The sequence below is a fragment of the Corythoichthys intestinalis genome, chromosome 5, assembly GCF_030265065.1.
Source record: "Corythoichthys intestinalis isolate RoL2023-P3 chromosome 5, ASM3026506v1, whole genome shotgun sequence".
Taxonomy (NCBI): Eukaryota; Metazoa; Chordata; class Actinopteri; order Syngnathiformes; family Syngnathidae; genus Corythoichthys; species Corythoichthys intestinalis.
The window spans coordinates 51,359,977-51,504,155 of NC_080399.1; the positions used below are offsets into that span (position 1 = coordinate 51,359,977).

Genomic DNA, 144,179 nt, shown 5'->3' on the forward strand with positions numbered 1-144,179 from the left:
TCTTCTCTGTTTTTGCAACCGACCGCCACACACGACTTCACCATTTTGATTATTAATGTTAATGAGCAGAAAAACACGCCATAATAGGAGGAATTTACGAAGCGCTAATGCATTAACATGACGAGTATACGGACAACATGGCGCGGGGGCTTGGCTGTGACGTCAAGTGAGTAGGGTCTATAGACCCTACCCACGTGACGTCACAACTCCGCTCTCCTGAATGGTACCGCCCAATTGTCCGTCAAAACATAGTGTTAACCTGTTACGGCTACGTACATTCCTCCTATTTACGGCGTGTTTTTCTGCTCCTTAACATTAATAACCAAACTGGTGAAGGCGTGTGTGGCTGTTGGTTGCACTAACAGAGAAGATGGAAGGAGAGACTTGAAGTTTTACCGTATTCCGAGGGATCCAAAGAGGAGAGCGAAATGGACGGCTGCAATTCGACGTGAAAACTGGGCATCAAAAAATCACCACAGACTATGTAGTAGTCATTTTATATCCGGTAAGATGCATTTAAGATATACTTAGAGGGTTTTGGGCTGACAAATAACCACAATTAAGATCATTGCGAGGCTAATCGGTCGACAACATACACATATGTATGTAGTGAGAGTGCTATCGCTAAACCATATAAACATTGAAAGCCTTAACTCCATTGACAAACGACAAGAAATACATTAGACTTGACAGCGGATGTTAGCAATAACAAAAGATTTTGAATTGAAAATTTCGTAACTCACCTTTCCAAGCACAAGATAGATTCCTGCCGAATTTTCGTGGACGAGGACCTGTTTCACCCAACCAGCAACAAAGTATTTATAAGCCTCCAAGCTCTTGAAGTTTTTCAAATTTTCATGAGAATAGGCTGATTATGTGTGGACAAGATAATTGTAAATATCAGCGTAGCAGATGTCAGGCAGACAGGGCGAAGACAGTGGGTCGAAAAACATCGATTTGGGCATCAAATATGGATCTGGCGACTGTATAGAACGAAGCTTTTCCACATAACGCCTTTTATGCAACACATCCAGTGAGTTTACGGCATCAGAAAGCACCGGGTCTTCCATGAAATGCATTTTAAATTCCTCGATCAATTGAAACCAATGCTAATACAGAGACAAAATGACGGACAAGTGGGCGGAACCATACAGCGAGCACGTGGTTTTGTGACGTCGGTGGGTAGGGTCTATAGAGAGTTCACAGAGAGCAGCAGAGCTACAGCGGCTGGACACAGAAATTCGAGCTAACAAGACTCTTAACATTGCATACCGCTTCAAAATATTCAATTGTATTTAGTTTTCATTCATTTTAAATGAATATTCTGTTCGAACAAGCTTAACAGAGAATCCACACCGTGCCATCACACATCAAGCAGATGAATATGTAAATTTTTCCCGGCAGTGACAAAAACAGCTGACTGTGACCCCAGTAGGTATGCTACATTAAGGAACAATGAAATTAACAGTTCACCTGCTGTGGCCTGAACGGAGTCTTACACCTTCCTCCTGGTGCGCATGGACTTGAATTGCGTGCCCGCTTGTGCAGTCCCTGTTTTTTTCACCTCTTTTATCAACACCATCGTCGTTTTGGGGCTTTTTGAAGAAACTTCGGACACTCAGTTACCTTGACATTTTTCCGAGTAAGGCCAACGACGTCATGCATCAAGAGAGACAATAGCTAATTAATATGCTCAGTCGCCACCCTGTGGTCTGGGGTGTGAATTGCAACCTGTCAAAATGACAGATGGACTTCAGTTTTTTCCGTCACCGTTTTAATAAATCGGTCAACGACGGAAAATATTCGGTTAACGCGACCCCTGATATATATATGTATATATATATATATATATATATATATATATATATATATATATATATATACATATATATACATATATATATACATACGTTTTTAGGATTTATATGTTTGCATATTCTTACAGCACTGTAAAAAAAAAAAATCTGCATATTTCTTTTTAAAGTCAACTGCACAACAATGTCGTAACGCACAGACTGTAGTAACAGTCAGGTTACAATGATATTTGGTTAAGGATAGGGTTTATTCAGTTTTTTTTTTTTTTTTTTTAAGAAATAGTCGTATTTTTGGGTTTGGTTTTTGTTAGGATTTGTTTTTTGGGTTTAGATGACTTGGCAGAATCATGTGATTTCCAACAATCCCATTATGTAAGATATTGATTGCATGTAAACGTTGTAGCCAATGTGAAATGAATTCCGATTATTTCATAGAACATTTAATGTCATTTGATTTTCAATTTTTATAAACCAATGTTTACAAATGTTACAATAAAACTGGAAATATTTCTTCAACTACCATTCCCTCTGAATGTTACTTTCACATGGGTATTAAATATCCTTGCTCTGATAATGTTCAGTTAATTGACATGACTGACAGAAATGCTTCAAAATTAACTCATTTGTCCTGTTTATTTTTCTCCAATTCTTAATTTAAGTACAATAAAAAAATATATACAATATTTAACCCATTTCTCGTACTGTATGTTGTTGTTTAACATACAGATGATCTACATGTCCACTGCACTTTACCAAAGGTTTTGGAGTTAATGTAACAATAAATCGTATATGGCCGTCAATGGCATGGACGTGAATAGGTATCAATCTAGATGATCCTCTGCGTGTCCAGGAAACCGATGAAACTGTATGGCAGGGGTCCTCAAACTTTTTCCTGTGAGGGCCACATAACTTTTCCCTTCTCTGATGAGGGTCCAGGGTCAGTTTGTAACAGAAAAAGTGTGACGATTGCAGGAGTGCCTAAATGTAAAAATGTATTGAGGGCTTGCGGGGTCAGCCATGTAGGACGTGTGTAGCCGGCGCTCCGCGGGAATGCGATATCTCATTCTGTTATTCTGTTATATGAACTCGTAAAACTGTCAACCGACTAGATTTAAGACACACTGAGTTACGACGCATTTTGAGAACAGCCTTTTTTGGGGGGGAAATGGCGAGCCTTCGACAAAGAACAGATTCATCGAAAAGTGGCCGCGGTAAGCAGCAATTACCTACAACGTCTGATTCCCCTCCGCAGCCCGTGGCTAACGAAGACATGCTACGCAGCATCAAGGATATGATGGATGAGCTTCGAACCGAAATTGTCACCAAATTCGAGGCGATAATCTCCGAGACTGTTAAAACTGAAGTGGCCCGAGCTCTGAAGCCCATAGAGGCGAAAGTTGACGCCCAGCGAGAAACGATTTCGGACCTTGAAAGCGCGGCTAATGCACACGAAGCCCAGCTAGTTGGTTTACAGGCTAATGTGGCCAAGCTATCGGAAACGGTGGCGTCCCTTAGCACAAAATGTGAGGAACTGGAAGCCCGCTCACGGCGAAATAATATCAGACTTGTGGGCTTACCTGAAGGCGCCGAGGGTCCCGAACCAACCAAGTTTGTTGCTAAACTCTTGAGCGATATGTTGCGTCTCGAGAACGAACCTGAGCTGGATTGGGCCCACCGCACGCTGCGTGTTAAACCGAAGATTGGCGAACCTCCGCGACCCATGGTCATCAGAATCCACATGTTTCAGGAGAAGAATACAATCCTGCGTCGGGCTGGAGAAGCTGCGCCGTTGCTGCACAATGGAAAAAGGCTCCACATCTTTCAAGATTTCACTCCTACCGTGGCTAAACAGAGGGCAGCCTTTACAAGGGTGAAGCGGGAGCTTCACTCGTGTGCTAATGTGAGGTTCGGTCTCAGATACCCGGCTACGCTACACATCACGTTGCCTAGTGGTTCAACTCATCGGTTCGAAGATCCGGATAAAGCTTTGGAGTTCGTCAACAAAGTTCTCTTGAAGCCCCAGGATCAAGAGGGAACCTGACTTTTTCTGTGTTTTTTCATCTGCCTCCTTTTTTCTCCTGCCCAGATGTTGATCATCTTGGAAGAGCCCGGCTTTTCCCACCTGCTACATTTTTTTTCCTTTCCTTTCCTGTCTTTTTTTTATCTTCTCATCTGGATGGTGCTGCGGACGGACCTCAGACTCGAGATAAGTAAAGTCTATTTCTTCCGTGCCTACAAGGTATGTTGTCCCGGTATGAGAATACTAAAGGGGATCATCATTTTTTGCCCCGACCATGTTTGTATGTACAATATACCAAGTTTATATTACGGTCGGGAATGGGCACATACTTTTTTTTTTCATTGTTTTGCTTTCTCTGTGTGCATTTTGAACCCGTTGAACCCTGGTCATCGTTCATCATCTGTGCGACTATGAGTTACCTGGGGCATAGTTACTTGCACGGTCCTAATACAGTGAAGTTTTAGTTCCTCATTCCGAGTAGTGTGTGTTTAATATTAATATCTTAACGTTGTTAGACAGTTCATACTAGCATTCCCCAGGCCGTTAGAATGAACGGTAGTTAGTTAAGCTATGACTGCAATTAGCTTGTCATTAGGTAAGGTAGCATGCTCCCCTTTTGGGATGCTTCTGCTAAGAGAGTGTTTTTTCTTTCGTTTTCATCTCCTTTGTTGTTGTAGGTTTTTTTTATTTTTTTTTTTTATGTTTGATATGGGAGTGGAGACCCAGGGTGCGCTGGGTTTTCAACATGGGGAGGGAGGCACATATCTCTTTTTGTATGCATATGGTCAAGTTTATGAGTCACAGACCGTTTCAGATAAATTCTTTTCCAATATTTCCTTTCCTTTGCAATGGCCAATGCTAGACTAGGTGGAGATGTCAAGTTTGTGAGCTGGAATTGCAAAGGTCTAAACAATCCTATTAAACGGAGTAAGGTCCTGTATCATATTCATCAACTTAATGCTCATGTTGTCTATCTACAGGAGACTCATCTTCAAAATACAGATGCCTTCAGACTGAAGCGGAGCTGGGTTGGCCAGACATTTCTTTCCTCCTTTACCAGTAGAGCAAGAGGGGTGGCTATACTTTTGCACAAAAACATTCCATTTGCCCATACCAAAACCATTTCCGATTCTAATGGCAGGTTCATTATTGTCATTGGCCACATTTATGAGGTCAAGGTTATCCTTGCGAATATATACGCGCCAAATTGGGATGATATGGGTTTCTTTAAACAGATTTTTTCAATGTTACCGGACTTGGCACAATATAAATTAATTCTGGGTGGTGATTTTAATTGTTGGTTAGATCCCTCATTAGATCGCTCCTCTTTAAACTCAGTGCCACAGTCAAAATCAGCTAGAACAATTAGAGCCTTTATGGATGAGTTTGATGTTTCTGATCCTTGGCGCTTTTTTAATCCGGATAAAAAGGAATACTCTTTTTTCTCGCATGTACATCGAACTTTCACTCGAATTGATTTCTTCTTATTAGATAACTCTTTACTTACGGCTTGCTCTGGCTGTAAATATGACTCTATTATTCTATCCGACCACACCTTAGTTTCTATGAAGATATATTTTCGCAAATTTATAAACACTCGCCCACCGTGGCGCCTTAATACCCAACTCTTACTGGACAAAGACTTTGTTGAACATATGACAGAGCGATTGAATTTTTACTTTCAAGTTAACAGAACTCCAGGTATTTCGGCTGCGGTGCTATGGGAATCCATGAAGGCATTTATGAGGTGGGAAATTAGTTCATATGAAGTACATCAAAAGAGGACAATGAGATCAAAATTGGCCAAATTATCTCACAATATAGCTGTGCTGGATTCTCAATATGCCATCTCTAAATTATCAGAAACTTATAAGGAGCGGATGTCTCTCCAGGCAGAGTATGATTTCATCACTTCTCAACATACTACAAGGCTCTTACTCCTATCAAGGTCAAGATTCTGTGAGCAGGGAGATAAAGCCAATAAGCTCCTCGCTCACCAACTACGTCAAAGGTCATCCTCTCAGCTAATTTCACGTGTGCGTACCGACTCAGGTATTACGTCAGACCCATTAGAAATAAACAAAACATTTTTAGAGTTCTATAAACTATTGTATACATCGGACCACTCCTTTGGTCCTGAACAATTTGAGCCATTTTTTGGCAAAATAACGCTCCCTGTCTTGAATCAAACATTGAGAGAGGAGCTGGAACGTCCTATTACAGGACTTGAACTGGAAAAGGCAGTCAAATCCTTACAAAGCGGGAAGAGCCCAGGTTTGGATGGAATTCCGTCTGAGTTCTATAAAACATTTTGGAAGCCATTGGCTCCGCATCTGTTGGAGGTGTTTACAGAGGCTTTTGAACTTGGTCAGCTCCCCCAAACATTAAATCAGGCATGTATATCTCTGATTCTCAAGAAGGGTAAAGACCCATTACAGTGTAGCTCATATCGCCCTCTCAGTTTGCTGAACGTGGATTTTAAACTTCTGTCTAAGTTGCTGGCTCTTCGCTTAGAGCGAGTCCTACCATTGATTATTTCGCTAGACCAAACTGGTTTTATTCGTGATAGACACTCTTTTTCTAATCTTAGAAGGGTTTTTTAATGTTGTATACAACCGTTCATCAAAAGCTCGGTCGGAGGCCTTGGTGTCCCTGGATGCTGAAAAGGCTTTCGACCGAGTGGAATGGGATTATTTATTTTACTGTTTGGGAACATTTGGGTTTGGAACCAAATTTGTGTCTTGGGTCAGACTGCTGTACTCGTCCCCGCAAGCGTCAGTTAGAACTAATAATACTAATTCTGAATATTTCCACCTATCCCGATCCACCAGGCAGGGCTGCCCTTTGAGACCGCTGCTGTTTGCAATGGCTATGGAACCTCTTTCGGCTGCACTGAAGTGTTGCCCTGACCTAAGTGGTATAGTGCGACATGGAGTGGAGCTGAAAGTTGGACTTTATGCGGACGACCTTCTGTTATTTTTGTCTGATTTATCTCGCTCCATTCCTGCAGCACTCACCGTTTTAAATGATTTTAGTAAAATTTCAGGGTACAAACTGAATTTGGGGAAGAGTGAAATATTTCCTGTAAATCAGTTAGCCAAGGTTTATCCATTGGAGAACTTTCCATTTACAGTATCTAAATCAGGGTTTGTATACCTGGGGGTTTATGTGGCAGACACACTAAACAACCTACGTAAGATGAATTTTAACTCACTGCTTGTGCAGCTCAAACAAGACTTCGAAAGATGGTCTTTGCTTAATCTCTCCGTCCCGGCTCGGATAAATTCGGTTAAAATGAACATTCTCCCCCGCTTTCTTTATTTATTTCAATGCATTCCAATATTTCTCCCGCTTTCTTTTTTCAAATCGGTGGACAGCCTTATTACTGATTTTATATGGAACAAAAAGAAACCCAGACTGCGCTATCAGGCACTGCAGAGACCCAAAGAATTAGGTGGAATGGCTCTTCCAAACATTTTGTTCTATTATTGGGCAGCAAACATTAAGAACTTGTCATACTGGCTCCGTGGTGAGAGTACTGATACCACCCCATTGTGGCTTGTTGCTGAAGCCAACTCTATTAAACCGGTGACATTGAAATCCTTATTGTTTTCACCGCTTATGTCAGCTACATCCTCGTACTCAAAAAACTTTGTGGTATTATCTTGTATTAGGATTTGGAACCAATTTAAGAGATACTTTGGTTTACAGGCGCCTTCCGTTCGAGCTCCAATTTCGCTAAATCATGCCTTCCCCCCTTCTCTATTGGATAACACATTCACAATATGGTCTAGGCTGGGCATAGAAACATTTGAGGATTTATATCTGAACTCAACTTTTGCCTCCTTTCAACAGCTAGCTGAAAAGTTTTCATTGCCCAATTGTCATTTTTTCAGGTATCTCCAAATTCGCAGTTATGCTCGCTCTATTTGGCCAAGTTTCCCAACACTCCCTGCTGCCTCTACCTTAGATATCTTTTTAAAACCCTTATTATCGTCAAAGGGTGCAATAACTACAGTTTATTCTAATATTTATAAAATCAGCTGAGATAGCACTGTAAATGCCCTTAAGGCAGTCTGGGAATCGAATTTGGGAATGAGTATATCTGAAGAGGTCTGGAGAGAAATTTTATGTAGGACACACAAATCTTCAATCTGCGCCAGACACAGTTTCACTCAGTGTAGGATTCTACACAGAGCTCACTATACCAAAGCTAAGCTAGCCAAAATATTTCATACAGTCTCCTCCATGTGCGATCGCTGTAAGCAGGCCTCGGCCGATTATGCACACATGTTCTGGTTTTGTACGTCTTTAACTTCATATTGGTCTGATATTTTTACTGCTCTATCAAAGATTACAGAGATAGATATTGCTCCCAATACCTTGACTGCTCTGTTTGGTGTGGTTCCTGCTGCACATGGTCTCCCTCCTCAGAAGGGGGACCTCATAGCATTCGCAACCTTGCTGGCCAGAAGGCTAATTCTTTTGAGGTGGAAATCTTCAGTTCCACCTACGCAATCATATTGGATCAAGGAGATGTTTTTTTTTACAACGCCAACGTTGTTCAATTAGCTGTTTAACGCATTTCAGATACTCATGTACCTGAACATACATATGGCGTAATACACACACAAGGCTGAAAAAGCAGTTTCTGCTCTTGCACCCTCTTTAAAATAAACTGCTGTATTTTAAGCCAAAAGAACTGTTGTGTTTGATAGAACAATATGTCTACTAGTACTGGTCCCTCTCAAAAAATTAGCATATTGTGATAAAGTTCATTATTTTCTGTAATGTACTGATAAACATGATAGACTTTCATATATTTTAGATTAGTTCAAGCAAAGGCGGAGTTTGACTTTTGGGGCAGGGGGGGGACAACATGTTGATGACCCCGAAACGCAGTGTCAGCAATACAATTAACTTACAAGAATATTTATAATAATAAGTTGACAATGAGTGTTTTTTGTTTCCCATCATTCTTGAGGGGAATTCTAAATCAGACTGCTTAGGCAATACTTTTCGCCAAGATCATCAGCCAATGAATATGGTATGCCCGACGATGTCGTGCCAATGTAGTTACCCCAGTCAAAAATTGTATCCCCTGGGTGGAGCCATATGTAAGTAGATTGTGTCTTTGTTATTCAATCAAAAAAAGTTGCTTCAATTAAAAAAAAAAAAAAAAAAAGTGTTTGAATGCAAAAATAAATTTGAAACTCAAAAAAATGCATGTGAAAGCTATTTTTCTTTTATTTTTATTTTTTTTTGATTGAAGTAATGTTGATTTGTGTTTGTGCCACATTTTGGCCAGGACATTTTTGTCATAATTCAATCAAAAAATAAGTTGTGTCAACAGATATATTTTTTCTAAAAGAAAAGTCACTTCAGTCAAAAAAAGAAAAATTTCAATGATAGTAAAAGTTTTTGAATGCGAAAAAATACTTGAGATAGAAAAATTTGCGTTTGAACACTTAATTTTTCATCGAAAAAGTTTTGTTTGAAGCATTCCTTTTTGTGTTTGGGCCATATTATGGGTAGGACATTTGTGTTTAAATCATTTAATCCCCCCAAAAAGTTGCTTCAACCAAAAAAAAAAAAAAAAAAAAAAAAATTCAAAGAAAAAAAATCATTTGAAAAAAAAAAATTTTTTGTTGTTGAAATTTATATGCAAAGCAAATGACCGTCTAAGTTGCTAGTCACATGATCTGTTTGAAAAAAATTTTGACCCATTATAAAAATATATTTTTTGTTCATTTCATTCATTTTTGTTGCAGTTTTTTTGCTTTACAACTTTTATATATATAGGAAAGTCAATTACATGCAATGGCACTTTTCGGCCACCAGGGGAGGCCTGCCCCCCCAGCCCCCCACTTAAAATCTGCTTATGAGTTCAAGCCTTTTATTGTTTTAATATTGATTGTGGCAAAAAAGTCAAGACAAACCCAAAATCCCTATCTCAAAAAATTAGCATATACATCCGACCGATACGAAAAAGTGTTTAATTAAAAAAAAAAAAGTCAACCTTCTATTAATTATATCAGCTATGTACTCAATACTTGGTCGGGAATCCTTTTGCAGGAATGACTGCTTCAATGCGGCGTGGCATGGAGGCAATCAGCCTGTGGCACTGCTGAGCTGTTATGGAGGCTCAGGATGCTTCGATAGCGGCCTTAAGCTCATCTACAGAGTTGGGTCTGGTGTTAATTTGTCTGTTTAACCCTGGAAACCCACATTTACAGACATCGCGCAACCGCTTTTGTTTAACCTAGCCATAAAAAGAAGGTAAGTAATCGTATTTATTATTCGAAATGTCTGTCATTTTTAGCTTAGAATCATTCATTTCTAATATTTAGTTAAAAAAAAAAACTTTAAAAAACTATTCACTCGCATATTTTAAACTTTTCATCAAATTACGTCACAATGAGAAAAATTTGCATCTGTAAATAAGTCACGAATATCTACCTCATAACTATCGCTTAATTGTATTTTTTCCGTTACATTCCCATTTTCCCCAATATTTTAGCTGATAAATAATCGATCCAAACAAAGAAAAATTGAGAGAAAAAAAAAAAAAAAAAAAAAAAAGGTTAGGGTTTTGCTGTTTAAATTTTTATTATTTTTTTATTATTATTTTGAAATGCCCTCCTGTTCCAAATTTTTCTTCACCCAGAACATTGAGATTTTAAGCTTTCCAATTATCACAAATGCATATAGGACAATTTTAAAATTTGCCCAAATTGGGGCTCTCAGAGCGGAACTTTAAGTCACACGAGTGTTTTCCGCTATATATATTAATCTTATAATTAAATACATTTTTGAGTTGGCTAAACATAGGAATTTAGTATAATTTGAAATAATTGCACCAAAGTAACAAGGCTGCACAATGGACTAATAATCCACTGCATAATGAAAAAAAGAGAAAAAGGTGTACTGTATATTATTTTGTCTTGCTCTGATAACATAAGAAACGTCGTTGCGTTTGGTTTGAACAATTAACGCAAGCGACATCTAGCGACCATAGAGCGTCAATATTGGAAAACAATGAAACAATGCAAACCTGAAAAAAAAAAGAGAAAAGAATGAAACATTGCATGTAATGTGTAAGGAACGTTACACAATACATTGGAGAACACAAAAATATTTAGTCCTACAAAGGCAAACTTGTATACTTATCCATCCTGGAAGCACAGAAAACATTGACAAAATCTTACTTGATTGAAATACAAGCTTATTACTAACTTTTTTCACACACTAATGTAAGGAACGTACCATCAATACAGATATTTATAATAATAATACATTTTATTTCTAGAGCGCTTTTCAAGCCACACACAGACGCTTCACAAGAGAGATGGAATCACAGTACCAACAAAACAATCATTAAAATATTAAAAGCACAATAAATAGACGTAAAAATATAACAGAGCTTGGGATCATGGTGGGTTAGAAAGGGTGAACAGGTGTGTTTCGAGTGGATTTGAAAAGTGAAAGGATATATATACACTAAGCTCAGGGGGTAGGGAGTTCCAGAGCTGGGGGGCACAGTGACTAAAAGCTCTGGAACCAAAGGTCGAGAGATGGACAGAGGGGACAGAAAGGTGGAGAATAGTGGAAGAGCGAAGGGGACGGGGTGGATTGTTTAAACAGAGTAGATTGCAAAGGTAGGGAGGGGCCAAGCCATGGAGTGCTTTGAAGGTAATGATGAGGATCTTGTAAATGATTCTTTGTTTGACTGGAAGCCAGTGAAGTTGACCGAGGATGGAGGTGATGTTGTGTGTGGCGGGGGTACGAGTGATGAGGCGTGCTGTTGAGTTTTGGAGGAGCTGCAGTTTTTGGAGGGACTTGTTTGGGAGACCGAAGAGCAGTGAGTTACAGTAGTCTAGCCGGGAGGTTATTAGACTACAGACCAGGGTGGAAGCGGTATGGTGGGTGAGAGAAGGGAGGAGACAAGAAATATTGCGAAGGTGGAAGTAGGCTGATCTGGTGATGCCGTGTATACAGTGCCTTGCAAAAGTATTCGCCCCCCTTGAATCTTGCAACCTTTCACCACATTTCAGGCTTCAAACATAAAGATATGAAATTTAATTTTTTTGTCAAGAATCAACAACAAGTGGGACACAATCGTGAAGTGGAACAACATTTATTGGATAATTTAAACTTTTTTAACAAATAAAAAACTGAAAAGTGGGGCGTGCAATATTATTCGGCCCCTTTACTTTCAGTGCAGCAAACTCACTCCAGAAGTTCAGTGAGGATCTCTGAATGATCCAATGTTGTCCTAAATGACCGATGAGGATAAATAGAATCCACCTCTGTGTAATCAAGTCTCCATATAAATGCACCTGCTCTGTGATAGTCTCAGGGTTCTGTTTAAAGTGCAGAGAGCATTATGAAAACCAAGGAACACACCAGGCAGGTCCGAGATACTGTTGTGGAGAAGTTTAAAGCCGGATTTGGATACAAAAAGATTTCCCAAGCTTTAAACATCTCAAGGAGCACTGTGCAAGCCATCATATTGAAATGGAAGGAGCATCAGACCACTGCAAATCTACCAAGACCCGGCCGTCCTTCCAAACTTTCTTCTCAAACAAGGAGAAAACTGATCAGAGATGAAGCCAAGAGGCCCATGATCACTCTGGATGAACTGCAGAGATCTACAGCTGAGGTGGGAGAGTCTGTCCATAGGACAACAATCAGTCGTACACTGCACAAATCTGGCCTTTATGGAAGAGTGGCAAGAAGAAAGCCATTTCTCAAAGATATCCATAAAAAGTCTCGTTTAAAGTTTGCCACAAGCCACCTGGGAGACACACCAAACATGTGGAAGAAGGTGCTCTGGTCAGATGAAACCAAAATTGAACTTTTTGGCCACAATGCAAAACGATATGTTTGGTGTAAAAGCAACACAGCTCATCACCCTGAACACACCATCCCCACTGTCAAACATGGTGGTGGCAGCATCATGGTTTGGGCTTGCTTTTCTTCAGCAGGGACAGGGAAGATGGATGCAGCCAAATACAGGAACATTCGTGAAGAAAACCTGTTGTTATCTGCACAAGACCTGAGACTGGGACGGAGATTTATCTTCCAACAGGACAATGATCCAAAACATAAAGCCAAATCTACAATGGAATGGTTAAAAAATAACGTATCCAGGTGTTCGAATGGCCAAGTCAAAGTCCAGACCTGAATCCAATCGAGAATCTGTGGAAAGAGCCGAAGACTGCTGTTCACAAACACTCTCCATCCAACCTCACTGAGCTCGAGCTGCTTTGCAAGGAAGAATGGGCAAGAATGTCAGTCTCTCGATGTGCAAAACTGATAGAAACATACCCCAAGCGACTTGCAGCTGTAATTGGAGCAAAAGGTGGCGCTACAAAGTATTAACGCAAGGGGGCCGAATAATATTGCACGCCCCACTTTTCAGTTTTTTATTTGTTAAAAAAGTTTAAATTATCCAATAAATTTTGTTTCACTTCACGATTGTGTCCCACTTGTTGTTGATTCTTGACAAAAAATTAAAATTTTATATCTTTATGTTTGAAGCCTGAAATGTGGCGAAAGGTTGCAAGGTTCAAGGGGGCCGAATACTTTTGCAAGGCACTGTATGTGACCGGAAGGAGAGCGTGCTGTCGAGGATGACACCCAGACTTTGAACCTGTGTGGAAGGAGAGATCGGTACATTGTTAATGGTAATGGAGAACTTATTGACATTGGAGAGCTTGGCAGTGGTTCCAACTAGGGGGACTTTTGATTTTGAGCTGTTGAGTAGGAGGACATTAGAGGAGAAACAAGAGTTAATGTCATCTAAACAGAGGGTGAGGGAGGAAGGTGGAATGGAGGAGGTTGGTTTTGAGGAAATGTAGAGCTGGGTGTCATCTGCGTAACAGTGGAAATTAATGTGTTTGTGGAAGATGGAACCGAGGGGCAGAATGTAAATGATAAAGAGGAGCGGGCCCTGGTCAGAACCCTGGGGCATGCCAGCGGAGACAGTGAGGGATTTGGATTAATGGGGGATGAATTTGACAAATTGTGTGCGGTCGGACAGGTAGGAAGTGAACCAGGAAAGGGGTGTGTGGGTGATACCAAGGGAGGAGAGCCGGTCGAGAAGGATTGTGTGGGAAATGGTGTCGAAGGCGGCAATGAGATCGATAAGGACAAGGATTGATAATAGACCAGAGTCGGATGCTATGAGGAGGTCGTTTGTAATTTTAAGTAAGGCTGTTTCAGTGCAATGGAGGGGGCTGAAACCAGATTGAAACGCTTGTAAATGTCATTGGTAATTAGGTGGTTATGGAGTTGGGATGCGACAGTTTTTTCAAGAATTTTGGAAATGAAAGTTAAGTTGGAGATGGTGCGGAGGTTATTGAAATTGGTGGGATCAAGGGTGGGTTTCTGGATGGAAGCAGTTTTGAGAAATGGAGGAACTGTACCGGATATCAGTGAGAAGTGAATGATAGTAGTGATGAGGGGGACAATTGAGGGAAGACAGGTTTTGATGAGGGCAGTGGGAAGAGGATGAAGATGACATGTAGTGGGTTTGGATTTTGTGATGATGTCAAAGATAGCTGGGAGTGAGGGAAGGGTAAATCTGGAAAGGGGGCTGATGAGAGGAACATGAAAGGGAGTAGGGACAGTCCCAGAAACTGCAGCTCCTTGGTGAGTCAGGGATTGGTGAATGTCAGTAATTTTTGTGGAGAAGAATGTCAGGATTGCTTTACAAAGGTTAGCAGAGCGCATGAGACGAGGGAGTAGATCGGGTGGCTTAGTGATTTTGGTTAGGAGTGAGTACAGGTTTTTAAGAGTTGTGCTGATTAGCTGTAATGAGACCAGAATAGTAAGTTGATTTGGCTGCATTGATTTGGTCCTTGTATAAAGTGAGTTGATAACTACATTTATTTGTGTATTGATTGTCCAGTTTTCTTGTAAAGACGTTTGAGCTGATGGAAATTTAACAACAAATTAGACAGTAATGAATTTTAACTGCATCTACTTGTAAGTAACTGTTCTTATAGTTTCAATCACAAACTGTTGAATTGACTAAACATGATTACATCAATCATGGAGCCCGACTGTGGAATCCCTCTTCAGGGTCCTCTCCACCCTCGCTGTGCAGGGATCACATTCCAGCATCTTTCTGATCCAATCATCATCCAATGCTCCCTCTATGAACTCATCCACAGTGATGACAGCTACAGACATAACAAGGATGGGCAAAGATGATATGAAACAAACACATATAGGACCTATCACAACATATGATCTGGTTTGCATGTCATATGAAATTGTTCATTGGGCAAAATCATATTTCTAATCTGACTCCTAAAAAAGCTGGTTTATACCGTTAAAAAAAGTCCAGGGTGGCTAAGTATTTTTTAAGAAAAGTATTTCCTTAAATTGACAAAACATCAACTTGATCAGAAATGGCATGGACATCACCAAAAAGCTTTAAATAAATAAATAAAAAACATGGGACCCCAAACTTTAACAGTATTGTATATGTACAAACACACAACAGTATATATATTTTTTCATTAAAAAACAAATATATATACAAAATTGTCTGGGTGACTCGTTTTTAAGTGGATATGAAAAGTTCACTCTCCCGTTTATATGCCGTGTTTTTCTGATATTACAAAATGACTGAAAACATTTTTTTTAATATCACAAAAAAAAACACGGTATATGAACTGTTGTGTGGAAATGTTCAATTTCTCACCATTGTTGTCTTTGTCTAATCTAAAAAATATCTTGTCAGTACATTCCTCAGCTGTCAGGGGGTTTGGTTCAGTTAAACCTGCTGCTTCATTCATCTTAAAAACAGCCTGTGAACACGGGGATAACACACATCAGGTGTGATGTCAGAAATTACATGTCAAACATAAAAAGAAAATTCCCACAGACGAAAAGACACCTGCATAATGCCGAGCATCTCCTCCCTTATGATTGCACCATCCCCATCTTTGTCAAAGAGCTTAAAGGACCAGCGGAGCCTTTCCACTGCTGAACCTTCTACGAGCATGTTGATGGCCATGACATACTCTCTGAAATCTACTAACCCGTCCTGGAACAACAGGAAAGCCTTTTCTTCAACTCACTGAATAAGCATGTCGAACCTACTTTTCTTACCTCGTTTTTATCCAGCGCGCGGAATATTTGTTCTGCATATTCAGCTGATTCCTTGCCCACTGTTACATTACAGAAATGTCTTTGAAACTCGTGAAGCGTAATGAGTCCACTTGGGCATTTATTAATGAACATTCTGCCACAGGACCAGAGAAAAAAATACACATTTTTAATATATTATACAACACAAATTGTTTCTTTAAAAAAATCTAATTGGGTCTAACACAAATGTATTTTAAATGGACAGATTAGTAAGAGTAGAATGTACATGGCCGCAATATGGCTATTACATGTATTGGAAAACATAATTACACAACGGGGATGGTGCCGAGTTAATTAAAAATGGTTACGAAACACTTTTTCCACAGCATCATGGCAAGGCCGCTAGGCACCCAAGTGGTGCTTTTAATTGACATGCAGATAAACATACACGCTGACTAAAATTTTCATTATACTATCACATTTTTAAAAGCACAGACATTACCTGAACCACTCATAGAGCTCCGTAATATAATAATCTTCTCTCCAGTGAGACGTACTTGCAGCCTGGCCCATTCTGGGGAGCAGTCTGATTTGAGCCGTTACTTCTACACAACAAATCCCTGCTAATAACCCTGCCTCACTAGTGGGTTTGAAAATGACTGAAAGCTAATCACCTGAGTGGGTGGAGTAGCAGTAGCATGACAAGTCCATTTTAAAATCAGTGCAAGGGCATTCGACACTAAACAAACAACATTAGTCTTCTCCACTCTTGCATATAAGCTAGATTTATAGAGTGCAGAACTACTGGTTGTCATTTGAATGTATACCTTCGCTCCAATGAAGTATGAAGATCTGTATATGCGTAAAAACAAATTTAAAAAACATGTCATATTTCCCAAGTTAAGATGATAAGAACACTTGTCACCATATAGTGTAGTTTTAATCTTAAATGCGATTACATGTTCTAATAAACACCTGAAAAAATACACAGGGGTCACATTGGGAGTTTAGTAAACTAACATTTATTAACAAGACGGGCTGGGAATAGATGCCACACCTGTTAAACGCGGCAGCAGTACGCCACACAGACACAAATACAGTACAGGCTTCCACTCGAGCCAACATCAAGGAGTAAACTCGAGTGGCAGAACGTGGCTGAAAACAGTACCATGTTTTATAAATGTGTCAAAACAAACTCAAAAGGTCCTATGCCTGGGCAGTTATTTCTATAAATGCACACCAGGGACAGTCTGTCATGAAGCCCCACCCCCACCCCCCCAAAAAAGGAAAAAAAAAACCACCATGCAACTAGGGAGAACATTTATAAAACCAAAACATATGAGCAGACAAGATCTATGATTTCACAAAAAAGGTAAAATATGAACATTTTCTGCAAGGTTCATCACTCGGAAGAAAAGCTCGAATGCAGACAGACAACAATGGGAGGATTAAGAGCTACAACCAGTGCAATGATTGAATTAGTAGAGTGGACGTACAAAGGAGGTGATCTAATAGATGAGTTTATGACTGGAGGAAAAACTGCCCTGCTTTCCAAGTTCGGTCAGGTAGTTAATGCAGCAGCCACCATCACAGTGCCTGTTTTTATCCAAATCATGACATGCGACGTGGTTTCAAGTCAAATCCAGAGATGCATTTGAACATCATACTGTACAAGTAGCCCTCCTTTCAGTCAGCTGACGTGTCCACACATGAAAACATAACACAGACCAGCTTATTGCGTGTCAACATGGAAATGTCCAAAGGCACTTTGGACAAAAGCATGGGAGACCATGAGGATGTTTTATCAGTGGGCCCTTTGCACTTCAAGCATATGACAAGAGACACATTCGTCACAAGTCAAAGTTATTATAAAACATCTAATTGTCCCAGAAGGATACCAGTAGGACCAATGGCAGCATAGATACCTGGAATTACAATAAATATCTCAGCTGGTACTCAGTCTTTGGCCATGTTGGTTTCAGTGACAAAATGGTATACAGTTATGTGCGTATTTTAACAAATCTCATCCTTCGCAAACAAAATGGACTGAAACATGGAAGGCCTTCATCAACACATATGTACACAAAATGCCTATCAAGGTAACAGATGAGCGCACAATGCTTTCATTTCAGAATGATGAAAGGTATAATTTCAAAAAACAAAATGAGACAAAATACCTAAGTCTTGAGAAGTATCTACATCTCACATCTATCAAAGAGGGGTTGAATTTGTGAGTTTTACCTTTAATTTAATCAAGATGTTTCTTCCATAATCTTATGCTTTTTTAGGGAAGACGCCATTTTGTTCTAGCATGACTGTGCCCATGTGTTGAGGCAAAGCATGCTTGGGTGGGTTTCATGTGGAAGAATGAGTCCCTGCCTTTAAAACCTATTAAACCCTATGATGACAAAACAACATTGTGAATAAGTAGGGCGTTTTCCTAAGTCCAATATTCATAACTTTCGGATTCAACTCCCAAAAGGTATTAACTGTAATAGTGTTTTGTAATTTGAGCCAACTTGAACCCATAAAGCCATCTGGTCAAACAGCCACAATGTCCCACACAAGCCGTGCCCGTTTAGTGTGTTGTGTGCAATGTCAACTGTGGAATAAACAACATGAGGTAACTGACTGAAAGAGTCATTCAAATGTCAAGATCACAGGACAGTAACAAAAATGTGACTGTATAATAATTGGAGGGACAATAACTAGGAAAAGGGGAATACTTGAAACATTTATGGAATGCATTCTGACTGCAGAATATAAATAATTCATTAAATCGAAGGATTTATAACTGTCACTGCAATAACATGAAAAAATATAACTGGTTATTGTTAAACAGACAATTAAGAACACAGTTGCACATGTGAACACAACAGTTACATATTTCAAGTTGAAGTATGTAGGGAAATAGTGTAAAATGTTAAATACTGCTACAGTTGCTAAGAACTGTCTGGCTGTATTAGATTGGGTGGCTTCTTGCCCCCCAATCACTCCTGAGTATCAACTAGGAAGGGTAAAGTTTACAAACATGCTCCACTTAAAGGGAACCTCGGACTTCAAGACTTGTAGGCTCTAATAAGCCACAATTGTTCTTTTACTAAAATATACTATTCGAAACACATAAAATTTTGCCATTGATTTAAAAATCTTTAATATTTAGTAGCTGTTTTGACGTACTTGGGCACCATATTTTATGCGCGCAATGCACACTGAGGGGGATGACGCGGTTGGGCTGGACTGGGAAAACAGCTGTGCTCCATACGCACGAAGCTAGTGTGACGACTAGCAGGATTTTTTGACATTCTGCTGCTGGTCAGATTGTTTTATTGCAGAGCTGTGGGATGAGTTCCCGACGCCGTACCTGCATCCAATTCTTACTCATCAGCAGTGTCTTCAAATGGATCCTAGGCGGGATGCCTAGGATCGGTTAATATTGACTTTCTGCCATTTGACAGTTTGTGGTTGCATCCTTGCCTTGGTTTTTTTCGTTCGTCTGCGGTTTAAAAAAAAAAGAAGTTTTTTTAATCGATCCCGACCAACTGTTACCGACCCTTTTTTTGTCTCCCTTTTTGCGATCGCGTGTTGTTTGTTTGTTCAATAAACCCTTTTACGTAATCCCTCCGTTATTGTTGTCTGCTCGCGTCTGCATTCGCGGACTGTAACAGATTTGTTGGTTTTCATCTGAGGACTTATATAAACAATACACATACTACTGATATAGAAAAAAATAACATGGTCCTTGTTGTGCCAGTTAATGTTACTAAACAGTGTGACCTTGAACGCTACATGCGTGTAGCGACAGTGCGGAGTCGACTGCTGTTACCTTCACTAGAAAAACTTCCACATTAAGTCACCGGTGTTATGCAATTCCTTCTGCGCGGCAAGACATCCCACACATGTGCACATTGGTTAAAAGCAGCAAGTATTTCGTATTTGTGTTTGTATTGAGTCTTGTATTATCTTTTCGTTACCCAAAAATATTTTTTTGCATGTGATTCCCTCTCATACTTTCAAGCATGGTGTTTTCTTGTGGTACCCTTAAAGCAGATTTTTGATCTGTTGGCCACATTAGTCACGTAGCGTATTTAGACCACCCTTATTTGACATTACTACGTTTAAGTATTTTCTTTCGGCATTTTTAGTAAGTTCTGCCTGTATGCATCTAAACAAAACAAGTTGAAAGCACACGGTAGTACTTTGGGTGTCAAATTCACCTCTTGTAGCACGTTTCGCGGGTGTAGCACATTTTGGCAGAACACCGGTTTTGTCCTACTTTCGTGTCATCCCGTTTTTCCTGTTCATTTTGCTTTTGCTGCTCGTTTTGTGAAATATCGAAAGTGCTGTCCTGCTCATTAATGTTCCTTTCGGGTTTAAACTGAAAGGGCTGAACAGCTGACATGTTTATGTCGCTAGTCATACTCCAGAAGCCTGGCAGCGCCGCTCGTTGACGTCACCGCCCGCAGTGCATTGCGCCGTCAAAAGCAATGGCGACCTACTGGTTAAACTAATTTTACAAATTTTATAAAAACGAAAACATCAAGAGGGATTTTAATATTGAATTACTATAACTCATACTAACATTTATATTTTAAGAACTGCAAGTCTTTCTATCTGTGGTTCCCTTTAAATCAAATTTCAATGTAAAAAGAAAATGATGTCAATACAGTGCATTTTTGCATCACTCCCTTCCTGTTTTCAAGTGTAAGTGGAAAACATATGCAGGACTCCAAAAGCAGTTTTTTTTTTTTTTGGATACTGTTCTTTTAACAGTATAGATTTACTACTGAGGCTTTACAAATTATAAAAGTCCCCCTATCATGGTTTTTCACACTAATTAAATAACTGAATCTTGTCAAAGAGCATTCAGAATTCAATTAGCTCGACAAACAGATTCATAACTATTGAAATAAAAATAATTTTTGTAACAGTTTGCCTCTGCATCGTTGAAACCGATGATGTAGTCAAAGCCAAGGATTCTGGCAGAAGGCATAAGAATCAATGGAAAACAGCAGTCGTTACTCGTTGACCTGATCGAATACGATATTAAGAGTGGGTCAGAGGAGGAAGTAAGTCCTCAGAGGAGGAAGTAAGTCCTGAAGAACATGATTCCGTGAAGATTTTACCATGAAAAATTCAAACCGGGGGCAGAAATTCACCATGAGAGAGAGGGCGAGGGAGCGTCAGGAAGCAAGAGAGAGCGCTAGAATGGTAAATATCTTACAATTACACCTCTCAACTCAACATAACAGCATTGATAGCGATTGACAAACTATTAAAACCGTGACTTTCTTGTTCCAATGTCGCTGTTAGCAACTCTACATTGGCAACACGTCATTTGTCACTTGGTCTGAGGAGTTTTCAGTAAAATGTTTTGATCAAAACAACAGAATACTTACCGGCTGGCCCACTCTATGTGCTCAATCCATTCAGCTCACTGCTTGGTGGGACGGGAAAAATAGAGGCTTATATCGGCAATGTTAGGTGTTAGGTGTGTGAATTTCCCACACAGCACATATTAACCATTATTCCGTACACAACACGTATTATCAATTTTTACAATTAAAAACGATTTAATTTCTTGGAAAAACAACTAAAATGCTGGCCATCACAGCAATAAAACAAAACGGGTGAGGGCACTGCGTGCAAAAAAGCCTGCCTTTGATTACATCTCTTCCGGTTACTAATGCTGGCTTCCTGGCCAACAGCGAAATGGGATTACAACTGTATTTCGCGCCTTTTTGGTTAATTTTACAAAAAGGACTACGGGTTGTGGCTCAGTGAAGTAGAATCTTTCAAATTCAGTAAAGTATCCCTTCACATGATAGGGGGACTATAAAACAGGGACTGTGCGTCAAAGAACTACCTCCATGGCATGCAGATTGCAGTAAGGCTTTGGAGGCACTCCTCAAGAGAAAAGCCGGTGTTGCTTATCGTAGGCGACACATTTGACTGCTAAGAAGTGTTGTTCGTTCACACAGCTTATAGGATTTAAAAATAAATACCAACAAAAAAAAAAACAAAAAACAAAAAAAGAATCTTTTGTGTCCCCATTTCGCCTTTTAACCATGGATTTCATAAAGACCAGTGCATCTCCTCAAAGTCCTCGCCTTCACCCAAGTTTGAGTCTGTTTCCAAGAGTCTCATGATCACTGCCATTGCTGCTTCATCATTGCTGAGACCACCGATGCCTGGTTCAACCACACTATCCAGGTCTAACTGTGAGTTGTCCCCTGTGATGGTTTCAAAGAAAGCACAAGGTTATTACAGGGTCCCTACAGGTTTCAACAAACCAAATTTGAGACTTTTAAAGACTTTTTAAGACCATAATGAATACAATTTAAGACCCATTTTCTATCAGTTCCGGATAACAGTACTAAAGACTTGAAGGAAAATTGGAGGCCGGGAATTACTTGCAAGGTATATGAAATAATTCACAGCTCTTTCACATTGCAATATAAAATGCTTAACCTAACTGAAAACACCAGTAATTTCTCTGTTGTGAATAAAGACCTGTTACCTCTACAGCCAATGGCCAAAAATCGAAACATTTAAAAGCGAGACTGAAGTTTATACAGTGAAACTGAAGTTAATGATTCGCTAGGAAAAATTGAAAGACAGTTTGTAAATAGTTGGGCATATTTTCACTGGAAAAATCAGCTCCATTTGCCGCATTGTATATTTTGTGTAAAATAGTTGGCCTGGAGATTCGGAATTATTTACGAATAATTAAAAGACTATTGTGAGACTATTCGATAGATTGTTAAGATGAAGTGTCCTTATTACATCTAGCACAATGTAACAACATATTCCAAAAATAATATAACAACAATCACACATGGTGGTCTTAGTGTGATGGGTTAGGGCCAGGCCCAGACTGGCCAGAGGGAGAGAGTGGAGAAGTCCACCTGTGCTCAATAATTGGCACGAGCCTCTTGCCCGCCCCCCCCCTTTCTTTTCTTTTTAAATCCCGTACACTAGTTACAAGAAGCAGGACAGGCCAATCAGTGGCCACTCAGGCCAGAGGCATGCAAGGAGGGCAACTGAGTGGTTTATTTTTAGTGACACCGCTCCTAACAGTAAGAATCAGCCACACAAACAGAGTTTGTATAAATTGAATGATATTACGATATCCGACGTGTCTGGCACCTGCAGCGTCACGGTGTGTATCGCGGACAGAGAAGGGAGGAGACGATAGACGAGGTTAACCGATGGACTCGCAACAGTTCAATCAAGATTGAAATATATTTGTTCCCTATGCAAAGGTGGAGATGTTACAAGTTCTGGTGCATCAGACATTCAGTCCAGTATTAGCATCGCCTCAGAGCAACTGACAGTCATCTTCTAGACTAGTTGATGTCAACAGAGAAGGAAATATTGATGGAGCTTGACATGACATGCCTTTATTGATAAGGTAGCAGAATCTAGTGTGTGTGAGTGCGGGCAATGCAGGGGTGGCCTGGTTAAATGTCTGACCCCTGGCCTGAAAAAGTCTCCTAATCCAGCCCTGGTTAGGGCTATTTCGCTACTTAAGTGCATCGACAACTTGCTTTCATCAGTGGAATCATGAATTATGCTCTTTGTAGAAAAATTATGAAAGACGAACAGTTTGTGACCTCAAGTGGAAACTAGGGCAAGGGAAATAATTTGCAGCACTCGAGCATTCTTTGATAACCGTAACAATGCTTTACATGAAAACCCTAAAAAGGTCACTTTAAAAAACCCTACTTTGACATGTTTTCAAAAGTTAAGTTTTGTGTAAATGAGAATATATTAAGGTAAAACTGGCACTGACCCCCCAAAACAGGATAAGAACAAGATTATAAAATATACCCATCAGTGTCTCCCCTCTACGAAATAGAGCTCCCTGGGGTTCCTCCTCTGAGCTGGAATTCTCTGGCATCTCCATCTCTGTAGCACTCCCATTTGGCAGCTAAATATCAACGACATGGTGAAGGAAAAAAATGTACAATTCTGAAGGTTAAATCTAACTTGACAAGCAAGATGGTAACATCCTTCACTAAGTACCGTATTTTCCGAACTATAAATCATACTTTAAAAAAAAATATTTTGGATAAGCCAGCGACTTATACTAAGGATAAGAGTTTTATCATGTTAAATTATAGAACTCTACATATTTTGAAATGTTATACTGACAGGCCATGGAGTAAACAATACCCACGAGAGGGCGCTCTTGGCTAGTGATTAAGAAACCAAGAAACGTTTGTGCGCTTACAGTACACTAACAAAACCAGTATTATAGTGCGCTTACAGTACTTTATCTAACAAAACCAGTACAATAATAATTACAAAGGATTATTAATTTGGAACGTGTTGATTTAATTAATGAAGTTCTGAAAAGGTTTGCATTTAAAATCTTTGATTTTGCATGCCTCAAGTCTGGTAGGCCTCAGCAGTGATTTGTACTGTTTGTAAGTTACTATACTATACTTGTATTGTTTTTCTAGTGCTTTCCTCCCAGCGGCGGTTTCAGGAGTGGGGACAGAGGGGCACTGGCCCCACTTCTAATTTGAATGGCCCCTGTTCCCATTTTAGCACAAAGAATGGCAATCTGTGAATCCTTTTCTGAAGTAAGAGAGAATGGGATAATGTTGTTTCTAGAGGATTTTAAATAGTAATGCTGGTTTCAGGGTTTAAAATGGCTTTTCAAAAAAGTGATTAAAATTATTGTTCTACGTATTGTATCCTTACTTGCACGCAGTATGATGAAATACAAATTATTACAAACTTTACTGATAATCTTTGCCTGACAGTGGCAGTGCCCCTTCTTGGCCCTTGCTTTAGAAAAATCCTAGAAGCGCCACTGTAATTCCGACGTTTAACTCTAAAAGTCCCATATACAGTTGTGGTCAAAAGTTTACATACACTTGTGAAGAACATAATGTCAAGGCTCTCTTGAGTTTCCAGTTATTTCTACAACTCAGATTTTTCTCTGATAGAGTGATTGGAACAGATACTTCTTTGTCACAAAAAACATTCATGAAGTTTGGTTCTTTTATGACTTTATTATGGGTGAACAGAAAAAATGTTTAAATGTGCTGGGTCGAAAATATACATACAGCAGCGCTAATATTTGGTAACATGTCCCTTGGCCATTTTCACTTCAATTAGGCACTTTTGGTAGCCATCCACAAGCTTCTGGCAAGCTTCTGGTTGAATCTTTGACCACTCTTCTAGACAGAATTGGTGCAGTTCAGTTAAATTTGATGGCTTTCTGACATGGACTTTTTTCTTCAGCATTGTCCACAAGTTCTCAATGGGGTTTAAGTCAGGACTTTGGGAAGGCCATTCGAAAACCCTAATTCTAGCCTGATTTAACCATTCCATTACCAATTTTGATGTGTGTTTGGGGTCATTGTCCTGTTGGAACACCCAACTGCGCCCAAGACCCAATCTTCGGGCTGATGACGTTAGGTTATCTTGAAGAATTTGAAGGTAATCCTCCTTCTTCATTATCCCATTTACTCTCTGTAAAGCACCATTCCCATTGGAATCAAAACAGCCCCACAGCATAATACTACCACCACCGTGCTTGACAGTAGGCATGGTGTACTTGGGGATAAAGGCCTCACCTTTTCTCCTCCAAACATATTGCTGGGCATTGTGGCCAAACAGCTCGATTTTTGTTTCGTCTGACCACAGAACTTTCCTCCAGAAGGTCTTATCTTTGTCCATGTGATCAGCAGCAAACTTCAGTCGAGCCTTAAGGTGCCGCTTTTGGAGCAAGGGCTTCCTTCTTGCACGGCAGCCTCTCAGTCCATGGAGATGCAAAACACGCTTGACTGTGGACACTGACACCTGTTTTCCAGCAGCTTCTAATTCTTGGCAGATCTGCTTTTTGGTGATTCTCGGTTGAATCTTCACCCTCCTGACCAATTTTCTCTCAGCAGCAGGTGATAGCTTGCGTTTTCTTCCTGATCGTGGCAGTGACAAAACAGTGCCATGCACTTTATACTTACAAACAATTGTTTGCACTGTTGCTCTTGGGACCTGCAGCTGCTTTGAAATGGCTCCAAGTGACTTTCCTGACTTGTTCAAGTTAATGATTCGCTTTTTCAGATCCATGTATGTATATTTTTGACCCAGCAGATTTGATCACTTTTTCTGTTAACCCATAATAAAGTCATAAAAGAACCAAACTTCATGAATGTTTTTTGTGACAAAGAAGTATCTGTTCCAATCACTCTATCGGAGAAAAATCAGAGTTGTAGAAATAACTGGAAACTCAAGAGAGCCATGACATTATGTTCTTCACAAGTGTATGTAAACTTTTGACCACAACTGTAGTCCCTTTAGGACTTACTAGTCCTTCTTCAAAAAATAGCATATTGTGATAAAAGTTCATTATTTTCTGTAATGTACTGATAAACATTAGACTTTCATATATTTTAGATTCATTACACACAACTGAAGTAGTTCAAGCCTTTCATTGTTTTAATGTTGATGATTTTGGCCAACAAAAAAAATCAAGAAAAACCAAAAATCCCCATCTCAAAAAATTTGCATATTTTATTCGACCAATACAAAAAAGTGTTTTTTAATACAAAAAATGTCAACCTTCAATTAATGATGATTTTGGCCCCATCTCAAAAAATTTGCATATTTTATCCGACCAATACAAAAAAGTGTTTTTTAATACAAAAAATGTCAACATTCAATTAATTATATCATCTATGCACTCAATACTTGGTCGGGAATCTTTTTGGAGAAATGACTTGCTTCAATGTGGCGTGGCATGGAGGCAATCAGCCTGTGGCACTGCTGAGGTGTTATGGAGGCCCAGGATGCTTTGATAGCAACCTCAAGCTCATTCACAGTGTTGGGTCTGGTGTCTCTCAACTTCCTCTTCACAATATCCCACAGATTCATTATGGGGTTCAGGTCAGGACAGTTGGCAGGCCAATTGAGCACAGTAATGCCATGGTCAGTAAACCATTTACCATTGGTTTTGGCACTGTGAGCAGGTGCCAGGTCATGCAGAAAAATGAAATCTTCATCTCCATAAAGCTTTTCAGCAGATGGAAGCATGAAGTACTCGAAAATCTCCTGATAGCTAACTGCATTGACCCTGCCCTTGATAAAACACAGTAGAACAACACCAGCAGCTGACATGGCACCCCAGACCATCACTGACTGTGGGTACTTGACACTAGACTTCAGGCATTTTGGCATTTCCTTCTCCCCAGTCTTCCTCCAAACTCTGGCACCTTGATTTCAGACAGGGTGCGGTCCCGTCTTCTGATTGTGCAGTGTTTCCTGCAACACTTTTGCCTTTCCACACACTTCCCACTGAGGTGCCTTGATACAGCACTCTGGGGAACAGCCTATTCGCTCAGAAATTTCTGTGTCTTAGCCTCTTGCTTGAGGGTGTCAATGATGGCCGTCTGGACAGCAGTCAGGTCGGCAGTCTTGCCCATGATTGCAGTTTTGAGTAATGAACCAGGCTGGGAGTTTCTAAAAGCCTCAGGAATCTTTCGCAGGGGTTTTGAGTTAATTTGTTGATTCAGATGATTAGGTTAGTAGCTTCTTTAGAGTACTTTTTAGGGATAGGGAATTTAGGTTTTTCTTGACTTTTTTGCCAAAATCATCAATATTAAAACAATTATAGGCTTGAACTACTTCAGTTGTGTGTAATGAAAATAAAATATATGAAAATCTAATGTCTATCAGTACATTACAGAAAATAATGAACTTTATCACAATACGCTAATTTTTTGAAAGGGACTAGTAAACTTCCCGGCGACTTATTAGTTCAGAAAATAAGGTAATACATTTAATAAAATAGTTTTAGCAAAATCGTTTACCGCCAACACAGACCACCAAACACACGGCCCACACACTGACTTTAAAAGAAATGTATGATCACTTACAATGTTGTTGACTTGGTTGTGAGTTGTTGTGAGTGGAGATTTGTCCAGCGGCAGACTAAATGGGCTCACATTACCACTGGAGGGTGATGAGTTCATTCTAAAGCAGCACATATGGTCAACTCAATTTTTTTCAACAGATGTTTACAAGAACTCCAGTTAATAAATAAATAAATAAAGGGCCAAGAGTCAAGCACAAATTCGCTATTATGCTTTTTACCTGTTAAAGTCAAGCAGCTCATTGGCAATCTGGGTCCCGATGGTTCCAGCATATATCATTGTTCCCGGAGTTGTGGAGATGCCTGGTATTACTGGAAGAGATTTCTTTCCATTGTCTACAATAAATAAGCAATATTAAACCTTTACCGCTTTTCTTAACGTTTAAATATCTCTTGCCAATTAAGTTATTAAATTTAACTGACCTTCTAAAGTCTTAGAAGACTGTTCAGTCTTCCCTGACCGACTTGTTTTACTGTGATTATACATGTAATGAAAGAAGAAGCGCTGATTCATAATCTGTATTTACGCAATAGAACAGGTGTGAAGAAGCATCTACTTACGATATGACTGTATTTGTTGACACAATATATTCAACTTCTTTGGTCCAGGGGTTTACAAAACTAAACCACTGACTTTGCAGAGTGACAAAGGAGCCATACTTTGTTTTGAATTTGTAGCTGTTTGTTTCTATTTTCTCTTTACTCCGCAGCACTGAGAAGGAAAACAGTCACGATCAGAGAAAAAGAACTGTGTTACTATGGACTAACGATTAAGAAAATGTCTGAACCTTTTCGATGACGGTCGGCTAAATGCGGTAAGTCGTCTTGATGGAAGTACTCATAGCATGAAGTTCCAAGCAATTCTTGGGGAAGGTAACCAAGAATGGCTGTTGCTCTGTTGAGTGTAATTCTACATTAATATTCATTATACTTAAAAAATAAATAAAAAAACAACAACATAAAAAAACCTCCTGAATGTTTCTAAAAGCACTCCAATTTCACTTTACCTTTGATCAACAAAGGTGAACTTGCCATCCATGGTATAGCGTGTGATGAACTCTGTGGGCTTGACCCGGAAATCTCCATTAACATGGGGGGATGAGTGAGAGTGTATGCGCCCTACGGCCACCAGGCAGCTGAAGAGAGAACTATCCTGCTTATCTGCATCACCCTCGCCCCCTGCTTCCAGCTGGCTGGAGTTCCAGCTGCGCATGTAGCCTGTACAGTGGACTGTACAGTACTTCTGTGACTCTGTAAGCACACAGGTACACACTGTATAGAAGTAGTACATGTCTTTGAGAAGGGGCGGCGACAACAAGGGGTCGCATACAGGGTACTGTTCATACTGATGCCAAATCAGTCAATTTGGTGATGTCAGTGGTTCAGTCTTCAGTGGAAAAAAGTTATTTCACTACCTTTCTTTTTGGAAGTGCTGGCCTGAAATTCATTCTCCTCAACTTTGACTGAGTTTTTGTTGCACTTCATGCGGCAGAAGAAGGAACGCCGTGCACCTGAACACAGTCGTGCTGCGCCGACTGGGAGTTCAGCCTGGACCTGCAAACCAGCTGTAAGTACGACAAAGTTACATAGTCTTCTCTTACACGCGCGTTGATAAAGAAAACAATCGCTTAACTTTTCGCATCTATGAGCCGTTCCCGTGGGTACAGTTCAGAGGCTGAGAGCTGCTCCTTCACTTTGCCAATGTCTTTCGGGTGGACATAATCAAATAAGCTCTGTCCAATCAGTTCTACCTGCAGGACGAAATCAGAATTTAGCAACCTGACCATCACGTGGTGCCCAAGATCACCTAATCCATACAATTAAAGTAATTAGTACATTAAAACATAAGTGTACAGTGATTGTAAAATTTTACACCCAAGAGCACACTAGCAAATACAAGAATTATTAAGTTGAAATGGAAACAAAAGTGACAACAGTTTTATTTCTGCCGAGATAATGGCTTTGTAAACACAGACCAGACACTTTATTATGTCAACTTGCACAATATCATATCCAATACAACAGTTTGATTAATGTTTTCTATCTAAATCATTTAAAACAACCTATTTGTTAACACTGTCAATTATTTTTATGACAATATATTTCTATTATAGTTTCAGTTTACAGTGACGTTGAACTATACAGCATAACTGAAAATGCTGTATGCAATACAGTATTTGATATGGCTCTTGTGATGGATGTTGGTTGTGGATGGATGTGTGTTGTTGTGGTCCTATATGGTGGTCATAATGTCTTCTTCCTTGTCGGTGTGGTCTATTTTTTAGTTGTGGCTCATTTATTGTATCAGGAGATTCTCATGCTTCAGGCATAGTTAAAAAAAAAAAAAAGAAAAAACTGTATGGAGGGGAAAAAACAAAAGTGTTACCCGACTATAATTTAATATCTTCGTGATGGACTCAGAGACAAAAACAATTTTCCCACGATCACAGCCGACTACAAACAGGAACCCATCTGCAGCCTGCACGACAACAACAACAAAAAAAGAGAAACTAAAGAAAACAGTGGGGAGAACAAGTATTTGATACACTGCCAATGGGTTTTCCCATTGGCAGTGTATCAAATACTTGTTCTCACCACTGTATGTGCGTCAATGTAATGCCATTGTCAAGAAACTATGGGGATGGTTAGTATAACATCAGGATACCACTTCCGTGTCCATACCTCCTGTTGCTAAGGTGAAACACCATGGCTGTCGCTAAGAAACAGGTCATGGTTTTCACTGTAATGAGTTTTTTTTTCTTTTTTTTTGTACTGTACGCTACGCTCGACCTGATTGGAGCTGGCATATGCCTTCTGGTGGCATTGGCTTCTAATCAGATCTTGTAATCTCGCTCATTCTTAAAGATTACACACAGGCAAACATTAATGTTTTATAACCCTTTCATAAGGATAGTCTTTTGCCCAAATTTATCAAGTTAAATGATAGTTATGCATATTGACAATGCATTCTTTGCATCTACTAGAGTAGGATTTTGATCCATTAAGCCTGCAAACGCTTCCCCAAATTTCAATTGTCTGATAGTTATATCAATATTTGTTCATTTGTACCAGTTAAACAGCTGTTTTAGGTGTTGTCATTTATCAAATATGCAGAAACTAGAGAAACAAATGTACTTCAAATAAATTGAGTGGGAGCAACAAAAACCTGTGCAAAGACTTGTCATTGTTACATAGTCCATCTTCCCTTTACCCAGGCTGTCAAATAGATATTGAAGTACTTTTCCCAATTATATATTTATCTGGTGGTGTGTTAAACAAAATTTTTACAATATGATGTTGTGACAGACATACATCATAATGAGAGAAAATCACATTTATTCTTAAGCATTTCATGTTAGTAAAATTGATTAGTGACGGAATATATATATATATATATATACAGTATATATATATATATTAGGGGTGTCAAACGATTAAAATTTTTAATCGAGTTAATTACAGCTTAAAAATTAATTAATCGCAATTAATCTATAAAATATGCCATATTTTTCTGTAAATTATTGTTGGAATGGAAAGATAAGACAAGATGGATATATACATTCAACATACGGTACATAAGTACTGTATTTCTTTATTATAACAATAAATCAACAAGATGGCATTACCATTATTAACATTCTGTTAAAGCGATCCATGGATAGAAAGACTTGTAGTTCTTAAAAGACAAGTTATCGAAATTTTATATCAAAACCCCTCTTCATGTTTACGTTTTAGTAAAATTGGTAAAAATTTCAATCAAAAAACAAACTAGTAGCCCGCCATTGTTGATGTCAATAATTACTTACACAATGCTCATGGGTGCTGAAACCTATAAAATCAGTCGCACCCAAGCGCCAGCAGAGGGCGGCGAAACTCCGAGAAACACAACAAGTACACCTTTTACTGTGCTCTCATTTTAATTTGTTTGAGCGGGGCATTTGTGCGTTAATTGCGTCAAATATTTTAACGGGATTAATTGAAAAAATTAATTACAGCTCGTTAACGCGATAATTTTGACAGCCCTAATATATATATCTGTAAACAAATACATAAACACTTAGGGTGGTTTAAGCAGTGTCATGGTTACTTCCGCTCTTCTTCAGTCATCGACAAAAGCAGGGAGCATGTTCCCTTTGAGATTTGTCAGATGCCTCCTGTCAGGGAAAGCCCTTCCCTCACTATAGGCACTCTGTTGCAGCCCCACTGCTTTACCATCTGCCATCCACAGATTTTAGAGTTCTGATTTGAGGACGATCTACATGTACATGGACTTACATCTGGGAAAAGAATGAAACATAATTAAATACTAAATTGCAGAATAAATAACAGTATGTTCTAGGCGTGCATTACCTACCTCTCTTTGCTTCCTAAGGACATACTTGATTATTATTATTATTTTTTGTATCACTCATCAGAGTGTAATGATTTCCTACGCAGCACATATTGCAAGCCATCTTGTGTCTCAGATTCTCAGGAAAACCTAAAAGTAAAACTGTCTAACTTGAAAGCTGATTTCTCCCTCCCTCATTCCGGTTCCACAAGGCAGAAAAAATGAGCACCTTTATATTTTTTACATAAATATTGGAAATAGTCCTTATAATCTCAAATAATTACTTAATTCTTATGAATTTTTATTTATTTTTGGACTGTCAAATCTAAGTTTAAACTGGCAAAGAACACCTTTAAACTCTTCAATAACGACATATGTATATTGTGGATGACCATTTCCTGAATTTTTGATTTCATTTTCATGAATAATCAATCAATATCGGTGATGACCTGTCGTAAAGCTAAAAGGTAATGATGCCTAGGCTTGCCTAGCTGCTGATGCTACCTTACACTTGAATGTTTTTTTCATGATTAGAGAGCTAAATCACCGAATCAACTGAAGACATCTCTTCTACTTTTCAATCTTGGGAACTTGGTGGTAACATTGTTTTATTGACACCATTTATGTTATTCATTGCAACAAAGCAACAAAGCACTTCACCACTGTACTGTTATTTGGACACGGAGGGAACATTTTTGGCTACAGTGACGAATCCACTAGCCATCCCCATAATGAGGTCATGAAGACTTATCAGTAAACATGAATATGAAGTGCACTAAAGCCTCTGAATTACAATAGAAAACGCCAGGTTAGAGCATATCAAGTTAGACCCCGCACATTTTTACCTTCAAAATAAGGTGTTTGAGTTCCTCATCAGGCAGGAATGACGGTTTGTAGTTGGTGTCAGAAAAGGAGATTGCAGAACCTATAAAATGGGGACAGTTAAAAACCATTCCAACTCTGTAATATATGCCGAATGGGCCAGTTCACTCATTTTCCTAAATTTATTCGTAGAAGGTCCCTAACAACTAAGATTTACTATGATATGCATCTATGTATATCATAAGATTAAAAAAAAAAAAAAAACATTGTACATTTCTAAATGGCAAAGGACAAATGGGGGAAGAACAACAACAACAACAACAAAAAAAGGTTGTAAATGAGTTAATACAAAAAGGATCATCCCAGAATTAGGGTACATTTTATATTTCTACTTGTCCTGAGACCAAATTAGAAAAATAATAATGACATAAAAAATAACCTAGGTGTAAAGAATCTTACTCAGCTAAGCTCTACACCTGGAAAAAAAAACTAATTGTACAATTTGTAACCCTATTGCTAAATAATATTGTAAATACCAAATTATGACAATCAAGTATTTATTTGATTGTCACTTATTGATGATATGTAGCAGAGAAGTGAAGGCTTGTTTTTCCAAGACTTTTGAAGCCAAATTGTTCTAGAATTCTGGAATGACCCACATACTTGTAGTATTTCCTTGTTATATTGCTGTGCAGTGTTTTTTTTCTGTCCCATTTTTACTCGTCTGTTGAAAATAATCCTGTGTGTTGCTCTAATGTTTAAAATGTGTTGCTTTCAAAGCTTATCCTGTACACCAGTTAATATGGTCTCTCCATTACAGATTTTGATATGCGCATGCCTCATGGACGGAGAAAATATTCACAGTTGACAACTCTAAATAATACTACACAAATACTCAGAAATGTTGGAAAGAAAAACACACATCATATATGTATTAATATATTTAAAAAAATCAATTTAAATGTAATCAAAATAACCCACTGAAAAACAGACAACACTTTTGAATCTTGGCTAAACAGAATTCTTTTTAATAACTCATGAACAGGCCTGCAGACATTTTTGATGGAAACCTTTGTATTTTCTTACACAAGATATGAATCACTTTAATAAAAATTTCATACCTTTCAATAAGACCTCTGCACCTATCAACAGGTATTTTGGCCTAATCTTCATGAGGACTCTGTTCCATTTGTCTTTGGCGTCAAGGGTGCTTGTTTTCTTCATATACCATGTTTCAGGTCCTTCCACAGATAATCAATAGGATTTAGGGCTCACAGGGTTCATAGAAGGCCTCTTCAGAAAAACTCTGGGCAATTCTTGTGAGTTTTTAACCGTGTTATGGGTCATTATCCTGTTGCAAAACCCATGACCAAGCTTTCGCTCACTCAGCAGCGAAGTTCTTGATAGTCTTAAGCAGCTTTCGCACTGTAGGAACTATTCACAGTACCTAGAACCTTTTAGGAGGCGATGACGTCATTTTGCGTGTTTGCACATGTAGGATTTGAGTTTCCAGAACCATCCTAGCTCCTACCCTTAGGTAGGGACTTTCAGTTGGGCTGTAGGATCTCAATTACGTAGGTGTTTAGTGATTGGCTGAAATAAGCTGTTACGCCCCTTCCATACTCGCACGTCTCGAGGAGCTGCCATATTTACATTAAAAAAAAAAAAAAAAAAAAAACTACTCTGTACTAAATCTGTGTGCTCTCCCAGTCTGATCGTTACACACTGGATTAGCTTGCCAATGGAAACCATTCCCTTCAAACATAAAAGAATTGCTCTGTGTCCTTGACTGTGTCAATTTCGCTGTTTTCCGTTCAGCTTAGTTTGCATGGCTTTATTTTGCTAGAGGTGTGTGTGGCGTGTAAATAATGCGTCACTGGCCAAGACTACAACGTCACAGCAGTTTGTATCAGGCACAGTACCCATGAACACTGGGCCTGGCGAAGGATAGTTCCTATAACTACTGGAGAGGCCGATAGATATACCGTAGGAACTAAGTACTCCGATTCCTACAGTCCAAAAGCGGTTTTGGAATTCAATCAACCATGCCGTTCAGGGAACCCCTCTGCCAGGTATTTAAAAAAAAAACAAAGCCTCAGAGGAAAACAGAGGCTGCTGAATGTTTTATAGTTGGGACAATGTACAATTATTTGGATGTTTGATTTTTGCATCTATGTACTATGCCAAAATTTTGATTTTGGTCAAGGTCCATATTCCAGAAGCTTAATAGATAGTCAACATGCAATTTGGCAAATTTCAGTCATGCCTTTTTCCCGATATGTAATCAACGGTGATGGTTGTTTCTCATTATCATAAAGTCTCCTATGGCTCAAATGACGGCGGATGTTGCAATCTGACATCGATGGACCATGGCCTTGGAATTGACCTTTTTGGAAGATTTTCCTCAGCTCTTTTGTCACTCATATACAGTATTTATTCTCTTTAATTTGTCATCATTTTTTCTCCTGTGGCCATGTCCTGATTAGTTGGCTAAAGTCACGTGAATCTTAATTGTTTGAATATACCAAGCTGCTTGGAGAGGCCATATTCCTTTGACATGCCCGTCTAGAAATTTCTTTCTAATTTCTTTTGACAACTGCAAGACTGCTTAAAAGTTTGAAGACACCTCCGATGCTAAAAAAAAAACATGTCCTCAAGGTAAAATGTTTTAATCTTTTTTTTTTTAAATGCCACCAAGGCCTGATTCACAAGTTTGAAATGAAATTCAAAAGCAATGTTCGATTTTCATTGGTTCATTTTCATTATTATTTTTAAAATATTACTATTATATGTTAAATTATTTCTGTGATCACTGTCGGTTTTTCATTCACCAACAAAGTAATAGTAACAGTTTTAAGCACGCATAACATGTTTTATACTTCTCAATCTCTAATGTTATATGAGTGTTTAAGAGTGGAAGTATGGTTGCAATAAGCCTGATATAATAGAAATATAAATGCTCTTCAGTTGTAGAGAATCCGATTCATGCTGTGATTTGAAAGGTTCAACCAATCAACTTTAGCTATGGTTCTTAGTAAGATCTGGTACCTCTAAGGGATTTGAGGTGCTGCACAGCCATTCTGAGCACAGTCAGTTTGTCTAGCTTCCGAGACATTGGGTTACAAGTTGGAATCATGTCTGACAGCTTGTCAATCAGAGTGTTCATTTTGTCCCGTCTTCTCTTTTCAATTTGGCTGTGTGGTTCTCTGCAAAGACAAAGCAAATATGTTTTAACTCCCCATCCTCCCTTAAGTGAAACAGCAAAAATAGTTTCCTTGATATTGAGTAAATAGTGGTGTTTATTACCTGAAACATTTCATTTTGGCTTGCTGGTCCTCTCCATCTGAGCTATACGCAGGGGAAAAATGTTGCAATTTAAAACACTGCAGAAGAAAATTTGCACAAGAGTTTGTCAGAAGATGACGATGTTATCAAGAGGTCTGCAAGACCCATTAAAAATGCTTCATGAAGACTGACTGACAGAAGACCACCTATTCTAGTGGGACCAGAGTACAGGATGTTTCAACACAATTGCTGAGAGGTGCACAATAAATTGATAATCAACAACTATTTTGATCATCAATAAATTGGTTAGAGTTAGGGGTGTGCCATCTTAGGTACCCAACAATTTGATTCGATTACGATTCAGGGTGCAACGATTCGATGATTGAACGATGATTACGGGATTGACGATGATCACGTTTATCGATGCATCATACATCATTAATTAATAAAGTAGCCAAACATGTCCATTATTTATTCAAAATGCCCCAATGATTCAACAGGGACGATGGAAACATGCCCACACAACAAAAATCTGCCCGTAGGCTACTTTTTTATTTATTTTTTAAAACAAAAGTGTAAAAACATTGACCATTTCAAAGGCAGTACTTATTTCTCAACATGCCTATACAACACAGCTGACCTTAAACTGCTCTTTTTCACAAGAAAGTGCAAAAACAGCTGTTTCAAAGGCAGTATTTATTTCTATACAATAAAATTTACACAGGTGGCATGATTTTTTTTTTTTTTTTGAATATCATTTTTATAATATAGTGCGTTTTATTTAAGAATAGCAATTTATTGCATTTGATACAATAATAATTAATAAATAAAATAAATTAGGTGATTTATTAGGATGTATTGTCACTACATTAGTGATTGAATTGGTTTAACTAAAATGGCAATAATACAGTGACCCCCTGCCACCGCAAAGTTGAGGCGGAGCTTATTTACATTTGGTAAAAAAAATTTTTTTTTTGGTGTGTTCAATGTATATGTTCAGATTGAACAGCATTGGCAAGAGACATGCTCCCCCCCAAAGTATAATAAAAAAAAAAATCTAGATTAAAAATAAACCTTGTATATTTATTTTAATGTTTTTTTTAGCACTGCAAAGGTAATAATTATGATAAATGAGATATATATATATGAGGGCTGTCAAAATTATCGCATTAACGGGCGGTAATTAATTTTTAAAATTAATCACGTCAAAATATTTGACGCAATTAACACACATGCCCCGCTCAAACAGATTAAAATGACAGCACAGTGTCATGTCCACTTGTTACTTGTGTTTTTTGATGTTGTGTCACCCTCTGCTGGCGCTTGGGTGCGACTGATTTTATGGGTTTCAGCACCATGAGCATTGTGTAATTATTAACATCAACAATGGTGAGCTACTAGTTTATTTTTTGATTGAAAATTTTACAAATTTCATTAAAACGAAAACATAAGCGGGGTTTTAATATAAAATTTAAATGTACTAACATTTATCTTTTAAGAACTACAAGTCTTTCTATCCATGGATCGCTTTAACAGAATGTTAATGTTAATGCCATCTTGTTGATTTATTGTTATAATAAACAAATACAGTACTTATGTACAGTATGTTGAATGTATATATCCGTCTTATCTTTCCATTCCAACAATAATTTACAGAAAAATATGGCATATTTTATAGATGGTTTGAATTGCGATTAATTACCATTAATTAATTTTTAAGCTTTGATCAACTTGATTAAAAATTTTAATCGTTTGACAGCTCTAATATATATTTAAAATCAAGGATTTGTAGATGTATACATGCATATACAGTGATACCTCAGCTCACGAACATAATTGGTTCCCAGAAAGTGTGCGTGAGGCGAAAAGTTCGTCTTCCGAACATTTATTTCCCATAAGAAACCATTAAAATGAGAATAATCCGTTCCCAGGTCCCCATAAAACATAATTTTCTACTAAATAAGCCTTAAAACTACACAAAAATATACCTTATTTTATGTATAATAAGTGTGCTATTGTATTATAATTAAAGAAATAAACTGTACTGTATAATAAAGTTGTTTTATTTACCTTTGCGATGGTATGGGAGTGGGAGGAGGAGGGAGGGAGTTACTGTTTGGAAGGAGAGTGTTACCGGCAAAGTGCGCAGTTAGCGTAGACTCCACTGCTGTGCCCCCCACATGCTTTTGGTTGTTAATAAAAGTGCCCACAAAAAGCCATCCGACGCCTCTGGGTGTTTGTATGCACGCCGCCTCCTTTCTGGAGAGGAAATCGGGCGAACCGAAGACAACCGACGACAACGAGCCAACGTGACTCGCCGGTCCACTTCTCACGACGGTGGGAAGCTGAAAGCACCGCCAATTACCAGTCGAGGGCGAATTGGTAACACGAGTCACCTTCCATAAGGACTGTATGTAACTCTTTTTCGGTCCCATAATAGCAAAAGTACACTCAATATGGTCCAAAATGTCTATCAAACACAAACCACGTACGCACTCAACGAAAGGGAGGGGACGAACTGGGACGCCGTGAGCGTGCGTCAGCTTCTCGTGGCGCTGTCCGACCGCGTGGCTTGGTTCGTCCGCCGAAAACTAGTTCGCCAGCAGAGACTATATGCTCGCGAATTTAATGTTCTTGAGGCGAAAAGTTCGTGAGCTTAAGCGTTCGTGAGCCGAGGTATCACTGTATCTTAATATTTTTTAAAAAACTACCGTCTTTATTGAGCTTTTTTTTTTTAATTGAAAAAAATCCGATGGACTCGGGGTGCGAAGTATGAAGCGCGAAGTAGCAAGGGATCACTATCACATATCGGCAATAATTTATGAGACAATATATTGACTACAAAAATTTGTTATCGCGACAGGTCTAACAGAATTTATTATTTATCGCTTTTGTCACATTGAGAGTCTTTTCATTTGTTAACATTGGCTTAGTCTCAAAATTGTCGACAAGTAGGGATACAACGATACAGTTAAGTCACAATTCAGTACGATCTTCGATACGAGGGACACGATTTTCGATTCAATACATTTAATGCTCTGAAACAAAATATACAAGTGTTTTTTTTCGATGTTTTTTTTACTTTGCTAACAAGCAAAGATAACATTGCCATTATATAAACATGCATTTTAGTGCATAATATTTATGTGCTTACTTAATGATCTGAAGAAATTTTGTATAAAAGTGCTGAGAACAATGTTTACAGTTTGTAAAGTGAGGCGGGGCACACTGTTGATTGCTACAGCTCCTATTTGCTACATCCTATTTGTGGTCAGAGTCATCTGTAGACATACTGAATTGACAATATTTGCAACATTATCTATAGCAGGGGTGGGCAAACCGGTCCTCGAGGGCCGCAGTGGGTCCTGGTCTTTGTTCCAACTGATCCAGCACAGTGCTTTTAACCAATGAGGTTTCAATGGAAACAAGAAGCACCTGACTGCAATCAACTGATTGCACTAATAACACTCCAGATTGGTGAAAAGGTGTCCTCTTGATGGGTTGCAGCAAAAACCCGCACCTATAGCGGCCCTTTGTGGAATAGTTTGCCTGCCCACTCCTGATCAATAGTCACTGGTATGGATTGATTTGGCCTGCTTAACTTCCATTCAGTCATGCCGGTTTTTAATTCATCGATGTAGTATATGGACTCTGTGTCCCATGATCACTCTGGGCTCACATAGTCAATGGAATGGGACTTGGGGGGGGAGATCTAACGTGGCACATCTAGTTTGCTATTTGATGATATTTAGTGTGTGCGCGAGTGTTGCCGGAGCATTAAAAAAGTTGACAAACACCACAGATGTCACATCTGCTCATTACTGCACAACACCAGCATATGACAATTGACTTTCATAAACAGGACAAATTTGAAGTACAGTGCTCTTAATTTGCCACTAATTGTTCATTATGTAACCGTGAGGTAGCTGTCAGTGTCCAGCTGTCTGTTGTCAAAGCGAGGTTGTTCGTAGCAGCCAAGTCGGTCACAATGTTTTGGCGGACTTCGTTGTAAATATCCGGTAAGGCAGTCTTTGTGAAATATGTACGAGAGGGGATAGCATATCAGCCACCCCAAAATGCTGCCACACAGCGGATCTGTAGGACGCTGAAGCCGCCTCCTCAAACTTCTTTCCTCGCCAGCCATGATTGTCGTGTCTGTTACCTCTGCCACAAACAAATGCAGTGTGCTTCACTCTAAGCCTGTCGCAATATGCAATAATTCCATTTATCGCGCGATATATAAAAATGGAGGCGATAACTTTTCCGCTGCGATTTATCGCCTCGCGTGCACGTGTGTGTGCGCGTGCGGCAGACGTGCTGTTAATAGTTCGTTACCAACTGCGCAAAATGCATCTTCGTTCCAGGTCCGCCAAAAACTAGCGCCAGAGCCAATTGTTCCCATTATATCCTATTGTTCAACGTATACCGGCCGCGTCAGTGCTCCGGAGTGACTGTGGACCATCTATGGCGCGCCGGTGTTCGGCCATTCCTTACTACGCGGCGAAACGTTCTACACAATGCTCAGGGCGCTTGCGCATGCATTCACACGCATGCGCACATCTGTTAGAGGCGGCGATTACTCACTATTTTTGTTTTTATTTAGTTATTTAGAACCTTTTCACAGCCTCAAAGATACTTTTTGCATGTATTACCCTCTCATACTTTTAACCATTGTGTTTTTTTGTGTTAGCTTTGAAGCAGTTGACCACATTAGTCACGTAGCGTGTTTAAACCGTCCTTATTTGATATAACTACATTTAAGTATTTTCTGCAGGCATTTTTTAGTACCTTATTCCTGTATGCATCTAAACAAAACAAGTTTAGAGCGCACGGTAGTACTTTAGGTCTCAAATTCGACTAATGTAGGACGTTTCGCCGATGTAGAATATTTTGGCAGAACACCGGTGTTGTTGACGTGCGGGCGCTCCCGTCAGGAGTGACATTTCACGCGGGGCGGCTATTTTTCGGCACAACGCTGGATATTTACAATTAAGTCCGCCAAAACATTGTTACCGACTTGGCTGCTACGGATAACCTCATTTTGACAAAGAACAGCTGAATGAAATTACCGGTAAGAGCGCTGTGCTTCAAACTCGTCCTGTATATGAAAGCCCTCATATGCTGGTGTTGTGTAGTAATGAGCAGACGTGACTTTCGCGGCGCTTGCTAACTTTTTTAATGCGCGCACACACTAGATATTATGAAATGGCAAACTAGATGTGCTACTTCCCATGCCATTGGCTACGTGAGCCCAGAGTGATTATGGGACATGTAGTCCATATACTACATCGATGAATTCTAAACTGTCATTTGTCACATGAGATTAAGAAGGCCAAATCAATCCATACCAGTGCCTATAGATAATGTTGCAAGTATTGTTAATTCAGTACGTGACACAAATGGATTCGGACCATAAATAGGATGTCTTGCTCATGTAGTAAACCTAGCTACTAAGAGAGCTGTAGCAATCAACGGTGTGCCCTGCCTCACTTTACAAACAGTAAAGATTGTTCTCAGCACTTTTATGCAATTTTTTTTCATATCAGTAAGAAGTAAGCACATAAATATTATGCACTAAAATGCATGTTTATATGATGGCAATTTAATTTTTGCTCGTTAGCAAAAACAAAAAACAAAAAATACAATTGTTTTTTGTTTTTTTACAGAGCATTAAATGTATTGAATCGGATCGAAAATCATGTCCCTCGTATCAAAATTCGTACCGAACCATGACTTAACTGTATCATTGCATCCCTATGGAACACCATTGCAGAAGCTATGACGGGAAAAAATTTTCTAAATGCTGAAGTTGTTAAGTGCATTTTTTTTTTTTTTTAAACACATTTCATTTATTCTGTGTTTCTGTGCTGTATAAATATTGTTGTTTTTTACTTAAGAGGTATGGTCTATTGTTTTTAGTTGTGATTTCTTAAAAAGTAGATTTGAATTTAAGAGTAAATATCGCGTTTAAATGGGTGTACTTCATCTATTAATATATACTGTATTCGCACTGTGTTATTGTAAATTGGTTTAAAAAATTGGGGGGGGTGGGGCGCAATAATATCGCATATCGCAATAATTTATGAGAATAATTATCGCACACTAAAATTTGTTATCGCGACAGGCCTACTTCACTCCACCCTTAATGCAGTTTGGGAGAGGAGAGGAGGTGGGCTGCTCGCGGGGAAGAGCCGTCTCAAAGCTTTTCAAGGCACAGCCCTCAGTTTTCGATGCTTCGCGGGCATATTAGCAAGGGCACGCAAGAAAAAAATTCGGAAAATACATTTTGGGAGCTTTTTATTTGCATCAAATATTTTTGCGTATTGAATCGAACAGGGCATATCGAACGGTTCAATATAAAACTGAGTATTGTTGCATCCTTATCACAAGTGTATATTTTATGTGTATATACAGTTGTGCTCAAAATGATTTAACCCATACTACAGTATAGTGTTGTGTGGATTCTGACCTTTTTTTTTTAAATTTTTTTTTATCCAATTCATAATATTCACTTTCAAAACCAATAAATTAAATACACCCATGTTTAATACAGTATACTATATATAAAATACCCTTTTTAAAAAATTATTTTCTCACTGTCAAAATTACACATATGTGTTTAGTACAGTACCCGTTGGTATGATGCCATCTTTCAGATGTGAAAATATTTCTTTAGTTAGTCTAAAGAAATCATTGAAGGTAAGCCAATATAAATTAATCTTTTGGGTGCGGTATAATTTTTTTTCCAGTGTGGAACTCATAAAAATGGTAGTTCATTTCAATCATTTCTGTCAATTTTTCTTAATTTATTCCGATTATGAATAAGATTAAGGAAAACTAAACGTTTGAATTACTCCAACACGTAGCTCCAGTCTTTGTTGAATAATTTTGAACACATCTGGAAATATACATCCATGCATACATCTGCAAACACACAACCACATACGCCCCCACCCCCATAAATACAAAACCTACTCGTTTTGGTCCTCTTCCATATCTGCATTGGTGATGGGGGCCAATCGTGTTTCCCTAAGAAGAAGAAATAATTAAGAATTATTGGCAAGTATTTCAATTGAATATGTTTGGAAGTATTAAATCAAAAGCATACTCATACTGGTTGTCCACACTGCCCTTTCGCTTCCGGGGCAGCTCCATGCTCAAAGACATGCCAACCATATTGGATGATGTCATAAGGCTGGGCAGATGAATGCAGTTCATTTGATTTTCCTCTACCAGCACATCTTAAAACCAACAATAAACAACAACAACAAAATACAACAGAGGTGAAAAAGTGAAATGACTCTTAGATTGTAAAAAAATTTGGAATGTTAATCTCTTTTTCTGTTGTATCTCAGTACAATAAAAATTTGTTAGAATTGAATGAATAAATGTTTGCTTAATGCATGACAAGTAAATACATTATAATGATTATATAATGATTGATATATGATTCCACCCCTTTAGATCCAAAGAGAAAAAATGTCTGAACTCTGAACTAATCAGTGGTCATCCACTGTCCTGCAATAGATTCTGTCTGGATTCACTGCTTTTTTGACATATAACTACTGTTTGGATTTCAGAGGTTTTCACTACATTCCTCAATAATCTGTTGCCTCTTCTGCAAATGCTTCTTGCTGACTAAAATGGCAATGCATTATAGTTCAGAAACTATAGAGCATCTTCTAAATGAAGGTCATTTGTACTAAAAAATACCATTACTTTATAGAGCATACGACACGAGAAAAAAAGTCTTAAATGGCATTATTATGTGAATTAGAATCATATTTTGAGACGATTCGACTATATACAACAATTTAGCAAAGCACAGATGACGATAAATTAGTCTTTTAATCTGCCGGTTAGCCACGCCTACCATTATAGGGCTTTAGCGTCCCTAACAGGTGGATGACGTCAGCGGTAGACTGGGCTCATCGGTTTTACTATTCAGCCCATTGAGGGGGAATTATTCAGAACGAGGAAAACGTGACGAAGAGAGCCGCAACATGTCATTGTTTCAGTCTCTCTACTCCAATATTTTTACAGGATATTCTTTTTATCCAAGCATTTTTCCCCAATAGCTACATAAATGGCTTGAGAAGGACCAGTCAGCCCGTCGAGGGGGAACTATTCACAACGAGGAAAACGCGACGAAAAGCGGCAAAATGTCATTGTTTCTGTCTCTTTACTTCAATATTTTTACAGGATATTCTTTTTATCCAAGTATTTTCCCCAATTGCTAAATAAATGGCATGGTCATGACAAATAACAGTCTTGTGCTGAAGGGAATATGAAATAATAAAAATGCATTTATTCAGGACGACATGGCAAAATTACTCCATAATGGTCAAAACTGTCGACTTCACCTTTACTGTCGCACCTCCCGAACAATATTTTATGACACCTAAATCGGACACATGTCATTTCCCTTTCCCGGCTTCGGAGAATGTAAACAAACCAGAAAGCGTGACAGCTAGCCGACATGCTAACCTGAACAGAGTGCTGTTTCAAAGTCTTCGAAGCGGAAAATCACACATAACTAGCGTGGATTATTTGACATGACGACCCGGTTGTCGACTGTCTTTGGGGATCGGCAAACCGCCCGGCGGAGAGCAATTTACAGTTCGTTCCCCGGAGGAGGGTGGCTGGAGTTGTTGTGCAGCTAACGTGCTGCTAATGAGCATTAGGAGAGCTTTTTACATGCCTGTCAATGATCAAAAGTAAGTAGTCTTTCATTTAAAGGAAGTTTGTAGTGTTTACTTTGTAATCGCTGTACTCGTATTTGACATAATACAAAACAAGATGTTTACTCACTTCCTCGTTAGTCCAATAGTCCCACAGTAAATATCCACAGTGAATGGGAACCTTTTGAAACTCCAAAAAGGCGCATACGCCTCTCCCTCATACAGAATTTTTCTGCAGCCGTTTGGCTAGCGTGATGCGAAAAATAAACGTATTAATCCGCAAAATCAGCTGAATCCTTTGTCCTCATCCACAACAGTACACTGTAGCGTGAAGAGGACCTCTTTTACCGTACACGTCACAGCGCCCTCCTCCTCAATGCAAGACCGAAGCCGGAAGTCACTCATTTTCATGGCGTGGGATTAAAAAAACTAAATAAAAATAGCGATCGCTTCCACACACATCCAAGCGGCCCATATCATTCAGGGGCATAAAATACTGCGTGTATTATGAAATAAACATGCTTTTTCATGTCACATGCACTTTAAGAATCTGATTGATGAAAAGATGCACTTTTGATTGATTGCCATTTGTGGAATAGTTTGCCCACCCCTGGTTTAGATATTTATTCATTTAAATTAATATATCAGTGCATGTAGATATGCCGTAAATGTAACATTTTGGGGAATTGCAGTATAACATACAAAAACCTCACATAAGGACTTGTTTCAGGGTTAGTGGATTACACTGTCCTAGTTTTACTTAAATACATGCATCTGGCAAGCTTATGTTGCCACAGCTCAGAAGCAAGTCAGTCAGAAACGTGAGAGAATGGCACGACACAAACCAAATGCAGCAGATATCCATGACATCTATTTTTAGTTTTTTTCCACACAGTGACCCAAATAGCAATTAACAGATCATCTGCCAGATAACCAGGTTAAACAGATGACAGGGCATCCCTACATGAAAAATCTTAGCTATTATCTTTTTGCGCTCATTAATATGCTGACTTCATTAAATTCTTGAAAGAACATCTACTGTCGACATGTCCTGACAAGCTAGCTTTGTAAGGTAGAATGGTTATAAAAGGTTAGCTAGTTTAACATTTCAAAACAGCATCCATTATGTGTAAATATAGCCACAGTATTTTGACTTTAAGATCACTACACCACAATCAATTTAGCATTTGATTTTATTCACTATGATTATGTTTTTATCGAGTGAAATTGTAATATTGTAACCATTAAAAAAAAAAAAAAACATAGATTTTGGATATTTTCTACATTAATTAGCATGTTATGTGCTAAAAATAAATTCCTAGATTAAAATTCATATAACATAACATACCAGTGAGCTATGTTTATAACAGACATGGGTTAGTTTTGTTGTTTTTGTTGTCGTTTTTTGTTTTGGGGGGGGGGGGGGGGGGTTATCTCTTGTTTTGACAATTTATGTTTCCCTACTTACATTTAAAGTGGACAAACATAAAAAATCATTACACAATGCAATACAAAAAATAAAAATGATAAAATATGTACCGGTAAAATAAAAAAGCAGCACAAACATAGCTTGTCTCAAATTAAGACCAGTATTGAGAAACATTAATTCCTGCAGGTTTGAGGAACTGATTGGTTCCTTGTGTCTAACTGGAAACTATCTGTCCTCTTTCAGGCAAAATTCTTTCACAAGAGGCTGACGGACAACCACCTATTGTAGTGGGATCCAATGCAGCATGTACTGTAAACACTACATGAGACGAGATGGACAAAAAAATGTAAATAAGCCATGGTTCCTCCACATGACGTCTGACTCAGAACAGTCCAGCTGGACAACAAATGCAGCAGAAAGACATAATTATATTCAATTAATCATCCACTGATTAAAAAGAAATACACTACTTACAAGTTGTTGTAATATGGATCTGATTTAATTTTCCCCCATAACAAATAACATAATTTTCATGATAACATGAATAATGAAGTAATTTTCCCCCCCAGTTCATAAAATTAATTTTTGTAAACTGAATATTATTAATTTATGCTGCACATACTGTTTTGAGCAGAGATATTCTTTCCTTAGCCCTAGGTCTTCCAGCACAGTTTTCCTTGTTTCCACCATTGGTAACCAACTTTTTATGATAGCATAACAACTCACAACAGAAGAACAAAGACATACTTACGGTGCTCATAAGTCTAAAATATTAAAATTTGACTTTGGTTTTTGAGGCATATTCTTCCAAAACATTATGGATGAAGAAAGAAGAGTGCATGTACTGGCATAATAAGGCACGGTGTGACATAACACTGCGACCAATTTCAAAACCTAACGTTTGCAGAAGGAATAACCGTAATTTTCGCACTATAAGGCGCCACCTGACTATACGTTGCACCCAACAAATTTGACACAAAAACGGCATTTTTTCATAGATAATAAGCAATGGACTCTAAGCCGCAGCTGTCCTCACTGTATTATGGGATATTTACACTTAAAGCTATTAACCGGGAACACTGTATTTGACAGCGGCATCATACGATTGTCATAAGACCAAATGAACCACCATGAAGCTTAAAACCAATTGGCTGCAAAGCGTCGTTGCTTCAATAAGATTCAATTGGCCATCACTGCTCCCTTGCGGGAGACAGTCAAGCTCTGCTGCCACCTGCTGTCAACACTGTTGTCGTCCAACATGCCTCCTATTATGCATTGCAGCGCTACAGATGTAAATAACAATCTAAATTCATGTTCAGTGGTCATTATTTCTTCACTTACTGTTCCAGTTGTTTCATTAATTGACAGTTATGGTATTTGGTAACACTTTATTTGACAGTGGCGCCATAAGACTGTTATTAGACAATCATAATTATTACATGACACTGTCATGAGCATTAATGAATGCTTATAGCAGATGCCATTTAGAGTTATCCCGCAAATTATCTCACATTTTGAATGGATGTAACTAGTGCTGCAACGATTAATCGATTAACTCAAGTATTCGATTAAAAAAAAAAAAAAAAGATTCAAATTCAATTTTGCTGCTTTGAGTATTTGTTTAATTAAAGTGGTGTTGTGATTGTGATGGTAAATTTTGAAAGTATTTGTATTTAGTTTTATTTATTTGGGTGGATACACTGCCCTCTAGTCTGCCTCATTTCACATGGCTGAATCCAGCTGCTCCATGTTAAATGGAGAGAGAGAGTACTTACTGTATAGACCAACATAAGCCAATTTTTTGTTTGAGCTAATGTTTTTTTAGTGCATTCGTTATTTAGTTTATAGGTATATTTAGCCTTTTTTTGTAGGAATATGTGTCTGAACCATTTGTTAGGAGCATTGTAAAAACATAAAAAGGTAGTGTTTTATAGCATTTAAACTAGCAGACTTTTGCTATGTAAGTTAGCCAATTGTTCTTTTGTTGTACATAGATCCTTATTTATTTAATTTTCTTATACCGTTTGAGGCTCAGGTATTTGAATTGTTCATGTTGCTTATCCAATTACTCAATTATTCGAACTAACTAGTTCATCGATTAACCGACTACTAAAATAATCAATAGCTGCAGCCCTAGATGTAAAACATCCAAGATGGACATAAATGGAGTTAGTGACAGAATTTGTCGGATCTGTCATAAGCATTAAGTAATGCCCATGATAGCGTCATGTCGTAATTATGAAGGTCTTATGGCAAGCTTATGACGCCGCTGTCAAATAAAATGTTACCTATTGACGCAAATAAATCAACAAATAAGCCGCACTGGACTATAAAACGCAGGATTCAAAATTAAGGAAAAAAGTAGCATCTTATAGTCTGAAAATTACAGTAACTAACAAATTCGATTGCAATCAAGTATAAAACTACTCAGATAACACACTAAAACCAGGGTGCACTCTCATTTCGTTTTTTATGAATAAAACAGTTCCAAATATTGGAAAATTACTTTTTTAATAATGGAATGCAAGAACACATTAAAACAAAAATGCGTTATTTGGTATTTTGAGTAATGATCTACTGTTAATGTGAATGTATGCTATTGCACAAAACATAATGCTGATCAGGATATTTGCCCTTCTGTGGCGAACCGAATTCAATCCAACACCACACCGCTTTCCTTCCTACTGGACCGCAAAACGGGACTGCTGCAGGTGCCATTTTACATAATTGATGAATAAATGAATGACGGTTAATTCAATAAATGCGTAAATTTGTTGAGTTACTCATATAAGTCATATAAGCTCCAAAAGCGTGAACCAGCAAACATAACATAACATGGTATATTTGAGCATTGTTTTAGCAAGAAATACATCTAGATAATATATGGATCAGCTTCATACAGTTCAAAACATGGCTAGAATCTTTATATTGGTGTATTTCATTGGGGGAAAAAAATATGCCTTTCACAAAATTATAAGAGAGCCTTTAACACAAGATTTCAAAACATGTCCTTACCGAAGGCAAGCTCGTGTAAACACAAGAATGGCAGCGCTGGAGTAATGTTGACAACAGAATTGTTTTTAATACTGTACTATTGATATTTCAGGCTAAGGAACAATCGTCGTGTCATTTTTGCAGGGTTTCTTACATATTGTTTTCCACAAACAGGAAAGTTAACAGTGAATCTTTTATAAAAATCACATATAGGCATGCATTTTTTTTTTTTAAATACAAGTAGTTGTTTTGCTAACTCTGAACCGGTTGCCTCTCGGCACCATTAGTTGAATAAAAATTACGGAATAGTGGGCTCGAACATCTACAATACAGTTTAAACTAGCATTATTGGAATTAAAAACACAACGACACCGTGGTGTCAATCCTACCACGGACTACTAAAATGTTGAAAATAGCTGAAATGGGTACTTTTTTAACAGCTGAAAAACAGGCCTGGCTACATTGCTAAGCTAGCATTTGCTTGATTTTGTTTGTCTCTCAAGGCTACAAATAGAAAATGCTCGACTTCCATTTCAAATGCCATTTTGACAACTGACAGGCCGACACGGGGTGATTCCACGCTATACTCTGGAAATGCGAAATACAGAATAGCTTTGCACAAACAGTGTAAAGCACGACTTTGCTCTACTGATCTACTGACCTACTTTTAGGAAAAGCTCAAAGTTACGGTCAACCCTTGTGAAAGGAACAAGCGGAAGCGGCAACACTGACCTTGCGCCCCACATTAATGCCAAAGCGCCAGGATGAGTAGAAAGGGTAGAAATGTTCAAATAGGATCCAAATGTATGAGATAAGTCAATTACCTCCCATTTCGCCGTCCGTTCTGTCACCGTCGCCGGCGGCAGGATGCCTGGCCGACATGGCTGAAGCCGGTGCGCTGGGGCCGAGGACGCCAATGCATAGAGAAGGCAGTCGGAAAAACGTCGGGAATTGCCTTTTATCTTTACTAAGGCGACGAGTCCAATTGACAATATAAACTACATTATTTCACTGCTGTCGTGTTTTGTACAAGGAACGAAGGATTCTTCGTTTTCCGTGCAGTTTAGTGAGGATCGAGCGCGGAAGAGATGGCACAGATTTGTGTCTCCTCCTACCGGATCACTACCAGTTTCTCACCCCTCCTGTACATACAGAAATCCACCACATACATTCCTTCTTTTCGTTTTTCTTCAAATCGCGCGAGGATCTATCAATTACAACTGTAAAGATTAATTACCGTCAGACAACGCCTCATGCCGGGGGGGGGGGGGGGGGGGGTAACGAATTACATATACTCTGGTTTTTTATGTGACTTGTATTGTTTTTTTTAATCAGTAAATGAGTTACTTTTCACTTTTACTTCGATTAGATTTTTACACCAGTACTTTAACTTTAGCAAATTTTCATCAATGTAACACTACTTTTTCTTGGAAAGATTTTTGGAGTACATCTCCCTGCCCTTCTGAGTGCATTAATTATTTGGTGTCTGTGTTTCCTGTAGGCTACGAATTGCCAGTAGAGGGCATGCATGCTCAGCCTTCAGCCTGTAATGTCCTGTGGCCTGTACTACAAAGCCGATTTTCTGGCTTATCAGGGTAACTTCGAGGGTAACTTCATCACGTGCAGCCTAACTTCCCGGCTAATCGGGACTATGAAGGGTGGATATGTTGAAACCGAGGAATGTTGCCATGGCAACATACGCCACACGTGTAACCAGTGGCCTATACTACGAAGCCGGTTTTCTGGCTTAGCAGGGTAACTTCGAGAGTAACTTTATCACGTGCGACGTAAGTTCGCGGCTATGCGAGACTACGAAAGGTGGATATGTTGGAACCGAGAAGTGTTGCTATGGCAACACACGCCACATGCCAAACCTGGTCGTGTCAGAGTTAGATCTTGCTTAACATCAGGATTCCAATTAACCACGCTCTATTTAAGCAGCACTCCTCCGCGGACGTGTCCTCCTGACAATGACAGCGTACTTGGACGACCCATACGAAATTGGCGCGCGGATTGTGAGGGGCTCTCTCCGGAGGGCACGGGTATTTCGGGACCGCCAGAATCCGCTGGCGTACCCGGAAGATGTTCTCCATGAAAGATATAGATTTTCAGCTGAGGGAATTCTTTACCTGTGCCAACTGATCTAGGCAGCAGATGTCACTAATGTAACCCGCCGAGTCAGGCCCTCACAACCGCGCAGATTGTGTGTGCCTGTCCGTGCGCTCTTTCGCCAGGGACAATATATGTATTCCATCGATGATGCTGAATATCTGCGTAAGAACACTGTATGCCGTGCGATTCGGAGTGGGGTATGGAAACGCTTCAAATTGATGCATTTATAATAATCATAGAAATATGTAGACTATTTAAACATTGAGAAAACTTGCGTTTTTTTCTGCCAACTGGAGGAGATTAAATTAAATGTCAAATCCACTGATAGGACAGACGCACAAATATAAAAGATATAAATGTTTATTGAATATGCATCTTACAGTCTTGTTTAACTGTGAAAAATCGCTACAAAAGACGGGCTTTTATTTACGCAACAACGCATGGCATCCCCCCATTTCCTTCTTCTCCTGAGTCCTCACAAATATAACATAATATTTTTTTTGGGGGGGGGGGTTGTCGGGCTCGGGCCTGCAAATCAAGTTTATTGATTGGACTCGGATTTTTTAGGCCCAAACTAAAAAAAAAGAACATACGTATTCGTACAGTCAAGGGGACTAAACATACAATCATCCTGTTTTGTGTGGTGATGCGTGACAATTATTTCTTACTGTTAGTGTAACAAATCTTATTTTATTGTCCTGACAGCAGGCTTTATTTCTTTTCATAGACATAAGTAAACTGGCATATTGACGCATTCACAAATCACACGATCTGTAAATTCGCTGTCAACAGACCCGTTGCGGTCTACTCGCCGAAGCGGTGTTGGATTTCGCGGTGAGGGTGGATTTTAATTCCTCATAATTCTGCATGATCATCGCGCATTCGTCCTCCGTGAAGTAAGGTGCCCGTGCCATCGTCACAAGTAGTGTTTGACTCTGGTCACCGCCCCCTTTTATGTGAACGCGCAGTAACTCTGACTGGGTTGACACAGGTTCGACTAATCAACCTCATAATCAGCGTCGTAGTACCGATTGACCACAAACTAGACAACCAGGTTTTGTCAACTCCGGTTACCCGATGGTAAACTAGATTACTTCTGGGGAGGTTGAACTCGGTTCGTAGTATAGGCCACTGGTTGTCTCAGAGTTAGATCTTGCCTAACCCCGGGTTTCCGATTAACCACGCTCTATTTAAAGCAGTAATGTGAAGTAATTTCTTCGTTTTTTCTTCACATGCCAAATAGGGTCACAAGTAAAGTAATTAAACATTGTCCAACAAATAAAGCATGAAAAAATAATTTATATGTTGTATATTTGACAAAATAATTGCGTTTCCGAAGTTTGAGCCTGAAAGGGGACGAACCCGGAAGTGATACGTCACACCGGGAACGCGATGGCACCTCCATACATACGGCCGCCACACAAAGCCTTTCAAACAATGAATCCAAGTTTTTGAAGAGTTGGAGGAAGAAGAGGAGATTGGAATTTCATGTCATTAGCCAGACGCTAATGATGCAAACAATGTGCCTAGACTTCCTCACATGGAATGGATACAAGACTCATCGCGATTACAACATTGTAAGATATAGGCTGTTATTATTTTCATGATTTGAAGATGCAGATATTTGCACACAATTTTATGTTTTTGTCTATCTGATGACATTGTTAAAAAAAAATAATAATCAGACTTCATGTTCATTTTGGCAGATCCGGCAGCTCTCGTGCATATAAAATAATAATATAAAAACGTTGGGGGGAAAGAAGGAGATGAGTCATTGTTATGTCTTGACCGAGTGACCCACACGACACCTTTATTGGCTTTTACAACTTTACTCAACGTCTTGCCAAGTGACTTTGAACAACAACTTTTCTCTCTTTTAGTGAAGGAGTAAGGCACAAACAATAACACATCTAAATGACATGCGTACACTCTACTGGTGAACTCCCGTATTACAACTAAATAAAATCCACTATATCACAGTCGCCGATTGCTTTCTCCACTTTGTTGTGGCAACAATAAGAAAACAAAGTGGCGTCTAATGGCGTGAGGAAATGTAGTTTTTTCGCAGAAGCGAACAGATTACAAAGCACCACTTCAGTGTTGTCCCGAGACTACATTTCCCATGATTCACTGCGTGGCCGGGGGCGCTCGCTGATTCGCTGCCAGACATTAAAAGCAACATTTATCACCTGTCAGCGGCTCTCGCGAAGCGGCGAAGCACAAACTAGAAGGCTTCAAAGCGATCACCGTGAACGAAACGGCGAACCGTACAAATGCAATGCAATGCTTGAAGCATGAAGGTGGAAATACATAATACAAATACAGATAAATACAAAATAAATAAACTCACCGGCGGTGTGTGTCTCTTACTGCAACGTGACCGTGAATTACGCGACGCCGACCCGCGTATGTGCACATCCACACCCCTTTCCCGATTGACAGTGGATTAACCCTTTCGGGCAAGATCGTAGATGACGCACAATTTAAACATGCTTAACATAGCGAACGCAACAACAACTATGATCGGGGATAGCCTCGGCTAACGTCGCTAGCTTATACTGTTCATTCCACAACAGTTGGCAGCTCTGCTTTGACAAAGTCATCAGTCATCTATCCAAAAATCACACACATTACTTTTTGGCAAATCCTTGATCATAAGCAGACCGGTTAAGGAAGCAGGCATCTTCGAAGTGTTTGCAGCAGAGAACACTACTCGATGATGGCATGAAATTCATTCGCTTCGTGCGAACGAAAGATGTCCATTTATGTGCCCTGCTATCCTTTGGCCACTCATATAACTTTTTGTTTGAGTGAGAACAAAACATCGCCACACACCGCCATGGCATCTTACCGAGAAGCAATGCAACAAACAATACTGTTCTATGGCGGACTTCCCTCGCACTTCCCGGTGTGACGTAATTTCCGAAGATTTCCAAAGATTGCCGAAGAAAAGCATTTTCGTTGTCAAGGGCGTTGCTATGGGTTAAACAAAGAATCTGGAAGGGTTGCGTTAAAAAAAATAATGAAAATATGCTTATAATTGTTTAGCCATTGATATTCAAAAACATGGTTGGCCAACCTTAGTTCACATTTGGCCTTTAAATAGCACTCCTGCGCGGACGTGTCCTCTTGACAAGGACAGCGTACCTGGACGACCCGTATGACATTGGTGCGCGGATTGTCGGAGGACACGAGTATTTAGCGACCGCCAGAATCCGCTGGTGTACCCGGACGATGTTCTCCATGAAAAATAGATTTTAAGATGAGGGATTTCATTACCTGTGTCAGCTGATCATGGCGGATGTCTCTAATGTAACCCGCCGAAGTCAGGCCCTCACAATAGAGCAGAATGTGTGCCTGCCCTTGCGCTATTTCGCCAGCGGACAATATATGCAGACCATCGGTGATGCTGGATATTTGAGTAAGAACACTGTATGCCGTGTGATTCGGAAAGTGGTAGAAGTGGGGTATGGAAAGGCTGCAAATTGATTGTTGAAGATGCTATACAGAAACCTGTGTCGGCTTCGCTGAATGTAAACGAATGTGGTGCTTATTGCTCTCATACAAGAAATAAATTTAACGAACTTTTCCAGCATTAGTTCATTGTGTAAATGCATTTATAACAATCATAAAAATATGTAGACTATTTAAACATTGAAAAAACTTGCGTTTTTTTCTGCCAACTCGAAGAGATTAAAATGAATGTCAAATCCACTGATATTACAGACACACAAATATAAAACATAAATGTTTATTGATTATACATCTTACGGACTTGTTTAACTGTGAGAATTTGTTACAAAAGATGGGCTTTAATTTGTTATCATTACGCACAGGCATCGTCACAAATGTGATCACACAAAATGCAACCACGCATCGCTTCCCCCATGTCCTTCTTCTCCTGAGTCCTCACTAATATAACATAAAATTCCGGGGGTGGGGTCAGGCTCGGGCCTGCAAATCAAGGTAATTGATCGGGCCGGGTCGGGCTGGATTTTTTGGGCCCGATCTAACCTCTGAAGATGTTCAAAGAACATACATATTCATACAGTCAATGGCACAATCATCCTGCTTCATGTGGTGATGCACATACGATAAATTTCTTACAGTTAGCGTACCAAATCTTATTTTATTGTCCTGACAGCAGGGTTTATTTCTTTTCATGGACATAAGTAAACTGGCATATTGACGCGTTCATACGATCTGTAATTCGCTGCCAACAGACCAGTCGCGCTCTACTTGCTGAAGCGGTGTTTCGCGGTGAGGGTGGATCTAAATTGTTCATAACTCGTGCTTTCATTAAAAGTTGTGTTTGACTCTGGTATCCGCCCCCTTTTATGTGAACGCGCAGTAACTCTGATTGGGTTAACACAGGTTCAACAAATCAACCTCATAATCAGCGTTGTAGCACCGATTGACCCCAACCTAGGTAACCAGGTTTTGTCAACCCCGGTTTACTGCCGGTACCATGGGTTAATTCTGGGGAGGTTGAACTCTGTTCGTAGTACCTGACACTGTAAGCACACTCTTGCTTGTTATTAAAATATTGCATTTCAACCAAAAACTTGAAAAGTAAACACTTGAAAATATAACTATTACAATAATAGTGTACATCAGTGGTGTGGAAAATCAATTTAGCGTGGCTTGAGAACCCACTCTTCACCTAAATGGGCTAGAAACATTTAATTGCATGTATTATGAATAACAGTCAGTGTATTGTTTCCTTGCCAAGATGTGCAAGATTAATTAGATTGTCTAATTGTTTAATTCTCGCTAATTGACTGGAGACAGTGCAGTGTGTAAATGCTGGAAAGTTTAATTAATTAATTTTAAAATGATTAATTATTATAATAAATGTCATTTATTTAGTAATCATTTGTACCAGACAAATGGTTTGACGCGTCACACGAGATGACTGAACGTCACAGGAGGACGGCATCAAATGTACTGCAGTGGCGTCAGATCTGCAATAATTGAAGTAACACTTCCCACTACGACCACTAGATAGTAGACTAGTCCTAATTAAAAAAAATGCAATGGTGAGCAGCTGAAACGTTTGTGATTCCACTTTGGTTGTGCTCAAGTACATTTAACTTGTAATCGCTTTTGTAAGCAATTTAATTTCTAGATTTAGACAAACCGCTCTTAAATAAATGTATTAAACCAAATTAATTACAAGGATTTCATATTTTTATGCGGTGTTTCAATTACCTAATACCTGCCTGTACATTATTCGCAAGCACAAATGTGTTGTATAAATAACACTGGTAGCAATGAAGGTTGAAATGTCTCTTTATCTAGTCACTTCGTATGATTTAATATGTTTTTTTAACATAGTGATGTTGACATAAAAGATAGATACATGTAAATAACAGAAAAACATTATCCTGCCATACACGATCTCAGATGCGGTGAAAGTGATCATTAATATTTTCTTGTGGTGGGTGAATAACAACACTAACTTGTCATTTTGTTATAATTGTATTGACAATATAAAACCTCAGTCACTCCATACACGAATAGCCATTCATATTTGGTTAAACATTGCAGGAAAAAAAACATACCTATATGTCAAATACACCATGAATAAAGTCTTGGGAACTTCCGCTCAGTCAATTTACTGTTAATTAAAGCGTTTCTTCTTTTTCCCCTTTAAGTATGATAAACTTGGGGGAGTCAGCGAGAACAAAAACTGGTATTTGACATTTGGCAAAATGGCTTAAGGCATATGGCATTTTAAAAAAAATATATGGCATCTTTTTTTTTTTTTATATGGCTGTCAATGTCATTGCCCTATTTGGGTGCCATTTGAATGTCAATGCACTGCAATGGTAAGTGTATGGTCAGAAATCACAACCACACAAAAAAATGCCATATACAAAAAACAAACTTTTTATTTGCCATTTAAAATGAATTGGAAATTTGGACGTGAATGGCCGTCAAAGGCATGGACATGCACGGCCTGCAAAAAATGCCTTATACAAAAAAATAAAAAAATTAAAAAATTAAAAAAGCCACAATACAAAAAAAGCCCAAAAGCCATTTTGCCATATACCAAATACCACTTTTTGTTCTTGGCCCTGCTAAAACTTGGGGCGAACTGATTGTCCTTCACATGACAGAAAAAGAAAATGATTTGCATGACTCCAGCGGTTTTAAGGATTTAAAGGCAGAGCTGCATGGGTGAAAGCTGTTAATTTTCTACCCTAATTGCTCATGACCCGGCACATTACTGTACTACACTAAAGTTATAGGCAACAATTTACCCATAACTTGAATAAGGGTGAGACTACATGCAATAGAAAATTGATGAATGAATTAAAGGGTGTTTCCTGGTGGTCATGTAGTGAAACAATCGCTCTTAAAGCCATGTGTTGGCATTACAACTACAGACATTTAAGTAATGGGATCCTTCAAGATTCAACAATCATTATATCTAGTTTAATAAATATTCATCTAGGGAAATAGATGCAATCAACAGAAAAATGAATAAGTTAATATGGAAAATAATGTAATTTCCAATTCATAGCGCATTAAACCTTTGCCTTTCCTGAATTCAAGTTGTCAAGCTTATACATCTTTTATTGTTCACCTGCCTGGCTGAGATCAGATGAACCTGCCGAGATGACATTGGAGCGAAGATGATGGAGACGATAAAGAGAACCAGCGTGTAGAAAGCAAGGGGTTGGGCATCACCTGCCCCTCCTCTCTTGGAGTAGATGACATGGGGAGGTAGCGTGAAGGTGTGCATTCGGTTTCGCTGTATTTCAAAATGACCCCCAGCTGTAAACTAAAAATTGGATCTACTGCTATTATACGCTCTACTTTACACATGAGTTAACTTTGCAAATGGAACTTTTCCGAGATGTAATTGGCATTGAGGAATGCACCAACATATTTAAACCCTCTCTCCACCTCTCTGAAACCCAGTAGGTCATCAATTAAAGTACTTGGATAAATTCTATTTAATCCTTGGCACTGCTCAAAACTGGAGACAACTTCCTAGCCTGCAAGCTCAGCAAGAATGGAGAACATCTAGTGGATTTTCTGGGGGTCATAAGAAATCAAGGAGATTTTATTTATTTTTTTTAAATAAAGACGATAAAGACACCAAAATGTCTTTGGGCTCTTTGAGGGAGCCGAAGCAAATCCCTGGGACGGAAGAAGAAATGAAGAGTACAGTGGGGAGCTTTTTAGGGAAACTGCAACGGTAAGAGTTTTTTTTTAATTTTTTATATATAATTATTATATTGTAAAAGTTGTCTACGAGTGAATAGGAGTGAGCATTTAAAACAAAAATGAATACTGTGAGAGGGATTATTGAGTCAAACATGTTGTCAGATGATACTTAAACAACAGCATTTTTTTGACATGTAAAGCAACACCCGTAATTTAATCGAGTTAATTTTCAGGCACTAATACATACTCTATGTCAGATAAATAATTCACTGGCATGTGCATGTTGTTGCAGCTCTCACACAAGAAATAAACATAGTTTTCGTGTCACAATTATCAAGGATATTATATGTTACTATATTTTTAGTGTGTGCACTTTGACATATTCATTTGCGATCAATGGCCCACATTTTAATCCTGATGTAATATGTGCATGTCATAAATGATAATGATTTTGTCTTGCAATGTACAGTACCAGAGCTGCCGCACTGCATATGCAGATAAGGCTATGCACATTGGGCCCCCATGTGGTCAAAGGGTACCATAACATGTCAAAATCTGTGTGTATGGCTTTATGCGGTGACAATAACGGCACTTTCACATTAGAATAAGATGACCATGTTCCGACTTGCAAATGACTTGTTGAAAAGGTTCAGTATTCACACTGCGCCAACCGAACATTCCGAGTCGCATCACGCGAATGAAAGGCGCACTCATTGATCGGACAAAGCTAGAAAAGGAGGGAAGGGACCATGGAGCATCACAGCAGCTGCACGTAATGTATCATAAGCGCACCCTGGTCCACTTGCATTCATGAGCGAAGCAGGGTGAGCTTAAAGTGGACCGAGACCCACGATTTTTGAGCGGACCAGAGTTTTGTTTGTTTGGTTCGAACTAGAGTTGGAATACGCGTTCACATTTGCAAAACGAAGTGGACTATCAAAGAAAAACTGACCAAAAAGTGCTAGTGTGAAAGCGCCCTAACATGCTTGGTAGTCACACTTAGTGGGCGGTGCATCCTGGGCAGAGGAAGAAGCAATTTTTAAATAAAGAGTCTGCCTGTAAAAAGTCTGCTAAAATACCTGCGCACAGGCGGTAAAAGACTTTACCCGTCATGCAGGCGAGTGGTGTTTGAATAGCACTCAGGTACATAGCATTAAAGGAACCAGATGTAAAAAATGCAATCCACGACAAATGGCAAAGTTGCATGATTTCCCATTGACAACTGGTGTACTTTTGAGTTTTCCCATATTGCTTTCATGTATGGTAAACTGACATTAGGAGATGTATAAACAATATAAACAAAGTTGGCATGCTCATGCTACATGCTTAGCATGTTGGGCGAGGTGGGTAGGAACGCGTTACATTTATTCTGTTACATTTACTTGAGTAACTTTTTGGGAAAATTGTACTTCTAAATATAGTAGTTTTACTAATCCATAGTTTTTACTTTAACTGGAGTAGATTTGTGTAGAAGAAACGCTACTCTTATGCTGCTTTCCCATTGAAACTTGTGGGTCAACGCGTGTTTTTTCCAAGCCGATGCAACCCACTAGCAATTGGCATTTGGCACCTTTCCCATTGACAAAAAAAAGCCGTCTTTTTTTTTTCCACCCGTCTAACCCCCCACCCCTCCTCAGCCGTGCGTATGGTTACGTGACGTCACCACGCTAAGATACGCGTCGACACAAGTGCGACCGAATTCATTCAGTTCAAGGAAGTAAACAATGCAGAGCAACATGGAAGCCTCCTTTCCGTTTGTGTTCTGTTTTCATGCTTTTTACTGCCCTCAAAATGGTCGAAATTGTTATGACGCATCAAGTAAGAGCCTACGTCACCACGTAGATTAGGGTGTTGACTGTTGACCCGGGGTTTTGCTTTCACACTGCATGACGATCGGAGCCGAGGTGATTTTAACGCAGGTCGCTTGGCGGGTTGATTGACACGGGTCGAGGCGGGTCGCTGCACCTTTCCCACATTGTTAGTGGGTTGACATGGGTTTTTTGGCCAGTGGGAAAGGGGTGTTACTCTGCTACTTTGGGCTACACCAGTCGTTACATTTTTCCTCTTTATTCTACATATTATATTTTGCTTTTTTTTTTTTTTTGCCAGAGACAGCAACAGTGGTTCAGTCAGTTTCACCAATGAGATGTCGTAATAATAATAATTACGTGACTCCAATATACCAATAAAACTCAAGCTTGCTGTTCAATGATCACACAGGCCTGTTCAATCACGTGACATCTTTAAATCACCCTAAAAATTTAAGTGTTTGTCATAGAGCGCCGCCGTCAACATGACTCGAAAGCGTGGATTTTAATCTGTCTCCCAGTTTTTATTTGGAACCACCAATTGACCACAGAAAACCGGAAATGTGATGCTTTTAGTTTCATAATAGGAAATAGGTTCATATGTTACATCCAGTAGAGGGCACTCATGCTCTTTGGACGAATAATGCTTAATTTCTGAAGATTTTTTTTCTCTTGCCCGAAGTCAATTTTTTGTTGTTTTATTTCTTTGGCTTAATGTGGTTATATAATATGTTATAGTACAGTACAATCATAACAGTTCATATAGATAACTTTGTGCCGAGGAAAAAAAAAAAAACATTGTTAAAAAAAAATATATATACATATCTTAAGCAGTTGCTCACAATGTTCCTCATTATTTGAGTATTCTTTTCACCAAATACTTTTTTACTTTCACTTGAGTACATTTTTTGGATGTCTACATTTACTTTAGTAATATTATTTTTTAAGTAACACTACTCTTACTTGAGTAAAAAGATAGCGTCTATACCTGGGTACATGTGTTGTTAATTAATTGGAATTCATTAATGATTTAGGAATAAAATAGTCTTTGTGGATGTTGTCAGTGCATTACCAAATGAGATATTTCTTTGCCAGTGTGCTTATATCTTGAGAATAGTTGTTTTGAGAGTAGGCCTCACGCCATGGCGATAGAAACTAACTTGAAGCTCAGATCTCGGCTCTTTTATCTTTGTGTTAACCTACCTCACAAAAAGTAATTATTTATTCGTGCTCCAACTTAACCCCGTTGCAATTTGAACCCCTTATGTTTGAAGACTGTAGCATATACTCATTTACCGTAATTTTTGGACTATAAGATGCTACTTTTTCCCCCTCATTTTGAATCCTGCGGTGCGGCTCATTTGTTGATTTATTTGGTTGATAGATAACGTTTTATTTGACAGTGGCGTCATAACACTGCCATCAGACCGTCATAATTATGACATGACACTATCATGGGCATAAATGAAAGCTTACTCCATTTATGTCCAGCTCTTTTACATCCATTCAAAAGTGTGATAATATGCCAGATGACACAAAATGAAATCTATCATAAGCATTCGTTAATTCTCATGGCAGTGTCATGTCATAATCATAATGGTCTTATGACAGCCTTATGGCACACCTGTCAAATAAAGTTGTACTGAATACCATAATTATTTAATTAATGAAACAACTAGAACAGTAACAGAAAAATAATTAGCACAGAACATGAATTTTGATTGTTATTTACATCTGTAACGCGTCAATGCATGCTAGGATGCATTTTGGACGACAACAGTGTTGATAGCAGGTGGCAGCAAAGGTTGACCTTCTCCCCCAAGGGAACAGTGATAGCCAAAAGAAGCTTCCTGAAGCAATGAAGCTTTGCCACCAATTGGTTCAAAGCTTCATGGTGGTCCATTTAGTCTTATGACAGTCTTATGATGCCGCTGCCAAATAAAGTGTTATCGGTTAATATCTTTTGGTGTAAATATCCTATAATACAGTGAGGACAACTGCGACTTATAGTCCATTGCGGCTTATCTATGAACAAATGCCGTTTTTGTGTCAAATTCGGTGGGTGGCGGCTTATAGTCAGGTGCGCCTTATAGTCTAAAAATTACGGTAACTTTATGTATGTAATAGACATACTGTAGGTTGTAGACTACACATGCTGTATGTTCACACGTTAACATTATTATGTAATTTGTATGACTCTCTTTTGATTGAAATTTAACAAAGGACTCATTGCCTCCCACTGAGTATTCTTTCATCCCAGCTTGACTCTCCTTTGAGATGAGCTTATCTGGCAACCCAAAGGGAAAGGGCACGATGTGCTCTTCAATATTTTGATCCTTGTTGCAGTACCATTTGTACTATTTTTTGGCTGTTAGTCTTACATAAAGCTCCTTTAATATTGATAAATGCAGGTGAATGAGGAACGTCGCTTGCTGTTTATTTTCTTCAGTCAAAAGTAACTGATTCATTTCAATCATATTTGTAAAAGATTTTTTGCCCTGTTGTTCAGAAACAGAAACCTGTAAAAACGGGCCTTTATTGATATTTTTCTATACTGTAAAACATTAGAAAAGTCGATTTCTGTATTTTACAATTTCATTAAACAAATTTAATTACCCTGGGATGCACATGAAAATGATGTTTTGATTTTACTTTCTAATAGTAAATACCCTATAATTGACAGGCAACTTGGTGTGTCCTGCCTTGTTCTGCTCTTTGCTCTGCAGAAAATTAGATGGCAGCAATGTAGAAGAGGAAAACCACATTGAACTCACGGAGGATGGGCGTCCAGTGGCATCCACATCTCGTCCTGCTCCTCTGCTTGACTGCAGCTGTGGCGGTCTGCCCAAGCGCTACATAATCGCAATACTCAGTGGTCTAGGCTTCTGCATCTCCTTTGGTATCCGTTGTAACCTCGGTGTTGCAATTGTGGAGATGGTTAATAACAACACCGTATATGTTAATGGAACTGAAGTACTTCAGGTAGACAATACTTTTATACATTTATTGTTGGACTCCCAACCAAGGGCATAGCTTTGCATATGGACGGTGGGGAGATAACACTACCAACTTTTCAGGATGCTCAAATTGTCCCAACCAACTTTAAAGCAAACTTATTTGCAATACATAATGACTTCAGTTATGGGAAAACAATCTAAATTACCCATGTATGTTGTAAGAATAGAATTGACCATTATCAAACTATTATTAAGTGAATTATTTTCATTTTGTTCAGACTTACATTTATCCCTTTAAACTTGCTAAATGTGCCAGTCCATTTTTCCCCCCTCAAACGCACATTTGATTGGCTGATGACTTGACCCCTCACCCACTACACACGCACTAAAAGCCCCGACAGAAATACGACATGTCGACAACATACCGCCTCCTCCACCCCCTTCGAAGAGGGGATATTAGAAGTTTTTTTCCGGCCGGCAGCGTCCACTCTAAGTAATGTAAAAAGACGTCTATGTTGTTGAGGTGGGGAACACACCACTAACTTTTTTACTGAAAGTTGAAACTGCATCAGAGTTAGAATAACATTCAATCGTGTGAACGATTGCTAACCTGCAAAACTCGAATAGGAAGCTGCTTAGAGAGAAGTGTCCTCATGTATGTGTTTTCCAATTAAACTGTGAGAAATGTAGTGAGTTTAACCCCTTCACCCCAATTTTTATTTATTTTAATTTTTTATGTGGTCTTAAAGCAGCCCAAAGAAGCTTTCATTTTTTGTTGAGTTTGGCTGTGCTTGTTGACAAAAGCAGTAGTGTTTTACATGTAAGAAGGCACCTATTTTATTTATTTTTGTTATTCCCCGACTAATAAGTTTTTGCAGTTACATTTAATATCTTTATTTAGGCAATGTTGAGTGGTCTTAAGATAAATGTTTATTTATTTATTTTTTTGCACTCTTGGATAGTTAAGAGATTATGAACAAGTTTGTCTTTATTGTGTATGTTAATATAATTTATGTTCAAATATTGCAACTTAAATTTGCTAATAAAATCCAGACATTATTTCTGGAAGTTTTCAAAATCTTTCTTTAATAGTTTTTGAAAACAAAGGTTTGAATCGAATGGTGTATCACCTGAACCAATACCTATGAAATTTAGTATAAGTCAATCCAGATTTATTTTGCATTGATCATTTAGGCTTTTAATTAAAAGGGTTCATATTTGTGAGAGATGTAGCCCTGACCCCGTTCACCCAATTTCTTTGGTCTTATTAATGTAAAATTCCCAGCATAAAGTGTACAGTACATGCAGGTTATGCTGTTATATCATCCCTGCCAATGTTTAGACCAAACCTACGCCCTTGCCTCCAACTAATAGTTTATCAAGAAGTGCTTTTGTTATACAGCACATATATTGTACAGCCTTCTTTTTGTTCACATTTTCCTTTTAGAAAGCTGAGTTCAACTGGGACCCAGAGACAGTTGGACTTATCCATGGCTCCTTCTTCTGGGGCTACATCGTCACTCAAATTCCTGGTGGTTTCATCTCAAACAAGCTGTCCGCTAACAGGTCACATCCATTTATGACATAAGTGGCTTGGCTTTCTCAAACTACTTTTTTATGACCCTATGAATTGCTTGCTTTATTAATGCCGACCTTGTACATTGATTAATTGATCAACAATCAGTCATTAATGATACTGAATTTGCTGTAAATCATTGATTACCTGTTATTAATGACTTGAGCACTTTTCAAAAATAAACTGTAACACTAAAGTTGTCTACACTCAAAATTGTGCATTGGTACGAGTGTGTGCGTGAATGTGTGTTTTGTTGTGCCCAGCGATTGGCTGGCAACCAATTCAGGGTGTACCCTGTTTACTGCCCGTAGTTGTCGAGGATAGGCTCCAGCACGCCAGCAACCCTCGTGAAGATAAGCAGCATGGAAAATTAATATACCATATTTTTCGGACTATATGTCGCACCTGAGTATAAGTCGCACCAGTCATAAAATGCCCAACGAAAAGGAAAAAAAACATACTGTATATAAGTCGCACCGGAGCATAAGGCGCATTTTGGGGGGAAATTTACTTGATAAAATCCAACACATAGAACAGATATGTCATCTTGAAAGGCAATTTAAAATAAAAATACAATAGAGAACAACATGCTGAGTAAGTAAGTATGATGTTACATGATGCATAAACAACGAAATGCGAATACACTGTCCTCACCAGGACGCTACGGCTCGGTCCTGGCTATACAGCGAGCTAAACTCCCAAATGATGATGCTGGACGTCCGTATAGTTTGCTGAATCAATTTCGTCCTCGATACCAAACAGGTTCGCATCAACGTAAATAAATGATAATTAGGTGATCTTACAGCAATGACACAAACGGTTAGCATGCGTTCGCTAGCATTAGCACATCACTCAAACAACCACACAACTGGCTTTAAGTGTCCGATGGCGGGTGGAAAACACACAACAACAACAACAAAAATAATGATACATACAGGCGTTGCCTCTGTAGAGATATTTTACAAGCATAAATAATTAACGTAGGTTCGCAGCCGAGTTTCTCTCTCTCTCTCTCTCTCTCTCTCTCTCTCTCTCTTTCTCTCTCTCGCTCTCCCTCTTCTTCGCGTAAACAAGTGCGAGTGCGCCCCCACTTGGTCGTGAAAGTGCCACAGACTAAGACTATTAAGAGTCATTCAGATAACTATAGCATAAAGAACATGCTAACGAGTTTACCAAACCATCAGTGTCACCCCAAAACACCAAAATAACATGTGAAATGATATCATTGTTAATAATTTCACACATAAGTCGCTCCTGAGTATAAGTCGCACCCCCAGCCACACTATGAAAAAAACTGCGACTTATAGTCCGAAAAATACGGTAGTAGTCTTTAGATCAGGGACCAGTAAACTGTGGAACAATGTCCAACAGTTACAAAAAATAAAACACATACAACTATCTTTGTTTGTTCTTTTCTTCGTACTATAGATTTTTTCCTCCTTTTTGTGAGCCCTCTTCAATAAATTGGCATAATTTTGTTGTGATGTAATTGTATTTCAAACTAGCCTGCGTATAGGGGACGCCATTTGAGCTCTGTCACTCAACGTATATTTATTGATTTAGACTACCATCATCTGTGTGGCTATTGCTCCTGTTCCAAGTGTGTCTTTCAACGCTTGGAATACAAGGTCTACTGTTCTGGGACCTCTATTTCTTCTGCTCCTCCTTTCTGGAACCCCTTGAAAAGCACAGAAAATCAGAAAACTGGGAAAATGTAGTGTTATGGTTTTCAAATTGCAACAGTTGCCCTTGCAGCAAGACGATGCACCAATAAGAAACACCTCGAAGGTGTTGCATTTAAATGGTTAAAAGTGTTCAGTGCTCTGAACAGCACTGATGGAGCAGATAGTAGTCCTGTAATAAAAGCTTCACAGGAAAAGAGGACACGCCACTGACAGAGTTAATAATGAAAGATCCTGCCTCTGATTTCTTTCTGAAACACCAGCCACTGGAATATTACAAGTGTCACTTACACTCTGCTTTGGAAAAAGAAGAGAAGGGGGATTTAGTGTAGGAGAAGCAGGCAAAGAACTGAGAATCATGAGAAACTTGTGGAGCTAATGGCACTACCTCAGTGCATGACAAGTGTGACAGTGAGATACGGTGTATGCATCTTTGCATGGATAACAAAGATAAAAATGAAGCTGTGTATAAGGTTTGAGGTTTAACTCTATTGATGAGTTCAAGTATGTGACGGCATCATCTAAAAAGCAGTTAGCACGGCAAGCCTCAGGCTGTGTTTTAAGTATCAAAATTAGGGTGACACCAGTCACCAGTGTATTGCAAACTCTGTTAAAAATATATATACTTAAATAACAATCATGGATTATTTCTCTTCTCACCAAATAACCCACCTTCTTCTTTTGCAGGGTGTTCGGAGCTGCCATTTTCTTGACGTCAGTATTGAATATGTTTATCCCTTCTGCAGCAAGGGTGCACTATGGCTGCGTCATGTTTGTTCGCATCCTGCAGGGCTTAGTTGAGGTAAAGTTCTCAATTGTTGAGTTCTAAAGAAATTGCTACTAAACATATTTTCTTTCTTTTTGGCACATTCCTAAACTAGGGTGTCACTTACCCAGCGTGCCATGGGATGTGGTCGAAATGGGCCCCACCACTTGAACGCAGTCGACTTGCTACAACTTCCTTCTGCGGTGAGTCACAATTATAAAGGCAAACATTTTTACATCAGTTTTTACGGTATAAATATTACTTGTCCCCACAAGGATAGTAGTGGATCAATAACAGGTGTGTTAAACTCAAATCATCCGAGGGCCGCTGGAGACTAGATTGGAGTCTGGATTTGTCTGATGCACAACAAGTACCGGTATTATAAAAAGGTTTCAAATATAAAGAAAAAAACAACAACAAGTAATTCAGCCTTCTTTTTACGAATAAAAGTTGACAATTAGGACCGTTCTTTAGAACATGTAGATTGTTGACCTGCTTTTGTCTAATTGTTATTTTATTTTTAAATGTTATTGTTATTTATATTCCAAGGCATGTCTAGTTGATTAATGATGTTACATACAGCACTGCAATTTTCTCTGTGCGTATACAGTAATAGTACACATATGTGTCAAAATGCCAATGTACAAAACAAAAAATCTTTTCTTGAGATTGGCTACGTTGTTAGCTAAACTGTGTTCCCGGCAGGAATGACTGGGTGACTTGATACATTTTCCTCCCACCTGGTGTCACTTTGGAATTAAATTTTAATCAAGTGTCGGTGGCTAATTCACTTTGGCCAACTTCTTGGCAAACACCGCTGAAAGCCAAAGATATGCTAGCTTGTACCGCATGTTATTAATTTAAAAAAAATACACACAGGTGATTGTTGTTTTCTCTTTGTGATGCAGTGATCCCTCGTTTTCCGCAGTTAATGGACCAGAGCCCGCCGCGATAAGTGAAAAACCGCAAAATAGCGCATCCCGCCCCCTCCCCCAAAACATATTTTTTGTGTGTTCAATGTATTTTTTCAGATTTAGCATTGAAAAGAGATACATATAAGACATGTTTTTCACTTTTTTTTCCTCAAAGTATAATTAATAAAAACTTGTCCCACCGAATTATTTTTAAACTAAAAAAAAGTAGAAAAACTTGTCTTTATTAAAAGCTTCATTGAGTGAGTCCACTCAAATCCGCTCAAGCTGCCACAGCAACTGTTAAACAAGTTAAAGGATGATTGACGCATGCGGCGCTTTGAAGCTTCGGCGTCCAAACATCTGTGGCAAGATCAAACATCAAATATCTGTCAATCATTGTTAACTTTAATATGCAACTCCAGTGCACTGCCTGACCAAAAAAGAGCAGCAGTAGGGAGAGTGAGACTACGTGATCGGCTCGGGATGGCTTATTTGTATTTATTCCGTTTTTAATTGAAAAAATATCCGCAATTTACTGAGGGCGTGAAGTTTGAAGCGCGAAGTAGCGAGGGATCACTGTACTTCACAAATTTGGTTTTGCAGACTCATCCGAGTTTCAGTTTTCAATACTCAAATTAACTTGAATGAATTAGATTACGGTAATTTATTTATTTTGAGTTTGCCGTACTCAAAATAATTTGCATGAATTAGATTACAGTAACTTGTTCATTGTGAGCTTCGAGTACTGAGTGATACCGTAGTTAGCTTTAGTGCTGCTCATTTATCATATGCAGGTGAACTTCATTTTGTTTCCCTAAAACAATTCTCCAATATAAACAGCACATGCTAATTTAATCAATAACAAATTTTCATACAGTAATGACCCAACCCCTGTAATAGATGAAGGGAGAACACTTAATGGATTCATTCGGGCTGATTAAACTATTTTCAAATGCTCAACAATGCATTTAAGACATAAGAGACATTGGGTCTTAACACGCTGCTGAATGTTTTTGAAATGAACAATAAGTAGCATAACCTGATGTAGTATAACCAGAGCTCTCTTCAACACCTTAATTTACTTCAAATCGTTTTAGTACGTAAACATTGTGGCGAGGGACGTGGAGAAGAATGACAGAGACTAGCTTTTCATACACCGCACTACCCCAAGAAACAACACACTTTATTTAACAGAACACACAGGACATAGCAACAACAATCAATACACTCAGTCGTCGTTGCCACAACTACCCATCATCCATTGCGGCGGAACAGATAAATAACAGTCGCTACAATATTTTACTCTTTGACAAACTGTCACGTAGCCTTCTCTGGCTGACAGTGCGGTTCACCGTGGACGTGTGTGGGAATGGTTTGGTGTCAGAAAAGCGCAAAATAGACGAGGCTGATCTGCGCATGTCTAAAAGAACGCCCAAAGAACTCTGGGTACCCAAACATTTTTTTTTCTAATTTGACTTAACTGAGATACATCAAGTTAGGCATTTTTTCCAGCCCCAAATTACTGCTTACTTATTAAAAAAAAAAAGTATTTACAGCAGGTTGATAAAAATGGAGTTTGGTTCACTTATCATATCTAATTAAAGTTGGATTTACAGTGACATGCTATGTAAAATACCCAGATTTTGGTTGCCAGATTCGGGCCTTTTGTTTCGTTCGGGGCCCTACGCATTCGCATAAAGGGAGCCTGCCACGACTACATCATAGCCCTGTACAGTTCACCTAAAGCAATAGTCGCAACAAGCTGGATCACTTCACAAAGTTCTATTTTAAAAACAGGAACTGGACAAGGACGGCCACTCTCAGTCCTGCTATTTGCATTATTCGTTGGACCACTGACAAGAGCAATACAGCAAAACACTAGAATTAAAAGTACTCCCCTCAGCTTATATCCAAAATCACACTATGTTATCAAATTTACAAGATCAAAATACTTCCCATAATGAAGAACTTCATTATGGATCAACACCAAATACCCAGGCATCATTACATGTCATGTAATGTAAATAAATAACGTTGAAATAAAATTTGTTATATTCAAGGATCCTATGCAGGAGCTGTGATTGCCATGCCTTTGGCTGGTGTGATGGTTCAATACATTGGGTGGCCATCAGTCTTTTACATCTATGGTAAGAACTTCAACTTCAGCAATTATTTATGTGGTGTGCATGTAAAATTGTCTAAAATGAAAGAAAACAACAACATAGTCCTCCACTAAGACTTTAGAGTTTCAGATATTCTATCAACAATAAGCTGTGAGAGGAATTGCCCAAGAAAGAAACATTTCAGATTTGAAGACACAACTTTCATGTCATCATTTAGTCAGTTTGTAATTTAACCAAACTGTCTGGCAAATTGCAAAATATGGAATAAGTTATTAAAAACCATTTACCAGTATACAGTGCTGCTCAAAAGTTTGTGAACCCCCTCAACATTTTGGAATTTTCTATTATTTCAACCTGATTTCCTAATCAATCAATTCAGTAGTTTTTTTTTTTTTTGTTTTTTTAACAGTTGTGTTGTCGAGACTAAATTAAAAAGAGTTTTCATCAACTGATGTAGGTGCAAAATTGAACTGTTTGGTCACAACCAAAACCGCCATGTCTGGCAAAAAGTCAATACTGCATACCACCAAAAGAACCTTCTCCCAACAGTGAAGCATGGAGGTGGGAATGTCAAGATCTGGGCTTGCTTTTCATCCTCAGGACCTGGACAACTCCACATAGTCCAGGGAATCATGAATTCTGAGGAATATTGTCAAATCCTAGAACATAACCTGACGCCATCTGTTTTGAAGTTAAAGCTTGGCAGAAGGTGGATCATGCAACATGATAATGATCCAAAGCATTCCAGCAATACAACCAAGGAATGGCTGAAAAAGAAGAAGATTCGTGTTCTGGACTGGCCCAGTCAAAGTCCTGACCTAAATCCCATTGAAATGCTGTGGCGGGACCTGAAGCGAGCAGTTCATGCCAGACGCCCATCAAACCTCTCTCAACTGACTGCGTTCTGCAAGGAAGAATGGGCAAAAATCCCCCAAAGTAGATGTGAGAGGCTGATTAGTCACTACAGAAACCGTTTGGTTGAGGTAATCTCTGCAAAAGGAGGCGCAATATCCTATTAACTGAAGGGGTTCACATACTTTTGCACACATGATATCTGAGTTTTTCTTAAATCAACCACTTTTGTTAAATAAAGAATGACAATATAACTATTTCTTTTGTTTCAGTCCATTATTTGGAATGTCAGTATTGTGGATTTGGGTATAACTTAACATTTAATAAGGTTATTTTAGTTTTTTTTACAAAAAATCTGACCATCGCTGTGGGGTTCACAAACTTTCGAACAGCACTGTAGTATGAAAACTGTTTAAGGGTCACTAATTTTCAATAATGGATCACTACTTTTATTAAAGCAAAAAGAAAAAATTAGGAGCTTAATTATATCCAATGCATGGTGCCGGGACTGGCGGTGGGGCGGTGTAGGGTCGGTTGCCAACGGGCTTACACTCACAAGGGATTCACACGATTACTGGATTCTAGATCACAGAGCTGATTTGTGTAGACGCTACCCCTCCCCTTCACTTAGCTTATAGAGTTCTCCACCCCCCTTCCCTTCTTTCCCTGGTCAACAGGCCCCCTCATGATGTTAACCGGAAATACATCTCGCTAACAATAGCACCAACATCTTAATAGTTAGTGTAGGCGTTCAATGTATTTCTTGTTGTTGTTTGTGTTTCTTTTCTTTCTTTTCTTGTGTTTTTTTTCTTCTGTCCCCGCATAACCCATTCCTGTTCACTGCTTCAAAGCTGTTCACAGCTGAACAGGAGAGGTTTAAAAATAAATAAATAAAATAAATAAAATGTATCCAATGCACCTATTAGAAATATATCTGGTGAGATGCTTTTTAAAGATGGTATCACACCAATGACGGTTCAAATTCTAGGTTTGAAAAATACTGTTACTGTAATATTTCGTAATGCCTCTCTTAGAAAGACCCTTACCGGTAATTGTAGCACAACATGGCTGACTTTTGCCGCTGGTCCTCAAACTGACACCGAGAACTTTGATATACGTATGTCCCTTCATGAGCCTACTATACAGGATAAATGTATAACACACACACACACACACACATATATATGTATATATTCCCCCCCCCCCGAAAATAGGTATACAATATGCTCTAAATATTGTCACTGCCCTCAAATATGTAAAAAAAAAAAGAAAGAAACAAACAAAAAAACAAACACACGGAAATATGGAGACCTATCATTACCGAACAATAAAGATTCCTTACTGGCACTTGTGCTTTGAATGCTTTGCACAATAAATCGTATCTGAATTGCTTGGAGATTGATTAAAATGATAAGCACTGACATAAAATTCACATCCTGTAAATGTGTTTTAATAAAAATCCACTCTGTTTTGTGTGCGATATGATCTCATGATTTATTGTTGTAAAATAGCATTTTCCTGTCTGGGTGCTGTGAGTCATTGTTTCATCTGAATGATGAAGCTTCTCAGGTAGTGTGTCATGGTTTTGAAACAGTTTATTGATTTGAATGCCTCTCATCAATATTTTAAAAAATAAATTGCCATATTTGAGCATCTATTCACTTATTTGTTGTATTTCCAAAAAGGTTTTTTTGGAATCTTGTGGTACGCCCTGTGGCTTGTATTGGCCTACGGAAGTCCTGCAGTGCACCCAACCATCACGGATGAGGAAAGGACATACATTGAGTCCAGCATCGGTGAAACAATCCACCACCTGAGTGTAACTCAGGTTGGTCAAGATTTAACGGTCAAATGATCATTTCAGCCCTCAACGTTACATACTGAAGATTTGCTTCGCTTATTTGATAAGAAATTCAAGACACCGTGGCGTCGTTTCTTCACCTCCATGCCAGTCTACGCAATCATCGTGGCCAACTTCTGCCGCAGCTGGACTTTCTACCTTCTTCTTATCAGCCAGCCTGCATATTTTGAAGAGGTCTTTGGATTCCCCATAAGCAAGGTTGACCTTGTGCTTCCCTCACACTTGTTAAACAGAATGAATGTGCATTTTATATTACATGCTGTAAGAATGTATAATGCTCTTAAAGGTGGGTATCCTGTCTGCTGTGCCCCACATGGTGATGACTGTGGTTGTTCCAATCGGAGGACAGCTGGCGGACTTCCTGCGGAGTAACAAAATCATGACAACTACTAATGTGAGGAAACTCATGAACTGTGGAGGTAGGTCAAAGAAACTACAATTAGTCACGGGTTATCAATGAGTTCCATTCCTACACTGGCAACGTAACCCAAATTTCCACGTAAATTGGAATGAACCCTTTAAGTACCCCTAAATCTCAAAATAACTATCCCAAAACTCGTAATATTTATACATATTAATATGTAATTTATGAATAAAATTAAGTAAAAAATAAAATATAAAAATTCTGTGCTTACCATAAATGCTGAGAGGTGGCTGGACGAGACCCTAGCCACTTTCTGACATACACTAAACTCCGGTTAAGTCCTGGGATTTAAACGGGTAGCCCTTATGTCTGTAAGCAATTTCGTGGGTCGACTGACACGGACATTAATCATAATCAGGTCCTAGTATAATGTCCGGTACTTACCCGGGGCGTATATGAAAAGTATATGACACATATGAAAGTAGCTGATTAATTCGCGGGTGGGCTGATCATTTCCTCTTTCTTTGCAGTAAGATGAGAGACGAAAAGTGGTAAACAAACAATGCAATTATGAACATGGCAAACTGGAATTAGCTAAATTAAACTGGAAACATAACGAAACTTAATTGCTACTGGATCTTAGAGCCAAGAAAGAGACTGTCCATTGTCCATCTTTCGAAATGTGTGGTTTATTTTGTTGTCAATGCTGACCAAAAATGACGTAATGTCCGGGTTATAAAATCCCATCCCCCGCCCTCCCTGCACAGAGAGCGCCAAGCCGCCAACACGGCATAAGTCTGAATATATCCAACCCACGTAATTCATGGTATATTTCCCCATGTCTGAAAGCCATTACACAGGTAAATCCCGTGCCACATTACAAGGGAATTTAGCGGGATATAAGTCTAAAAGGGGCTACTGTTACACTACTAAAAAAAAAAAAAAAAAAAAAAAAACACGACTGTAGACAAAATGGTGGACAAGACTCAAGCGTCGTGAAGTCGAAATCACATAAGTCGGGTTCGTTGTAACTCAGGGACTACCTGTAAGAGCAACATGGTCCAATATTGGTAAAGCAGTTACAAGATAAGTCCATCAATCCCTCTAAACAGACCTAAAAATGTCTCTAAACCAGGACTAGTTGACAGCTAATTGCAGCCACCTAAAAATCAACTGTATACTGTAAATAATAAAGGAATAATAAACTATAAACTTGAAGGTCAGTTGGCTTCTGTATATACTACAGGTGAATGACTTAACACAGGAATTACATTGTTTTAATGCTGAAATGTTAGTAAGCGAAAGAGCCACCTTCAATCATTCGACTTCTTCACCATAATAAGATACAGGTCAGTAGCCCATTCAAAGTGTACAAAATTGAAATCAATTTGGTATTTCTGTTTGATTTTTGTAGTTGAAAAAAAAAAAAAAAAAAACCTTGTAATTTGATAGTTTAACCTAAAATGTTTCCTGTATAGTCACGTTGTGGCTGTGCTTCAATAAGTGCTACACATTTTCAATGTGAGACAGTTTTGAACTCGTTGCCTATTGCAATACTGTATGTTTAGAATGTGGCTTGGGTTTGTCTTGTTGAAAAAAGGAGGGGTGTCCGTTATATGAAAAAGTCATTGTTTGGATGGCAGTATACATTGCTTCAAAACATGCTTGTATACTTCTGCATGAATGCTGCCTTCGCTGATGTGCCAATTACTCAAGCCCTGCTCACTAACACACTCCTATATAATCACAGATGCTTTTCAAATTTGTGTTGATAACATCCTGGATTGTGCTTTTTCTTTGTCCTGAAGGACTCAACGTACATGATTCCAATAAATTTGAAATGTGAACTTGTCATACAACAGGAAACTTTTCCACTTAACCTTAGTCTATCTAAGATGAGCTCGGGCTCAGTAAAGTAAAGTTTTAGGGTATTGATGATGTCTAACCTCCGCTTCGCATGGCAAAATTAAAAACTTGGCGATGATCTGTATTAACTGACAATGCTTTTCTGAAGTGTTCCTGAGCCCACGTGACAATATCCTTCACTTGACGATGCCAGTTTTTCAATGCAGTACTGCCTGAAATGTTGTTTTTTGGCCCGGAATCTTCTTATGATCGTCTAGATCAACCATAGTCGGTGATATCCATAAATTGCTGTAACGTAATGTAAACAAAATCGCTTTAGTGCCTGATTTCTTACTCATTCCTCTTGCAACTGGCATTTCGTTCTGTTCATCACAACTATGCTGTTGTTTTGCAGGCTTTGGTATGGAAGCTACTCTCCTATTGGTGGTTGGCTTTTCACACACCCGCGCTGTGGCCATCTCCTTCCTGGTGCTTGCTGTAGGCTTTAGTGGTTTTGCCATCTCAGGTATGACAGTGCTATCTCGACTTACAAGTGCCCCTACTTATTTTTCTTTTGCCTTAATATGCAAGTGATCACTTGAATTTTGATATGTTTTAGGCTCTGCACAGCTTCCGAGGAGCGAAAAAAAAAAAAGATAGGGCATAAAAGCAGTGCTGGGCAATATTCTGTCTCGTCTTGCTAGATTGGATCAATATATTATTAAAGCTTGATGTGGAAAAAAGTGCTTGTTTTGCCAATGTAACTCTTTACTGACTGACCAACGAGGAGGAAAAGAAATATACAACCCCTAGCAAAAAGTATGGAATCACCAGTCTTGGACGAGCACTCACTCAGACATTTTATCATGCAGAACAAACTCAGATAAAAAGCTTGAAAAAATAATGAATTAGTTCAAAAGTGCAACACTTTAGCATTCAGAAACACTAAAAGAAATAAATAAAAAACATTGTGGTGGTCAGTAAATGTTACCCTAATAGAGCTAGTGCATGGAAATATATATGGAATCACTCCGTTCTGAGGAAAAAAAATATGGAATCATCATCACCTTGTCAAGCAGAACTTTGGTTTGGTGCTGTTCCAGTGAGATTCACAAAGATGAGTGCCTGAAGAAAACATCAAAATTTCCTCAGTCCTTGATGATATGGGGCTGCATATCAGGCAAAGGCGCTGGGGAGATGGCTGTGGTTAGATTTTCAATAAATGCACAAGTTTACATTGAAATTTTAGACAGCTTTCTTATCCCTTCTATTGAAAATGTGTTTGTCATTTACCAAGGTGACAATGCATCATGCCACAGAGCTAAAACTGCTAAAGAATTCCTTGGAGAAAGATTCGTCTAGTCAATGTCATGGCCTGCAAATAGCCCAGATCTCAACCCTATTGAAAACCTGTGGTTGAAATACAAAAAAATGGTCCACAGCAAGGCTCCGACCTGCTAGGATCATCTGGCAAATGCCATCAAAGAGAGTCGGCACCAAATTGATGACGAATACCCATCAAGTCCATGCCTCAGAGACTGCAAGCTGTCATAAAAGCCAGGGTGGTGCTACTAAATACTAGAGATGTGTTTTGATTGTTATTTCTTTGTTTGTTTCTCATGATTCCATATATTTTTTGCTCATATTGGAGTGATTCCATATATATTTCCCTGCACTTGCCCTATAAAAGTAATATTTACTGACCACCATAATGTATTTATTCTAGGGCTGTCAAACGATTAAAATTTTTAATCGAGTTAATTACAGCTTAAAAATTAATTAATCGTAATTAATCGCAATTCAAACCATCTATAAAATATGCCATATTTTTCTGTAAATTATTGTTGGAATGGAAAGATAAGACAAGATGGATATATACATTCAACATACGGTACATAAGGACTGTATTTGTTTATTATAACAATAAATCAACAAGATGGCATTAACATTATTAACATTCTGTTAAAGTGATCCATGGATAAAATGTTATATTAAAACGCCTCTTAATGTTTTCGTTTTAATAAAATTTGTAAAATTTTCAATCAAAAAATAAACTAGTAGTCCTATTCTGTCCTCAATGTGTGTGAGTACACAAATTGACAGATAGCGAACATAAGTTCCAAAAAGAAATCAGACGGTGTGGCAAAGTTGCATGGGCTTTACTGAAGTCATCTCTTTTTGACAGGAGCACGTTTCTTGTATTTTTGTAAAACTGAAAATAACAAGGCAATGTGTCAATAACTTGCATAAATCACACACGTGTCCATTTGAGCAGTAGCACTAGCCAATTAGCTCACAAGCATCTAACAATGTAACTGCATTTCACCATACATGTGAACAAATTCAAATACACATCATCAATAGCTATCTAATGCTCATGAATATAAACAAAGGAGGAATATAACTCACAAGCGATGCATGTATTAGACACAAACAGTGTTATGGGGCTATGAGAACTGCCACTGAATACTGGATGCGGACGTTAGCTGGTCTGAATAGCACTGTCTATTAGTGTGAGTTCACGTCGACATATAATCACGTCAGAAAAGCGCGCCGAAACCCAAATAATCCGCTGCACTGAATCGCCAGCAGAGGGTGACATTACGCCACATAACATATGCAAGTCACACCCAAGCGCCAGCAGAGGGCAGAAAAACTCCATAAAACACAATTAACAAGTTGGCCTTTCACTGTACTGACATTTAAATCTGTCTGAGCGGGCATAGTGCGTTAATTGCGTCAAATATTTTAACGGGATTAATTTAAAAAATTAATTAACGCCCGTTAACGCGATAATTTTGACAGCCCTAATTTATTCATTTCTTTTATTGTTTCTGAATGCTAAAGAGTTGCACTTTTGAACCAATTCATTATTTTTTCAAGCTTTTTTATCTGAGTTTGTTCTACATGATAAAATGTCTGAGTGAGTGCTCGTCCGAGACTGGTGGTCCCATACCTTTTGCTAGGGGTTGTACTAGTGAGTCTTGTTATTTAAAAAATACATCTTTCATCTTGAAAATATCAAGGTTCGCGCTGCTCCCTCCCCACTTTACCAACGGCCAATTGAAACATGATGTGGTAATGCGGATATCTACCCTACCCCTACCTACCCTGAAAATGGAAACCACAACCAATAAACATGGGACATGTGTGCGAAAGTTGCCGAGACAGGTGGCGCCTTCCTATCCGACCTGAACTTATTAGTGGTACTCACGTGAATTTCAAAGGGGGAAGGTGATTGGAAATAAGTAATAGTGTACAGTCCTTGAAAAACATAATAGGGATATTGAGCTTCAAAGGTTTAAAGATCAAAATGATACCTAGAAGTTTTTTTAGTGCATTTTAGATTCATGCAACATTCTCATTCGAAAGCCCAATATCGCTAATTTCTTTTGAGTTTTGTGTATACAGATGCTTATCTTGCTGCATAAGCCTCTCATAAGCATTTGTGAATGAATATTTTTCCAATTCACAATTGTCAATTGTCACACAATCACTTGCTTACTGTGTTGTCAGGTTTTAATGTCAATCATCTGGACATTGCGCCACGCTATGCCAGCATTCTGATGGGCATTTCCAATGGGGTGGGAACACTCTCTGGAATGGTGTGTCCTTTGATTGTTGGGGCACTGACCATACACAAGGTACAACTATTCATTTATATACCGTAAATAAATAAAAAACGTGTTTAAAAGTATAGCTTAGTATTATTACAACAGCTAATTTCAAGGCTTGAATGTAGTTGTTCTAATCGTTGTCTTTGTCAATGAGCTAGCCATTTACATTTTGTGTTCCATAAAATAGCATTCATTAAGATGGGACATTGTAGTTGTAACTTATTGGTACGTGTAATTGTTATCGGACATGAAATTAAATTGGACATAATGTCGATAATATCTAAAGCGCTTCTCAGCAGCTTGGTGTGGTCGTTCTATTTGCAGCCTGTGGGTGACATATCCAGAAGTAAGTAGAGTCACTCAAGATGTCACTCAAGTAAGAGTAGCATTACTTCTAAATAATATTTCTCAAGTAGCCAACCAAAAATTTACTCAAGTACAAAAATTTACCCAAGTAGTACACTGAGTACTCTGTACAATAGCCCAGTGGTCCCCAACCATATTTGCACCACAGACTGGTGATGCCGTTTTTTCACGGACCAGCAATGTGTGCCAGAAAATTACATTGAATATAAAATAACACGACTGGGCGAAAAACGAATATTAATTGCAGGGAAAACATAATTCACCATACGCTAAATCAACCTTTTTTAACAGCGGCCTCTCCTAAATTTTGACGGCAAATATCCTTGGTCGCATTGTCTTGGTTGTATGCTCCTCTTCTGGCTCAGCAAGTGGCCTTTTCCCTGTAAAAAAAACTGTCCAAAGACATCACCGCCCGCAGCACGCAGCCAACAGCAGCTAACGTTACTGTTTACATCGACTGATGCTGAGCTGCTTTCGGTGTGCAAACACCGCAGAAAGGGCGGCCAACCACTAGAGGGCGACGTAATCAAACCTCTACTCAGATTAGTCAAGAGGCACAGGCCAGATTGTGCTCATTAACAAATTATTTGTTATTCCTCTGCGGCCCGGTAGCAACCGCACCTCTGACTGGTACCGGTCCTCGGCTCGATGGTTAGGGTTCCCTGCTGAGTTGATGATCCTATTATATGACCGTATTATGCAGAAAAGATGACACAAATATCATTAAATTTAGACCAGAACACTATGACCCATTACCCATCCAAAGAGCATGAGTGCCTGCCCTCTAGTGGAGAAAAGACATTAATTGGTATAACAGAGTAATGTGTTTATTGTTGCGACATCTCATTGGTGAAACAGGTAGTGCTACTGTTGGCATCTCTGGCAAAAATAATGTCCAATATGTAGATTACAGAGGAAAAATATAACGACTTTAGCCTAGCCCAAAGTAGCAGTAGTAGTATCGCTTTCACCCGCACTAATTAACTTTGAGGAGGGTGGCAGGAACCCTGCCACACACAAAAAAATTTGTGACTGCTTTACAGCATGCTTCACTTTCCTCTTTCCCCATTCACTATAAAGACGGAAGTCGATGTAAATGCTTTTGCGCGAATTCTGCAAAGATGGCAGAACAACAAAAGAAACAAAAAGTTTTGTCTGAGGAGGAAAAAAAAGAGAGGCTACCAGGATAAACAGAATAAACATTTGCCCGGCTTTCACGCACTCAGTTGGTTGCAGTCAGGTGCAGTTTTTTTTTTTTTTTTTTTTTTTTTTAGCAGAAACCTCATTGGTTAAACTGTCTGTGCTCGATCGGTATGAACAAAAGTGCCACAACGGCCCTAGAGGACCGGTTTGGAGACCCCGGATTTAGAGTGCTCATAGAAAGTGGATGCAGGGGTGGAAGTTAAACTATACACTGAGGTGGTTAAATAAAAATTACAATAATTCTCCTTTTAAAAACACTACAGCAGCATCTCGACTGAGCACCAGGATGTAGATTTATTACAAAACTTGTTATCTCAGATGTGCATCCTGTGTTTCTGTCAGGATATTCCCTTGACTCTCTTCATTCCTCTCTTTCCACAGACCCGTCTTGAGTGGCAGAATGTCTTTGTTATCGCATCCATGGTGCACTACACAGGGGTCATCTTCTATGCCATATTTGCTTCGGGTGAACAGCAGGACTGGGCCAACCCTGAGAGTACCAGTGAGGAGAAATGTGACTTTGTCGAAGAAGATGAGCTCGCTGAAGAGTCTGAGCTCAATAGCGACGGCACATCTCTCAAAATGAGTTACGGAACAACAGATAATACGTCGGGTCGGAAACAAGGCTGGAAAGTGAAGAGAGGGGTTACCATGCAAGAGGAGGAAGAACATGGTTCAAACGGAAGCTACCACAATGGATACCAGTGAGCAGCCCTGTGGGAACAAGGACTTGAACACTTTGGTCCATATTCATTAATGAACTGATGGATATAAATTAGAAATGTAAAGTAAACAAAATTACATCTAGTAATATACAAATGGGAGTTTTGCAGTGATGGCTTGTCTTTGAAGGCAATTCAAATGCTAAAATGTATAATTAATTCAGAAATCAATTGTGTCGTCAAATGTCAAGTGTCACCTATGCAATATGCAGTCTGGTTTTGATCGCAAACCATAGATAGTGAGTTAATCCTTGAAGCATTTAATCCATCCCTATTTATTGTCCAGTATTTTGTCAATTTTTCTTATAACATACAGTATAAACTCATCTCCACGGTTGACAAACAAAAACTTTTGTTGATGTTGATGTTGGAGGATGTTGTACAGAGGTTAGGTCAATGTAATAAACACATTTTTATCCAGCAATCAGTTGTAGGAATGCAATTTACTCTGTATGTTACTGACTTTTTTTTCCTCTCGACTATTTAAGAATGCATGTTACCTTGGTAACACACATAGTGCTCACATCTGGCTCGGCGTTAAAGATTATCGGTTCAAATCTTGCTTGAAAATTCCTCTGTCGAATTCTTCTCTGCACATTTCTATAATGTTCATTTTAGGTTAATTGAGAACTCCAAACTGTCCATAAGTGGGAATTTATGTTTCAAGGGTTTGTCCACATGCGTATTGCAACAAGTCAAGAGTGTAACAAAAAGTCAGCTGAGATAGCATAATAAGAAAGATAAAACTGATTGAGGTAAATTTGCAATGAGAACAGCCTAAAGCTAACTGTCAAGCTCCGATGAGGGTGACTCTGTGTTCCATCTTCCCAAGAAGATGGTAGTTCCTGCTGGGCATTGCTGCCTGTCGCACCTCCTCCGGTGCCCGGTGGTCAGCTGCAGGGTCATCAGCCAGAAACCACCATTCACCAACGTTTTGCTGGTTTAATTCTGGTACGTCTCCTGGTGGTGGAGCAGTGACAGGGACATCTCCCTGTCACCCCCTGCAGCTAATGGGTATTGTCCCCTGCGGCTGTTTTCTGGGGGTTAGGTGTTCTTTCTCCAGGTTTTGTCCTTCCTCCTGAGCTAGAGCCAAAAGCTCCCTTTTTCAGCCTCTTCTGTCAGGTTCTTTATTGCCTTCTTGAGTCTTCTTCCTGTGAGTCCCACATCCTTCAGGAGGCATGTTGTTGACATCTCCATGAAGCCTCTGGGTCCGACCTCCACTGGGTAGATGGTAGTCTTCCAGCCAGCCTCTTGGCACTCAGCAACCAGCTCTGAGTACTTGGCCGTCTTGTGTTCACAAGCGGGCTCAATCCCCTCCTCAATGGGTATTGTGAGCTCGATGAGGAACGCTCCTGTTGGCTTGGCTGACCATACGACTATATCTGGCCGGAGAGAGGTGATGGTGATCTCCGAGCGGAAGTGCAGCTTCCTGCCAAGGTCGACCCTCATACGCCACTCTTGATCAGGGGAAATGGCCTTGGTGTGTCATGGAGACTGGGCAGGCAGGTGGTGTGGACCCAAATGCAGGGAAACAAAAAGCAGCAAGGCAGGTGGCGGTGAACTCAAAAAACGTTCTAATAATAACTAACCAAAAGCACAAAGTACAACCAAAAGGACTGGAGATCAAAAAGGCAATGTTCAAACCAAAACTTACTTAAACGGAGGGACTGGTACACGAGGGCTTGGACAGGACTTGAAATTGACATAGACAATGACGCAACAAGGAGTGAAAAGAAAATGGGAGCTTATATACACACACACAGACAAGGGGTAACGAGACAACAAGGAACAGCTGGGCAACACATGAGGATGCAGATTGGAGGATACACTAGGAGCAGGGACAACAGGTGAAATCAATGGGCAATCACAGGGACAAGTCACACTAGGAGAAAACCAACACAAAACCTAACATGGTGTGGCACTTTGCCTGATGCTTCTCCTGACCCCTCCTTCTGCAACGAAGCTGGTGGGGTCCTCTGCAGGTGGTGATAATCTCCTGTGCTGTCGACAGTCCTCCATTACTTCGGCTAGCTTTCTGAGGACTTAGTCATGGTGCCACCTGTAGTGGCCCTGAGTGAGCGGGATCTTACAGCCTGACAAGATGTGCTGGAGACTTACTTTGGAAGCGCTGCAGAGTGCACTCCATTCCTCTCTCCTGAACCACTGGTGGAGGTTCCTAGGGCAGGGAAGCATACCATAGTTTGAGTGGATGAGGAAGTTGAGTCTTGCCTGTAGGATCTTCCACACGTCTGACCAACTGATGTTCCTGTGTGTGTTCCCCTCCCAGGTTGTCCAGCCTCCTTTCCGACCCTGCGACACAGCTTTGATTTTGTAGTGGTCTTCCTCCAGCCTCATCACCTCCACTACTACCATCTCCTTCTACAGACGATCTCCTGGTGTTGTAATCGGCTGATGGCTTGGTTGACCTCGCCCTGGGCATTCCACTTTCGGCCAGTCAGAACCTTGGCATTAGCGTTCCGTACTGACTTGTCTGTGGACTCCCTAAGCTCGAGGACCAACTTGGCCTTCTCTTGCATGTAGCCCAGCTGAAGTGACTTCAGTGGTAGCTGCAGCGTGTTTTTTTTTCCAAAGAGGCCGACTTCAGAGAAGCAACGTGGAAGCCCCAACCACTTCCAGATGAATCATTAGGCTTTCCCATCCATCTTGTTGACTGTCGATGAGGTCTCACTCATTTTCAAGGGCCACATTATCCTCAGGTAGAGTTTAAACTGGTAGCACCAACCTTGTGTTCACTATGTGTAAAGCAGAGGTGGGTAGAATAGTCGAAAACTTTGCTCAAGTAAGAGTAGCGTTACTTCAAAATAATATTACTCAAGTAAAAATAAAAGTAGTCATCCAAAAAATGTACTCAAGTGCAAGTAAAAAAAGTGTCTGGTGAAAAGAATACTCAAGTAATGAGTAACAGTGTGAGTAAATGCTTACAGTATGCTATTTTTATTAAACAATGGTATATTTTTTGCTCAGCACATCATCTATATGAACTGTTAGTATTACATAGTGCTATAACCTATTACATGACCATATTAGGGCAAAAAAATTAAAAATCATCGAATTCAAGCTCGAAAAATGAATCATTACCCGTCCAAAGAGCAAGCGCGCCCTCTAGTTGAGAAAAAACATTTTTCCTTCAATGAACTGAAATGGAGTCTTCGTGTCCAATAAATCGATGCCAAATAAAAACTGAGAGAAAGGTTCAAACAGATATGTGCTTTCGAGTAATGTTGACTCTGTGTCCAATAGTTTATTTTTAAGTCACTTTAAAGACGCCACTTGATTGAACAGGCCAACGTGATCATATGACTTCAGACTGCGTCTGGTTATGTGACAATATTGTTACTTCTGATTGCTATAATGGTCTCATGTGATTATTGTTGCGACATCTAATTGGCGAAACTGATAGAGCCACTGTCGGCATCTGTGGCAAAAAATAAGTAGAACCAAAGAATAAAGAGAAACATATGTAAACGACTATAGTGTAGCCAAAAGTAGCGGGGTAAGAGTAGCGTTTCGTCTTCACAAATCTACTCACCTAAAAGTAAAAAGTATAGCGTTTTAAAACATTTCTTAAAAGTACATTGTCCTCAAAAACTTTCTAAATTAAATGTAACACGTTACTACCCACCTCTGGAGTTAAGTGAAGAGGCATCTTAGACCAAGTTTTGGTAATTTAATGGAGAAACACAAACAGACGTTTTGGAAGGAGTGTGGGATGCAGAGCTCATACAGTAACAAATCTTTTGTACAAATAAGAAGGCTTCTATCCATGACCTTTAACATTGGCTGTGTTCTTGGCGCAGAGTGTCAGGAGAAGAAACTGGTTAGCTAAGTGCAAGATTTACCTGCACTTGGTATGTAATGTATTACAGCAGACCAACAACAAGCAGCTCACATTAATTTGGCCAGTGAGATCTGCGAAGTGAAATTGGTACTCAAAGACCTCCATGCCACACCCAACCCTAACACTGTGCCAGTGGTTACTGTCATGATTTTTAGATATAAAGGTGACAAAAGATGAGAATTTTACTACTAGAATATGACTACTGCCTATTTATGATTTCCAATGATTCAAAGGCTTTGGCTCACAGTGTTCATGTATTCTTTGAATGAGACACATTAACGCCTTTGACTTTGCTGAAATTTAAATTCCTGTGACACAAAAAAACATGTTTATTATATATTACACGCAGTATTTTATGCTCCTGAATGAAATGGACCACATGGATGAGTGCAGAAGCGATCGATACATTTATTCAATTTTTTGAATCCCGCGCTACAAAAATGAGAGGGAAGCGTCAGTTTCACTATAGAGCCATACTATCGAATGCAAAATGACTGCAGATTCAGCTGATTTTGCAGATTAATTCATTTATTTTTCGCGTCACGCCAGCCCAATGTGCTGCAGGCTTTTTTTGCTACACCAAGATCTTGTTCACCACAAAGTATAGGCCGCCTCCCTAGGCCGAGGCATTTCGTCTATGGTTCTCGATTGTGTAGAGACTTCCACCCCTCTCGGCCCTCCTCATGTGCCTGCCGAGAGAGCGCTATCCCTGGCTTGGGCCCGGGGAGCCCCAGGCTCTCGTCTGCGGTTCTCGATTGTGTAGAGACTTCCACCCCTCTCGGCCCTCTTCGTGTGCCCGTAGAGAGAGCGTTATCCTCGGCTTGGGCTCGGGCAGCCACGCGCTCCAACGTTGGCCGGTTTGTCCACCGAGTGTGCGCCATTTTCGGTGGTCATTTCCCTGCTCCGTCCTCGGCGACGAGCACTGCCTGCCTGCCGGGGCCACAGCAGGAAATTGACGAACCGAAACTTGCTCGCCGCCGGGGACTGGCCGATCGGTGAAGAGAATCACCCCCGCCGCCGTGTGTGACATAAGTAGGGGTAGTTTTGTGTAATTTTTCGTGTTCGAAAGGCGAGGAAGAGACTTGGAAGAGTCGCTCGATTCGGGTTAGCATTTAGCGTAGCTCTTCGTCTCTGAATCCCCGCACGGAAATGACAAGAGCCGGACTAACTCCGGTCTGATAAAATACCGTTCGGGGGGTTTAAGAAGTCGGCGGTTTTGACCCTTGTGCAGTAATTTAGCCCTGTCGTACTGAATAAATGCCTTTTTAACATTTCATATTCCATTTAGCACAAGACTATTATTTGTCATGACCATACAGTTTATTTAGCAACTGGAAGCAGCTGTTAAATACTTTTAACATTATATGGTAGTCTAATACATTTCATTAGCACCATACAGAATACATACAAACATCGATTGTTAATTCCTTCATTTCATTTTTTACATGAACTCCCTTTTTAAGTTTCGCACCATAATAATGTACACAAAAAAATTACAAAAGTATGAAAAGTGGTATTTGAAAGTTTAATGTTCTCTTCCGAAGCTTCAACAAACCTTGCCCCTATCACTGGCTGTTTATATTACTAGGCGTTTGCAGTTTTTTTTTCAAGGCAAAAGTTTGCTCTGTTTCCCATCACAGTGTGGTAAACATCCTTTCTCTTATCTGTCTTTATTATACATTTCTTCAACATAATTACCGCTCTTGACAGGATTCTCCTCGCTAATATCACACTTACAGTATAGTACTTATTTCTCAGTCCCTACCTATTGTGTGTACTGTATTTGGTACTAACCTTGACCCTCCCCGATGTCTGGATGGGTAACAAAAATAGCCCTTGAGCCAACAAGGAACATTACCTTTATGCCATCATTGCAAATACAGTTGTATCTTTCCCTTCACAGAGTCCAACACTGCCCAAATACAAACCACAGAGTCCAGCAGCCAATGGCAAAGGTTCTGTTTATTCCAGAGAGACTGTTCTGTTGACTCAGAACAACGCCATTGAACGGCGCAACAGTCCATCAATGATTAAGCTATTGTTTATGCGAAATATAGGCAACAAAAAAAAAAAAAATCATTGTAGCTGTTGTTGTTTCTTTAAACACTTTCACGATTGATTTACAACAGTCAAGAGAAAATATTGCTGTTGTATTTATATTAAGTGCACCTCCATTTTCAACATCTGAGAGGATGTATATGATTTCTTGATGTAAAAAAATAAAATAAAATACTTTTAAAACCATGTTCATTTAAAAAGTGTTTTGCTTCTAGATTTACTCAGAATTATGCAAGTGCTCAGCATCATGTTCATCAGTGGATAGAGGACGTACACAGTGTTCCTCAAATGTGTTTGTGTATATGGGTGGGATGCTGTGATTAACAGTAAATTTGTGTGCTGGCCTCTCAGTCTTTTTGAGATAAAGAGGTTTTTTTTGCAAGCGTGTTTTAGTGGGTTTGGCTGGGGGATGTGGACTCGGAATGAACAGTTTAATTAATAACTACCATCCTTTTCTCTCTGACCTTAGCTGGTCACACATGTTTTAACTGAAGTCCAGACACACAGTTTTGCGCATCAGGACACATTCGCAACAACAGATGGCTGTAGGCTTATACTGTAGTCCAAGCGTGGACGTCTGAGAAAACGCAGGAGAAGGAAGTTCAAATAGAACAACTCATCCAGTAGGAGAAGGTAAGGAACATGAGAGCATGGGTTGTGATGATGAGTCCACATGTGCCAAAAGCGCGTGCTGCGTGGCGGGTTGCTGTGTGGGCAGTGAGTGCAGACCCAAGAGTCTCTATATCATAGTAGGCTGCTTCAGGATCCCTTGGGAAATTACTTTAGTTAATTGAAGTATATTAGCACCTACAGTCTTCAAACAATTTTACTGTGTTGTGACAGATAACAAAAAGCAAAAGTGTACTCTTACAGGACACAAAATGCACACAATGTAACATACTTTCCGGACCATAGGATATACTGCATGCTTTTCATGATTTGGCTGGACCAGGTTGTAATGTTATGTTATAACTGTTAATATGTTATTGAACAGATGTATATTTAGCCGTTGTCCATCTTATTGTTATTAATATAAAGTACAGGGTTTTTTTTTTTTGGCCTTTGATCGAATAAAATTCCCTCCCAAAGGAGACATATATATTTTTTCCCCTCTTCGTTGTGCATTGTTTGGCTGGTGCAATTTATACTCAGGTGCAATCTATGCTCCGAAAAATTTAGTCTTTAAGGCAAGGCAAGGCAAGGCAAATTTATTTATATAGCACAATTCAACACAAGGCAATTCAAAGTGCTTTACATCACATGAAGATCATAAAAATCACATTTAAATCAACACAACGTAGAAACGAAGACAAAAGATCGCATTTAATCACAGAATAAAAATAAATAAATAAAATAAAAATAAAACAAAAACTACTACTACTAATAATAATTGAAATCAGCAATGGAGATAAAAACAAGAGGAATAGAAAGCAGGTAGATTGAAATATATAGACAGTTATAGATATGCAGTGCTAAACAAAAGCGTTTTTAGCCCTGATTTAAAAGAGCTAACAGTTTGAGCATACTTCAGACGTTCGGGTAACTTGTTCCAGAGGTGAAGAGCATAATAACTAAATGCTGCCTCACCCTGCTTGGTTCTTGTTCTTGGAACATGCAGAAGACCGGTTCCAGACGACCTTAGGGGTCTAGATGTCTCATAGGACTCTAACAAGTCAAGCATGTATTTTGGTCCAAGGCCATTAAGTGTTTTGTAGACGAGCAGTAGTATTTTATAGTCTATCCTTTGACTTACTGGAAGCCAGTGTAGCGATTTCAAAACTGGTGTAATGTGGTCCAGCTTCCTTGTATTTGTGAGGACTCTGGCTGCAGCATTCTGTACCAGCTGCAACTTCCTGACTGATTTTTTATCAAGACCTGTAAATGTACCGTTGCAATAGTCCAATCTGCTGAAAATGAATGCATGCATAAGTTTTTCCATGTCTTGTTGAGTCAGAAGCCCCTTAATTCTGGTTATATTTTTTAGGTGGTAATAAGCGGATTTAGTGACGGACTTTAAATGGCTATCAAATTTTAGGTCTGAGTCAATAATTACCCCAAGGTTTCTGACTTGATTTGTAGCTGTAAGTGACATTGTGCTAAGTTCGCTGCTTATCTTTGACCTTTCCTTTTTTGGCCCAAAAATGATCACCTCTGTCTTCTGCACATTTAACTGGAGAAAATTCTGGCACATCCATTCATTGATTTGATGAATGCATTTGCTCAGGGTGACTAAGGGACTATAATCATGTGGGGACACAGAAATGTACAGTTGTGTGTCATCTGCATAGGCGTGATACATTTAACATTACTTATTACATACAGTGGGGAGAACAAGTATTTGATACATATCAAATACTTGTTCTCCCCACTGTATATCCAAGATAATGTTTGTCGTTTTATCTTTCATCGTTAGAGATGTATTCATTGAAATATTTTGCCGAAATCTCACTGGGTAGCATTTGTTTAGATTCTGCATTGAGTAAATGTTATAAGACTACAAATCCTAATGAAACGAATGTGGTCAGATAGTGCTAAACTGTCAAAGAAATACATTTATTCTTCGATTCATTAATAAAAAGAGAGTTGAGCTATTTCATTCACCATATCAAACTGTACATAGTATAAGTACGGCTTGGAAAACGTGTATGGGTGAAATCAGACTCAGAATACACTGTAATGTGATTAGTCGCTTACGAACTGATATGATCTCGTCACGACATAATTGCTTTTCTGTGCACGATCGTGGCTTTGATCTCCGTGTAGAACAGTGTAATATTTCAGAAGCATTAAGTATGCTAAAAGAGTAATTGCTTCCCACTACTAAATGGGGGAATGTTTTATTGATTGATTGAGTTTGACCACTTCTATCATGCACATGAGTTAAATGAGCGCAATAAAAATGATAAGATCAACTTAAAGTTGTTATAAGAAGAATATATTGAGGACTCAATTTATGACAGATACTTAACAACTAAGGAGATATGTCTTTTGCTTTCTAAATAGGTGATTTAAAAAAAATGTCTTGACGTCATATTTTCATCTGTATAATTGATATGGAAAAAAACACAGGGAGAACATATTAGTATTCAATGACAAACCTCAAAACTCTCATATAAATGTGCAGATGTGTAAAAAAAGCCTTTTGGCATTTCTCACATTCCTGCATAAAATCACCACCAAATGTGATCTGATCTTTGTCAAAATCACTTTGATAAAAATACAGTGTCTGCTTTAACTAAAACCACCCAAACATTTATAGGTTTTCATATTTTAATGAGGATAGGAGGCAAATAATGACAGAATGGGGGGAAAAAAAGTAAGTGAACTCTCTGCTTAAAGAGACTTAAAGAGCATTGGAAACCACTTTTTACCAAACATTTTAAGTCAGGTGTGTGCGCAATCACTGACAAGTGGTTTAAAGCTGCACTGCCCACAATAAAACACACACCTGGTAAGAAATGTCTTGATGAGAAGCATTGTCTGATGTGCATCATGGCTCGGTCAAAAGAGCTGTCTGAAGACCTGTGATCAAAGATCGTTGATTTGTATAAAGTTGGGAAAGGATACAAAACCATCTTTAAAAATCTGGATGTTTATCAGTCGACAGTCAGAGAAGTTGTCTACTAATGGAAAGAGTTTGGCACTGTTGCTTCTCTCCCAAGGAGTGGCCGTCTACCAAAGATGACGCCAAGAGTTCAGCGCAGAATACTCAGAGAGGTAAAGAAGGAACCGTAGAGTACCTGCTAATGACTTACAGAAATCCATGGCACAGTCCAATATCTATGTGTACAAATCAACTACAGTGCCATGCAAAAGTATTCGGCCCCCTTGAACCTTGCAACCTTTCGCCACATTTCAGGCTTCAAACATAAAGATATAAAATTTAAATTTTTTGTCAAGAATCAGCAACAAGTGGGACACAATCGTTAAGTGGAACAACATTTATTGGATAATTTAAACTTTTTTAACAAATAAAAAACTGAAAAGTGGGGCGTGCAATATTATTCGGCCCCCTTGCGTTAATACTTTGTTGCGCCACCTTTTGCTCCAATTACAGCTGCAAGTCGCTTGGGGTATGTTTCTATCAGTTTTGCACATCGAGAGACTGACATTCTTGCCCATTCTTCCTTGCAAAACAGCTCGAGCTCAGTGAGGTTGGATGGAGAGTGTTTGTGAACAGCAGTCTTCAGCTCTTTCCACAGATTCTCGATTGGATTCAGGTCTGGACTTTGACTTCGCCATTCTAACACCTGGATACGTTTATTTTTTAACCATTCCATTATAGATTTGGCTTTATGTTTTGGATTATTGTCCTGTTGGAAGATAAATCTCCGCCCCGGTCTCAGGTCTTGTGCAGATACCAACAGGTTTTCTTCCAGAATGTTCCTGTATTTGGCTGCATCCATCTTCCCGTCAATTTTAACCATCTTCCCTGTCCCTGCTGAAGAAAAGCAGTCCCAAACCATGATGCTGCCACCACCATGTTTGACAGTGGGGATGGTGTGTTCAGGGTGATGAGCTGTGTTGCTTTTAGTCCAAACATATCGTTTTGCATTGTGGCCAAAAAGTTCAATTTTGGTTTCATCTGACCAGAGCACCTTCTTCCACATGTTTGGTGTGTCTCCCAGGTGGCTTGTGGCAAACTTTAAACAAGACTTTTTATGGATATCTTTGAGAAATGGCTTTCTTCTTGCCACTCTTCCATAAAGGCCAGATTTGTGCAGTGTACGACTGATTGTTGTCCTATGGACAGACTCTCCCACCTCAGCTGTAGATCTCTGCAGTTCATCCAGAGTGATCATGGGCCTCTTGGCTTCATCTCTGATCAGTTTTCTCCTTGTTTGAGAAGAAAGTTTGGAAGGACGGCCGGGTCTTGGTAGATTTGCAGTGGTCTGATGCTCCTTCCATTTCAATATGATGGCTTGCACAGTGCTTCTTGAGATGTTTAAAGCTTGGGAAATCTTTTTGTATCCAAATCCGGCTTTAAACTTCTCCACAACAGTATCTCGGACCTGCCTGGTGTGTTCCTTGGTTTTCATAATGCTCTCTGCACTTTAAACAGAACCCTGAGACTATCACAGAGCAGGTGCATTTATACGGAGACTTGATTACACACAGGTGGATTCTATTTATCATCATCGGTCATTTAGGACAACATTGGATCATTCAGAGATCCTCACTGAACTTCTGGAGTGAGTTTGCTGCACTGAAAGTAAAGGGGCCGAATAATATTGCACGCCCCACTTTTCAGTTTTTTATTTGTTAAAAAAGTTATAAAGTAAATTATCCAATATGTGTTGTTCCACTTCACGATTGTGTCCCACTTGTTGTTGATTCTTGACAAAAAAAATTACATTTCATATCTTTATGTTTGAAGCCTGAAATGTGGCGAAAGGTTGCAAGATTCAAGGGGGCCGAATACTTTTGCAAGGCACTGTATATGTAAAACTATGGCCAAGAATGGTGTTCATGGGAGGACTCCATGGCGGAAGCCACCGCTGTCTAAAAAAACCAATGTTGCTTGTTTAATGTTCGCAAAAAGGCACTTGGACACTCCACAGAAGTTTTGGCAAAATATTGTGTGGACGGATGAAACCAAAGTTGAATTGTTTGGGAGTAACACACAATGTCGTGTGTGGAGGAAAAATGGAACAGCTCACCAACATCAACACCCCATCCCCACTGTGAAGCATGGCTGAGGGAGCATCATGATTTGGGGCTGTTTTGCTGCCTCATTGCCTGGACAACTTGCAATCATTAATGAAAGAATGAATTCCAAAGTTTATCAGGATGTTTTGCAGGAAAACCTGAGGCCGTCTGTCAGACAGTTTAACCCATTTTATCCCGAATTTTCCCCAGACATGCAAACTACCAAACCGGGTTGCCCCCTTTCAGTAATCAATAATAAAGAAAAAAATAATTTAAAAAAATATAATTGTTTTCTGGTCACTATTGTGACCGGCGGGTTGAAATGGGTTAAGCTAAAAAGAGGATGGATGATGCAACAAGACAATGATCCAAAACACAGAAGTAAATCAACTTCAGAATGGTTTCAGAAGAACAAAATACATGTTCTGGAGTGGTCAATTCAAAGTCCAGACTTGAACCCCATTGAGATGTTGTGGCATGACCTAAAGACAGCATGCATGCCAGTCATCCCAGGAATCTGTCTGAACTACAGCAGTTTTCTAGCGAAGAATGGGCCAAGATTAGTCCTGATCGATGTGCCTGACTGATCTGCTGCTACAGGAAGCATCTGGTTGAAGTTATTGCTGCCAAAGGGGGGGGGCACAAAATATTAAATGATGTGATGATGATGAAGTGATGGTTCACTTACTTATTTTTCCCCCTTCTGTCATTGTTTGCATACTATCCTCATTAAAATATGAAAACCTATAAATGTTCGGGTGGTTTATTCAAAGCAGACACTTTTTTCCATCCATGTGATTTTGACAAAGATCATATCACATTTGATGGTGATTTTATGCAGAAAACTGAGAAATTCCAAAAAGTTCAGATACTTTTTCATACCTCTGTACATATCAAGTGCGAAAACAAAAATGGCACCGTAGATAGTGCAAGTGTCCTGAGAGTGATACCTAATGAAATATCCCAGATACATCAATGACACAAAGGTAAAAGTACTGTAGTTCCAACTAGGAAAAAAAAAATCCACTGATAGTAGGTAACCCACTACTTTCTCTCATGACCTCTATGCGCGGTCACCCTGCAGGAAGCTCAACCGGTGTGGGAGAAAGCACTTAACAGTAGTGTTGATGTCCACACTCACCGGCCTATTCTTAATTACTTTGCAAATGTGTCACAAGCTACTGCGGGCAGTCCGAGAAGAGTGTTGAAGAGATTTTCATCAGTTCACTCTTGTTACAGCAGGAAACAGACGCAACAAACTCCTGTGTGACCCCCCTTTGACTTAACAAGCTTCCTTCATGAATGAGTGGGTGGCCCCTGACATGGATGCGGTGGGACCACTACAAATCCCATCCACTGATGAATTTACCATCTCAGAAAGCTCCCATTTGTTTGGTAAGTCTGCTTGACATTTAATCGTCTTTTGACAAGTAAGTACAACTATGCTAAAGACAGCACAATTTACCTTCCCATCAAAACAGGCGTCTACTTCTGTCACCTTTGTAACACATACACCCATTTAGCTACCTATTCTCCATGAAGCCATAGTGAGGTAAACCCAGAAGTGATTGTGGACCCAGTGACAAGGGTATTTGCAGATGCACAACATTTCAAGAGAAGAAAAAAAGATATAATGCTACCTTAATGTATAAGTTTTATTTAGGCTAGGATCAAGTTCCTATCTCAACATGCTCACGTATGAAATTAGTTAACCCCATTACGGACTGTAAGCAAATGGTTGCATTTTACGACTAAAATTAGAACCAGGGTGAGTATATCTTTCATCTACTTGCACATGCGCGACCACTACATTTTTTTTTTTTTTTTTTTTTTTTACTGATAAAATCCTTCACGGTTAAATCCACTAGTTGGCGGTAAATACAACAGAAGAAAAAGAGGCTGACAAAGTGTGGACTCTGTGTAGCGGGTTATAATTAAAATGGGGTAGCACAAAAACTTGACTGCACAACAACAATGACGAAAAGGACAATAAAGGCTGTTTCAAACTAGTGGCAGACAAGTGTCTAGGGTTCAGTGGCAACACATTCATTATGTATGTTGGAGCGGACTTCTTGGCCGCAGTTTTGTGCGGAAGTTTGAATGAATTTGCACCGAGAGGTAGGGCTTAAAATTACGGTGGCCGAGAGGTGTCAGGCGAAATGCAAAGTCCACACACTTTGCAAATAGAAAAAGCACGAACCCCAATTGCAAACGCTTTGCAAAAGATAAAAAGCACGAATGCAAACTGACACAACACGATCCCCAATTCCTAAGGCGTGATTGCAAATTGGCAAAAGCATGAGTCCCAATTGCCACAACACGGCAGCAAATGGCTCGCAGCACGAATGCAAATTGCCACAACACAATCCCCAATTCCTAAAGCACAATTGCAAATTGGCAAAAGCACGAACCCCATTTACCACAACACGGCAGTAAATGGCTCGTAGCACGAATGCAAATATCCACAACACAATCCCCAATTCCTGAAGCGCAATTGCAAATTGGCGAAAGCACGAACGCCAATTGCCACAACACGACAGCAAATGGCTCGCAGCACGACCGCAAAAGGCTCGCAAGACAATTGCAAAGATGATGACCCAGAAGTTGAAAATAATAAATAAATGATAAAAAAGACGACACTTTGTAAATTGCTATATGTGCTTTGTGACCATCTCTACGGGCCTCCGTAAAGTTGCCCCCCCCATCAGACGGAAATTTATATAAAAATGATGTTAATCGTTTGTGCTGCAACGGTTTTGTAGATACAGTATTATGCTTTTATCGAGATATTTATTACGAGTGGGGACGTCACTCGTAGCTTTTTCTTAGCTTAGCTCCCGCAGCTAATGGAGCGTACCAACTCTCTCAATAACAGAGGGGTGTCTTAACAAGGCTAGCACGAACGTAGCGCAAACAAATTCGGGTCCATTTTGCAGTAAATTGGGGGCTTAGAGGGATGTCATCACTCGAATATATCAAGCCCCCTAATTGCTTGCTTGGAGCTTTCTACTTCCTGACAGCAGCTACAGTACCTCAGGTTACATGGCTCCTCGCGTTTTGTGCTTGCCGTGGACCACTCTTCACACTGAGCTGACGCTAGTGTGAAAAGCCATAAATGGCTACCGCTGGTACTGTTTCAAAGGAGGCTGATGGGGGGAATAAATCCGACTCAGGGCCTCGACACACTAGCTGAAAGCCAACACACGAGGCGTGATGCGACTACACCAACAAGCAGCGGGCCTCATCGCTGGTCTCTAATTATCTATTAATTTGGAGGGCATTTTAAAATTCCTGGTCTTTTCTGAGCGCCAACAACTTCCCGTACTACTGCTTTTTCATTTATGTCCTGGAAATCATGCCATGAGGTATCGTAAAGTATGTGCTGGTCGCACATTGCTAAAATGATACGCTGCTCCATGTTGGCAAAGTGTGGCGTGTGGATGTCAATTTCTAGGTTGGCCAGTGTCCTTGCAGGTGATTTGCCGATCAATAAATCCATTGCCGGTTTTAGTGCCAGGTGACAGAGACAGAAATCGAACAAAACAAAATTCATATGTTAAGCAATGTACTGGCTGATGTCAAAACTGATAGAGAATGAAATATATATTCATAAGTTTGTAGTTGTATGCATTTATGATGAAAATATTTATCGGTTAAACAGTGAAAATTAGCGGAAAACTTTGCTTGTCGATTTACAGTGTGCGCCCCTAAAATTTTAGTTTAGGGGTCACTGTGCACTGAGTAAAAAATGTTAGTCTGGAGCCCTGCATTAAAATAATAGTGCATCCGGCGCCCTCAGTATACATGTTTATATTACCGTATTTTTCGGTCTATAAGTTGCAGTTTTTTTCATAGTTTGGCTGGGCTTATACTCTGGAGCGACTTATGTGTGACATTATTAACACATGATTATATCATTTCACATGTTATTTTGGATTGATGGTGGTTCGGTAAACTTGTTAGCATGTTCTTTATGCTATACGTATCTGAATAACTCTTGATAGCTATGTTACGTAACATCCCGGCCACGTTCGCATTTGTTGTTCATGCAACATGTTTCATCATGTTGCCCATTTTCATACTGTATACTTATTCAGCATGTTGCTCTCTATTGTATTTTTATTTTAAATTACCTTACAAGATGACATATCTGTTCTATGTGTTGGATCAGAGATGGGGAAAATGAACCTCTTAATGCAAATTTATTACCCGTATTGGCCCGAATATAAGACGGTGTTTTTTGCATTGAAATAAGACTGAAAAAGTGGGGGTCGTCCTATATTCGCGGTCTAGACATTATACCCCTTCATGACGCTAGATGGCGCCAGATATCATTGAAGCGATGTTCTGTCATGAGAGAGCTCAGCTACTCTTAAGTTTAATTAGTTTGCATTGTTTTATTGCAATGTTTTTCCTTATTCAGATTTGTTTCAAGACTACAGTTACAGTTAGACTTCACTTTGATGGTTAATGCAGTTATTGCAATTTTGTTGTTTTATCACAATAGATTGGTTTATTTACATTTCAAAACCAGAAGCCATTCATTTACGAATGTGATTGCTCTTTAGTTTACATATTCAATTATTCAGATATTAAGATTCGAATGAGGTACAAAAACATGCTTTTTCTCTCAAATACATTGTTATAATTATTTGTTTCAGATGAACTGTAATTATTTTCTGTATAAAAATTAATTTGGTGTTCAAAAAGTCTTTTTTCAAACTTGACTCTTGAAAAAGAGGGGGTCGTCTTATAATCAGGGCTGTCTTATATTCGGGCCAATATGGTATTTGAAAATTATTTTTGCAAACCCATTTATTTAAAAATAATACAGCATTCCAGACTAGTGTTGCTGATCTTTGATAAAGGTATGATCATATTCTGAGCTTTGTATATACTTCTTATTTTAGCAGAAAAAAGGAGCAGTTGGTTGCATATTAATTGCACTAAACAGCAAACATGGCAAACAGTAGCGATTAGCCATTTCCATTGCCATAATTTGCAGGTGACTTAACATTCTATTATGCTACCTGTATAGGAGAAACGGATTGCCTTGTTAATGATTAGCTCTGGCAACCTTTGCGCCCCTTGGGAAATCTTGGGCATACACCAAGTTATTCGTAGGCTGTTGCTTTTGTTCTTAGAAATTAAGTTAAGGTAGCTTGAAATAGAAAATGCCTGGAAGATGTCTTGGTAGGTAGCGATACGGAAAAAAGTACATTTTCGAGGAAGCAACTGGTGCGTTGCTGTCACAGTATGTATATTCTCAATGGTCTTTGTGTTCGGTATCTCAGACATGGCCATGGTCCGAACCAAATCTTCGAGAGGTCAGTGCTGTATAATATTGTTTTACGAAAAACCATGCAATTTTAAAAATCCGGTATACAATTGAATTGTTAAGAATTTAAACTGTTGATAGGTATTATCCTTCTTTTTATGGTCTTCTTTATTGAAGATGTCAAATCTTTCGACCTTTGAGTATCTCGGCTGACTACTGTATGTTGCAATATTGTTAACATTATTGTACTAGTTTCCACAGGGCAACTTGTTTGAAGAGGCTTTACATGTCACTCCAAAGACACAGTGTGCTCTGTGCGAGTCAGTTGTTAATCATTTATGGCCTTACAGTATGTAGTACCATGCATCTTACAGATTGCTGCTAAAGTATTCAATGAGAGATGTTTGAAAATTTGGATTGTTTGAGTTCAAGTCAGCTCAAGTCTCAAGTCTCATTGACATTTGTAAAAACTCAATTTTAAACAACATCTGAGTTGGATCTCACAAGGTTTTCAAGTACTGGATAGTGTGCATTGCAGAAGTGCTTGATGTACTGTAAGTCCAACCACTGTAATAAGTGAAATGAAATCATTACAGTCTGTAGTAAAATTGGGGGAACAAAAAATATATGTCTTAACAAAGAACCTTTATACCCTGCACACTAGATTAAAATTGCACTCATCTATAATCTGCTGTAAAATAAATCTAGTTGCTTTTAAAAGGGATTTGTACTCTTCAGGCATTAAAATGATACTGTATGTCAAGTGTGTACTTGTGACCATTGCCACATTCCTGACAAGAATTGCAGCCCGAAGCTGCATGTGAACTTTTGCCCAAAATTGTGCGTGGTGGAAAAAAAAAATACAGTACATCATTTGTCATCTCGTCCAATAGGTCACTCTGTACCTACTGGACTGAGTTGTTCCCTTCAGCTCTACACTGAGTTCCATATCGCTGTGTGAATGTGAATGTAAGAGGCCGCCGGAAATTGTCCTTACACCCCACGTAAACGTTGTTTCTGGTGCATACCTGTCAAAACAAACGTATTTTCTAAATAAAGCCCAAGTCACACTCTTTAAATATTTTAGTGCTTCTATGATGGCAGCATAACCAGGGTGAAAGTGGGCCAGAACAGTCAGGAACGCAGTTCCGGTATAAGATTCAGGGCCAGAATGCAGTTCCGGTATAAGATTCAGGGCCGGAATGCTGTTCCGGTATAAGATTCAAGGCCGGAATGCTGTTCCAGTACACGGTGCTTTGATTCCGAAAATATGACAGCAAGTGTAAAACGCTATGTAAAAAAAAAAAAAAAAAAAAAAATGCTAAGCTGCCACACAGGCATTTCAGCTCCAAGAAGAAAACAATCTACCAACATCAGATTTACATAAACAAGTGCTAACAACAAGCATAATAAAGTGTTTGTGTAGCATAATCCATTTCCACCAATATTTATGATTGATTTTATTCCACGGACGGCATGGAGGTTTCCCCAGCTGCTGCAGTTATCTGATTCTGACGATGATGAGTCACATCAATGTGCGAATGCACGCAGCAAAGCAAAACGCCTGGACTCATTTATCCATTCAATGGCGTACCGCAAGCAACACGTCACTTCAGCTCATTAATATTCATGACATTAGCTACTGTTGCTAAGTAGGGACAAGCCACAGTTTGTCCCTAATAGGAAATGAATGGAAATCGTGTACGAAGGAGATGTTTACAGAGCTAATCCTACCAATTTTCTCCAAAAATGATGTGCCTGGTGCCAAATTGACTGGCAAATATGTGGAAGAACATAAAAATGTTCAGTTAAAGAGATGGCTTTAGAGTCGAAGGCTGAAAAAGACGAAAAAAACGAGCCGACCTAAGCATAGCTTTAGCTTTTTTATCGACGCGACTGACAATGACATTCTCCTGTTTCAACAAGCTATCCTTTACCATCAGCCCTGTCTCTCTTAATTATCCTCTTGTTGTCCTATGTCTCTTACCGTTCTTGGGGGTAATTTAGTTAGCTTTGTGTAGCGATCGCAAATGCTACTCAGTGACAGCCAACGAACACTTTTAATTTTTTTCATTGATAACACATCTTAATCCTATAATTTATTTACACTTCCCCCTTACTAAAGTTGTTTATATATATATATGTATATATATATATATATATATATATATATATATATATATATATATATATATATATATATATATATATATATATATATAACAGAAATGGTAACAGTGGCAGTCAGATACCATTGTAATTCTTTTCAGGTCATTCATTGTCAGACAGAGGCAGTACGGCACAACGTTACCCAAAAAAAAAAAATATATATATATATATATAAAAATGGCTTACCTCTTTGTCCTCTGAAAGACCATGCCAACCCAACATAATGTTTACTGCAAATGAAACGTGAATGGATTTGCCGAGCTGGTGTTAAAGTCCGCGCAAGTTGATTCGGTCTTCACATTTTTTCCTCCCGAGTTTTTGGTTTCCGGAAACGTATGAAGAAAACATCCTTCATGTGTCGTAATTTCTAGAGTTGTTTCTACAAGTTCCAAAAAAGCAATGCGTGATCGGCATGTTTGTTTTTGAAAGGATTACCGGAGAACAGTAGCACTAATTACGTTGGGTCTATGCGAGGGCGGGTCTAAAATGTCCCACTTCGACTTTACTTCTGCTTTACGATACGACGTCACGGTCTAAAAATAGCCTGCGTGCGGTATGCCATTGGCCGACATACTGACATGTGATCAGCAGAGATGGTTAGCTCTGATTGGTTCAAATGTGCATGTTTTCTGGAACAGCAAAAAAAAAAGCTTGTTGAATTGATGCGACAAAATAAGGGCAATGCAACATAAAATGGATCAAATCTTTAAGCGCAACGAAAGAGTTGAGGAGGCTTATTTATTATATTTAGTTTTATTTGCTCTGATGGGGAGGTTCAGAACTTCTTAGCTGTCAATGTGCACTTTGGACTTATATTTGTTCATTTATGTTATGCTACTTATTCATTTCCTCATGATTTAAAAAAGTCAATGTTTGCGTGATCTTCAAAATATATTCCATTTCACTCTGCATAATATAAGTCATTTGTACTTATTTTCCTCAATGTATGTTAGTATATCTTTATTATTAACCCCCCCCCCCCAAAAAAAAAAACAAAGTAAATATTTACATTAACTTCAATTTTAATATATATCCTATGTTCTTAAGTAGTTAATATTGAGATTTGGCATTTAACATGTGAGGAAATGAGGGAAAATAAAAATTATTAGATGGAGGTTGGGTTTATTGCTGTTTTTGTTAACTTTTATTTTGCAAATCATTGAAAAAATACAATTTTGAATGAAAAATAAATAAATGAAATTTCTGGCTCCGTGGCAACCTTCACGTCGGGGAGTTCCGGCAAGAAATTCTAGCCACTTTCACCCCTGAACATAACACACATTAACAGGAATCAGACAATTAGGTATGCTTGTACTACTCATACAAAGCATGATGACCTTCCATTTAGCAAAGCAGTTTTGCCTTTGGTGATATTGAGGATGAACGACACCATAAAGATGGTGGTGTTTAAAGAGGGGTCACATGTCACTTTCATGAGCTTTTAATCATACTATATTTTCGATCGCTGGTTAAAATACACAATCGGAGTGGTTTTCTGAACCACTGACATATTTTTGAGAAACCGTCGAGTGTTTTCTGTCTGCCTGTTAGGGCTACTGAAAGGCTCGATGGTACCTACCTCCGCCTCGTTCCCTTACCTCCTCCTCTGCTCTGAACTGTGCCGCATTGCTCCCCTCCCCCGCGCCTTGCCTGCCCTTCTCTTTAAGACAAGTATGCATGTAATGCTACAGCTTAGTGTTGTATCGGTCGCGAACGATTCGTTCTTTTTGAACGAATTGTTTGGGTGAACGAGACCGAACTAATCACCATCTGCACTGATTCGTTCTATGAAGTTGGTGGCGCTTGTTCGCTGCGTGGGAGGGCGTTGAGCAAGCGGCAGCGTCTTCTGACATCGCACACGACCAATCAGACGCCAGCCTCATCGCGGGCAGGGGAGGGAGCGGAAACAGAATCATGGCGTATGTCACTCATTTCCACGTGTGGCCAATAAGCAGCCAGCGTGCAGGCAGGGGGGAAAGACTGAGTTTTGTCACTTCCCGTTCAGTGATTCGGTCCTCCGGTTCCTGACCTAGCTTGCTGCTAACTTGACTTTCCAGTAATGACTATGCGGTGAACGAGTCATAAAATGAAAGGAAACGACTTTGTCACATATTTGTTAACGTGGAGCCTATCAAATGCTGCTCAAAAAGACAAAAACACCACACAAATCTAGCGAGCATGGTTTAGTGTTCTACTTTTCTCAACAGACTCGGGACTGTGCCTATGACGATATACTATCAAATTTACAGTAATTTAAAACACGCGTAGCTGCGAGGCAAGCAAAACCTGAGCTGCGGTCGCGTGACGGCAGTGAAGCGGGCAGAGAACTGTCACTATATGGAGGCTTCATGGCAGCGATATGTACCTCATATGTGCACAGAAAAAAAATAATATTTAGTATGATCACCATAATACTGATTTGCAATGAAACTGTATATACATGTCAAATTTTTCCGAGTGTTTTTTTTTTTTTTTTTTTTCCGTGTCAGAGGGTGTCGGTTGGTTTGACAAATTATGTCAATCCGTCCATCATGTGCTACTCAAGCGCCCCAAAAACAAAGCGCGCGGACACGGGAGATGTCGCAATATGTCTACATTTTTCTTAACAGACTAATGAGAGTAGAAAGGCGAAATCATAAAGCAAACAATTATTTCTCGTCAGCATTTGACGATCTGAGATGCGGGGACGACAGGGGAGCTGACCGGATTATTTTATTTATTAATACCAGTGCAAAAATTCAAAACGATCATCTTAATAATAAAAAACAAAAATACAACAGAGCGAGAGGTTAATATGATGTGTTGGCCGTTCCATAATTAGAAATTAAACTTTCGATTTATTTTTATTTTCGTGACAGCAGGCATGCCGCGTTGGCTGTTAGCAGCAGCATTGTATATGTGAGCAAGGTCATGCTAAAGAAAGTCCGTGCGCCCCCGACCCCAAACCCCGACTTCCCCCTCAAAAGGAAAATGTTTAACCGTGTCCTAATTCGAAATGCAAGCACGAGCCATGACTTTGAGCCCATAGAACTAGGACAGACGACGCGGAAGTTCTCCCTCGCTTTTGCAGCAGCGGGAGGGAGACGAGGCTGTCTCTGAGAGCAGAATGATATCGCCTGTCACTCATTTCTGAAACTACGACGAGTGGTCAATGTGCAAGAGAGGGAGGGACCAAGCAATGTCACTTCCCGTGCAGTTATACTGTGAAGCGGTCTTTGGTGATTCGTTCGGCAACGTCACTTCCCGTTCACTAACCGAACGATTCATTTGGGTGGGGAGGGAGATGAGGGGGGCGAACGATTCGTTGAACGATTCGTTTGAACGAATCGTTTTACTGAACGAACCGGAATGGATTCGTTTACTCAAGTGAACGACAAATCCCGTCACTACTACAGCTTGGCTAACACTGAGTGCTTGGCAAGACAACAAGTGGGAGCTTTTTTAATTGAATGTTGTTTTTTTTGAGGATGCAAAGGAGGCTTTCGTCTTTTCACACTTCCAAAAGATGATGCTATTCTTCAGAAATGGCTGATTTTGAAGTGAAGAGCTTGAGGCTACGGCTACACTAGGACAGATCATTTCCCCCGGCGTAGTTTGCCGACTATTTTTATACCTGTCCACACTACGTTTAAGGTGCGTTTCCGTTTCTGCAAGGTACAGCTGCGTTTGTGCAAACTATGCATGTGTAGAAAGGAGCAGACTCATGCTACGTCATCGTCCTCACGATCTAACTCTGAACCGGAAACTTATTACTTGCCGGCGGAAAAATTTCGAAATTACAACACTTTCTAGACCAGGGGTCGGGAAACCCATTTTGTGATTATTGTTTTTTTTCATGAACGCATTTTAACGCATCACGGAGGATCTAGAGTGAAGGGACTGAGTGCACACTCGGCTTTTACTAGAAGTCCCCGGGTTGTGATTGAAATAAATCTTTAGAAAACAACAATGAAAGCATGAAATCATGACTTGGGATGTTACAATCAATGCTCAGTTGCGCAATCACCACTTAGAAAATAACAAATAGAAACATATGGTGTGCGTATTTCCTGGAAGTGGAAACAGCAACAAGGAGGGCTTGTGCATAACAGTGGCGCTCCTGGAATTGGCGACAGTTTTGACAGGCGAAATGTCATGACAATGAAACTGATCGCACCTCTGTGACTTGGGGTACCATGCATTTCACTTTGCATGGTTTAATTTCCCCCTATGCATTTCTATATACTCCAGTTCAGTCGGCATTGAGCTGGGAGGGGCTAGCCCTGCTGCTGGCTGATCAAAGACTTAAGGCGGGAGATGAGCTCTGTAATAACACTCATCTCTGTGTAATCCGCGATTGGAGGACCACCAATGGGCGCAGAATTGATGCATATTATTCGACGTACATTTGAAGGTTCAAGAAAAACATGTGAATGCATTATCAGCTCATCACAGCCTGTTCAAATCGAGCAAGCCGGCCGGGACCACATTTAAAATGATGGATTGGCGGAGAGGCAAATGCATTAATTAAAAGAGCCCCAGAAATGACTCGCGAGACAAAGGTTTCTGGCACCTGCTCTACACTCTTAATCAGGGGTGTCCAAACGTTTTGCAAAAGGGGCCAAATTCGGTGTGGTAAAAATGTGGGGGGCCGACCTTGGCTGACAACCTTTACATAGAACAATATATTTAAGCAAATTTTAGCAAGCCATTCTGTGTGTCACATTTGCCTCATTATCTTTTTTAATTACAGTATTGGCCCTAATATAAGACGGTGTTTTTTGCATTGAAATAAGACTGAAAAAGTGGGGGTCGTCTTGTATTCGCGGTCTAGACGTTATACCCATTTACGACGCTAAATGGTGCCAGATATCATTGAAGCTATGTTCTGTCATTACAGATCTCAGCTACTCTCAAGTTTAACCAGTTTGCATTATATTTTTGCAATGTTTTTCCTTATTCAGATTTGTTTCAAGACTACAGTTACAGTTAGACTTCACTTTGATGGTTAATGCAGTTATTGCAATTTTGTTGTTTTATCACAATAGATTGGTTTATTTACATTTCAAAAACCAGAAGCCATTCATTTACGAATGTGATTGTACTTTCGTTTACATATTTAAATGTTCAGATATTAAGATTTGAATGAGGCAAAATAACATGCTTTTTCTCTCTAATACTTATATTGTTATAATCATTTGTTTCAGATGAACTGTAATTATTTTCTGTATAAAAATTAATTTGGTGTTCAAAAAGTTTTTATTCAAACTTGAATCTTGAAAAAGGGGGTCGTCTTATAATCAGGGCCGTCTTATGTTCGGGCCAATACGGTAATAATTTCAACAATCTCACAACTAGCCTTGTGGCGTCCTCTTTCGACTCTCGGGCTCTTGCGAAATACTGCTGCTGTGAAATTAAACTAGCTTCAAGTTGCTTCAATTTCTCGCTACCTGTAATCTTGTCGTACAGGTCAGCCTGTCTTGTATGGTAATATCGCCTCACATTGAACTCTTTAAAAACAGCGACTGTCTCTTTGCAAATGAGGCAGACACGGTTGTTGCGTATTTTAGTGAAGAAATAGTCCAATTTTCACCTATCCTTGAAGCGTCGGCCGTCGCAGTCAACTTTTTTTGTTGATTGTCGCCATTTTAGAAAATTGGGAGTAAAGGGTCACACGGGGTAATGTTGCTTAGAGTGCTGCTGCCTTTTAGTGGGTAAATGAGGAGCAGCATTTAGTGTGTAAGCTACTTCACACGCTGGTGGCAGTACTGCTGACCAATTTATTAAGTCTGTGTGCAGGCCAGATGTTATTGATTTTATGACAGAGGCTGGGGGCCGGATGAAATTTGACCGCGTGCCGCATTTGGCCCCCGGGCCGGACTTTGGACATGTCTGCTCTAGATGATAAACTGTAAACAATGACTGTGGAAAAGAAAAGAGGAGCAGGAATGCCACGTCTTGATCGTCCACCTCTATTGTTTACAATGTCGTCATGCCGCTGTAGGTGCACTATCCTATTCCACTCACTATCCACTCGCTCTCGCTATATGATTGGCCGAAGAGTCGAAATGGCTCTCTCTTGAAATGTCTGTTTAAAAATGTTCCCTTTGTTACTTCTTGCGTTCGCTTAAAAGTGCCCATTAAAAAAAGGAAAAGCGGTGGATGATACTACACACAGAGCGTATTATCAACAAATGTTAAAGTTGTATAATCATATAGCGAGAATAAGGAACGTCACTGACAAGCGCAGGCCCCCGCAAGTGGATAGTGAGGGGAATAGGATAGTGCACCTACACCGCACTAAAAATGGTAATGGCAAACTCCATGACGTCACTTCCTTTGTATCCGATTGTTATACGGAGACACTCGTCTATATTAAGCGGCGGGTAATATTAACCGGCTACCTACTCAGTGGAAGAACTTACATGGACAAGAGGTACATTAGTGTCGCCGTGTATTAGTACATGCCGTATAGTCTAACTAATTACACATTTAAGGCCATTATCCGTCCTAAGTTCTGGAGCAAGAGAGAGGAGGGTGAGTTTCTTAAAGGGACAGAGTCTCATTTCCGGCCATTTGAAACAGCCGTGATGCAAAGACACGTATATATTAAGTTGTGTATAAAATATATAGCTTTGACACACAACACATTGTAAAATTGTATCTTGAATGTGCTGCACAATCATACTAAATGCCTTAAGATTAGCCCCCCCCCCCCCTTTAAATGGAATGTAAGGAAACCTGCTTGCATTGCACATATTTGCATCTGTCTACAAATGACAAAAACGTGGTCCAAAACAAACCTTCTCTTCTGTTTTATAATCTCTCTTCCGGCTCATTTCAAAGATTTTGTATGGGAGTGAAGTCTTTCGTGTGAAGTCATATATTTGAAAGCAAAACATTATCCACAATGTCATTTATTGTTCAGTAAAACAATGTTACTTATTGGTAGTATAGTACAGAATCTAGAGGTAGTACTGTTCAGAAACATTTTCTATCATGTCCCTTGTTGTTCTTCCAGATATTCTAGCAGATCAGAGCAATCCTCTGCTACAAGACCCTGACATGTTATCCTTCACCAGCTACCCAGGCATGCAGTATTCGAACATGGAGTCTTCTGTGCCCACGCCATATTACTGCAGTCAAAACTACTATCCCCAGTACAGTGGAGAGGAATGGTACTCCCACACTGGGCTGTATGAACTACGAAAAACAACACTGGAAGTTAACTATGATGGGGATAGGGAAGAGGTCTCCACTGTCATGCCGGCTGTTTGCAAGCGGGCCAGGCACATTTCACAGAATGGACGCATCAAAGGGGAGGAGCTTTGTGTTGTGTGTGGAGACAAGGCTTCAGGTTATCACTACAACGCTCTTACTTGTGAGGGCTGCAAAGGTGAGCGTACACAATTTGCATTATAATATTTTGGGGATGAATATATACAGTATATTTTTTATATACAGTATGTATCTATATTTAATCTACAGGGTGACCCAAAAATAAAAACAGAAATAGGCCCCAAATTTGGAAAGGCATCATTTCTCGATTTTTTATTTTCTTCCCCAGAATAAAAAGGGAACTAGGGAAAGGGAGCGAAAACTAATTTATATTGTTCAGAATATACTAATGTTCTGAACAAAATTAACTAGTCATAGCTGCAGTTATTTTTATTCTGAAAAAAAAAAAAAAAAAAAAATCTAGAAATCACTTCTCTCGAAATTTATATCTCTGGTTGATATGTCTTGGGGGTCAAAACAAGTCAAGTCACATGTATGTACAGTATATAGCAGTGGTCCTCAAATACAAATCTTGAAGGTCCACAATAGTTTTTTTCATACAAGCATGGTTCCGTTTATTAATGTCGGTCAAATACAAGGCAGGTCGAAGGTGGTAAAGGTGGTTTTCTTTTATGTACACTAAATAATTGACAAGATCTGTCATTAAGGTGCAAACAATAACTATTGACAGTACATTTTATAACTATAAACCACTGCTGGACAAAAAAGAAAACATGTGCAAGTAGTGCAGTATATGTTCACATGTACAGTACATAAATGACAAGCTCTTTCATTAAGTTGCAAACAAAATAATTACTGACAGCAACTTTAACTGTAAAACACTTCTCGATAAGAGAAATAGCATTTGGCGGTCACAAAGCTGTTTAAACATATCATCAGCCAGTGCTACTTCAGTGCGTCTTGTGGTTGATGAGTCTGGGAGTGAGATTTGTTTGATTTTTGTTGTCATTTCCTCCTTTTCTTTTCCTTCTAACATTGCTGCCATCATTTTAGTCATACGCTCTTTTATTATTTGCGTATCAGTGAACGGCTTCTTATGTTTGGCCAACACCCACAACACTCTGAGTGAGCACTCCGTTGCAATTTGTTGTTGTCTCATAGATTTAACAATAACCTTGCTTCACTCTTGATATGACTGCCTCAACGTGTTAATTTCTTGCCTTCTCAATTCTGATTTAGGAGGAAATTACTCTTCAAAGGAGCTGTGCTCTTTAACATAATGGCGTTTCACATTTTCACTTTTAACAGCGCATTTGTTTTTAAGCATATTAAGCACATAGGTTTGGTACTTGCAGTTGTTAAAATGGATGCCTATTTGTGAGTCCATTCTTCATTGAAATGGCGATTTTCGTTGTCCACTTTTCTTCTCTTGGTCAACTTTGAGCATGACATTTAGTTAAATTCAGTCTTCCAGATTGGAAAGTGCCGGCGGGTGTGACTCGTGTTTCACACTGCTGCTGTCCATCCCTTCTAGCTAGCAGCATGCAGGCTCTCTCAGTCAATCAGCACATCGTTGTCATAGAGATTGCAACAGAAATGGGAACATGGAAGATATTTTACAAAAATTGAAACAGAATTTAGCGATAGATCGGCGATTCATAAATAAATAATATATGTTTAAAAAAGGGGTTTTTTGTTTGTTTGTTTGTTTTTTTGAAAAGTGCCATTTGCTCTGGGTCCGCAGATAGGTGTGCCATGGTCCGGTGGTGGACCGCGGTCCGCTAATTGAGGACCCCGGGTATATAGCATTTAATCACAATAATACCTAAAAGGGTTTCACAGGTTTAAAGTTAACAACAATAAAGACATCCCATGATCTAAACCCCAAAAAAGGGAAGAAAAACTAAAAACCCCATCTGGAGAGAGAGAGAGGAAACAATTGGGTTGTTGTTGCTGGCACATGTGTGACGTTTTGGATTCAAACTTGGGGGATGGGACAATCTGCGAGGGGGAAATATTAGGACAGCAGCAAATCAAGTCTTTTTGGTGGGGTTGTCCAGTTTATGGACACATAGCCAATGACTAAATGTTGTGTTAAAACCAAAGGTGGGTAGTAACACGTTACATTTACTCCGTTACATTTACTTCAGTAACTTTTTGAGAAAAATGTACCTCTAAGAAAAAACGCTCTTACTCTACTACTTTAGGCTATACTTATCGTTACACTTTTCCTCTTTTTATTTATTTATTTATTTATTTTTTTATAGCGACGCAAACAGTGGTGCTACCAGTTTCGCCAATGAGACTCAAGCTTGCTACTGTATGATCATGCCAGCCTGTTCAATCACGTGACATTCTTAAAGCAACTTCAAAAAAAGAAAAAAATTGACATAGTGCGCTGCCGTCAACATGACTCAAAAGCGTTTTTTTTTTTTTTTTTTTGGCACCGATTGATCACAGAAAACCGGATTTTAGTAGTAACTTGTCGGTTCTTGGCAGGAGCATATCAATAACCTTTGGGTTACAAAGTATCACAATATATCACAATTCCGATATTTTGTCACACCCCAAATATACAGTACATATTATATCCTAAATTAAAAATATTAAGAAAAATGCACTATTTAAACACAAGCTAATCAAAAGATTAGGATGCTTTCTTGTTTTCATGACAAATAATTTATTTTGACCCATGCCAAGCGGGTTGATGGATTAGAGTCAACAGGTAATTCCACACTGTTAAATTAAACAATGCTGGGAGTAACTTCTCACCATGTGTCTAAGAATAGGTACAGCTCTCTACCTCCTCTGCACTCTGTGGTGCTAGGTTCCCTCTCAACTTTCTGCTGCACAATACAGGAGAAACATGAGCTCTGCTGCATTAATGTCCGCCATTGTGCTTGGACGTAAGAATGTCCACTAACTGTTCCAAAGTCCTTCTCCGTATGTAAGCTTGTTGGTGGTGGAATTCTGGGCACGCACACTGCATGTGTGTGCCTCTGTTACCCCTTTTATTCATTGTAGAAGTATAGCAATCATAATTGTTTTAAGTGTTGATTTGAGTACTTCATTACATCCAATTGTATTAACGAGATTATACAACCCCTAGCAAAAACTATGGAATCACCGGTCTCGGACTAGTACTCACTCAGACATTTTATCATGTAGAATAAGCTCAGATAAAAAGCTTAAAAAAAATAATGAATTAGTGCAACTCTTTAGCATTCAGAAACACTAAAAGAAATGAATAAAACACATTGTGGTGTTCAGTAAATGTTAATTTCATAGAGCAAGTGCAGGGAAATATATATGGAATCACTCCATTCTGAGGAATAATGGAATGATGAGAAACAAACAAAGAAATAACAATCAAAACACATTTCTAGTATTTAGTAGCACCACCCCTGGCTTTTAAGACAGCTTGCAGTCTCTGAGGCATGGACTTGTTGAGTATTCTTCATCAATTTGGTGCCAACTCTCTTTGATTGCAGTTGCCAGATCATACTTGCAGGTCGGAGCCTTTCTGTGGACCATTCTTTTTTTTTTCCAATTTCCACCACAGGTTATCATTAGGGTTGAGATCTGGGCTATTTGCAGGCCATGGCATTGACTGGATGAGTATTTCTCCAAGGAATGCTTTAACAGTTTTAGCTCTGTAGCATGATGCATTGTCATCTTGGAAAATGACAAACACATTTTTTAATTGAAGGGATAAGAAAGCTACCTGAAATTTCAATGTAAACTTGTGCATTTTTTGAAGATTTAGCGACAACCATCTTCCCAGTGCCTTTGCCTGAGATGCAGCCCCATATCATCAAGGACTGAGAGAATTTTGATGTCTTCTTCAAGCAGTCATCTTTGTAAATCTCACTGGAACGGCACCAAACAAAAGTTCCAGCATCATCACCTTGTCCAATGCAGATTCTTGACTCTTGACACCTTGTCCAATGCAGATTCTTGACTTTTGGCAAAGTACTATGGTGCTACTACTAAATGTGTTTTGATTGTTATTTCTTTGTTTGTTTCTCATGATTCCATTTTTTTTCTCAGCATGGAGTGATTCCATATATATTTCCCTGCACTTGCTTTATAAAATTAACATTTTCTGATCACCACAAGTTTTTTTATTCATTTCTTTTAGTGTTTCTGAATGCTAAAGAGTTGCACTTTTGAACTAATTGATTATTTTTTCAAGCTTTTTATCTGAGTTTGTTCTACATAATAAAATGTCTGAGTGAGTATTCGTCTGAGGCTGGTGATTCCATACTTTTTGCTTGGTAGTATTAAGAGGTATTGATTTGACAGTTGTTTAATGTTTATTTTGTGCAGGGGCTGAGACTTATACTGCATTATAGTCCACTGAGACTGTTTTTCAAACAGCTTTAATAGGGTGTCGACTTGCGTAACACTCAGTATGTACAGTTTGGAGTCGGTAAAAATAAAGGTCTCACTGTACAAATACTTTGGAAGGGAGTGTATAAGCGCTCACCAAATAAAGTGGCAATATAGCAGTACCTTCAACCTTAGTGGTGCATTACGTACTAATTTATGAAAGATGATATATGGAGGAGCATCAATTATAATACTCCAAAACTAGTGGCGGTATGTGAGTGATAGATAGTTGAGCAGAATACGCCCACAATTGATGGCGGGTGAGCACCACTGCCATTTAAATGTAAAGAAAGCACCTTAAAGATGTCAATGCTAGTGAACAACAATCTTGTTTAATCAAGTGAAAAAAGTGAAAGTGGCTAGAATTTCTTGCCAAAACCTGACATAAAGGTCGACATGGAACCAGAATTTAAAAAAATTATTTTATTTTATTTTTAAAAAATTAGAGTGGGGGGGGGGAGTCAACCCTCACTCTCAACCCTCATAAAACCAAACAAATGCGAAGAAAACTACTTTTGGCGAGAAACCGATTTTCATTCAAAATTATTTTTATTTTATTTTATTTATTTTTATTTTATTTTCATTTTTATATATTTTTTTCAATTATGCGCAAAGACACAGTTAACAAAAATACCATACAGTAACCCCAACCTCCATCTCCTCATTTTTATTTTCCTTCATTTCCTCATATCTAAATGCAAAATCTAAATTTTAACTACTTAAGAACATACTATACATAGGATGTACACTAAAATTGAAGATAAACATTGACTTATATATGATTATTAAAAAAAAAAAAAAAAGAGTAACATAAATTAACAAAAATGAGTACAAAATGACTTACATTATGCATAGTGAATTGGAAAATATTTTGAAGATAATGTAAACTTTGTCTCTTTCATATTATAAGGAAATAAATAAGTAGCCTAACAGATAAATTAACAAAAATAAGTCCAAAGTGCACATTAACTAGCGTTAGGGTTAGGTAAACCCTAACCCTAAACCCTAACCAGAAGGGCCAGGCACATGACAGTAATGCATAGTGTATAATTAATGATAGAAATTAAAGAACATCCATCCATCTATCCATCCATTATCTACCACTTAATTTGGGCCAATGAGCATGTTGCCTTCAAAGTGAATGTAAAGTTTTTTTTGCCTTTGTACAAGGACTTGTCACAGTTTAGCACAGCAGTTATGCTTATTGACCATTAGATGTCTCAAAACTAAGAGGCTTGAGATTTGTTATGTGAGCAGAACATTTGACCTGGGCATCATAATACAATTAGACATGATATGTTAGGTCCACGACCGCATATACTGTATCGGTATGGGTTTGCTATCAGTATTGGATTTTTTTAGTTGGTCAACGGTAAAAAAAAAATCATTATTGAACAACTCTGCAATAAAGTCTTTCTTTTGTCCACCATGTGCAGGTTTTTTCAGACGGAGCATAACAAAGAATGCCGTGTACAAGTGCAAAAGTGGAGGAAATTGTGAGATGGACATGTATATGCGAAGGAAATGCCAAGAATGTCGACTCAGGAAGTGCAAAGAGATGGGCATGTTGGCAGAGTGTGAGTGCCTATGATTTATTATGCCAATTTGGTACCAAGCAATGTTGACAAATTTAGGCTTTCTTTTATACCAATGCTTCTCAAACTAAGACTGCAGCTCAGGGAGTCTCAGGAGGGGAAAAGCATTTTAGAGAGAAAAAAAGGTGAATACATCATTGTAATCGTTATTTTATAAATAAATTCTTTTAATCTCCCCAAAAGATTTTTTTCCCACATGTCAAATTCAATTTTTATTTATTTACTTATTTTTCTTAATATTATGACATCCGTCAATAGAAAACTCCTCTTTTAAAAATTCCTCTTTTAGGCATCATCATGCAAACACAAAAACTGTCATTATATTAGACAGTTACTCTAAATGCTCTGACAACTTCTTTCAATCTCACATGGCCTAATTAATTTAACAGGGTATTGAATGTCACACACTATACAACAGACGTGCGGTTGAAGAATGTGTCATCATAGCCAACAGCAAAAGAAGCATTCTCAGTTACTGCTTTACTTATTATTTGTTAAAGTTTTGGTGAAAGAAACATTTAAGCCTACTTCATGTCAGCCCACTTCAAAAATATTTTGACATCCAATTGTAGTATTAGTAGAGATGTCCCGATCGATCGGGATGCCGATCGATTGGGTCCCATCACGTCATTTTCAAAGTATCGGAATCGGCAAAAAAATATCGGCCATGCCTTTTTTTAATATACAGTAAGTATTTGATACACTGCCAATGGGTTTTCCCATTGTCAGTGTATCAAATACTTGTTCTCCCCACTGTATATATATTTTTTAATTAAATGTTTTCTAATTGTATTTATCATCACAGACATAATATGTTACACTAACCCAGAGTCTTTAGTTTAGGCTTAAGGTAGGGTTATCAAATTTATCCCGATAACGGCGGTAATTAATTTTTTAAAAAATGTATCATGTAAAATGTATTAAAATATTTAACGGAATTAATGCATGCGTTGCACGACCCACTCATGCATTGTCGCGCTCAATCTGTAATGGCGCCGTTTTACCTAAATAGAGAGATAATAGGCAGAGTAAAATGAGAAGAGGGAATTTTAGCAGCCTTTGGAGACTTTTTTTAATTGGATAAAGCCTTACTATCCCTTTCCCTACGATTAGAAATATCATGGGAAGCAATGTGGGGAAGCAAGGTAGCAATTCATCTTTTTCTTAACACCTTGTTATTTCCCAACGCAGAGAAGATATATCAGTTGGTAGCACTACGCACAGTCATGGTTCCACTTCCCAGGATGCATTTGGGCCTGGCTACAGTATAATTTACTGAAAGCTCAACAAATACATATACTGTATGTTGAATGTATATATTCGCCCGAGTTTTATTCATTTTTTTCTTAATGCATTGCCAAAATGTATATGATTGGGAAAAATTATCGGGAGTGATTGGAATTGAATCGGGAGCAAAAAAAAAGCCATCGGATCGGGAAATATTGGGATCGGCAGATACTCAAACTAAAATGATCGGGATCGGATCAGGAGCAAAAAAACATGATCGGAACAACCCTTAGTATTCGTGTTATGTGTACAGTCCCTGACAAAAGTCTTGGCGCTTATCCATTTTGTAGAAACAATTGCCAATAACCTGACTTTTAATTATTCAATTGGTTTCAGAAATGGCTCATATGAAAGCTAAGACCCTCCCAAATTATGTTGAATGTACAAAAACATATTTGTTTCACTGAAGAAAGACTTATCATTTAATGAAGACATAAAGGTCAAATTTTGGCAAGACAAAAGTTTTGGCGCCTACAGAAAGTAGTGTGAAAATTGAACAAAAATTGTACTTCGAATACAAAAATATGTTACGTAACATAACAAATTAAGTAGTGGTGCTTTGAGATCCAAATTTAATATTTTGTATGACTTCCATGGGCTTGAAAGACTGCATCCATGCGGTTCGGCAAGGATTCATACAATTTATTGATGAAGTCATCAGGAACATCAAAGAAAGCAGCCATGCATGCCTCCCAGAGTTCATCAACATTCTTGGATTTCGTCTTCCATGCTTCCTCTTTCATCCTGTTCGTGTCTGGTGACTGGTCTGGCCAGTCCTGGAGGATCTTGATCTTCTTTGTCTTGAGGAACTTTGAGGTAGAGATTGAAGTATGCGATGGAGCATCATCCTGCTGCAGAATTTGTCCCTTTTTATGGTTAGGAATGTAAAAGGCAGCTAAGATTTGTTGATATTTCAGACTATGGTCTCTCCTCTCAAGCTCGGGTCCTCTACCAGAGGCCTGGGAGCTTGAGGGTTCTGCGCAGGATCTTAGCTGTCCCTAGGATTGTGATGTCGGTCGTTGTTCCTGGTATCTGTTGGAGTCATGCAGCCAGCTTGGGGGTTACTGCCCCTAGTGTCCCGATCACTACTGGCACCACTGTTGCCTTCACTCCCCACATTTTCTCCAACTCTTCCTCCAAGGGTTTCTCCAACCCTTGGTATTTCTCAAGCTTTTCGTGTTCTTTTTTCCTGATGTTGTTATCGCTCAGGATTGCTACATCTATCACTACTGCTGTCTTCTGATGTTTATCCACCACCACTATGTCAGGCTGGTTGGCCATCACTAGTTTGTCTATCTGGATCTGGAAGTCCCACAGGATCTTGGCTCGGTTGTTCTCGACCACCTTTGGAGGTGTCGCCCACCTTGACTCCGGGGTCTCCAGTCCGCACTCGGCACAGATGTTCCTGTACACTATGCCTGCTACCTGGTTATGTCGTTCCATGCATGCCTTGCCTGCCAGCATCTTACTGTTACCTGCTGTGATGTGCTGGACTGTCTCAGGGGTCTCTTTGCATAGCCTGCACCTGGGGTCCTGTTTGATGTGATAGACCCCGGCCTTTATTGATCTTGTGTTTAGGGCCTGTTCTTGTGCTGCCATGATCAGTGCCTCCGTGCTGTCTTTCAGTCCGGCCTTTTCCAGCCACTGGTATGTTTTCCCCATGTCAGCTACCCCCTCAATTTGTCGGTGGTACATACCAATGCGGAGGCTTGTCCATTTCTAGTACAGTTTACATTTGGAGGCCTGGACATGCACGAAAACTCACCAAATTTTGCACATGCATGCGGCTTTGTGTGGATTTCGATAATCTTGCAACGTTACAAAAAAATGTAACAAAATGGCTCAGTGGCGCCCCCTTGAATTTTTCAAAAAGGCGTTTCCTATTAGGTTTTTTTAACGTAGAGCAATGAAATTTGGGGAGTCGCTACCTTGTGCAAAACTGCTCCAAAAAGTCTCTTGCACCCATATTCCAAACCCAACAGGAAATCGGGTATTTTGGATCGAATGTGAAATTTTTATCAATTAACAGGGTGCACATTTGAGATCTTGTCACAGAGGGAATCAGTTGGATCATCTTCAAAATTGGTTAGACAATTCAGGAGACATATGAAATTTAAACTTTTCAAAATGGTGCGTTTTCATTCATGGGTCTGACCTGGGCGTGGTGCCAAAGTCGGCCATTTTTTTCGGCAAAATGACAAATTCAGTAAAGGACTAATAGCTCCTTGAAACAACGTTCAATCTTTTTCATATCTGGCATGTATATGCGGCATCCCACCCTTAACACGAGTGCATTGAAATATTACTCATTAGGCCTAGCGCCCCCTAGTGGGAACAGGAAATGCCTTTTTTACGAAACAGGCTCCTCCTCCAAGGAAAAAAAATCTATTCACCTCAAACCTGCATCAGGGGAGCCTTAAGACATGTGTTCAGGTGCCTGATGAAAAATACTGAGGTTTGGTTGAAGCAGAAGGGTCCAACAGGAGAAGTAAAAATGACTGAAGCCATTTCGTCTCACCAAAAGTTTTGAACAGTCATAACTTCTACAACACATGTGCGCCAAACATCTCGTGCTTGTTGAGTCATACTCTGAAGGGTCCTGTAGGGGTCATTTGCATCAACCCTACAGCGCCAACTAGTGGCAATAGAAAGTCACTCATTTTTTAAAACATATGTCCAGTTCTTTTCAGGTTGGTCATTGTTTCAAGACCTTTTAAAATACTTATTTTACGGCCCATGTCCACATGTCTCTGTCTGTTGCTGTGATGACCCTTTATTCGCTCCTTTTTTGTAGTCCTCTGTCCAATAGGGGTTTTTATCTCTTAGGTGTGTGAATGTAAAGAGGCAACTTTCGCGCATGTTAGGTTCTAATGAGATGATTAGAGAGGACGATCTGCCACCACCCTGACCTGCACACTGTCCGAGTTGCATGACGTCCGAGTTGCGCTAGATTGCGAGGGCCCGTTCAGTCCTGCTTGCAGGCCTAGTTAATATTGTAACGCTTGCTTGGCGGCGAAAAATTAGACACGGAAGTCGTGATATTTTTCTCCCTCTTTTAATCTGCTTACCGCCAACAACACCAACAAAACAACAACTCCGCCCCCAAAGAAAAAGAGGCAACTATATAGACCCCAATCACCAACGTCACACAATGATCTTAATTGTGGTTGTCAGCCCAAAATCTTCTAAATATATATTAAATGCATCTTACCAGATATAAAATGACTACTACATAGTCTGTGGTGATCGTTTGGTGCCCAGATTTGTTGTCGAATTACAGAAGTCCAACTCGCTCTCCTCTTCGGGTCTCTCAGAATACGGTAGAACTTCAAGTCTCTCCGTCTATCTTCTCTGTTACTGCAACCAACCGCCACACACGCCTTCACCATTTTGATTATTAATGTTAACGAGCAGAAAAACACGCCGTAATAGGAGGCATGTACGTAGCGGTAATGTGTAAACACGACGAGCTGACACACAATATGGCGGCTCCAGTCAGGGGGGCGGAGTTGTGACGTCATGTGATTTCGGTCTATACACAGGCGGCAATCTAGTCCATTAATTGGATGACGCGCTGGCACACCGGGTGCACCAATAAGAACCTCGCGTTGATGTGTCAATCACGGTGCCGCCGCCAGACCCCGGTGACGCTTCAATATTCTGACAAAATAGCCAACGACGTCATGCATTAAGAGAGACAATAGCTAATTAATATGCTCACTCGCCACCCTGTGGTCTGGGGTGTGAATTGCAACCTGTCAAAATGACGGACGGACTTCAGTTTTTTCCGTCACCGTTTTAAAAAACCGGTCAACGACGGAAAATATTCGGTTAACGCGACCCCTGATATATATGTGCATATATATATATATATATATATATATATATATATATATAGATATATACATATATATATACACACACATATTGTATATATATATATATACACACACATACTGTATATATATATATATATATATATACACACACACATACATACTGTGTATATATATATATATATATATATATATATATATATATATATATATATATATATATATACACATACATACTGTATATATATATTATATATACAATTTATTATATATTTATATATTATATATATTCATTCATTCATTTTCCATGCCGCTTTTTCCTCACGAGGGTCACGGAGGTGCTGGAGCCTAATTTAGAGTGTTCAATCAGCCTACCATGCATGTTTTTGGGATGTGGGAGGAAACCGGAGTTCCCGGAGGAAACCCACGCAGGCACGGGGAGAACATGCAAACTCCACACAGGAAGGCCGAAGCCCGGGATTGAACCCTTGATCTCAGAACTGTGAGGCAGACATGCTAACCACTCAGCCACCGTGCCGCATAATAAACTGATAGGAATAATTGTAAATCAAATAAAATTCGTCTAAAATAAATTGGAATATATATATTTAAAAAAAAAAGAAAAAAAAAAAAAAGAAGAGGACTAAAGACATTAATTCAAATAAGTGTGCCAGGATGCATTTTGCTCTGAGAATTTTATTTATTTTCGGGTGACCTTCCATAGCTTAACTCTGTGGCTGCCATTGACACCTGTAGACGTCGAATCGATTTTAAACGGGAGGGGGTGGAAGCAATCGAATGAGTTATGAATTACATATCGTACTTTTCGGACTGTAAGTCGCAGTTTTTTTTTTTTCATAATTTGGCTGGGCGTGCGACTTATACTCTGGAGTGACTTATGTGTGAAATTATTAACATATTATTTTATTATTTCACATGTTATTTTGGTGTTTTGGAGTGACACTGAATGTTTGGTAAACTTGTTAGCATGTTCTTTATGCTATAGTTATCTGAATAACTCTTAATAGCTACGTTACGTTAACATACCGCACAAGTTCGCATTTCGTTGTTCATGCATCATGTAACATTATCATACTGTACATGTACAGTACAGTACATGCTGTACATTCAGCATGTTGTTTTCTATTGTATTTTTTATTTTAAATTGCCTTTCAAGATGACATATTTCTTCTATGTGTTGGATTTTATCAAGTAAATTTCCCCCCAAAATGCGACTTATACTCCAGTGCAACTTATATATGTTTTTTTTCTCTACGTTGGGCATTTTATGGCTGGTGCTACATATACTCAGTTGGGCATTTTATGGCTGGTGCTCCTTATACTCAGGTGCGACTTATAGTACGAAAAATACGGTAAATAGTTTGATCTCACAGCTGTGAGACGAAATAACACAAAAAAAAGAAATACTGTATAATGGCCATGCAGTAAGTGCAACAATGGCTTAATAACGACAAAGAGCTTGTGCTGTTTATCTTTGACCATGCAGGTCAGGGAACTGAGTTTGTATGTGACAGTGCGGAAACACTAGATGAGAACAATTAGTAGCGCCTCTAGCTGCACTGCAATATTAATGGCGACAAAGAATGAAAGAAGACTTATATACACTGCAAATTATCACAGTTACACATTCCATGTAGGCAGTAGCAATGACGAAAAATTTTCCTTCGACCACTGTGATCGCAATTTGTTCCGTTTTTCTGTTTTTGTGGCTGAAGCATTTCAGATATTTTAATAAAAACATTTTCTTTTATTTGTTTCACCCCTACTGATATTTCCTCAAAAAGTCACGGAATACAATGTTTTTATAAGAACTGAACAGTCTGTTGAAGGGCAAGGGATAACTTTCAAGCTCTTGCAGTCAGATGAGACAAGAAATGTTCCATTTATACACAGTCCATGAAATTATTTGTTGGCTTTCTGGGGAACAATGAAGATTAAAGCTGCATTTATCATCTGCTACAGGTTTACTGACAGAGATCCAATGCAAATCTAAAAGGCTGCGGAAAAACACCAAGGCCTCTCCAAGGCAATCAACTGGAGATGAGACTGAGGGGGCCGACAGCAAACAAGTCACATCGACCACCAAACTGTCAAGGGTATTTCGCACACACACAAAAAAAACCTCATTACTTATACCTTTATTAATATACGCTGTACTACTGTATGTCTCACACTTATCCTAAAATGTAGCATAATGTAAAGTATAAACACCATATACTGTGTACATTTGTGCATGTGAGTTGATGTCACATTGCAAAATGGTTATTGAAACATTTGAGATTGCACCAATAATCCATGTTTCTTTTCTTGGTTTATAGGAAAAAATAACAAAAGAGCAGCAAGCACTTTTGAAAGCTATTGTAGATGCATACAACAGACATCAAATCCCGCAGGAAGTGACCAAAAAACTGGTATAGAACCTATATTGTTCTCAAGTGAATTTTCAGATTTCAAATGAATACGATGAATCTTCTTGCCTCTGTATATTTCCCCTTTAAGTTGATGTTATTGTCATATCTGCCGATGTTGTTTTCCAATTTTAGCTACAAGAAGAATACAGTGCTGAGGAAAATTTCCTCCTCCTGACAGAAATGGCAACAAGTCAAGTCCAAGTTCTGGTGGAGTTTACAAAAAACATCCCAGGTTTTATTCTCCTCCTTTGAACGCATGCATCAATATGCATCAACAAAATGCAGAAACTAAAGAAAAACATTAAATTCGCTTGTGTATTTCCATGATGTTTTACCACAGGCTTTGTGTCCCTGGATCACGAAGATCAGATTGCTCTGCTTAAAGGTTCAGCAGTCGAAGCCATGTTTCTGCGCTCGGCTCAGGTTTTTAGCCGAAAGATGCCCAGCGGACACACTGAAGTCTTGGAAGAGAGGATACGTAAAAGTGGTGAGTAGTATTGGAGTCTAAATACTTTTTCGCATTCGCATTGCCTCCTGTAGTTAACTGGGAATACATAATTTAAGTACCATATCCTACTCCAAGTTTTTCTGCACCATGTTGGCCTTTTGTGGTTAATGTCACAAGTTACATCCTCCATGCATGATTCATTGGCTTTGACGTAAGTCTTGGTGACCTGTTGATCTCTGAGCAGGTTTGGGTTACACTGGCACAATACTCTTAACGAGTTCAGTTTCTTTGTGTTGGTTCTTTGTGTTTGTGTTTATATTATTTATTCACTACTGTCAAATTTATCGCGTTAACAGGTGGTAATTCATTTTTTAAATCAATCACGTTGAAATATTTGACGCATTTCACGCATGCGTGGAATGACCCGTTCATGCATTGCCTCAAATAGAGTACAATGACGCCGTTTTTTGCACATTGAGAGCAGAGGCAGAGGAAGGCGAGTGGACACAGGCCTCCATTGGACCGCACCGTTTATTGGCATAAGCTTCGGCAACTCCTTCACAACAAACATAAGTATCATTTAGTGAAAGCACAACAAAAATAATATTCCTATCTACCTATGCAAAATACACATAAAACTTACTCAGACTTTGGTCAAACTCTATTCAAACATTTCGTTTAGCTTAACAAATACAATGGATGGCAATATTTAGTCACAACACACAAACTATCAGAGGTCTCATACGTTGTGAAGCCAGCATTCAAATGACCGTGCACAATGTATGGACCAGTAAACAGGGAACTACGGCGTCAGACAAGGGACAAAACACACTCATTGGCTTGATTTCTAAGTAATTTAAAACTTGCCATTGACACCTTGTGGTGTATTTCAATCACTACCTTACGTAGTTAAAGACACTGTGGAAGAATGGCAGGGAGCCAATGTGACGTCACCGCTCATCGATGTCTACAATGGCGAGCTACCTGTTTACTTTTTGATTGAGAATTTTACAAATTTTATTAAAACGAAAACATTAAGAGGGGTTTTAATTAGAGATGTCCCGATCACGTCATTTTCAAAGTATCGGAATCGGCAAAAAATTATCGGACATGCCTTTTTTTAATATATATATACTTTTTAATTAAATCGTTTTCTAATTGTATTTAACGTTACATACATAATATGTTACACTCATCCAGAGTCTTTAGTTTAGGCGTAAGGTAGGGTTATCAAATTTATCCCGTTAACGGCGGTAATTAATTTAAAAAAAAATGTATCACGTTAAAATATTTAACGCAATTAACGCATGCGCTACACGACCCACTCATGCATTGTTGTGTTTAATCTGTAATGGCGCCATTTTACCTATATATAGAGCTAAAAGGCAGCGTAAAATGAGTAGAGTGAATTTTGGCAGCCTTTGGAGCCTTTTTTTAATTGGCTAAAGCCTTACAATCCCTCTCCCTACGATTAGAAATATCGTGGAAAGCAATGTGGGGAAGAAAGGTAATAATTGATCTTTTTCTTAACACCGTATGATATTTCCCAACGCAGAGAAGATATATCAATTGGTACCACTACGCACAGTCATGGTTGCACTTCCCATCATGCATTTGGGCAGAACAGTTAAAGGGCTACAGTATCATTCAATTCAATTCAATTTTATTTGTATAGCCCTCAATCACAACAGAAGTCTCAAAGGGCTCATTTACTGAAAGCTCAACAAATACACTAGATGGCAATATTTTGTCACAATATACAAAGTCACATTTATCCTTTAAGAATTACAAGTCTTTCTATCCGTGGATCCCTTTAACAGAAAGAATGTTATTAATGTTATAATAAAGTGCTCGTCTGAGACTGGTGATTCCATACTTTTTGCTTGGGGACAATTTGAGCGTCCTGAAAAGTTGGTATTGTTATGTCCCTACCGTCCCCATGCAAACCTACGCCCTTGTTTTCACCGCTGGCTTTATAAAAGATGAAAGATGAGAGTTGTGCATAATATAAATTACGAAGAATCGACTACAAGAGTTAATACACTCATGTAAAGCTGTTGGAACATGAGGGGCGAATGAAGACAACCCTGGGATACACAAAGTACATACTGTACAGTAGTGGTCCCTCAGCCTATTTGATGCCAGGAAGATTCTTAACAATAACCAATGGCAGAGCAGCTACATATATGTTACATTCAGTAAACTCTGGGAGCTGCGAGTAGCAGCCCATACTGTATTTCAGCCTTTCATATTCTGGAATTTCTTTCATAACAAGAGCAACATTTTTCAGTTGAGAAATCTCGTAACCTGAAAATTCTGTATATAGAGGCGTTTGTAAGTATAGGTACCACTGTATTTAAAGCAAGAGGATGCCAACTGAATTATGTACATTTACTGTGGTGTGGTTTAATGTGGTGCATCCTTGGGAAAAATCACATCGGATCATAAATTAATATAGCCTTAGAAAAAGGGGTCTTATGGCACAACTTGTGGGGGTAACTTGTGCCGTTGGAAAAAATACACTGCTGTGCCACTGATTATTAAAGTAAAATAGATTTATTATTCTTATAAATGGTAGACTATCGCACCAACGGTGCACATGGTAAGAATGAAACCAGTTGTAAACCACAAACAAACAAACAAAAAACTAAAACATACTGTATATAAATCATTCCTGCGACTTTTGAGTTTCGGGGTACAAACGTCGACCTTCCTGTGAGTTTACATACCCTGCCTTTGCTTGTGTGCCATTCTTCCGCATTCTAAAAGTAAGCATGTTCGATTGAATCAAGGCTGTAAATTCATAGGCTGTAAATTCATATGTATGAATGTGATTTTTTGTCAATACAGTGTATCACAAAAGTGAGTACACCCCTCGCATTTCTGCAGCTATTTAAGCATATCTTCATGGGACAACACTGACAAAATGAAACTTTGACACAATGAAAAGTAGTCTGTGTGCAGCTTATATAATAGAGTTAATTTATCTACCTCTTATTTACCTCTTCAATCTCTGCGGCAATGCTGACAGCACTCCTGTAGCGAGTCACATGACATTTTGGAGGGAAAATGACAAGCAGTACTCAATTTGGACATTTAGGGATGTATGTAGTTTCTAAGAAGTGCACTCACTTTTGTTGCCAGGGGTTTGGATATTACTGGCTATATTTTGAGTTATTTTGAGGGAAAATAAATTAACTCTATTATACAAGCTGCACACAGACAACTTTTCATTGTGTCAAAGTGTCATTTTTTCAGTGTTGCCCCATGAAAAGATATACCTAAATATTTGCAGAATTGCGAGGGGTGTACTCACTTTTGTGATATACTGTATGCCCGTTGATTGTTTTAATTGTTTAGTCACCCCATCTATTGTCCAAAGGATTTCAATCAGGTAAAGTGGCAAGTTGAACAGTTGATAGAGAGTGATGACAGAAGTGTGTCACTGTCTCCCTCTGCATGGCTCGGCTGTGATTGGTGGTCGGCAAAGATATTCTGTGGAAGGGACAAGGGAGCTAAACTGTCTGAAATGACAATCGCTCCTTATCTAAACATCACTAGTGCCGTTGTCTAAATGTGTATCTCTCTAGGGCCCTGACATTTCTGATAGTGTTATGCATCCCGACAGCCAGACATTCTATTTTGAACCTTTGCCAATATAATCGACAAAAACGAGCACAATATCAAAACAAAGCTTACATTCCAATAATAGTTTTTAACTTAATGACCGAGAAGTTTATTTAGATAGCAAGACTTGCAATTGCATTATAATTATCCTTTCATTTTTTTCGTTCATCTCCCCTAGCATGGCAAATCCGTCGAAGACAAAAAGCCAGTTTTCAATTTGTTGTAAATGATAACGTGTTTATTTTGTAAAATACACATTTGAACTGACTAATATTGTGTGAATTGTGTTGTGTTCTTCCAGGCATTTCAAAGGAGTTCATTACACCAATGTTTAATTTTTACAAAAGCATTGGTGAACTCCATATGTTGCAAGAGGAGCAGGCCCTCCTCACTGCCATAACCATAATGACACCAGGTGAGGGGCCGTCAAATAATCCACAAGCATCTTTTTCGCATGACAAATTGGGAAGATTTTTTTTTTTTTTAAATCAATGATCTCATTAAATAATCACATCCACACTAGATCGCCCTTACGTAAAGGATCAAGAGGCTGTAGAGAACCTGCAGGAACCCATGCTGGAAGTGCTAAGGAAGCTGTGCGTTTTGCAACATCCCCAAGAGCCTCAATACTTTGCACGTCTGCTGGGCCGACTAACTGAGTTGAGAACGCTCAACCACTATCACGCAGAAATGCTAACGTCGTGGAGGATGAACGATCACAAATTCACACCATTACTTTGCGAGATCTGGGATGTGCAGTGAAAGTACCTCTTGGTGTGTAACATGGACATTTTCAACTTGAAAGATCGATAAGGTCCACAAAGTTATCAACTGGCACACATTATTTCAAATAAACTCGTGTACACAACTACTGTATTTTTTTGTTTGATAGTACCTGCTAACCCGCAACAATAAAAGTTTATTTTGGCCAAGAAATGAGTGATGTACACCATACCTGTTAAGTGTAATTGCAATTTCTATAGAAGTGCAAAGCAGTTTTCTGTTTTTTTGTGCTAAGTTGAATGCGGAGAGTACAACTCCAGGTTGACAACCTCTTAAATTATTGACTGTCATGGACAGCGACAGAAATCCAATATTGCCAATCAATGGATATCTAGTGACAAACCAATTTGATTTCACAGCCAAAGAATGAAAGCGCCACATGCAGCTCTGGAACAGCAGGTTGAATGTTTATCATTGTCAATGGCACTGAGAAAAATTAATACATCAAATTAATGTACGAAGTTAGGGTGAAGAAACATTTGACCACAACTCTAAAAGTTTAACTGATGGTGCAAAGGCAATGTTATGTTTGGATTCAGCATTTTTTTTTAAAATTCAAAATTGCCCTGAATTAGCACAAAAAAGGTATACTATTTAGATTAAATTAGTTGTTGATGAATAAATTATAGAATTACCGCCTGTGTCATTTTGAAATTAATTTTAAATCTGCTGTAGTTAAGAAATCAGACCGTCTTTTTTTTTTTTTTATTATTAGGCGCTTGAATATCTAATGTGGTATGAGTCCTTAGCAGTTTCATAGCAGCAGCACAATCATTCTAGTACCGTATTTTTCGCACTATAAGGCTCATCAGAGTATAAGGAGCACCTTCAATGAATGGCCGATTTTTTTTAGAACTGTTTTCATATACTGTATAGACCCTACTCACATGACGTCACAACCACGCCTCCACGCCATATTATCCATCAACTCGTCGTGTTTACGCATTACCGCTACGTAAATTCCTCCTATTATGGCGTGTTTTTCTGCTCGTTAACATTAATAATCAAAATGGTGAAGGCGTGTGTGGAGGTTGGTTGCAGTAACAGAGAAGATAGACGGAGAGACTTGAAGTTCTACCGTATTCCGAGAGACCCGGAGAGAAGAGCGAGATGGACGGCTACAATTCGATGAGAAAACTGGGCACCAAACGATCACCACAGATTATGTAGTAGTCCAGTGGTCTCAAACCGGTCCTCAAAGGGCCGCAGGGGGTACTGGATTTCATTCCAACCAAACGAGACAAATACCTTTTCACCAATCTGGTTTCTTACAAGTGTAATCAGTTGATTGCAATCAGGTGCTGCTTATGTTAGTAGAAACCTCATTGGTTGAACTGTTTGTGCTGGATCTGTTGGAACAAAAACCAGGACCCACTGCGGCCCTTTGTGGAGTCGGTTTGAGACCGCTGTAGTAGTCATTTTATATCTGGTAAGATGTATTTAAAATATATTTAGAGGGTTTTGGGCTGACAACCACAATTAAGATCATTGCGAGGCTAATCGCCGACAACATAGTTTCAAATTCAAGATGCTTATTTCTTCCACCATCAATATTTTTTGAATAATATTTAGCTGGTACCAGGTGAAAGAAGCTGGCCTCGTCTACGGATCATCAGTTAAACAGGGGTGTCCAAACAAGGGGGCCAGATTTGGTGTGGTAAAAATGTGGGGGGGCTACCTTGGCTAATTTACGTAGAACAATATATTTAAACAAATTTTAGCAAGCCCTTCTGTGTGTCACATTTGCTTTATTATTATTTTTTTTTTAATTCATAATTTCAACAATCTCGCCTTTGTGGCATTCTCTTTCGACCCTCGGGCTCTTGCGAAATACTGCTGCTGTGAAATTAAACTAGCTTCAAGTTGCTTTCATTTCTCGCTGCGTATTTTCCGTGTAATCTTGTCGTACATGTCAGCGTGTCTTGTTTTGTAATATCGCCTCACATCGAACTCTTTGAAAACAGCGACTGTCTCTTTGCAAATGAGGCAGACACAGTTGTTGCGTATTTTATTGAAGAAATAATCCAATATCCACCTATCCTTAAAGCGTCAGCCATCGCAGTCAACTTTTTTTTTTTATTGATTGTCGCCATTTTAGAAAATTGGAAGTAAAGGGTCACACGGGGTAATGTTGCTTAGAGTGCTGCTCTTAAAGTTTTTCAAACTTTCGTGAGAATAGGCTGAGTTTCTGTGGACAAGATAGTTGTAGATATCAGGATAGCAGATGTCAGGCAGAGACGGCGAAGACAGCTGGTCGAAAAATATCGATTTAGGCATCAAATATGGATCTGGCGAATGGATAGACTGAAGCTTTTCCACATAACGCCTTTTATGGAACGCATCCAATGAGTTTACGGCGGTGGTCTCAAACCGACTCCACAAAGGGCCGCAGTGGGTCCTGGTTTTTGTTCCAACAGATCCAGCACAAACAGTTCAACCAATGAGGTTTCTACTAACATAAGCAGCACCTGATTGCAATCAACTGATTACACTTGTAAGAAACCAGATTGGTGAAAAGGTATTTGTCTCGTTTGGTTGGAATGAAATCCAGTACCCCCTGCGGCCCTTTGAGGACCGGTTTGAGACCACTGGTTTACAGCGTCTGAAAGCACCGGGGCTTCCATGAATTGCACTATAAATTGCACGACAAATTGAAACCATTGAGAATACGGATAAACAATGACGGACAATATGGCGGCTGGATACAGCGACACGTCATTCTGTGACGTTGGTGAGTAGGGTCTATAGGGCATGTCGCATTATAAGGCGCAGTAATAGTAGTTTTTGGGGCTGTGTTATGCATCCACTAGATGAAGCTTGGCTTAGACATGCGTCTGTTACTGTTTTCAAGTTATACCGTAGTATGAAAACATCAAGGTTTCAAAACCACCCAAAAATTCTGTCATACCGTCCTTAAGGTATTAGCTATTTTTAAGTCCAAAAAATGCATGGAGAAATCCTTTGCTTGCAGCTGTAAGGCTCAACCCTCCCCCACCGGTTGCTGCTCAGTGTCAGTGAGTCAGCTGGAGGATGTAAAACTCCTGAACTTTTTCCCCCATCGAAGAAAACGAAATCGCTGGTACGGGAATACTTTGGCCACAGAAAAGTTATCAACGGCCGCAGCTCAGAGGAGGAGGGCCAACCGACATGTAAAACATGACTGCGGAGGGTAGCAATACCCCCAATATAATTTTGCATTTATACAAAATTGAAGCTTAGTAAGCACTGTCATGAACGTAGTGTGTTTAGTGTTTCTAGTGGTGGTAAAACGTGGTGTTTTTTTTTTTTTTTACTCTCTGGCAACTGTCTGTGTTGAGAAAGATGGTGTGTGTGTGTATAATGTAAACATACGAGCATAGGCAGATCTACTATTCAGGCGAAGTAGACGATCGCCTTAGGCCCCCAAACCGTTAGGGGGCCCCCAACCAGCTGCCCTTGCCCCAACGAACAAGAGGCTAGAGCTTGGGCCACCGGAACCAGCAGCACCCCCAACTATTCGTCATGTATAATTATGTCAGCATACCAAACGAAGAAATAACAAAACAAAAAAGAAAGCCATTTGAATGCTGCATTTATATTATCTCCCCCCCACACAGACGCACTACAATGGACTGTTCCACGACGACGGACAGAGTATCAGTCGCTTAGCTTCATTTAGCGGCGTTTAGCATCGCTTAGCTCCGCTTAGCTGTTTGTTAGCTTCACTTAGCCCTTCTGCGGTTTTCACGCCACTAAGCTCGCTATTTTTACAGCTCACTTGCTACTTTGCACGTCGGCTATCGTTTATTTCGAACATATGAGCGAACGTGCTCTCCATGACAGCCAAAGTGCAGTGAGGGAGAAGTTGAGAACAGGCCTCTAATGCCTCTTTTAACTTTCTTCTTCTTCTTCACACTGAACATAAAATATATGACAGCACACCCTGTGGCGAAACAATGTTGTACAGTTCCAATCAATCATACAATAACACTCAACAGCTAGTTAACAGCAAAAGCACGTCATGTTCGTCATATAAATAATGATTTCTGGAGTTAATCCCACATACTTCAGAATTAATATTATAATATGTTGGGTAAATACTACTTAATATAGAGTAAGAATAGCTTTCAAATGGTACTCTTCATGACAAATATGATTGGCAATGAATAATTATTATATATAGTATACTATAATAATATTGCTAGAATTTTTTAAAAGAATTGTATTGAATAATGTTGGAAAGGCAAAGTCAGTGTTCTGAATCTGTTTACCTTCCATTCTTTTGCACTAGTAAATGCCATCAGCATTCAACCTCATCGTTTACTTGTGATTAATTATTGTTATTTACATGATTATTTGTACTTTAATAAAGAATTTTAGTGTTCCAAAATAGTTTTGTGAATTAATAAGCGTAAAAAAAAATTTCATTGCTAAATTAGTAAAAAAAAGAAAATTATTAGATTAGTCAATTAATCGTAAAACTACTCGGCTGACTAATCAGGATAAAATTTGTCATTTAGGACCGCCCTAGTGTACCAGAACATATTTCCTCCACACCTTTCTCACCTTTTTAACCCCTGACCCATGAAGAGAGCCCCTGGATATGTTCGCCTTAGGCCCCAAAATTGCCAAGTCCACCACTGCATACGAGTCATACACACATGCTTTTTATGGAAAATAATTCAATTATTTTTGTTCTGATGCTAATATTGTTGAGCTGTGGCATCTAAATATATAATTAAAAAAAAAATGTATTTTAACTTGACATAATACTTATGTTCCAATTTGCTAATATGTTTTGAAAAATAAAAATCGTGTTCAATGGAAAAGTAACGCATTTTAAAGCTGAAATTGCAATACCGGCAATAATGGGAATGTCATGCCATGATTGACCAATACTGAACCACATATAAGGCGCATCGGATTATAAGGCGCACTGTTGGCTTTAGAGAAAATTGAAAGTTTTAGGTGCGCCTTATAGTGCAGAAAAAATGTATTTTATGAACTAAAAACTCATCACTATATGTAGGAATTTCATATCAGGTTAAAATCTAATCTACTCAAGATTTATTAATCAGCCTGCTCAGTATACATTTTAATTTGAAGAATTGGGAAAATTGTAAGAACTTTTTAATGTCCAATATAATTGTTTTTGCATGCATGTGTAATATAGATATTTTCCATATAATTTCACATAGGTTTTACATACACACAAAACTAAACATCACTCTTAAAGTAATAGTAATACAGTACAGACACAGCAATGGATTACATCATAAACATCCTTCAAGATCACACAAGATCATTGTCCAAATATACATGACAGGCTTATGCACTTTTCTCGTTTATAGCTATAGCTCAACGTACAATGTAAATCAAATTTTGATTCGGCAATTAGTCATATTATACTTTACTAGAGACGTCAAACGACTGAATTGCACATTTTGAATGATTTGTATCACACTACCACCTGGTGGAGATATCTGCTAATAAATGTCCCACTGGAATTTCTGGTAGATTGCTAGATAGACAGCTATTTATGTAGCTATAGATATAGTAAATATGAAAATAGGGAAACTGTATTACTGCTTTTATATACTTTTTTTCTTTGAGTAAAAATAAACAATATTTACATTAAAGTTCTGTTCCTATTTTTGGATGTGTGTAATTAGGGTTGGCCTCCGGATACACCAAGAATCCTGAGAAGGTGGTGTACCTCCCTTGGTTGCTGTACACAGCATAGCGATTATCATGCTGACTGTACAGCCACACAGTGTCACCCTGGCGAAGGCTCAGCATTAAGCTCTGACTCTGCATCTCCCGTCTCTTGGAGGTGTCCTCGTCAAACACCATGGCCTGCACCACACCCTCCCCGGTCATCAGCTTCACAGAAACAGCTTTACGGGGATGTTTCCCCACCGTGAACGCAAAAAAGTAGGCACCCGGAAAGAGGCAGGTGAACTTGCCGGAGGATTTGTTAAAATGCCCCCCTATGTTGACGAATTCTACGTCGAAGGTCAGGGGTGACTTGTACTGCTTCTTGCGACTCTGACCTAGGAACGTGGATGTCCGTGCCACGGAGAAGGCGGATCGGGGCTGCTGGAATGGTTGATATGATTCGGCACGAGGGGGACAGTTTGGGTGAGAGGTCAGGTGGTTGCTGATGTAGCTGCTTGAAGACGTGTCAGGATAGACGAGGTAACCAGAGAAGGTGATGTATGGGCCGGCATTGCTGTACAAAGCATACTGAGAACTCTGCTGCAACAGCAACCATACGGTGTCCAGTTCCTCCAGTGCAATCATTATGCTTTGGCTTTGAACTTTCCTACCTTTCTTACGATAGTCATCATATGCCATGGCCTGCACTTCTCGCCCGTTTTTCACCAGTATGACAGAGAGCATTTTATTTGGAAATTTCCCCATTGAGAAGGAGAAGTAGTACACTCCTGGAATTCGGCAGCGAAAGTAACCGGTGTCTGGATTGAAGTCCCTTCCAATGTTGACTGTGAGCTTGTTGAAAGTCACAACACTCTGCTTGCCTCCAACTATGCTACTGGTGCGCGAAGCAGAGAAAGCTGAGCGAAGGCCTGTTGTCACCGGAGGGGCTTGTAGGGCTGAGACTTGAAGCGAGCAGGTGATCATAATCAGTAAAGCTGCAAGATACTTTTGTGAGCCCCTTTCAGCTGAAAAAGAAAAACAAAGAAACAAAGCGCACTTCAAAGAAATGTTCCACTATGCAATTAGAATAAATACAGTGGTATGAAAAAGTATCTGAACCTTTTGGAATTTCTCCCATTTCGGCATAAAATCACCATCAAATGTGATCTGATCTTTGTCAAAATCACACAGATGTAAAAACCGTGTCTGCCTTAGCTAAAACCACCCAAACATTTATAGGTTGTCATATTTTAATGAAGATAGAATGCAAACAATGACAGAAGGGGGAAAATAAGTAAGTGAACCCTCTGCTACAAGCTGCCGTCAGTGGCATTGATTTAGTCTTTCCATATCCTGTTTTATTTTGGTAGGTTACTTTGTGTTCACTTAAGTCAGCTTTGTCTTCCTCCCCTAATCACCTGAGTTTCCACACATCTGTTTCCCATTAGCTGTACTCCCTAAATACTACTCTTGTTTATTGTCCTTTGCCAGTGCGTTTTCAGTGTTTTTGGAAATCAGTAGGCCATTACGTCACCACTGTCCTTGAAGATAAGCTTTTGCCTTTGCCTATTTTGTGTTGTACTTTGAATCCTATTTTCTTCATTACCTTTTGTGAATTTAACACTTACTGGACATTGCAGTCCTCTCTTCTCGTGCGTTTGAGTTCAGCCGTGTGTGCCCCTTTGTGACACCCTCTGCCTAAGGAGACTTAAAAAGCAATTGAAACAAATATTATGAAACAATTTAAGTCAGGTTTGTGCCCAATCACTGATGAGTGGTTTAAAGCTACCCTGCCCACTATTTTATTCACACCTGGTAAGTGTATGGCACTGTTGCTTCTCTCTCAAGGAGTGGCCGTCCACCAAAGATGATGCCAAGAGTATAGCGCAGAATACTCAGAGAGCTAAAAAAGAACCTTAGAGTGTCTGCTCAAGACTTACAGAAATCACTGGCACAGTCCAATATCTCTGTGCACACATCAAGTATATGTAAAATTATGGCCGAGAATTGTGTTAATGGGAGGACGCCATGGAGAAAGCCACTGCTGTCTAAAAAAAAACAAAACATTGTTGCTCGTTTGATGATGGCAAAAAGCACCTGGACACTCCGCAGAAGTTTTGGCAAAATATTTTGTGGACTGATGAAACCAAAGTTGAATTGTTTGAGAGTAACACACAACGTCATATCTGGAGGTAAAATGGGACAGCTCACCAACATCAACACCTCATCCCCAACGTGAAGCATTGTGGAGGGAGCATCATTATTTGGGGCTGTTTTGCTACCTCAGGGTCTGGACAACTTGCAATCATTAATGCAAGAATGAATTCAAATGTTTAACAGGATGTTTTGCAGGAAAACTTGTGGCCATCTGTCAGACAGTTGAAGCTAAAAAGAGAATGGATGCTGCAACAAGACAATGTTCCAAAACACAGAAGTAAATCAACTTCAGAATGGTTTCAGAAGAACAAAATACATGTTCTGCAGTGGCCAAGTCAAAGTCCAGACTTAAACCCCATTGAGATGCTGTGACCTAAAGACAGCGATTCATGCCAGACATCCCAGATTTGACAGAACTACAGTAGTTTTGTAGAGAAGAATGGGCTAAGATAAGTGCTGATCGATGTGCCAGACTGATCTGCAGCTACAGGAAGCGTCTGGTTGAAGTAATTGCTGCCTAAGGGGGGGACAAAATATTAAATGTGATGGTTAACTTACTTATTTTCCCCCCATTCTGTCATTGTTTGCATACTATCCTCATTAAAATATGAAAACCTATAAATGTTTGGGTGGTTTTAATTAAAGCAGACACTGTATTTTTCCATCTGTGTGATTTTGACAAAGATCAGATCACATTTGATGGTGATTTTAGCAGAAAAGTGAGAAATTCCAAAAGGTTCAGATACTTTTTCATACCACTGTAAAATATCAAATTTTGCACCAATCTACTCGCAGCTATGGTTGCCAGAATTTTACATTGAAAAAAAAAAAATAGGAAACAGGGCTTCAGTTACTCAGTTACCGTCACTTTACTGTACATTTTTGCAGATTTAAAATGAAAAAAAAATTAAAATATGATAATTTTAAAAAACCTTTCTATGTCACTGTGGCAGTCAAGCGTACCGACTATCGAGCCCTGGTTGAAGAATGAGGGGGAATGAGAAATGGAGTGCAGTGATGTCACCACCATCATCATCCAAGTAACAATGGTGCCATGACCCACATCGAAGCAAGGTATTGGTGGGGTGAGCGTAACGGATGCCAGTGAGTGCTCTGCATGTAGAATTTTAGGAAAGCCTTACTCCCTGAGAACGTAAAGGAGTGTGCTGGAATCCTACGTTTTTATGCTCAGTAGTCAGCATCCTTGACTGCAATGGCGACAGAGTGCAGTGATGTACCTACTGTCAGATGACCCTACTGACCAGTTACACATGCATACTTTATAGTCATTTGCAGTAAAAAATAACTGTATTTCAAAATTTTTTTTTTTTTTTATAAATTCATATTTATTTTATAATTCCGTTGAAAGTAAGTTGTTTTTATGGTAGTTTGTTGTTAATTTGACAGTAAACCTTTTATGGTTTCCCCCGTTTAAAAAAAAAAAAAAATTTTAATGATACAATTCTAGCAGTCACAGCCTGTAGTGCAGCGATCCCTCTCTACTTTGCACTTCGCGCCCTCAGTCCATCGCAGATTTCTTTTTCATTTCAAACAAATAAATAAATACAATATTTACTTAAAAATTTTTAAGATATATGCATATACTGTATACATATAAACAAATCATTGTTTTTTATACTATATATATATAAATATAATATCCTTTATATCATAATTATTACATTTGCAGTGCTTAAAAACCATTTATAAAAATATACATGTATGTATAGTTTTTTGTTTGTTTGTTTGTTTGTTTTTTTGTTTTTAATTATACTTTGGGAAAAAAGGGAAAAAAAAACATGTCTTGTATGTTTATCCTTCCAATGCTGTTGAATCAGAAAAAATACATTGAGTACACTGAATTTTAAAAAAAAATGTAAGTAAGCTCCGCCTCTACTTCGCGGATTCACGATTTTCGCTTAGGCGGAGGGGCGGTCCACACTGACCGTGAAAAACAAGGGATCATGGTGTTTTAACCCTTTCAGGGACAGTGGTCATTACTGTGGACAGTTATTCAAAAGTTGAACTTAAGACCTTTAAACAATTATAGATTAAGTGACTATTTTTAGTCATATAAAAAAAAAACTGTAAATATTAGCAATCATCATTATTATTTTATATGATTAATCATTATTTTATTTGTGATATTTTCTATATTAATACAGCAGTAATAATACATTTATACATTAATGCAATGTTTTTAAAAACCAAGCAGCACTCAAAGGTTTTACTTTTGTTGTTTTTTTTTTCTAAAAGTATTTAACTTATTGCATGCATGCCATTGACGATGCTATATGTCCATGTCATTTAAACCGGGGAGACTTGCTTTCAATGTTCATGTTTCACTGGGTTCGTTTATTAGCCTCCCCCAATTGAAATGGATTGGACGTCTAGCACCGCAAATGGCAGCTAGTGAGTAAAAGTAAGTGTTAAAACATAGTAGAATCATAATTTGTGCATGGAATGACATGGATCCTGTACCATGAGCATGATGTATCAGAGTTGGTGTAATATTGTAATGTGATGGTTATCATATTCATCTCCACTGCTAGCTGATTGAAATGGTGCGACCAGTCGCGCCACCGTAATGTGGCTGATACACTGATTCTCTCTGTGAACACATGCGACTGAATTAGGTTATGCTTCATCTGCTCCTGTGTGAGGTGAACAATGGACATTTTTAGGAGATTTTGGTGAGGTGGGGCGGAACGGAATGGTTGTTAAGTACAACAACTAAACATTCATGTTTTTTCATAGTTTTTTCATGCTGGTTCTCTTATATCGTATGTATTTTTATCACACACAAAAAAACAGCACTTCTTACCTGGGATGCAGAATCACTGTTAGTTCTAAGTAAAAACTATGCAATCGCATTTGTTACATGGAAAATATAGAAACCATTTGACATTGTGACGCCACCAAATGTTTCACACGGCTTTCCTAGATGCATATTTCACAAAAAAATAGTTTTATGGTTTGATAATAACTTGGTGAGCAGGTTAAATATTTTAAAACAAACAGACAAAAACTACTACAGTCCAAATTTCCTTTCCAAATTTACGGTAAATATGAATTGCTACCTCCCAAGAAAGCGATAATGATGGGAAAAAAAAAGCTCAACCAGGAAACATGTTCTCCATGTAAGCGTCAATAAAGTTTATATTGAACTGAGATCATGATTTAGTATTACCACGAAAATTAATGTCATTGTTGTCCACTAATTCAACGTTCAAAATCTTTCTCCAAAGACATATAATTTTGCATATTTATACGACAACAGTCCACCTGCCATGTCAAATTATTATGCCTATGGCTAAATTTATGATAGAAATACAAAACTCACCTGTTGAGCAATGCAGCATATGAAATCCTGACATCTTCCTTTAAAAGATATACGATTAAATGCAGTTCCAGTGAGGTGCGTGTTGGTCAACTGCTGATGTCCCAATAAATTCTTAGAGCGGCCTGAAACTCAAATCGCATAACCTTTTGTCTGCATGCATATGTCAAGAGGAGGAGCTCTGCACCATCCTCCAATCTTCCGTCTTTAGGAAACAAAACTTTTTGAAGGACTATCTTGCATCCGCCCCTCTCTTGGCCTGTTAAGTCTAATACATCCTTTGTTTTGTCTAAAACAACTGATGGAGCAAGCCCAAAAAGAAGCTTGCTGTCATGCTAAGTCTGATATTTTAAATTGAAAAAATCTTCAGTCGTTTGAAAAATACAATTTTTGAGGCACTACCAAGGTTTATGTATGTACGAATTTGCTGCAGTACTTAAAGCAATAAATCATTACATAACTGGACCTGCATGTTGTATGAATTTACAGAATGTGAAAATTTTAGCAGTCATAAACTGTTTAGTTAAAAGTAGTCTTTCAATCTCAGAGAAAACAGTGGAGGAGTTAGATTGGGGTGGGCGACGCAGCGGGGACCCCTAGGCCCAGTGCGTGAGTAGACCGCCATCCAGGTAGCATGACAGGCCCATACCCCACAAGTGCAAGCAGCATGCCAGTCACCGCCGGGGCCCGAGCATGACACTGGGAAAGAGGGGACGAAAATGGGGGCAAGAAAACAAGAAGGAAGGCACCGCGGATGCAGTAAGAGGGAGCCCAGCAATCACAACTGCAACCATCTGCCTGGATGAGGACGATGCCCCATCCTAAGAGCTATGCCATAAGAAAAGTAGGACCCGCCCAACATGGATTGTCACGCTGTTAATGTAACATTCTGTAACCTCCGTCAACCCAATGGGGACTACAACAACAGAACTGTTGTTTTGATATAATATAGGGAGACTACACCAAGCCCCATTGCCCCTTCTTGATTTTACATTCTAGAATATTTTTAATTTAAATTTGATTCTTATGAAGAGGTCCTTATCAATGATTGGCTTCTGCTCCAGATAAACAAATAATGTTCAGTTTGCTTTTTACAAACAGGAGACAAGGAAGGCGATGCCGGCTCTATGCAGGGGCAAGAAGGGTGCCCCTGCGTAGAGCAGTGTGTGTGCAGAGCAGAGTAGAGCGCGACTGGTCTGTTGGCAGCGAATTACAGATCGTGTGAATGCGTCAATATGCCAGTTTACTTATGTCCATGAAAAGATATAAAGCATGCTGTCAGGACAATAAAATTAGATTTGGTACGTTAACTGTAAGAAATAATTTATCGTATGTGCATCACCACATGAAGCAGGATGATTGTATGTTTAGTCCCATTGACTGTATGAGTATGTATGTCCTTTGAACATCTTCAGAGTAGAGGTATAGATCGGGCCTGAAAAAATCCAGCCCGACCCGGCCCGATCAATTAACTTGATTTGCAAGCCCGAGCCCGAAACCCCCCCGAAATTTTATGTTATATTTGTGAGGAGTCAGGAGAAGGAAAAGCGAGGATGCGACGCGTGGTTGCCCTTTGTGTGATCACATTTGTGATGATGCCTGTCCATAATGATAACAAATTGAAGCCCGTCTTTCGTAACAAATTCTCGCAGTTAAACAAGACGGTAAGATGCATATTCAATAAACATTTATATCTTTTATATATGTGTGTTTGTTCTATAAGTGGATTTGACATTTTTTTTAGTCTCTTTGACTTGGCAGAAAAAAAACGCAAGTTCTATCAATGTTTAAATAGCCTACATATTTTTTGATCATTATAAATGCATTTACACAACGAAATAACACTGGAAAAGTTTGTTAAATATATTTCTCGTATGAGAGCAATAAGCGCCACATTCGTTTACATTCAGCGAAGCCGACACAGGTTTCTGTATATCATCTTCAACAATCAATGTGAAGCCTTTCCATACCCCACTCCTACCACTTTCCGAATCACACGGCATACAGTGTTCTTACTCAGATATCCAGCATCACCGACGATATATATATATGTTTTCTGCTGGCGAAATAGCGCAAGGGCAGGCACACATTCTGCTCGATTGTGAGGGCCTGACTTCGGCGGGTTACATTAGAGACGTCCGCCTCGATCAGCTGGCACAGTAAACAAATTCCCCAGGCTGAAAATCTACATCTTTCATGGAGAACATCGTCCGGGTACGCCAGCGGATTCTGAAGGTCTCTAAATACTTGTGTCCTCCGATGAGAGTCCCTCACAATCTGCGCACCAATGTCATACGGTTCGTCCAGGTACGCTGTCATTGTCAAGAGGACATGTCCGTGGAGGAGTGCTGTTTGATTAGAGCAGGGTTAATCAGAAACATGGGGTTAAACAAGATCTAACTCTGAGACGACTAGGTTTGACGTGTGGCGTATGTTGCCATGCCAACGAGGGGTGTGACAAAATATCGAAATGGTGATATATTGTGATACTTTGTATCCCAAAAGGTTATCAATATGCTCCTGCCAAGAATCGAGATATCGTTTTAAAAAACTGTCAATATATAAAAAAATAAAAAAGAACAAACAAGTTGCTACCAAAATCATCCACCATAATAGTGTCTCAAGTAAACTCTAAGGCTGCATTGACGGTGCACGACGCCCAATCCATTTAGATTGGGAACGTTCGTTCATTCGAAACCAGAGCATTCACAGTCATTCTGTCCGATTTTCAGGCCATTTACAGGTCACTTGCGATTAATTTGAGGGCATTTACAGGTCATTTCCTGTTGAGTTTGAGTCACTGCCTATTCATTTGGGTGATACCCAGGTCACTTCCAGTTCTGTAACTCCAAACAAACAGGAAGTGACCCATAAAATACCCCAAAATCAACAAAAAGTTACTGAACAGGTAAATGACCTTAAATGGCCCAAAATTACCTCATTGCCTGGCATTGGCTGCCACTGATGGCTATAGACGTTCAATCTGTTTGAAGTGGGAGTGATGGCACCGAATGAACGAATGTTTATTCGCTGCCACCCTCCCAGTTCAAATGGATTGGACGTCTACTAGTGATAAACTCATTCTAATTCACTGCAGAAGGTTGTTTTTCTGTTTTTTAGTTGTTTGTAGAATATCCTACAATGATTTCCTTACCAATGTATTGATAATCGTTGTATCGCCATATTTTCAGATCATCGTTATCGTGAGCTTTATATCGCAAATCGTATCATATCGTGAGGTACCAAGAGGTTCCCACTCCTAATGGCAACATTCCCCTGTTTCAACATATCCACCTTTCGTAGTCCCGGTTAGCCGGGAAGTTAGGCTGCACGCGATGAAGTTACTCTCGAAGTTACCCTGATAAACCAGAAAACCCGCTTTGTAGTACAGGCCACTGGCCTAAACATTTCACTAACATGTACTGTATTTAAAACACACATGAATTTGTATTAATTTATTTCCAATAACCTCCAGTCTTTAAATCATCTCGTGTTTCCTGGTTGTGTAGCTGGCTTCCAGTGATTTGTAAATGTTTCTTTTTTTTTCCCATCCAGTCGGATTTCAAATTCAATGGATTGCATACCTGTCAAGTTGTATGGTTTCGGCGTAATTTGTACAAATGAGCACTGGTTTTTAAATGTGTACGCTGTACATTCAAAATCTGTACGTTTTTCGTGCATTACGTACATTTTTTTTCCTCCGTTTGGATTTTGTCACAGTTTCAGCAACGAGACAATGTGCGTTACTATGCGTTACTACGTTGGTTGAATGACGTGAGAAAAGTCAGAGAGAGAGAGAGAAGAGTGTTTGTTGTGATGTTGTAGCAACATGCGACGCTAGGCTAGGTGGCTCCAATATTTCCTAACTGTAGCCGACAGCCTACAATCTACGCCTAGATATCTCATGCATATAGAACTACATGCGAAATGACAGACTGGCGTTAGTAAACAGCCGCCATTTTAGAGCAGTACACTTCTCAGAAAGGCTCTGTTGTAGTGAACCTTCCTGGCGAACCTAAGTAACTTTTTTTATCTAAAATACTCCTAAATCGGCAAAATCTTGACTTGAATCTATCTTTAAATGATGAAACAGTTTTAAAACTTTCACGTCAAAATGAAATAATAAATAAATGACTTCCAAACATAGCAAAGGTTACTTTTTGTTTGTTTGTTTGTTTGTTTTTTGAAAAAAAAAAAAAAAAAAAAAAAAAAAAAAAACATGAAAGTTAACACCAGTTACTTTGCCTAGTAACTAATTACTCTTACATTCAGATAACTGAGTTACTAACGCAATTACTTTTTGGGAGAAATAATTTGTAACTAATTAATTACTTTTTAAAAGTAAGATTAACAACACTGGTCATAAAGACTAAGTCTGCAGAATGAAAAGTGACGAAATCGGAGATTTTATTCTGCCAATTTGTTGTCGAACACAATTTGCCCGCAACTATTGCTGATCACTTCTCAGATTTAGCAAAAGAAATGTTCCCTGACTCAAAGATTGCATCGGTGAGTTAATTTTATCAATTGACTTTTTTAATTTATAATTAGATACATTAACGAACTACCTTCAAGTCAAACTGAATTGCGAGCTGAAGTGCCATGAAGTGCAGCCATCAAGACATGATAGAAATTGCCAAAAGTGCTACATACAATTATAACAAAAGTCACTTTTAATTTTAGTAATCATGATGTAGTTGTAGATATTGATTGCTCTTTGATTGCTCCAGGTTATATGCATAAGCGGATTTTAAGGGGGGCCAGGCCCCCCGTGGTGGACGAAAAGTGTCATTGCATGTAATTCACTTTCCTATATATATATAAAAGTTGTAAAGCAATAAAACTGCAACAAAAATGAATGAAATGAACAAAAAATATATTTTATAATGGGTCAAAATTATTTTTTGAACAGATCATGTGTTTAGCAGGTTAGACGGAAAAAATACATATTTATGTATATTTTTCAAATGATTTTTTTTCTTTGATTGAAATTTTTTTTTTTTTTTTTTTTGATAGAAGCAACTTTTTTGGGGATTAAATGATTTAGACACAAATGTCCTACCCATAATATGGCTCAAACACAAAAAGGATTGTTTCAATCAAAGAAAACTTTTTCGATGAAAAATTAAGTGTTCAAACGCAAAATTTTCAATCTCAAATGTTTTTTCGCTTATAAAATTTTTTTCACCATCATTGAATTTTTTCTGTTTTTGACTGATTTTTCTTTTTGAAAATATATATTTTTTTGAAGCAACTTATTTTTTGATTGAATAATGACAAAAATGTCCTAGCAAAAATGTGGCCCAAAGACAAATCAACATTACTTCAAAAAAAAAAAAAAAAAAAAACGACTTCATTCAAAAAAAAAAAAAAGATCAAAGAAAAATAGCTTTCGCATGCATTTTTTTTAAATTTCAAATTTATTTTTGCATTCAAACGCTTTTTTTTTTTTTGATTGAAGCGACGTTTTTTTGAGTTGAAAATGTATATTTTGATTGAAGCAACTTTTTTTGATTGAATAATAAAAACACAAATCTACTTCCATATGGCTCCACCCAGGGGATACAATTTTTGACTGGGGTAACTACATTGACACGACACCGGCGGGCGTACCATATTCAATGGATGACGATCTTGGAAAAAAGTATTGCCGAAGCAGTCTGATAATTTTATTGCTGACACTGCGTTTCGGGGTCATCAACATGTTGTGCCCCCCCTGCCCCAAAAGTCAAACTCCGCCTATGGTTATATGTTACAATATTACCAATAAATTTATATTGTTTTAATAATTGAGTTTTATTTTTGTTTCATATTGCACGGAATATACAACGCTGTAAGATTAGTCACCAATTTGTAAGGGATACGTCACTATTTGTAAGAATGCCAACGACCTCGGGTTGACAGGTATGGGATTGTTATCGTTCAACGTGCCTGGTTTGGCGCGTCCAACAGATGGTTTGCTGCAAGTGCTTCCATCTCTGGTCATGTGACGTCGAGAACCCGGAAGTCGTAGGTGTGTGCGTGTGCTGTCAGCGAGAGAGGAGGCACTGACTGAGCTAAAGCTCGCATTTAAGACAAGATGGCAGGACTGCCCCGCAGGATTATAAAGGTAACCACCAAGATGAACCAGGAAAACTTTTATCTTGTGGTTTTAACTTAACATTTTTGGCCGATTCGTCCAAAATACCGACTATGGGATTTTCGTGCTAACGGTAGCATCCACCACGACACCGTTAGTTGTCTGAAGTGACTTCCGTTTTCTTTCCTGGCGGATAGCGCTCAAAAGTTTGGGTTGAAACATCAACACCAGCGCTTGTCGTGTTACCGATTTGAATAGTTAGAACCATATTCAAGAATGAGTACTCGTTTGTTTCTTTTAATAGATCGCTGCAGGGACTGACTTGCTAAGCAGGCTAACTAAGCTAACCATGCTAAGCAAGTCTTTCCTCGTTGTGTACAGTATTTCAAATTTTAGACAACGCGGAAAACCAAGTGAGTTTCTCATTACATAGCAGTTATCTTTAAGTTATAAAGCATGTGTTAAGAAGTGTGTCTATGTAATGCAGAATATTTTATCGTGCGGCCTTTTCGCAGAATTTTACGGATTGAATGCAATTCTCGCTGAATCGATGGCTTCCAGCTTGTCATGATGATATACTTTAGAATAAAACTTGTTAGATGAAACATTGGACATTTTGTTGATTTTATTTTCTGCGAGGCCTCTTAAAGACGTGTACACTAATAGCAAGGGAACATATTGGGTTTCAAGGGATTTGACGGCGAATTTGAAATTTCAATAGGCAAGGCAAGGCAAATTTATTTAAAAAGCACAATTCAACACAAGACAATTCAAAGTGCTTTACATTACATGATCATAAAAATCACATTAAAATCAATAGAACGTAACAAAAAAAAAAAAAAAGAATCAAAATAGGAAATAAAATTCTACATAAAAATCTCATTTAATCACGAATAGAATGAAAAAATAAAAAAACAAATACTACTACTACTGCTAATATTTGAAATCAGCAATGGAGATAAGAATGGAAAGCAAATAGAATGAAATATAGAGACAGTTATGGATATGCAGTTCTAAACGA

The 144,179-nt window shown here is 39.0% G+C and overlaps 6 protein-coding genes across 13 annotated transcripts in view; 3 read left to right on the top strand and 3 right to left on the bottom strand.

Annotated features, from left to right (window-relative positions):
- Positions 1-13,453: 13,453 nt before the first annotated feature.
- si:ch211-245j22.3 (uncharacterized protein LOC563798 homolog) lies at positions 13,454-16,512 on the bottom strand. Its single transcript, XM_057837326.1, has 5 exons — positions 16,442-16,512; positions 15,961-16,093; positions 15,746-15,895; positions 15,551-15,656; positions 13,454-15,023 (listed from the first exon to the last, which is right to left on the bottom strand). The coding sequence occupies exons 1-5, from the start codon at positions 16,510-16,512 to the stop codon at positions 14,887-14,889; spliced, it is 597 nt and encodes a 198-aa protein (XP_057693309.1). The 3' UTR covers positions 13,454-14,886.
- A 418-nt stretch (positions 16,513-16,930) lies between these two features.
- On the bottom strand, positions 16,931-53,865 carry bmal2 (basic helix-loop-helix ARNT like 2). 6 transcript variants are annotated; one of them, XM_057836526.1, is made up of 17 exons: positions 53,830-53,865; positions 43,378-43,504; positions 43,239-43,292; positions 36,285-36,326; positions 36,027-36,184; positions 33,002-33,081; positions 30,213-30,305; positions 29,460-29,577; positions 29,242-29,391; positions 28,834-29,077; positions 28,615-28,721; positions 28,388-28,538; positions 28,250-28,299; positions 28,048-28,162; positions 27,831-27,927; positions 23,773-23,872; positions 16,931-22,172 (listed from the first exon to the last, which is right to left on the bottom strand). In XM_057836526.1, the coding sequence occupies exons 2-17, from the start codon at positions 43,479-43,481 to the stop codon at positions 22,015-22,017; spliced, it is 1,821 nt and encodes a 606-aa protein (XP_057692509.1). In that variant the 5' UTR covers positions 43,482-43,504; positions 53,830-53,865; the 3' UTR covers positions 16,931-22,014. The 6 variants fall into 6 exon arrangements, with proteins under 6 accessions (XP_057692509.1, XP_057692508.1, XP_057692506.1 ...); XM_057836525.1 differs by having other exon boundaries at positions 43,372-43,504; XM_057836523.1 differs by lacking the exon at positions 53,830-53,865 and adding an exon at positions 50,192-50,494.
- A 4,379-nt stretch (positions 53,866-58,244) lies between these two features.
- Positions 58,245-81,731, top strand: slc17a8 (solute carrier family 17 member 8). The gene is made up of 12 exons (XM_057836698.1): positions 58,245-58,689; positions 63,193-63,448; positions 64,871-64,989; positions 67,369-67,483; positions 67,563-67,650; positions 70,422-70,508; positions 73,022-73,164; positions 73,246-73,395; positions 73,484-73,616; positions 75,822-75,932; positions 78,923-79,050; positions 80,974-81,731. Exons 1-12 carry the CDS (start codon positions 58,595-58,597, stop codon positions 81,298-81,300), a joined length of 1,752 nt encoding a protein of 583 aa, XP_057692681.1. The 5' UTR covers positions 58,245-58,594; the 3' UTR covers positions 81,301-81,731.
- Positions 81,732-87,639: 5,908 nt separating this feature from the next.
- nr1h4 (nuclear receptor subfamily 1, group H, member 4) lies at positions 87,640-126,086 on the top strand. Of its 3 annotated transcripts, none has more exons than XM_057835679.1 (10): positions 87,640-87,864; positions 94,120-94,275; positions 107,328-107,702; positions 113,374-113,514; positions 120,639-120,772; positions 120,995-121,087; positions 121,220-121,319; positions 121,428-121,574; positions 125,464-125,577; positions 125,686-126,086. In XM_057835679.1, the coding sequence occupies exons 2-10, from the start codon at positions 94,179-94,181 to the stop codon at positions 125,922-125,924; spliced, it is 1,440 nt and encodes a 479-aa protein (XP_057691662.1). In that variant the 5' UTR covers positions 87,640-87,864; positions 94,120-94,178; the 3' UTR covers positions 125,925-126,086. The 3 variants fall into 3 exon arrangements, with proteins under 3 accessions (XP_057691662.1, XP_057691663.1, XP_057691664.1); XM_057835680.1 differs by having other exon boundaries at positions 94,123-94,275; XM_057835681.1 differs by lacking the exons at positions 87,640-87,864; positions 94,120-94,275 and adding an exon at positions 98,135-98,207.
- A 4,981-nt stretch (positions 126,087-131,067) lies between these two features.
- On the bottom strand, positions 131,068-137,231 carry c1qtnf13 (C1q and TNF related 13). Its single transcript, XM_057837232.1, has 2 exons — positions 137,083-137,231; positions 131,068-132,607 (listed from the first exon to the last, which is right to left on the bottom strand). Exons 1-2 carry the CDS (start codon positions 137,114-137,116, stop codon positions 131,559-131,561), a joined length of 1,083 nt encoding a protein of 360 aa, XP_057693215.1. The 5' UTR covers positions 137,117-137,231; the 3' UTR covers positions 131,068-131,558.
- A 5,804-nt stretch (positions 137,232-143,035) lies between these two features.
- ube2na (ubiquitin-conjugating enzyme E2Na) overlaps positions 143,036-144,179 on the top strand; it is a 25,589-nt gene continuing 24,445 nt past the window's right edge. Inside the window, exon 1 of the mRNA XM_057836608.1 lies at positions 143,036-143,188. Coding sequence (XP_057692591.1) covers positions 143,159-143,188 — 30 coding nt within the window. The 5' untranslated portion in view covers positions 143,036-143,158. The remainder of the gene's footprint in view (positions 143,189-144,179) is intronic.

Excerpts from the sequence above, each read along its gene's own strand:
- si:ch211-245j22.3 (XM_057837326.1), bottom strand. The coding sequence starts at position 16,512 with ATGGGCCAGGCTGCAAGTACGTCTCACTGGAGAGAAGATTATTATATT. Across the intron at positions 15,896-15,960 it reads GCGCGCTGGATAAAAACGAG|GACGGGTTAGTAGATTTCAG; the intron begins GTAAGAAAAGTA and ends CTGTTGTTCCAG. Across the intron at positions 15,024-15,550 it reads ATTAGACAAAGACAACAATG|CTGTCATCACTGTGGATGAG; the intron begins GTGAGAAATTGA and ends TTATGTCTGTAG.
- bmal2 (XM_057836522.1), bottom strand. The coding sequence starts at position 50,249 with ATGTCGGCCAGGCATCCTGCCGCCGGCGACGGTGACAGAACGGACGGC. Across the intron at positions 36,327-43,238 it reads ATGGAAGAGGACCAAAACGA|CTCAGATGGAGAGGACCAGC; the intron begins GTAGGTTTTGTA and ends CCCTGCGTATAG. Across the intron at positions 28,163-28,249 it reads GTCTTCTAAGACTTTAGAAG|ACAATGGAAAGAAATCTCTT; the intron begins GTCAGTTAAATT and ends TATTTATTGTAG.
- slc17a8 (XM_057836698.1), top strand. The coding sequence starts at position 58,595 with ATGTCTTTGGGCTCTTTGAGGGAGCCGAAGCAAATCCCTGGGACGGAA. Across the intron at positions 58,690-63,192 it reads TTTTTAGGGAAACTGCAACG|AAAATTAGATGGCAGCAATG; the intron begins GTAAGAGTTTTT and ends TTTGCTCTGCAG. Across the intron at positions 64,990-67,368 it reads AACAAGCTGTCCGCTAACAG|GGTGTTCGGAGCTGCCATTT; the intron begins GTCACATCCATT and ends CTTCTTTTGCAG.
- nr1h4 (XM_057835679.1), top strand. The coding sequence starts at position 94,179 with ATGAATGAGTGGGTGGCCCCTGACATGGATGCGGTGGGACCACTACAA. Across the intron at positions 121,320-121,427 it reads GTTTACAAAAAACATCCCAG|GCTTTGTGTCCCTGGATCAC; the intron begins GTTTTATTCTCC and ends GTTTTACCACAG. Across the intron at positions 121,575-125,463 it reads AGAGAGGATACGTAAAAGTG|GCATTTCAAAGGAGTTCATT; the intron begins GTGAGTAGTATT and ends GTGTTCTTCCAG.
- c1qtnf13 (XM_057837232.1), bottom strand. The coding sequence starts at position 137,116 with ATGTCAGGATTTCATATGCTGCATTGCTCAACAG. Across the intron at positions 132,608-137,082 it reads TATGCTGCATTGCTCAACAG|CTGAAAGGGGCTCACAAAAG; the intron begins GTGAGTTTTGTA and ends TTTCTTTTTCAG.